Source organism: Oncorhynchus gorbuscha, unplaced genomic scaffold, assembly GCF_021184085.1.
Source record: "Oncorhynchus gorbuscha isolate QuinsamMale2020 ecotype Even-year unplaced genomic scaffold, OgorEven_v1.0 Un_scaffold_910, whole genome shotgun sequence".
Classification (NCBI taxonomy): domain Eukaryota; kingdom Metazoa; phylum Chordata; class Actinopteri; order Salmoniformes; family Salmonidae; genus Oncorhynchus; species Oncorhynchus gorbuscha.
This window is the reverse complement of record NW_025745875.1, coordinates 13,982-158,160: the sequence shown is the minus strand read 5'-3', so window position 1 is coordinate 158,160 and position 144,179 is coordinate 13,982. Positions and strand designations below refer to the sequence as shown.

Here is a 144,179-nt window from a genome sequence, read left to right as displayed (position 1 = left end):
ATCCTGGCAAAACAAAACTGAGAAAGCGGAATTTGGGAGAACAAAACCTGAATTAGGCAAAAAATAATTAAGGGCCCTACCAATGTTTTACTCTGTGTGTGACTGCACTTCAGAGTGTATCATCCTGTAGCACAGAATTCTGGGGAAAGTTGAGATCACATCCAATATTGGCAGTGCACACAAGAACTAAAGAGTTTAGGCCGTCCTAGAAATGTAATATAAATATACAGTTATAATATAATATATGCCATTTAGCAGATGCTTTTATCCAAAGCGACTTACAGTCATGCATGCATTTATAACCAGTGTGAAAGGCTGGCTAGTTAGTTGTTTCCCTTGCTCTGTCGCTGCTCGTGTGGAGCTATAGGTAACAATGCTCTGTGGGTGACTGTTGTCGTGTTCAGAGGGTCCATCGTTCCAGCCCAGGTTGGGTCAAGGAGAGGGATGGAAGCAATACCTTTACACATACATTTGTACGCATGGGTGGTCCCTGCAATAATCTGCCAACATGCATGACAAGGTTATAGCTAGATTTGTGATGCCTCAATTTTATATCATTCATAAAGCTTTTATTAAGCTGTGTTCATGTCACCCTTTATAAAGCACAGGTTTGTGTCATGTATGACATAGTGGGTTATGTCACATTTGACATGGGTGGTTATGTCACACAGTTATGCCACATTTATGAACCCTGTATAGAGCATGACATATAGTTATCGATGATTTGTGACATTTATGTAGTGCTTATGAAGGCTTTATTAAGGCTTTATGAAGCATTTATAAGCTACACTTCATTTAAAGCGGGACCAAACATTTGCAAATGCTGGAGTATAGAGATACATTTTAAATGTTAGCTTCACTGTCCAAATACATATGGGTTGAGTGTATACGTAGCTTATAGACAGGTAAATAAAGGGATTCTGCCATATTCTGGCAATTACACCTTTTGTCTCCTTACCCAGATTCAGATAGACTTGTGCAGTATGAAGCTATGATGACTAAGTAGAAGAATGTTGTTGTTCATGTTAAGAATCTTAACATTCATGGACCTTTATGACATGCAGTGCAGGCGTGGAACAATCCACAATAGATTAGACATGGTACACAATGAGTTATGACTGACAGTTGACCTCATAGGATTGAATAAGAACATTCTTAGTCATCATCGGTAGCGAAAATGCGAACTGGAAAAACACGTTGCCTCACCAGATGTGTGTGACATGAGGAGAACCTCCTCCTTAATAGATGTGTGGGAGGCAGGTGGACATTTATTGGAATAACTGAGTCTAAAAGGCGTCAGTCAGAACGTACCAGCTCGTAACTGGTACATCCTGTTCCATCTCCAGTCCTAGGGCTGTTATGGTGACTGTATTATCACCACACCATCAGTCACAACATACCAGCTTGTAACTGGTACATCCTGTTCCATGTCCAGACCTAGGGCTGTTATGGTGACTGTATTATCACCACACCATCAGTCACAACATACCAGCTCGTAACTGGTATCATCCTAGGGCTGTTATGGTGACTGTTCCATCTCAGTCCTAGGGCTGTTATGCACAACATACCAGCTCGTACAACATACCAGTGACTGTATTATCACCACACCATCAGTCACAACATACCAGCTTGTAACTGGTACATACTGTTCCATCTCCAGACCTAGGGCTGTTATGGTGACTGTATTACCGCCACACTGGCAGTCACAAGATTTTCGTACTTGAACTCAAAATGAACAATTGTTATTATCAATCTGTTAACATTACTCAAAAGATTACAACAATTTGCAGATAGCCTGTTTGCTATTGTAAAGGTGAAATAAATTATAGCTGGCTGTGTTACTTACTGCAGAGTAGGGCTAGCCATGATCTAACTAGTAACATAGGCTGGTAGTTGATTTTAAGGCACAGTTATGATAATGGGGATTTGTAATTAAGATTGAGATTGGACTAAAATGTGGGTAATTGGTTGCTTAGAGGTAAACATAGACTGTCTTGTTTTTGCATAGGGTCAATTAAACATGAAAAGAAAGGGAGAGATATCAGACTGTTACAAAAGGACCCAATGGTAGGCCAGGCCTATACTTTAAACTACACATTTTAGTTAGCAGCTGTTCGTATCTAATCTTGTGGATCCCTTAATTATACATTTCCATAGAGATATGACACATTATTTAATGTATATTTCAGACATGTCAAGATCCAGAGAAGAGGGTCCTGTACAGTATTTCCCAGAACTCAGCTTGGTACTAGGAAAAAGGTTTTAGCAGCTCCTGGTATATGGACAATTCATGGCTTGAATATTCTGTAAATCAAGATTAAATGTATTGTTTCGCCTGTAGTAATTTTTCTCTGCCCAGTACACCTGAATCTGCCTTCACATTACAGTCAGGGTTTTGTAACTGGAAAAAGGCGCTGCTTAAAGATTCTGGGTTTAAGCTCCATTCGAAGGCAGAGCATCATATCAATGCTATCTACGTATGCTTGGAATCAGCATAAAATGGCTATTGACAGCAACTCATCAATGTTAGATGTCATAAATGAGGACTGGAAAAAGAAAGTGGAGGAAAACTGTACTTACATTAAAACAATTTCAGATGTGCTCCTATTAACTGCCACTCAAAATATAACGCAGAGAGGTTATCGAGAGTCTGATGACTCTCACAACAAGGGTCATTGTTTTTACAATCTTAGAAGAAATAGCAAAGCATGACCCTCTCATAGAGAAAAGGATGCATGCATGTGGCAATGCTAAGTACACTGAGCCACCAAAACCAGAACAAAGTTATTGAGGGCAATGCTAAGTACACGGAGCCACCAAATCCAGAACAAAGTTATTGAGGGCAATGCTAAGTACACAGAGCCACCAAATCCAGAACAAAGTTATTGAGGGCAATGCTAAGTACACGGAGCCACCAAATCCAGAACAAAGTTATTGAGGGCAATGCTAAGTACACAGAGCCACCAAATCCAGAACAAAGTTCTTGAGGCCAATGCTAAGTACACAAGCCACCAAATCCAGAACAAAGTTATTGAGGGCAATGCTAAGTACACAAGCCACCAAATCCAGAACAAAGTTATTGAGGGCAATGCTAAGTACACTGAGCCACCAAATCCAGAACAAAGTTCTTGAGGCCAATGCTAAGTACACAAGCCACCAAATCCAGAACAAAGTTATTGAGGGCAATGCTAAGTACACAAGCCACCAAATCCAGAACAAAGTTATTGAGGGCAATGCTAAGTACACAAGCCACCAAATCCAGAACAAAGTTATTGAGGGCAATGCTAAGTACACAAGACATCAAATCCAGAACAAAGTTATTGAGGGCAATGCTAAATACACAAGCCACCAAATCCAGAACAATGTTATTGAGGGAAATGCTAAGTACACAAGCCACCAAATCCAGAACAAGGTTATTGAGGGCAATGCTAAGTACACAAGCCACCAAATCCAGAACAATGTTATTGAGGGCAATGCTAAGTACACAAGCCACCAAATCCAGAACAAAGTTATTGAGGGCAATGCTAAGTAAACAAGCCACCAAATCCAGAACAAAGTTATTGAGGGCAATGCTAAGTAACAAGCCACCAAATCCAGAACAAAGTTATTGAGGGCAATGCTAAGTACACAAGCCACCAAATCCAGAACAATGTTATTGAGGGCAATGCTAAGTACACAAGCCACCAAATCCAGAACAAAGTTATTGAGGGCAATGCTAAGACACAAGCCACCAAATGAACAAATGTTATTGAGGGCAATGCTAAACACAATACCAAATCCAGAACAAAGTTATTGAGGGCAATGCTAAGTACACAAGCCACCAAATCCAGTACAAAGTTATTCAGGGCAATGCTAAGTACACAAGCCACCAAATCCAGAACAAAGTTATTAAGGGCAATGCTAATCCAAATCCAGAACAAAGTTATTGAGGGCAATGCTAAGTTCACAAGCCACCAAATCCAGAACAAAGTTATTGAGGGCAATGCTAAGTACACAAGCCACCAAATCCAGTACAAAGTTATTGAGGGCAATGCTAAGTACAAGCCACCAAATCCAAAACAAAGTTATTGACTGGGCAATGCTAAGTACACAAGCCACCAAATCCAGAACAAAGTTATTGAGGGCAATGCTAAGTACACAAGCCACCAAATCCAGTACAAAGTTATTGAGGGCAATGCTAAGTACACAAGCCACCAAATCCAAAACAAAGTTATTGAGGGCAATGCTAAGTACACAAGCCACCAAATCCAGAACAAAGTTATTGAGGGCAATGCTAAGTACACAAGCCACCAAATCCAGAACAAACTTATTGAGGGCTTTGTTGAGATGGTACAAAGTCAAATAATAAGAGAAGTAAAAGAAAGTTAAGCTTTTATTGTAATTGCAGATGAAACCAAAGATGTAAATAAAATGAACAAATGTCTTTAGTTGTGAGGTACTATTACAACGGGGCCATCCACGAAAGCTTTTTACACCTTCAGTCAGCTGAAAGCTTAGATGTAATCAGTGATAATTGATTGCGTTGAAAAACATGGTCTGGACTACAGGAATAATCTTGAGGGGCAAGGCTATGAAGTTGCATCCGTCATGAGCGGAAAGCATTCTGGTGTGTCTGCACGGATTAATATCAGTGCAAGATGTAATGCACAGTGTTTGAATTTGGTTCTTGTAAATTCTGTCAAATCCGTGCATGAGGCAGTTCACTTTCTTGCTCTCCTGCAGAAGCTTTATAACTTTGTATCTGGCTCATAGGTTCATCTGAAGTGGCTTGCAGTTCAGAAAGAGCTGTATCCACAGCAGCAGCCCAGGAAGCTACAGAGACTTACGGATGGAAGGTTGGCATGCAGATACATGGCAAGCCGTAATCTAAGGGATTCTTGAATGAGCATCCTCTGTTTGCCTTTGCTCAGACCTTTGAGTCAGATTTAGAGGACCTCAAACATGAGGTTCATCAAACAAAGCAGCTTTTTGATAGGAGAGAGAAACTTGGAAGCGACAGACCGTCTACTCTCCTTGACTTGGTTGTGTTTCTAGAACCTTATAAAGAGGTCTTCCATGAGCTATTTCGACTTTGTAAGATTTCTGTTGTTAAACACCAGTCAGCAGTGCTTCTTGCGAGAGAAGCTTCTCAGCTTTAAAACTGAATAAAACCCACCTTAGAACAATAACGGTTGATGACAGGTTGTCACCTCGGAATGCTCGGTGTTGAGTCAAGGAGGGCATGCTCCCTCAACATGGATGAGTTTGTGAAACATTTTGCCAGTTCTCACCAGAACCGCAGAAGTATGCTGTTTTAAACCTACCTAGGATAATTTGGCACTTAGGCTGTCCCTCTGGTCATGATTAAAACCTACACTGTGTACTACCTAATACACTGACATTCTAAAATTATAAATCCCAAGGGAATCATGTCACACAGATTTAATTTAGTCTTGATTAAGCTAATTCCAAAATGTTTCTTGCTATTAGTTAACATAATATACAGTATATGAGCATAAATATGATACTGTAAGTTTGTAAAATTGATGGGCACCAATTTTTTTTTATCCATTTATGCTTGATACCTGGTATGTCAAATTGCAGTCTGTTTTTTTTGTAAATAAACTTTGCAATTTTTGTAACACACATGCTATCTTAACTCCTTGGTGCTTGAGCTTAATTTTCTGAAAATACTTCGGATGTTCAACACTTATAGACCCAGATTATATGTTAATGACATAGGTACACTTCAACTGTGAGAGATGGAATCTAAAACAAAAATCCAGAAAATCATTGTGTGATTTTTAAGTAATTAATTAGCATTTTCTTGCATGACATATGTATTTGATACATCAGAAAAGCCGAACTTAATATTTGGTACAGAAACCTTTGTTTGCAATTACAGAGATCACACGTTTCCTGTAGTTCTTGACCAGGTATGCACACACATCCTGGCTTAGGAAGGCCACCAAAAACTCAGAGATTTCCATACCCAGCTATAACATTTTCCGTCAAGATAGAACTGCCAAAGGGGGAGGAGTTGCAGTCTACTGCAGGGATAGCCTGCAAAGTAATGTCATACTTTCCAGGTCCATACACAAACAGTTCGAACTACTAATTTTAAAAATGACTCCCTCCAGGAATAAGTCTCTCACTGTTGCCGCCTGCTACCGACCCCCCTCAGCTCCCAGCTGTGCCCTGGACACCATTTGTGAATTGATCGCCCCCCATCTAGCTTCAGAGTTTGTTCTGTTAGGTGACCTAAACTGGGATATGCTTAACACCCCGGCAGTCCTACAATCTAAGCTAGATGCCCTCAATCTCACACAAATCATTAAGGAACCCACCAGGTACAACCCTAAATCTGTAAACAAGGGCACCCTCATAGACGTCATCCTGACCAACTGGCCCTCCAAATACACCTCCGCTGTCTTCAACCAGGATCTCAGCGATCACTGCCTCATTGCCTGTATCACCTACGGATCCACAGTCAAATGACCACCCCTCATCACTGTCAAACGCTCCCTAAAACACTTCTGCGAGCAGGCCTGTCTAATCGACCTGGCCCGGGTATCGTGGAAGGATATTGACCTCATCCCGTCAGCTGAGGATGCCTGGTCATTCTTTAAAAGTAACTTCCTCACCATTTTAGATAAGCATGCTCCGTTCAAAAAATGCAGAACTAAGAACAGATATAGCCCTTGGTTCACTCCAGACCTGACTGCCCTCGACCAGCACAAAAACATTCTGTGGCGGACTGCAAAAGCATCAAATAGTCCCCTCGATATGCAACTGTTCATGGAAGTCAGGAACCAATACATGCGGTTAGTCAGGAAAGCCAAGGTCAGCTTCTTCAGGCAGAAATTTGCATCATGTAGCTCTAACTCCAAAACGTTCTGGGACACTGTAAAGTCCATGGAGAACAAGAGCACCTCCTCCCAGCTGCCCACTTGCACTGAGGCTAGGTAACACGGTCACCACCGATAAATCCATGATTATCGAAAACTTCAACAAGCATTTCTCAACGGCTGGCCGTGCCTTCCTCCTGGCTACTCCAACCTTGGCCAACATCTCCCCCCCCCGCAGCTACTCGCCCAAGCCTCTTCAGGTTCTCCTTTACCCAAATCCAGATAGCAGATGTTCTGTAAGAGCTGCAAAACCTGGACCCGTACAAATCAGCTAGGGTAGACTATCTGGACGCTCTCTTTCTAAAACTATCTGCCGCCATTGTTGCAACCTCTATTACCAGCCTGTTCAACCTTTCTTTCGTATCTCCGAGATCCCTAAAGATTGGAAAGCTGCCGCGGTCATCCCCCTCTTCAAAGGGGGTGACATCTTAGACCCAAACTGTTACAGACCTATATCCATCCTGCCCTGCCTATCTAAAATCTTTGAAAGCCAAGTTAATAAACAGATCACTGACCATTTCGAATCCCACCGTACCTTCTCCTCTGTGCAATCCGGTTTCCGAGCCGGTGACGGGTGCACCTCAGCCACACTCAAGGTACTGAACGATATCATAACCGCCATCGATAAAAGACAGTACTGTGCAGCCGTCTTCATAGACCTGGCCAAGGCTTCCGACTCTGTCAATCACCGTATTCTTATCGGCAGACTCAATAGCCTTGGTTTTTCTAATGACTGCCTCGCCTGGTTCACCAACTACTTTGCAGACAGAGTTCAGTGTGTTAAATCAGAGGGCATGTTTTCCGGACCTCTGGCAGTCTCTATGGGGAAGGGGGGCACAGCGTTCAATTCTCAGGCCGACTCTTTTCTCTGTATTTATCAATGATGTCGCTCTTGCTGCGAGCGATTCTCTGATCCACCTCTACGCAGACGACAACATTCTGTATACTTCTGGCCCTTCTTTGGACACTGTGCTAACTAACCTCCAAACGAGTTTCAATGCCCTACAACACTCCTTCCGTGGCCTCCACCTGCTCTTAAACGCTAGTAAAACCAAATGTATGCTTTTCAACCGTTCGCAGCCCGCACCCGTCTGCCCGACGAGCATCACCACCCTGGACGGTTCCGACCTAGAATATGTGGACAACTATAAATACCTAGGTGTCTGGTTAGACTGTAAACTCTCCTCCCAGACTCATATTAAGCATCTCCAATCCAAAATCAAATCTAGAATCGGCTTTCTATTTCGCAACAAAGCCTCCTTCACTCATGCCGCCAAACTTACCCTAGTAAAACTGACTATCCTACCGATCCTCGATATCGGCGATGTCATCTACAAAATAGCTTCCAATACTCTACTCAGCAAACTGGATGCAGTCTATCACAGTGCCATCCGTTTTGTTACCAAATCACCTTATACCACCCATCACTGCGACCTGTATGCTCTAGTCGGCTGGCCCTCGCTACATATTCGTCGCCAGACCCACTGGCTCCAGGTCATCTATAAATCTATGCTAGGTAAAGCGCCGCCTTATCTCAGTTCACTGGTCACGATAACAACACCCACCCGTAGCACACGTTCCAGCAGGTATATCTCACTGATCATTCCCAAAGCCAACACCTCATTTGGCCGCCTTTCCTTCCAGTTCTCTGCTGCCAGTAACTGGAACGAATTGCAAAATTCACTGAAGTTGGCGACTTATTTCCCTCACCAACTTTAAACATCAACTATCTGAGCAGCTAACCGATCACTGCAGCCGTACATAGTCCATCTGTAAATAGCCCAACCAATCTACCTACCTCATCCCCATACTGTTTTTATTTACTTTTCTGCTCTTTTGCACACCAGTATCTCTACTTGCACATCATCATCTGCTCATTTATCACTCCAGTGTTAATCTGCTAAATTGTAACTATTCGCTCCCATGGCCTAATTATTGCCTACCGCCTCATGCCTTTTGCACACAATGTATATAAACTTTATTTTCTCTACTGTGTCATTGGCTTGTTTATTGTTTATTCCATGTGTAACTAACTCTCTGTTGTTGTCTGTGTCACACTGCTATGCTTTATCTTGGCCAGGTCGCAGTTGTAAATGAGAACTTGAGAACTTGTTCTCAACTTGCCTACCTGGTCAAATATATATTGATATATATATACTGTACCTCCTGAACTGGTTTTGACCTTTTGGCCTGTCCATGACCATTCTCTTGCCTACCACAGTGCAATCCCTTTTGGATTTAATAAATATATACCATAAGGACTTTCTCTGAGAGCCTAGTTATACTCAACATAGTTGTGTTAGCAAACTCTTGGTTTACAGGTCATATCAGGCCAGCAAGTCACATTATGCTGTTTTACAGTCATATGTAATTCCTATTGGAATCCAGCCAGAGTTAGGATATCCAACAAATGTATTTTAATTTATTTTAGCACCCACAACCTGCAATCTGAATGACTTGAATGCTGAGACAACCTTAATCATCTAAACTGGAACGACCATCCCAATAACAGGCCAATAGGTCGAATAACTACTAAAAGATTGGATTTAGAATTATTTAAAAAAATCTTTGTGTAGCATAAAATTAATCAACCAATCAATGTGCATCCAAAAACACAGATATTATAAAAACAATTCTGAATATCACCATGTAAAAGAACACACTGGGAAATGTGGTTCTATGTAGAACCCTTATTGCCTTCCAAAGAACCCTTCTTGCCTTCTGAAAAATCATTATTGCTTCCAAAGAATCATCACAGAAACCTTTCTTCCAAAAACAGTTCTTTATAATGTTAAAGGTTCTAGTTAGAAACCTGTGTCTGACATAGAACACTTGTCTTTCAGAAAGGGTTCTTCAGATAAAAACTGTTCTTTATAATGTTAAAGGTTCTAGGTAGAAACCTGTGTCTTACATAGAACACTTTTGTTTCAGAAAGGGTTCTTCAGATAAAAATCGTTCTTTATAATGTTAAAGGTTCTAGTTAGAGACCTGTGTCTTACATAGAACACTTGTCTTTCAGAAAGGGTTCTTCAGATAAAAACTGTTCTTTATAATGTTAAAGGTTCTAGTTAGAAACCTGTGTCTTACATAGAACACTTGTCTTTCAGAAAGGGTTCTTCAGATAAAAACTGTTCTTTATAATGTTAAAGGTTCTAGTTAGAAACCTGTGTCTTACATAGAACACTTGTCTTTCAGAAAGGGTTCTTTATAATGTTAAAGGTTCTAGTTAGAAACCTGTGTCTTACATAGAACGCTTGTCTTTCAGAAAGGGTTCTTCAGATAAAAACAGTTCTTGGTAGAACCCTATCCCTCCACAAAGAACCCCCTTGGAACCATTTTTTCGAAGACTGTAGGCATAACTGATTCATCTTTGCAGATGAATCCTTCGTTGACCCACAGCCAACCTCAAGGTTTTCCTCAACAAGGGTCTTCTGAAGGGAGTTACTCTAACCTGATCCTTGCACCAGAGCTACTCAACTTCTACCTGACTTCTCTATTTAATATCAAACTTGTTTAATGTATCCTTATCAGGGTGAATTGATTCTCATACAACACCTCAACTGAATCATCTCACTGAATCATCTCACATTGAATATTCCCACTGAATCATGCACATCCCCCATATAATAATAATAATACATTCACTTTTCCTACTAGCACTGACTTTGCTGATAACTACTTTATTGAGGGAAAATGTACCTGCTTCGGTTGTGATATGTTGTTGTCTCACCTAGCTATTTTAAGATGAATGCACTATTTGTAAGTCGCTCTGGATAAGAGTCTGTGAAATGAATAAAATGTCAATGTAATTTCCTGTTTCATATAAATCCTCCTTCGACCGATAGCCAACATCGAGGTTTTCCCCACATGGGTCATGTTGAAGAAGCTTACACCAGAGCCAATCAACTTGTACTTGTGTAATATCCCGTAACACTCTTAGCCCATACCTGACTAACGATATCTCTTATCTTTATCAACTTATAAAAAATGCAAAAGGTAGACTGAGATGCTGAAAACAATAGGTCAGGTATGGGTCACTGGAGTTAAAAGCGATTCATTGCCAGAATCTCAATCTAAGGTACTAACTTAGAAAAAAGGTGCTCCCTTGAACCATAAAGGGTTATTTGGTTTTCTCTGTAGGGGACATCTTCTTTTGGTTCCTTTTCACCAAGGAGTTCTTAATTGAAAAGCTAATTTTAGGGGTTCCTTGTTGGGTGAAAGGGTTCTACCTGGAACCAAAAATAGTTTTCCTACGGTGACAGCCGAAGAACCCTATCCGAAACCCTTTTTTCTAAGAGTGAATACAATCAAGCTGTCCTGGGTCTAGTCTCTCGTGACAGGCCAGGGTGTGCAGTTAATCCTTCGTTGGCCCACAGCCAACCTTAAGGTATTCCCCAACATGGGTCATCTGGAAGTAACAAGCCCGAACCTTACACCAGAGCCTTTCCAATTCCACCGGACCTCTCTATTTAAACACCTAACTTCTGTTATATCCAGTAACACTCTAAACCCATTTCCAACCTACTATTGGATATGTTACCTATATTGTACCTGTTCTGATCTCTGTACACATACTATTTTGACTTCAGAAGTGGCTGTTCAGTGAAAATGTATGTATTAATCCTCAGATAGTGATGGGTGATCATTTGCCCATGGCCTGACCAACCTCCATTCCAGGTGGGAAAAGGTTTTATAACATAAATGCAATTGTGAAAATGTTTTATAATATATTAACACAATAAAACGAGTTGAGTCACAAACGTTATAGGACATATACTCTCTATTTGGCACACTGTAGCCTTGTAGGTCTACAAATGACATCGTCCAATTGGATCAGGTCTGCAGATTACTAAATGCCGATATAGGACAAGTCTTGCTAAAAATAAGTTTGCCTCCTGGGGTTGACGTATGTATATCCCACATGATGTAGCCTATGTTGTCAGACCTATTTCCACGCACAACCATCAAAGGCAACGATGCAGGGAGCAGAGAGAAGATACGAGGTCGAATTCTTAAAGGTTTACGAATTGTATGAACCTCGAAGGTAACCTTGTCCCCAGGCTATTGCGAACAGCCATATCAGAGACTAGCCCACAGCTGGATTTAAATGTACGCGTTGTCTTTTTCACACTTTGACCTTTTTCACTCGGATTTACAATGGGTCAAAATCAGCAAGCTCAGTCAACCAGCGAAGAAGAGTTGGAAATATCGACAATTCAAGACCTCTACAGGAGGTTCATCAATGAGTGCCCCAGCGGTTCGTTGCACTTGCACGAGTTCAAAAGGATGTTTGGGGTTCAAAACGATAATTCGCCAGAATCGCAATACATGGAGGGCATATTCAGTGCGTTTGATATGAATGGGGTAAGATTCTGAATACAAACCAGCAGACCTGGGACAATTGCATTTGCATTCACTGTAAATGATGTATGTACATACTGTAAAAAAAAACATGTTGTATTGGTGTAGCCCTAAAGTTATCATAGACCCCTCCCCCTCAACTCAAGTGTTTTAAACTTCCCATTTAATTCATGAATATAGATTCATACAATTTTAGTACAATACTATTATTATTGTTTTCTAGAATATGGGTTTCCCAAAATGTGTGCTCTTTCCACATGCAGGCTAAGCTATTAGTGTACAGACAATCATGCTTCATTTGGCCGTATGCTTAATTAAATAGCCTAAAGTTAGATGACCATAATAACCTTCTTTCCATAAAGTGGGCCAGAGTGTAAAGCCAAATTAGTCGTTCCACCTCAAAAAGGACAAGAAAGAGGATTTCAACACCAACCTTCTCAGGTTGTTCCGGAATAGTTTTTGCATTCTTTAAATATAGTACCTAACATCCACATTTGACCGTTGTTTTTCTAACAATGACTTAGACATCGAAAGACACCAATGGACCCCCCACACCCCATGCCAATCCCACCCCAACAATGAGTATATTATCAGTTCTCTATGTCTGTTTTTTTTCATCCTATGTATTATATTCCCCCTGTTCAGAGAAATGAGTCATTGAAGCTGTTAGGTTTATGTCCCATCCTACATCTTGATATTATCTGGTTTGACCACTAGATGGTGGTGTTCCTGCTATTAGGTGAACAAAGTTTGAACCCCCCCTCAAATGGATCGTTCACCCAAATTACAAAATTACATATTGGTTTCCTCACCCTATAAGCAGTCTATGGACAACCCATGCTTTGGTTATGGTACCTATGTTAGCATTTTCACACTTCATGTTCAAATCATCTTAAAGTATTTAACATGTATTGTGTACCTTAACTTCAATTACATGCCAAGTTTCAAACAGCCATCTGTCCCTTTTAATAGCCAGGTGGCGGCACACATTTCAGCAAATAAAGGCCTGTTTCAAATAATACTTATTCTGTTAAGGAAAAGTAAAGAAAAAAAAATCAATAGAGGCATGCTAAGACAATTTTTTAATTTGTTTTATTTCACCTTTATTTAACCAGGTAGGCTAGTTGAGAACAAGTTCTCATTTGCAACTGCGACCTGGCCAAGATAAAGCATAGCAGTGTGAACAGACAACACAGAGTTACACATGGAATAAACAATTAACAAGTCAATAACACAGTAGAAAAAAAGGGAGTCTATATACAATGTGTACAAAAGGCATGAGGAGGTAGGCGAATAATTACAATTTTGCAGATTAACACTGGAGTGATAAATGATCAGATGGTTATGTACAGGTAGAGATATTGGTGTGCAAAAGAGCAGAAAAGTAAATAAATAAAAACAGTGTGGGGATGAGGTAGATGAAAATGGGTGGGCTATTTACCAATAGATTATGTACAGCTGCAGCGATCGGTTAGCTGCTCAGATAGCTGATGTTTGAAGTTGGTGAGGGAGATAAAAGTCTCCAACTTCAACGATTTTTGCAATTCATTCCAGTCACAGGCAGCAGAGTACTGGAACGAAAGGCGGCCAAATGAGGTGTTGGCTTTAGGGATGATCAGCGAGATACACCTGCTGGAGCGCGTGCTACGGATGGGTGTTGCCATCGTGACCAGTGAACTGAGATAAGGCGGAGCTTTACCTAGCATGGACTTGTAGATGACCTGGAGCCAGTGGGTCTGGCGACGAATATGTAGCGAGGGCCAGCCGACTAGAGCATACAAGTCGCAGTGGTGGGTGGTATAAGGTGCTTTAGTGACAAAACGGATGGCACTGTGATAAACTGCATCCAGTTTGCTGAGTAGAGTGTTGGAAGCCATTTTGTAGATGACATCGCTGAAGTCGAGGATCGGTAGGATAGTCAGTTTTACTAGGGTAAGTTTGGCGGCGTGAGTGAAGGAGGCTTTGTTGCGGAATAGAAAGCCGACTCTTGATTTGATTTTCGATTGGATATGTTTGATATGAGTCTGGAAGGAGAGTTTGCAGTCTAGCCAGACACCTAGGTACTTATAGATGTCCACATATTCAAGGTCGGAACCATCCAGGGTGGTGATGCTAGTCGGGCATGCGGGTGCAGGCAGCGATCGGTTGAAAAGCATGCATTTGGTTTTACTAGCTTTTAAGAGCAGTTGGAGGCCACGGAAGGAGTGTTGTATGGCATTGAAGCTCGTTTGGAGGTTAGATAGCACAGTGTTCAAAAGAAATGTGACACAGTTTGTAAATGATAACATATTAGTGTAGGAAAATTAAGAAATGGATTAAAATGCTGGAATTTAACAATTAACTATGCAAATGAGCAAAAGCTGTGTGCATTAAGGAAATAGACACCTGACTTAAATAGAAGCCTGTCTCTAATAAGCACCTGTTGGGTTGAGGAATTTAATTAAATAAACACCTGGGCTAATAATAAAATTTTATGTTAACTCAATGTTGTTACTTATAAATTATATGGATATGAAGTGCAAAAATGCTAATAGGTACCATTGACTTACATTGGATTTGCTGGTTTGAATACCGAGCCGACAAGGTGAAAAATCTGGTAATATCAGAATGTAGGATGGGATATAAACCTAACAACTTCCATTACTAATTTCTCTGAATGGGGAAAAAACATCATCAAATTCACTGAGAATACATTACATATGATGAAGAAATAATACTCAGAGCAGCAGCTCCATACTACTTATCAGACATAGAGAACTGATACTATAAACTCGGTGTTGGAGTAGGATTGGCGTGTAGGGCTGTGGGTGGCTTTTTGACATTTCTTTGGATTCCTCACGTCTTACTCCTTGTTAGAAAAATGTTCAGGTCCAAATCGTATCTTATTCAATATGTATTGAATATTCTATGAATCCTATAACTTAAAATGTCAAATTTAGGTGCAATTAATGAGCTTAATTTCTCAGAAATCTAATTATATTTCAAAAAATGATGTTGCAGGAATGCTAATAGTATCTGTTTTTAACTACAGAAACGACTTCAGAAGAATCTGAGTGGTTGTTACGGCCTGCTGAATTGACATGGAAAGACCCAAATGGAAATAGGGCCACACTTCCAACACAGGCCCAAGACAATGCTGTAGGCCAGTTAAGCTATCCCACAGTTACCACCAATGTAACAATTGAGGAGAAAGTTGGATATAGGCTCGATGCAGAAGTCTAAAAAGGTCCACAACTCACTGGACCCACGTCTCTTTCCCTATATTATTACAATCCACCATGATCCCATGGTATACCTTTTGTTTTACATGTGCCCCACTGTCAGGGATGTTATGTATTTCTTACTTGGAGAACACAGGATTTTTATTGAGGCTGTATTTGATCATGATCGTTTGTCTGTCTCTATTACAGGACAACACCATGGATTTTATTGAGTATGTTGCTGCGCTAAACCTTGTGCTTCGAGGACGGCTCGAGGATAAACTCAAGTGGTCTTTCAAGGTGTTTGACAACGATGACAATGGACGACTGGACAGGCACGAGTTGAGAATAATTATAAGGGTAAGGGTTCGGGCCGAAGTACGACCTATGGTAACATTCTAAGCCAGTGTTTCTCAACATGGCTCCTGGTAGGAATGTGTTCTACAGCACACTATAGCTCATTATCAATTAGACGCTAAGCTGTGTATATCTGCTTGGGTAACCACTAAACTCAAAGCCTCTGAGAATCAGCTATTTATCAAACAGAAAAACAACAACTAAGTTGAATAAACACATTTATATTGTAGATACTGCACTTTGCCCTTGCATTACCCATATAGTTAAGGTCATACAAAGGCAGAGTGCAGTATCTGCATTTTAGGGGTCATAGATCAAATCAGTGTTCATGGCTGATATGCATAAACATTACTTCATAATAAGATGATACGTCACTGCATTATCATTTATTTACCTACAACCTATTTGGATGGCTAACAAAAATACTTTAAAGCCATTTTTCTCAGATTCACTGTTGGCATAGTTACTGTATTGGCAGTATTGGAAGTACTCTAGTTAGAATAATTCAAATGAATTACATTTGGGCCATTTCATTCAGGCTTCTTAATTGGAGCAATTTATAGGGTAATTGAAAAGCTGTGTGGACAGTGGCTGTTCATGATTGAAGTTGAGAAACCCTGCTCTTGGACTTGAAGGCTGTAGTCCGATGCTCTACTGTTCCCCCGAAGTGTGTAGTCATATACGCCCCCTTATGGATTTAAATGCATTGAATTGGTGGAAAGAATATGGTAGGAACTTTCTCCAGCCTTCCTCGTACTAACCTATTGATTTAAAATGCACACATGTGGAAGGGTAGGAAATCTCTCAAAGTCTGCAAAACGTAACTATAACAGTTGATTGATGTAACAGTCCTCTGTCTGTGATGTCTGTAGATCATCTACAAGATAAAGAAAGGTTCTGTCAGTGACGAGGCAGGTCAAACCCACCTTACACCTGAAGAGGTTTGTGACCGTATCTTCCAGAAAGTTGACGAGAATGGTGACGGTGAGTACTGGACCACTTATTTGTGTATGGTGACGGTGAGTACTGGACCACTTATTTGTGAATGGTGACGGTGAGTACTGGACCACTTATTTGTGTATGGTGACGGTGAGTACTGGACCACTTATTTGTGAATGGTGATGGTGAGTACTGGACCACTTATTTGTGTATGATGACGGTGAGTACTGGACCACTTATTTGTGAATGTTGACGGTGAGTACTGGACCACTTATTTGTGTATTGTGACGGTGAGTACTGGACCACTTATTTGTGAATGTTGACGGTGAGTACTGGACCACTTATTTGTGTATTGTGACCGTGAGTACTGGACCACTTATTTGTGAATGGTGACGGTGAGTACTGGACCACTTATTTGTGTATGGTGACGGTGAGTACTGGACCACTTATTTGTGAATGGTGACGGTGAGTACTGGACCACTTATTTGTGTATTGTGACGGTGAGTACTGGACCACTTATTTGTGAATGGTGACGGTGAGTACTGGACCACTTATTTGTGAATGGTGACGGTGAGTACTGGACCACTTATTTGTGAATGGTGACGGTGAGTACTGGACCACTTATTTGTGAATGGTGACGGTGAGTACTGGACCAATTATTTGTGAATGGTGACGGTGAGTACTGGACCACTTATTTGTGAATGGTGACGGTGAGTACTGGACCACTTATTTGTGTATTGTGACGGTGAGTACTGGACCACTTATTTGTGAATGGTGACGGTGAGTACTGGACCACTTATTTGTGAATGGTGACGGTGAGTACTGGACCACTTATTTGAGAATGGTGACGGTGAGTACTGGAGCACTTATTTGTGTATTGTGACGGTGAGTACTGGAGCACTTATTTGTGTATTGTGACAGCCTTTAGCTGTTACTGAAGCAGGATGGTCAGATATGTCAGAAATAATGACATAGTGAGACACTATTAAAATAATGACCCATGTATGGCTTGATCCACTCAACCAATGGCGTGGGAAGTGGATGAACTTGTGAGATCTGAAAACATTTGGAGTGAGCTATCGCCTTGAACTCATTCTTGATGATACAGTATAATGACAGAGTGGATACACATTAGGTAGAATAATAAGGATCTCTTTGTTGTCTTTGGTTCCAGGTCAGATAACTCTGGAGGAGTTTGTGGAGGGGGCAAAGAGAGACCCCTGGGTACAAAAACTCATACGCCTGGATATCAACCCCAGTTACTGGGTCCACCAGCACTTGAGTGACAGAAAACTCCAGAGTCCAAAACGATGAACTAAAATGTCAGACAGGGATGAAGAGGACATTGGTTCTCTCTATTAAAGAGGATCTGAACCAAAACAATAAGTTCTGTGGTTGAAAACGGCCTGTATTCATTATCATCGACTCTACTCCCATAATAGGGTAACGATAGGATGGTCATATAGTCAGTATCTCTCAAAATGGGGATTTGCTAGATTTAGGAAATGAATGACATTGCCAAATCCTTGGATATTTGAGGATTGTGTATGAATTTCAATTATTCCCAGCATATTCACTCTCCGAGGAGTCAGAAGAAAGCGGATGTTTCCAGTTTTCATGGATACAGTCTTTTCAACTTCCATTTCCCCTGAAAAACGGATGTGGGGACTTCGCTCAGGCATCTTTTTGCACCTGCTGCATTAGGTTAGAGCATCCTGTATGATATCCAATTGTAGCAGCAGAATCAACCTACAGCCCATTTCTTTACAGACAGCAGAAATCCCCAATTGAGTCATTAGCAAACATCGCCTCAGGACTTATTTGATTGAGACCTTCTCCTACAATGGCCTTCTCCTACAATGGGTTTTGAGAAGGAGGCGAGGAGAGAGGACACGAAGAGTATGCATTTGAGATTCTCCCATTCAATTTATCGGGACATGCTCTGCAAGGTGCCAAAAGCGTTCCACAGCAGTGCAGGCCCATGTTGACTCCAATGCTTCCCAAGTTGGCTGGATGTCCTTTTAGATGGTGGACCATTCTTGACACACAAGGGAAACTGTTGAGTGTGAAAAACCCTGCAGCGTTGCAGTTCTTGACACAAACCGGTGTGCCTGACACCTACTACAATATCCTGTTCAAAGGCACTTAAAACTTTTGTCTTGCCCAGTCACCCTCCGAATGGCACACATTCACATTTCTTGTCTCAGTTGTCTCAAGGGTTAACAATCCTTCTTTAACCTGTCTCATCCCCTTCATCTACACTGATTGAAGTGGATTTCTATGTCATGGAAAGAAAAGGTGTCCTTAATGTTGTGTGCACTCTGTGTATATGCCAATATCAAAATAAATTTTTTATAACATTAAGATAAGTATTCATACTGTAGTACATACCCAGCTAGCACTTTTGTTTCCTTGGAAGTTGTGGAAACATGTGTTTTTGGTTTCCCATTAGTTCTGGGAACGAAGCCATATGTTTCCTGACCGGAAATAAACATGTATCCTGTTCAGGGAACGTTCATTTTTAGGTTGAAGGGAGGTTCTGAGAACATCTTACTATGGTTCACTAAAAGTTTTCCTGGGAGGTTTTATTAACGTTCTGAGAACAGAAATGATAGTTTATTTGAAGATAATTAAATAATGCTCTGAGAACATGTTTCAATAAGACTGCTAGATTAAGCAGTGTTGAACTCAAGCACAGGTAGGACACATGGAAATTCATCTTCTTAGACATTAATCATATAAACACATTCATTTTGTATTGTGGCACGGTGTCAGTAAGATTCAAACCTATGATCTTCTGTTCTCTATTCATGGAATTAGTCCACTGCGCCACAAGGATGGCACTATCATGCCTTGTTTTTCTTTACTCATACAAATCAGTTCAATTTAGTCTATTCATACAGACCCCCCATTTCAAAGGAAACAAGCACTCATTAAGTTCAGGTGTGTTGGCTGTGCCCACTAATTGGCCACACCTGAACTTAATGAGTGCTTGTTTCCTTAACAAGATAGAGGCTAGAGGGAGTTTTGTTGACGCTGAGAACATAATGTATATGTTGACGCTGAGAACATAATGTATATGTTGTTAAATAACATTCTTAGAACGTTCTTTGAACGTTACTAATGTTTTCTTAATGTTCTGAGAACATGACTTTAAATAGAACCCTGAGAAACCCTGCAGAAAACGTTACGCTGAAGTACTGAAATTCCCACCCAAGAAACATGGTTCTCAGAACATTATGTGCAACCAGAGTATCCCTTCAGCATTCCCAGAACCCTGAGGGAAGGTTGTATGCAATATAACCATAGGACAACCATGCTCTCACCAAGCTCTCACGCACCACGCTCACCAAGCTCTAAGAAACATATGGTTCTCAGAACGTTATGCGTTAGCTGGGTATCCCTTTAGCATTCCCAGAACCCTGAGGGAAGGTTGTATGCAATATAACCATAGGACAACCATGCTCTCACCAAGCTCTCACCACGCTCTCACCAAGCTCTCACCAAACTCTAAGAAACATATGGTTCTCAGAATGTTATGTGTTAGCTGGGTACCTTACATATTGTAGAAACAAACAACAACATATACCCAATATACAGTATGTCCAGGTATATATGGACATTTTCAATATATGAAATGGTAGAAACAAGTAAGCTTACCAGACAAATACTGTAAATAACAGTAGAGACCACACACAGTGAGAATGTAGCCATTTCACAAATCATTTCCAGAGTTGCAGCCTGGATATTTCGATTGGTCACACTTTGTTTAAATAGTGCCTTTTTTCTCACAAATAGCCATTTAAATCCTTGACAACTGTTTTTGCTGGCGATTGAGTCATAAGAGATGGTCGGTGGAAGATAATTCACAAGAACTTCAGGTAAATTATCTTTGAATACGGAGTACTGATATTTAATATTCTTTAGATATATTTTGAATTTAGTTTTGAATCGTAAATATTTTAGAATCTTGAAATGTGTTCTTGATTTTGAATTCTTAATAAGTGCCAAATGTTAGTATGTGGTCATACTAAAGTCAAACAATGTCTATGGCACTGCAATTGAAGCGAAAGCTTTGGATCGACCTTTAAAACAAACCTTCTGTTAAGGCAAGTCTTCCAGGTCCTGGCTCCCGAGGCAGCAAAGCATCCCCAAACCATCACACTACCACCACCATGCTTGACCGTTGGTATGAGGTTCTTACTGTGGATTGCAGTGTTTTGTTTTCGCCAGGCACAATGGGACCCATGACGTCCAAAAAGTGATCATTTTGAATCAACTGTCCATAGAACATTCTTCCAAGGGTCTTGATGATCATCCAGGTGCTTCTTGGCAAACTTGAGTCAACTGTTTTGGACAACATGGGTTTTGGAATGGCCTCGTCGAGTTCATGCTTGAAAACCCACAAATGTCGCTGAGTTACAGCAGTTCTGCAACCAAGAGTGGGCCAAAATGCCTCCACAGCGATTTGAGAGACTGATCAACAACTACAGGAAGTGTTTGGTTGCAGAGTCACTAAAGGTGGCCCACGCAGGCAGGCAGGCAGTTAAGTGTCAGGGGGAAATGACTTTTTCACAGGGAAATAGGGTTTTGAATAACTTTGAGTTTACACACAACAAAAAGTGTTTATACTTCAAATAAGTATAATTTTTTGGGATATTTGTAAACTCAGGTTCCCTTTATCTAATATTAGGGTTTGGTTGAAGATCTGACAACATTCAGTATCAAAAATATGTAAAAATAGAGAAAATCAAAAAGGTACAAATAGTTTTCACTGCGCTGTGTATCTGTTCTGCAGTTTCAAAATGAAAGCACCTTCAGTATCTAGTCGACACTTTTGAAGATGTCATAAGTATTGTACAAATTCACTTATAGTGTTTTACATTTGGTCAAAATGTAGTATTTGGTCCCATATTCCTAGCACACAATGACTGCATCAAGCTTGTGACTACAAACTTGTCGGATGCAGTTGGTTTTGGTTGTTGTGCCCAATAGAAATGAATGGTAAATATTGTATTGTCATTTTGGAGACACTTTTATTATAAATAAGAATATAATATGTTTCTGAACAGGTATACATTAATGTGGATGCTCCGAATAATCATGAATGAATTGTGAATAATGATGAGTGAGAGAGTTAGAGGTGTAGGGGAGTGTATGTATGTTTATTACACAATCGTTTTTTCCAAACACAGTACAATACAATCATTGTAATGGTATAACTTGTGGTCCTGATTCTTGTGCTGCACTGAATGGAGTGTAAAGTGTTGGGGATTGAGAAGCTATTTCATGTGCTATAACAAAGATCTGTCTGAATGCACTGGACAGGTTCTTTATGAATGCACACTTAACACAACTACTCAACCTGAACACGTGAGAAGGGCCAGGTTTCCCATTAACTAAGGGGATGGATAAGTGGAACTTTGGCATCTCAGACTGGAGGGAGGAGCTTAATGTTCTCATCTTATGTAAATAACTATGTGTGTTTGACCCAGGTTACCCAGAACAATCCTAAAACCTTTTTCAATGTTTTAAATGATCTTCTTTGTAATCCATTGGTGTCCTGTGAAGATATTTGATTGATTGCTGAGAAGAAAATTCTAAAGAGGATAACAAAAATATTTTCACAACATGAAATGAATAAAGGGGCTGGGGAGAAGTTACCCCAGAAAAAAACATGCTTTCACAGCAAATAATTATAGCGCCCCATATGGGGCTCTAACATGTAACATTCCACTTTGCAAGGCGGATGTTAAGCCCACCCTCATCCCCCATAGTGCCCAGATTCTTGAGCAACGGGACAAAACTAAGAGCGTGTGGCTGCCCTCTGGTGGACGAATTGGGAAGTCAGACGTATAACTCAAATAACAGAGTCTGAGGCTTCGGTTACCCAGCAACACAATTTATTTTACAGTAATGTCATTCACACACCTTTTTAAATATGGTGAATAGTATAATATTATTTACCCAACTGCTTTCCCAGGTAAATCCCTGTCACTTACCACTACACAGCCAGCCTGAGATACGATAATCCAATAGTCTGACCCCTTCTTCTGCCACACACTCATTAGGCAAGGATCAAGTTGCAATCTCCTCCCAATCAAAAGCTGTTTCATCACTATTGGCTATCAGACATTCCTCAGAGCAAAAGATCTGGTCAACTAGTAACATCTCTATTTCAACATAATGTATGTGTAATTATGGTGAGCATCAACATAGCACACCATAGCTGTGCTGGGTGAATTTGCTACGTTTCTTCAATGTAATCAGTTCAGGTCTCATTTTAATGTAGGTTGTCAAGGGTTCATTTCAAGTTAAATTCATGTTAGTTGGAAACAGAATCAAATATCAACCAATGTTGGAAAATGTTCTGTCTTTGCCTGGTGGCATGTTGTTTTTACCCATAGAGTTACATTTTACATTACATTTAAGTCATTTAGCAGACGCTCTTATCCAGAGCGACTTACAAATTGGTGCATTCACCTTATGACATCCAGTGGAACAGTCACTTTACAATAGTGCATCTAAATCTTAAAGGGGGGTGAGAGGGATTACTTATCCTGTCCTAGGTATTCCTTAAAGAGGTGGGGTTTCAGGTGTCTCCGGAAGGTGGTGATTGACTCCGCTGTCCTGGCGTCGTGAGGGAGTTTGTACATGCTAGGACCCAACAGATACTTGATACAGAGGTTCCTACCTTTACTACATTTAGCTAACATTAGATCATTGATACAGAGATCCTTACCTTTACTACATGTAGCTAACATTAGATCATTGATACAGAGATCCTTACCTTTACTACATGTAGCTAACATTAGATCATTGATACAGAGGTTCCTACCTTTACTACATGTAGCTAACATTAGATCATTGATACAGAGGTTCCTACCTTTACTACATTTAGCTAACATTAGATCATTGATACAGAGGTTCCTACCTTTACTACATTTAGCTAACATTAGATCATTGATACAGAGGTTCCTACCTTTACTACATTTAGCTAACATTAGATCATTGATACAGAGATTCTTACCTTTGTCTCGATTTGGCAGTCTCATCCAGATCATGGCATTAGTAGAAATTTAGGATAGCCATATTATCAGCTAATTAGCATTTAATTTGGGGGAGTAACTACAGACAGATATATTGATACAGCACCTTGTCCTGGAGATATATTGATAAGGCACCTTGTCCTGGAGATATATTGATACGGCACCTTGTCCTGGAGATATATTGATAAGGCACCTTGTCCTGGAGATATATTGATAAGGCACCTTGTCCTGGAGATATATTGATACAGCACCTTGTCCTGGAGATATATTGATAAGGCACCTTGTCCTGGAGATATATTGATACGGCACCTTGTCCTGGAGATATATTGATACAGCACCTTGTCCTGGAGATATATTGATAAGGCACCTTGTCCTGGAGATATATTGATACAGCACCTTGTCCTGGAGATATATTGATAAGGCACCTTGTCCTGGAGATATATTGATACGGCACCTTGTCCTGGAGATATATTGATAAGGCACCTTGTCCTGGAGATATATTGATAAGGCACCTTGTCCTGGAGATATATTGATAAGGCACTTTGTCCTGGAGATATATTGATAAGGCACCTTGTCCTGGAGATATATTGATAAGGCACTTTGTCCTGGAGATATATTGATACGGCACCTTGTCCTGGAGATATATTGATAAGGCACCTTGTCCTGGAGATATATTGATAAGGCACTTTGTCCTGGAGATATATTGATACGGCACCTTGTCCTGGAGATATATTGATAAGGCACCTTGTCCTGGAGATATATTGATACGGCACCTTGTCCTGGAGATATATTGATACGGCACCTTGTCCTGGAGATATATTGATAAGGCACCTTGTCCTGGAGATATATTGATAAGGCACCTTGTCCTGGAGATATATTGATAAGGCACCTTGTCCTGGAGATATATTGATAAGGCACCTTGTCCTGGAGATATATTGATACCGCACCTTGTCCTGGAGAGATGTACATGGTTATTAAAACGTCACGCCAGGGTGAGCCGACACAAAATGCAGCCCTTATTATAAGTGTTTCTAAAATTTCCTATGGGAAACATTGATGGTGGAAAAACGATTGGATGTCACGCCTTGGTCATTGTATTTTGTGTTTTTGTTATATGTTTGGGTAGGCCAGGGTTTGACATGGGTTTATATGTTGTTTTCGTATTGGGGTTTGTAGTATTTGGGATCGCGGCTAGTTAGGGGTGTTGTATAGGCTTGGCTGCCTGAGGCGATTCTCAATTGGAGTCAGGTGCTTATCGTTGTCTCTGATTGGCAATCGTATTTAGGCAGCCTGAGTTCGCTTTGTATTTTGTGGGTGTTTGTTCCTGTCTCTGTGTTGTAGTCACCAGATAGGCTGTAATTAGTCTCACGTTCCGTTCTGTTGTTTTTGTATTCAGTTTCAGTTATTTCATGTACCGCGTTTCATTCATTAAAGGCATGAGTAACCAACACGCTGCATTTCGGTCCGACTCTCTTCTTACAACAGACGAACGCCGTTACATTGGAACAGTTTCCCTGTTTGACCACTAGGTTTTATGGGTATTATGGCTCATACTGGCATTCTCTATTGCCACACCTGTAGGGAATTGGGAGGAACAGCCCCTACTTGGCAGTGTAGTTTTGACTGATTAAAGTCAAATCAAAGGCTTTCAGCATAACCAGTCTGGTGTCCATTAGGTTAGGACACCATCAGCCTCAAGCCACTGTACACCACGTCATCGAGCCACAGTGACCTTTCACCTACCACGGCCAAAACACTACAAAGCCAATTACAAACTCCAGACAATTACTATTATATACCATCTGTCACCAGAAAGGCAAGAATCTTCCTTTAAGGGGTCATTCTGTGATTCCAAAAATAACGAAGCCAACTGACAATGTAACCAACTGACATTAGGCCTGACATCCTCCTGAGACTTAACAATTCCTTGTTGTCCTCTCTAATGGACATTTGTTTTTGGTCCGTGTCGCTGAAGGTCATGCATGCCACTGTGTTAGGACCTGTTGTGGCTTTGAGAAGACATTCTGGGATTTTCACGTGGGGGTGTCACCATCATTTTGTCTTTCTGGTTCTTCAAAATGGCTACCATCACAATTACCATCACAATCAGTACATTTTATGCCAAGTGTGTGTAATTGTGTAATTAGATTTTTTGTGAGTTTGTTACTCAAATAGTTTCTAATCGATGCATATCTCAGTAATAGGTTGGTGAGTTTTCAGAGCAGTGTAATATGTTTTTAAATATCAAACACATTAAATGGGAGCTTAAGAGCTTGTTAATACATGTCCTCTGTAGTGGACAGCAGGATGAGATAACTATGGTTTTTACATACTCTCCCCGTTTACTGAAATGTAAAGAAAATCGTATTTACTATCAACTGAGTCAATGGAGTCCTGAGTCCTAATGGCCACTACAGTGCACATACATTTCGCTACACTCCAAACTCATCATTAAGCTTGAGTTCCTGGGTCTTGACCACGCTATGTGCAACTGGGTCCTGGACTTCCTGATGGGCCGCCCCCAGGTGGTGAAGGTAGGAAACAATATCTCCACTCCGCTGATCCTCAACACTGGGGCCCCACAATGGTGCGTTCTCAGCCCCCTCCTGTACTCCCTGTTCACCCACGACTGGGTGGCCTTGCTCGCCTCCAACTTAATCATCAAGTTTGCAGACGACACAACAGTGGTAGGCTAGATTATCAACAACGACGAGACAGCCTACAGGGAGGAGGTGAGGGCCCTGGGAGTGTGGTGTCAGGAAAATAACCTCTCAGTCAATGTCAGTAAAACAAAAGAGATGATGGTGGACTTCAGGAAACAACAACGACGAGACGGCCTACAGGGAGGAGGTGAGGGCCCTGGGAGTGTGGTGTCAGGAAAATAACCTCTCAGTCAATGTCAGTAAAACAAAAGAGATGATGGTGGACTTCAGGAAACAACAACGACGAGACAGCCTACAGGGAGGAGGTGAGGGCCCTGGGAGTGTGGTGTCAGGAAAATAACCTCTCAGTCAACGTCAGTAAAACAAAAGAGATGATGGTGGACTTCAGGAAACAACAACGACGAGACAGCCTACAGGGAGGAGGTGAGGGCCCTGGGAGTGTGGTGTCAGGAAAATAACCTCTCAGTCAACGTCAGTAAAACAAAAGAGATGATGGTGGACTTCAGGAAACAACAACGACGAGACAGCCTACAGGGAGGAGGTGAGGGCCCTCGGAGTGTGGTGTCAGGAAAATAACCTCTCAGTCAATGTCAGTAAAACAAAAGAGATGATGGTGGACTTCAGGAAACAACAACGACGAGACAGCCTACAGGGAGGAGGTGAGGGCCCTCGGAGTGTGGTGTCAGGAAAATAACCTCTCAGTCAATGTCAGTAAAACAAAAGAGATGATGGTGGACTTCAGGAAACAGCAGAGGGAGCACCGCCCTATCCACATCGACGGGACAGCCTACAGGGAGGAGGTGAGGGCCCTGGGAGTGTGGTGTCAGGAAAATAACCTCTCAGTCAATGTCAGTAAAACAAAAGAGATGATGGTGGACTTCAGGAAACAGCAGAGGGAACACCCCCCTATCCACATCGACGAGACAGTAGTGGAGAAGGTGGAAAGTTTTAAGTTCCACATCACGGACACACTGAAATGGCCCACCCACACAGACAGTATGGTGAAGAAGGCGCAACAGCGCCTCTTTAACCTCAGGAGGCTGAAAATATTTGGCTTGTCGCCAAAAACCCTCACAAACTTTTACAGGTGCACAATCGAGAGCATCCTGTCCGGCTGTATCACTGCCTGGTACAGAAACTGCACCGCCACAACCGTAGGGCTTTCCAGAGGGTGGTGCGGTCTGCACAACGCATCACCGGGGGCAAACTGTCACAGGAAGGCAAAAAAAGATAATCAAGGACAATAACCACCCGAGCCACTGCCTGTTCACCCTGCTTCCATCCAGAAGGCGAGATCAGTACAGGTGCATCAAAGCTGGGACAGAGAGATTGAAAAACAGATTCTATCTCAAGGCCATCAGATTATTAAACAGCCATCATTAGCACAGAGAGGTGGCTGCCTACCTACAGACTTGATGTCATTGGCCACTTTAATAAATGGAACTCTAGTCACTTTAATAATGACACTTTAAGAATGTTTACATAATTCACATTACTAATCTCATATGTATATACTGTATACTGTTTCCTACACTATCTATTCTATACTGTCTATTGCATCTTAGCCACTCTGTCACTGCTCATCCATGTATTTGATATTCATATGTTCTTATCCCATTCCTTTATATCCTTTACTAGACTGTGTGTATTTGGTTCTGTTTTTTGTTAGATATTGAATTTGTTCGATATTTGGTTTTGCTATAAAATTGTTAGATATGACATGTTAGATACTGCTGCACTGTCGGAACTAGAAGCATAAGCATTTCGCTACACTCGCAATAACATCTGCTAACCATGTGTATGTGACCAATACATTTTGATTTGATTTGATTTTACACACACACAAAAATATTTGTAAATTCCAAACCCTTGTGATGAAAGTACATAGTATTCCAGAACTTGTTTTTGCTAGGTCTCAGGATATAGGTTGGGTCTCAGGATATAGGTTAGGTCTCAGGATATAGGTTGAGTCTCAGGATATAGGTTGGGTCTCAGGATATAGGTTGAGTCTCAGGATATAGGTTGGGTCTCAGGATATAGGTTGAGTCTCAGGATATAGGTTAGGTCTCATGGTATAGGTTGAGTCTCAGGATATAGGTTGAGTCTCAGGATATAGGTTAGGTCTCAGGATATAGGTTAGGTCTCATGGTATAGGTTGAGTCTCAGGATATAGGTTGAGTCTCAGGATATTGGTTAGGTCTCAGGATATAGGTTGGGTCTCAGGATATAGGTTAAGTCTCAGGATATAGGTTGAGTCTCAGGATATAGGTTAGGTCTCAGGATATAGGTTGGGTCTCAGGATATAGGTTAAGTCTCAGGATATAGGTTAGGTCTCAGGATATAGGTTGAGTCTCAGGATATAGGTTAGGTCTCAGGATATAGGTTGAGTCTCAGGATATAGGTTAAGTCTCAGGATATAGGTTGGGTCTCAGGATATAGGTTGGGTCTCAGGATATAGGTTGAGTCTCAGGATATAGGTTGAGTCTCAGGATATAGGTTGGGTCTCAGGATATAGGTTGAGTCTCAGGATATAGGTTGAGTCTCAGGATATAGGTTAAGTCTCAGGATATAGGTTGAGTCTCAGGATATAGGTTGGGTCTCAGGATATAGGTTGAGTCTCAGGATATAGGTTGAGTCTCAGGATATAGGTTGAGTCTCAGGATATAGGTTGAGTCTCAGGATATAGGTTAAGTCTCAGGATATAGGTTGAGTCTCAGGATATAGGTTGGGTCTCAGGATATAGGTTGGGTCTCAGGATATAGGTTGAGTCTCAGGATATAGGTTGAGTCTCAGGATATAGGTTGAGTCTCAGGATATAGGTTGAGTCTCAGGATATAGGTTGGGTCTCAGGATATAGGTTGGGTCTCAGGATATAGGTTGGGTCTCAGGATATAGGTTGGGTCTCAGGATATAGGTTGGGTCTCAGGATATAGGTTGGGTCTCAGGATATAGGTTGGGTCTCAGGATATAGGTTGGGTCTCAGGATATAGGTTGGGTCTCAGGATATAGGTTGAGTCTCAGGATATAGGTTGGGTCTGAGGATATAGGTTGAGTCTCAGGATATAGGTTGAGTCTCAGGATATAGCTTGAGTCTCAGGATATAGGTTGAGTCTCAGGATATAGGTTGGGCTATTTGAGCTTTGAATGCCATAACACAATTTTTCGATGCTAACCAACATGTTTCGACAGAGATTTTGAAGAATACATCAACCTGTCTGACTATAAGTACTCTAATATACTACAGTATGGGTACTCTAATATATAATAATAATAATATTATTATTATATTATTATATATTATCTAATATATTATAGTGATAGGTTTGGATTTATGAACTTTAAATCCTTATTAATCATTAGTTGTAATAGAGAAATGAGGGGTGCCATAGCTGAGGGGCTACACCAGAGGTTAATGATTATCTGTAGGAGAAAAGTATATGGTGGGGGGCAATTAAGCTTGGAATGTACTGAGTGTAGGGAAAGCAATCACATGTTGTTATGCAGGTGAATGAGGACCCAAAAGCGACTTAACGAAAACAGAGTCTTTATTCCAGTCTTAGACAAAAGCGATAATCCTGGATATTATCTAGGTGAAAGCAAAAACAGGAAAACTGAAATCCACTCGTCAGTAGAGAGGAATGACTGGAGACGCGACCACAGACTGCAGGTCGCTTCGGGAAGGCACCGGCCGTAGCTGACATTGACACCTGCTCACACGCAGCATCTGAAGAAGGTAAAACACGACAGGGCGGAACAAGGACACAGAACAGCGAACATCATACAAGGATCCGACAAGGACAGAAGCGGAAAACAGAGGGAGAAATAGGGACTCTAATCAGAGGGCAAAATAGGGGACAGGTGTGAAAAGAGTAAATGAGGTAGTTAGGAGAATGAGGAACAGCTGGGAGCAGGAACGGAACGATAGAGAGAGAGAGCGAGAGAGGGAGAGAGGGAGGGGGAGAGAGAGGGATAGAAAGAGGGAAAGAACCTAATAAGACCAGCAGAGGGAAACGAATAGAAGGGAAGCACAGAGACAAGACATGATAATCAATGACAAAACATGACAGTACCCCCCCACTCACCGAGCGCCTCCTGGCGCACTCGAGGAGGAACACTGGCGGCAACGGAGGAAATCATCAATCAACGAACGGTCCAGCACGTCCCGAGAAGGAACCCAACTCCTCTCCTCAGGACCGTAACCCTCCCAATCCACTAAGTACTGGTGACCACGTCCCCGAGAACGCATGTCCATGATCTTCCGTACCTTGTAAATAGGTGCGCCCTCGACAAGGACGGGGGGGAGGGAAGACGAACGGGGGCACGAAGAAAAGGCTTGACACAGGAGACATGGAAGACAGGGTGGACGCGACGAAGATGTCGCGGAAGAAGCAAGTCGCACAGCGACAGGATTGACGACCTGAGAGACACGGAACGGACCAATGAACCGCGGAGTCAACTTGCGAGAAGCTGTCGTAAGGGGAAGGTTACGAGTGGAAAGCCACACTCTCTGACCGCGACAATACCTAGGACTCTTAATCCTACGTTTATTGGCGGCTCTCACAGTCTGCGCCCTGTAACGGCAAAGTGCAGACCTGACCCTCCTCCAGGTGCGCTCACAACGTTGGACAAAAGCCTGAGCGGAGGGAACGCTGGACTCGGCGAGCTGGGACGAGAACAGAGGAGGCTGGTACCCAAGACTACTCTGAAACGGAGATAGCCCGGTAGCAGACGAAGGAAGCGAGTTGTGAGCGTATTCTGCCCAGGGGAGCTGTTCTGCCCAAGACGCAGGGTTTCGAAAAGAAAGGCTGCGTAATATGCGACCAATCGTCTGATTGGCCCTTTCTGCTTGACCGTTAGACTGGGGATGAAAACCGGAAGAGAGACTGACGGAAGCACCAATCAAACGACAGAACTCCCTCCAAAACTGTGACGTGAATTGCGGGCCTCTGTCTGAAACGGCGTCTAACGGGAGGCCATGAATTCTGAACACATTCTCGATGATGATTTGTGCCGTCTCCTTAGCGGAAGGAAGCTTAGCGAGGGGAATGAAATGTGCCGCCTTAGAGAACCTATCGACAACCGTAAGAATCACAGTCTTCCCCGCAGACGAAGGCAGACCGGTAATAAAGTCTAAGACGATGTGAGACCATGGTCGAGAAGGAATGGGAAGCGGTCTGAGACGACCGGCAGGAGGAGAGTTACCTGACTTAGTCTGCGCGCAGTCCGAACAAGCAGCCACGAAACGGCGCGTGTCACGCTCCTGAGTAGGCCACCAAAACCGCTGGCGAATAGAAGCAAGCGTACCCCGAACGCCGGGGTGGCCAGCTAACTTGGCAGAGTGAGCCCACTGAAGAACAGCCAGACGAGTAGAGACAGGAACGAAAAGAAGGTTACTAGGACAAGCGCGCGGCGACGCAGTGTGAGTGAGTGCTTGCTTTACCTGTCTCTCAATTCCCCAGACAGTCAACCCGACAACACGCCCTTCAGGGAGAATCCCCTCGGGGTCGGTAGAAGCCACAGAAGAACTAAAGAGACGAGATAAGGCATCAGGCTTGGTGTTCTTATTACCCGGGCGATAAGAAATCACGAACTCGAAATGAGCGAAAAACAACGCCCAACGAGCTTGACGTGCATTAAGTCGTTTGGCAGAACGGATGTACTCAAGGTTCTTATGGTCAGTCCAAACGACAAAAGGAACGGTCGCCCCCTCCAACCACTGTCGCCATTCGCCTAGGGCTAAGCGGATGGCGAGCAGTTCGCGGTTACCCACATCATAGTTGCGTTCCGATGGCGACAGGCGATGAGAAAAATAAGCGCAAGGATGGACCTTATCGTCAGAATTGAAGCGCTGGGATAGAATGGCTCCCACGCCCACCTCTGAAGCGTCAACCTCGACAATGAATTGTTTAGTGACGTCAGGAGTAACAAGGATAGGAGCGGATGTAAAACGCTTCTTGAGGAGATCAAAAGCTCCCTGGGCGGAACCGGACCACTTAAAGCACGTCTTGACAGAAGTAAGAGCTGTGAGAGGGGCAGCAACTTGACCGAAATTACGAATGAAACGCCGATAGAAATTAGCGAAACCTAGAAAGCGCTGCAACTCGACACGTGACTTTGGAACGGGCCAATCACTGACAGCCTGGACCTTAGCGGGATCCATCTGAATGCCTTCAGCGGAAATAACAGAACCGAGAAATGTGACAGAGGAGACATGAAAGGCGCACTTCTCAGCCTTCACGTAGAGACAATTCTCTAAAAGGCGCTGGAGTACACGTCGAACGTGCTGAACATGAATCTCGAGTGACGGTGAAAAAATCAGGATATCGTCAAGGTAGACGAAAACAAAGATGTTCAGCATGTCTCTCAGTACATCATTAACTAATGCCTGAAAGACAGCTGGAGCATTAGCGAGACCGAACGGCAGAACCCGGTATTCAAAATGCCCTAACGGAGTGTTAAACGCCGTTTTCCACTCGTCCCCCTCTCTGATGCGCACGAGATGGTAAGCGTTACGAAGGTCCAACTTAGTAAAGAACCTGGCTCCCTGCAGAATTTCGAAGGCTGACGACATAAGGGGAAGCGGATAACGATTCTTAACCGTTATGACATTCAGCCCTCGATAATCCACGCAGGGGCGCAGAGTACCGTCCTTCTTAACAAAAAAAAACCCCGCTCCGGTGGGAGAAGAAGAAGGCACCACGGTACCGGTGTCGAGAGAAACAGACAAATAATCCTCGAGAGCCTTACGTTCGGGAGCCGACAGAGAGTATAGTCTACCCCGAGGGGGAGTGGTCCCCGGAAGGAGATCAATACAACAATCATACGACCGGTGAGGAGGAAGGGAGTTGGCTCTGGACCGACTGAAGACCGTGCGCAGATCATGATATTCCTCCGGCACTCCTGTCAAATCACCAGGTTCCTCCTGAGAAGAGGGGACAGAAGAAACAGGAGGGATAGCAGACATTAAACACTTCACATGACAAGAAACGTTCCAGGATAGGATAGAATTACTAGACCAATTAATAGAAGGATTATGACATACTAGCCAGGGATGACCCAAAACAACAGGTGTAAAAGGTGAACGAAAAATCAAAAAGGAAATGGTCTCACTGTGGTTACCAGATACTGTGAGGGTTAAAGGTAGTGTCTCACATCTGATACTGGGGAGAAGACTACCATCTAAGGCGAACATGGGCGTGTGCTTCCCTAACTGTCTGAGAGGAATGTCATGTTTCCGAGCCCATGCTTCGTCCATAAAACAACCCTCAGCCCCAGAGTCTATCAAGGCACTGCAGGAAGCAGCCGAACCGGTCCAGCGTAGATGGACCGACAAGGTAGTACAGGATCTTGATGGAGAGACCTGAGTAGTAGCGCTCACCAGTAGCCCTCCGCTTACTGATGAGCTCTGGCTTTTACTGGACATGAAATGACAAAATGTCCAGCAGAACTGCAATAGAGGCAAAGGCGGTTGGTGATCCTCCGTTCCCTCTCCTTAGTCGAGATGCGAATACCTCCCAGCTGCATGGGCTCAGTCTCTGAGCCGGAGGGAGGAGATGGTTGAGATGCGGAGAGGGGGAACACCGTTAACGCGAGCTCTCTTCCACGAGCTCGGTGACGAAGATCTACCCGTCGTTCTATGCGGATGGCGAGTGCAATCAAAGAGTCCACGCTGGAAGGAACCTCCCGGGAGAGAATCTCATCTTTAACGTCAGCGTGGAGTCGCTCCAGAAAACGAGCGAGCAAAGCCGGCTCGTTCCAGTCACTGGAGGCAGCAAGAGTGCGAAACTCTATAGAGTAATCCGTTATGGATCGATCACCTTGACATAGGGAAGCCAGGGCCCTGGAAGACTCCTTACCAAAAACTGAACGATCAAAAACCCGTATCATCTCCTCTTTAAAGTTCAGATAATTGTTAGAACACTCAGCTCTTGCCTCCCAGATAGCTGTGCCCCACTCCCGAGCCCGACCAGTAAGGAGTGAAATGACGTAAGCGATCCGAGCTCTCTCTCTAGAGTATGTGTTGGGTTGGAGAGAGAACACAATATCACACTGGGTGAGAAAGGAGCGGCACTCAGTGGGCTGCCCAGAGTAACATGGTGGGTTATTAACCCTAGGTTCCGGAGACTCGGAAGACCAGGAAGTAGCTGGTGGCACGAGACGAAGACTCTGAAACTGTCCTGAGAGGTCGGAAACCTGAGCGGCCAGGGTCTCAACGGCATGACGAGCAGCAGACAATTCCTGCTCGTGTCTGCCGAGCATTGCTCCCTGGATCTCGACGGCAGTGTTGTGAGAATCCGTAGTCGCTGGGTCCATTCTTGGTCGGATCCTTCTGTTATGCAGGTGAATGAGGACCCAAAAGCGACTTAACGAAAACAGAGTCTTTATTCCAGTCTTAGACAAAAGCGATAATCCTGGATATTATCTAGGTGAAAGCAAAAACAGGAAAACTGAAATCCACTCGTCAGTAGAGAGGAATGACTGGAGACGCGACCACAGACTGCAGGTCGCTTCGGGAAGGCACCGGCCGTAGCTGACATTGACACCTGCTCACACGCAGCATCTGAAGAAGGTAAAACACGACAGGGCGGAACAAGGACACAGAACAGCGAACATCATACAAGGATCCGACAAGGACAGAAGCGGAAAACAGAGGGAGAAATAGGGACTCTAATCAGAGGGCAAAATAGGGGACAGGTGTGAAAAGAGTAAATGAGGTAGTTAGGAGAATGAGGAACAGCTGGGAGCAGGAACGGAACGATAGAGAGAGAGAGCGAGAGAGGGAGAGAGGGAGGGGGAGAGAGAGGGATAGAAAGAGGGAAAGAACCTAATAAGACCAGCAGAGGGAAACGAATAGAAGGGAAGCACAGAGACAAGACATGATAATCAATGACAAAACATGACACATGTGGCAGGCATTGATAAGGGGAGAGAGCCAGGGATTAGTGATGAAGGGGGTCGAGGTCAGACCAGGTCATGTTAAGGAAGAAATAAAAGTTTATGGCCCGTATCACTTAGTGTCCTGCCTAGCAGTAAAGATACAATGTTTGTTCAGATGTGTAGGAGGAGACTCAGCCTAGGAGAAAGGGTTTTAATTATCAGTGATTGTGGGAAAATGGCTTTGTTTAATGCAGCTGTATTGACCCTCTGGGAAGAATACAATTGGTTTAAGCTTTCATAGTGTTTCATAGTGTCATAGTGTCAATTAGAGAATTAGAACCTAACAATGGGTACTGTAATGTTTCCAACTGTCACATCCCATCAGAACGCTAAATAGAAGCTTTTACTCTGAGAATTAGAACCTAACAATGGGTACTGTAATGTTTCCAACTGTCACACCCCATCAGAACCCTAAATAGAAGATTTTACTTTGAGAATTAGAACCTAAAAATGGGTACTGTAATGTTTCCAACTGTCACACCCCATCAGAACCCTAAATAGAAGCTTTTACTCTGAGAATTAGAACCTAACAACAGGTACTATAATGTTTCCAACTGTCACACCCCATCAGAACCCTAAATATAAGCTTTTACTCTGAGAATTAGAACCTAACAGGTACTGTAATGTTTCCAACTGTCACACCCCATCAGAACCCTAAATATAAGCTTTTACTCTGAGAATTAGAACCTAACAATAGGTACTGTAATGTTTCCAACTGTCACACCACATCAGAACCATAAATATAAGCTTTTACTCTGAGAATTAGAACCTAACAACAGGTACTGTAATGTTTCCAACTGTCACACCCCATCAGAACCCTAAATATAAGCTTTTACTCTGAGAATTAGAACCTAACAGGTACTGTAATGTTTCCAACTGTCACACCCCATCAGAACCCTAAATAGAAGCTTTTACTCTGAGAATTAGAACCTAACAGGTACTGTAATGTTTCCAACTGTCACACCACATCAGAACCCTAAATAGAAGCTTTTACTCTGAGAATTAGAACCTAACAACAGGTACTATAATGTTTCCAACTGTCACACCCCATCAGAACCCTAAATAGAAGCTTTTAATCTGAGAATTAGAACCTAACAATGGGTACTGTAATGTTTCCAACTGTCACACCCCATCAGAACCCTAAATATAAGCTTTTAATCTGAGAATTAGAACCTAACAACAGGTACTATAATGTTTCCAACTGTCACACCCCATCAGAACCCTAAATAGAAGCTTTTAATCTGAGAATTAGAACCTAACAATGGGTACTGTAATGTTTCCAACTGTCACACCCCATCAGAACCCTAAATAGAAGCTTTTACTCTGAGAATTAGAACCTAACAGGTACTGTAATGTTTCCAACTGTCACACCCCATCAGAACCCTAAATAGAAGCTTTTACTCTGAGAATTAGAACCTAACAACAGGTACTATAATGTTTCCAACTGTCACACCCCATCAGAACCCTAAATAGAAGCTTTTACTCTGAGAATTAGAACCTAACAACAGGTACTGTAATGTTTCCAACTGTCACACCCCATCAGAACCCTAAATAGAAGCTTTTACTCTGAGAATTAGAACCTAACAACAGGTACTGTAATGTTTCCAACTGTCACACCCCATCAGAACCCTAAATATAAGCTTTTACTCTGAGAATTAGAACCTAACAGGTACTGTAATGTTTCCAACTGTCACACCCCATCAGAACCCTAAATATAAGCTTTTACTCTGAGAATTAGAACCTAACAACAGGTACTATAATGTTTCCAACTGTCACACCCCATCAGAACCCTAAATATAAGCTTTTACTCTGAGAATTAGAACCTAACAACAGGTACTATAATGTTTCCAACTGTCACACCCCATCAGAACCCTAAATATAAGCTTTTACTCTGAGAATTAGAACCTAACAGGTACTGTAATGTTTCCAACTGTCACACCCCATCAGAACCCTAAATATAAGCTTTTACTCTGAGAATTAGAACCTAACAGGTACTGTAATGTTTCCAACTGTCACACCACATCAGAACCCTAAATAGAAGCTTTTACTCTGAGAATTAGAACCTAACAGGTACTGTAATGTTTCCAACTGTCACACCCCATCAGAACCCTAAATAGAAGCTTTTACTCTGAGAATTAGAACCTAACAATGGGTACTGTAATGTTTCCAACTGTCACACCCCATCAGAACCCTAAATATAAGCTTTTACTCTGAGAATTAGAACCTAACAGGTACTGTAATGTTTCCAACTGTCACACCCCATCAGAACCCTAAATAGAAGCTTTTCTTTACTCCATTGATTGTTGACAATGTATTTGTAAAGAAACACTGTATAGGCGCAAAACGTTTAAAACTATAATTTGGATCTCATGGATGGTCAGTCCTTGCAATTGCTGATTAAGAGTCCAGTACACACACTTCAACATCAGCCAACAGTACAGTGAGTTAAAGGATTGCCATTTGGTTGAGTGACAGGCACAAGCCTAAGTAGGGAGTATGTCAGGACATGCCAACTATCCGCTGCCTTAGACACTGTGAACCATCAGATCCTCCTCTCCACCCTCTCAGGGTTGGGCGTCTCAGACTCTGCTCACCCTTGGATCGCATCCTATCTGGCCGGTCGCTCCTACCAGGTGGCTGGAGAGGATCTGTGTCTGCATCACGTGCTCTCACTACTTGTGTCACCAAGGGCTCGGTTCTAGGCCCTCTCCTCATTACACCAAGTCACTCTGCTCTGTCATGTCCTCACATGGTCTCTCCAATCATTGCTATGCTGATGACACTCAACTACACATCTCTGCATACCCGTCAGATATCTCCGCTTGGATGTCGGCCCACCACCTCAAGTCCAACCTTGACAAGAAGGAGCAGCCTTTCCTTCTGGGGACGGCCTGCCTGCTCCAAGACCTCTTCATCACGGTAGTTCTCTGCAAACATCAAAGCAGTGATTCACTCCTGCAGGGTGATGCTCTACAACATCCTTAGAGGAACACCTTTTCTCACACATTAAATAGTGCAGGTCCTAATCCAGGCACTTGTCATCTCCCCTCTAGACTACTGCATCTCTCTGTTGGCTGTGCTCCACGCTTGTTTGAGCAAACCCCTGCAACTTATCCAGAATGCTGCAGCCCACCTGGTGTTCAACCTTCATATGTTCTCCCATGTCACCCTGCTCCTCCACACACTCCAGTGTCTTCCAGTCAAAGCTTGCATCATCTTTAAGATCCTGGTGCTTGTCTACGGAACAGCAAGTTGAACTGCCCCTAGTAAGGCGATGCTCAAACCCTACATCCCAACCTGAGCCACCTCTGGTCTCTTGGCCCAGTCAAAGCTCTCTGTCCTGGCCCCCAATGGTGGAACAAGTTTTCCCTTCAAGTCATTACACCGGAGTCCCTGCCTATCTTTTGAAAATATCTGGGACCTTACCCTGTGTAAGTCGCTCTGGATAAGAGCGTCTGCTAAATGACTTAAATGTAAATGTAAATGTAAGAGTATCTTACCTTAAAGAGTATCTTAAAAAACTTACATGGCTCATTCGGGCAGGTAGCGTTCTCCTGGCATCCACCAAACCCAGATTTGTCCGTCGGACTGCCAAATGGTGAAGCGTGATTCATCCCTCCAGAGAACGTGTTTACACTACTCCAGAGTCCAATGGAGACGAGCTTTACACTACTCCAGAGTCCAATGGAGACGAGCTTTACACTACTCCAGAGTCCAATGGAGACGAGCTTTACACTACTCCAGAGTCCAATGGAGACGAGCTTTACACTACTCCAGAGTCCAATAGAGGCAAGCTTTACACTACTCCAGAGTCCAATGGAGACGAGCTTTACACTACTCCAGAGTCCAATGGAGACGAGCTTTACACTACTCCAGAGTCCAATGGAGACGAGCTTTACACTACTCCAGAGTCCAATGGAGACGAGCTTTACACTACTCCAGAGTCCAATGGAGACGAGCTTTACACTACTCCAGAGTCCAATGGAGACGAGCTTTACACTACTCCAGAGTCCAATAGAGACAAGCTTTACACTACTCCAGAGTCCAATGGAGGCGAGCTTTACACTACTCCAAAGTCCAATGGAGACGAGCTTTACACTACTCAAGAGTCCAATGGAGACGAGCTTTACACTACTCCAGAGTCCAATGGAGACGAGCTTTACACTACTCCAGAGTCCAATGGAGACGAGCTTTACACTACTCCAGAGTCTAATGGAGACGAGCTTTACACTACTCCAGAGTCCAATGGAGACAAGCTTTACACTACTCGAGCCGATGCATGACATTGCGCATGGTGATCTTAGGCTTGTGTGCGGCTGTTTGGCCATGGACACCCATTTCATGAAGCTCCCGACAAACAGTTATTGTGCTGACGTTGCTTTCAGAGCCAGTTTGGAACTCAGTAGTGAGTGTTGCAACTGAGGACAGATGGTTTTTACACGCTACACGCTTCAGCACTCGGCGGTCGTGTTCTGTGAGCTTGTGTAGCCTACTACTTCGCGGCTAAGCCGTTGTTGCTCTTAGACGTTTCGTCTTCACAATAACAGCACTTACAGTTGACCGGGGCAGCTCTCGCAGGGCAGAAATTTGACAAACTGACTTGTTGGAAAGGTGGATCCTATGACAGTGCCATGTTGAAAGTCACTGAGCTCTTCAGTAAGGCCAATGTTTGTCTATGTATGCTCAATTTTATACACCTGTCAGCAACGGTTGTGGCTGAAATAGCCAAATCCACTAATTTTTTGTATAGATAGTGTAGCTATCTTAAGATAAGACAAGTGTCTTAAACATAAACATTTGACATTTTATTGTATGTATGGGTACAGAGATAAGCTAATCATCAAAAAATTATGTTAAACACTATTATTACACACAGAGTGCGTTCATGAAACTTATGTGACTTGTTAAGCACATTACTCTTGAACTTATTTAGGCTTGTCATAAGAAAGGCTTTGAATACTTATTGACTGAAGACATTTCAGATTTTCATTTTTAATCCATTTGTAAAAATGTTTTTTTTTTTTTTAATTCCACTTGCACATTATGGGTTATTGTGTGTATACTTAGAAAAAAGGTGCTATCAGGAACCAAAAAGTGTTATTTTATTGTCCCCATAGGAGAACCCTTTGAAGAACCCCTTTTGGTTCCAAGTATAACTATTTTGGTTCCAGCTAGAACCCTTTTGGGATCCATGTAGAACCCTTTCCACAGAGGGTTCTACATGGAACCCAAAAGAGTTCTAACCGGAACCAAAACGTGTTTTCCTAAGGGGACAGCCGCAGAACCCTTTTGGAACCCTTTTTCTAAGAGTGTAAGCTAGTGATACAAAATCTTTATATTTAATCAATTTTAAATGCAAGCTGTACCACAACAAAATGTGGAAAAAGTCAAGGGGTTTTAATACTTTCTGAAGGCACTGTATGTCAGGAAATGCCTAGGGAGTATGTCAGGAAATGCCTTGGGAGTATGTCAGGAAATGCCTAGGGAGTATGGCAGGAAATGCCTAGGGAGTATGTTAGGACATGCCTTGGGAGTATGTCAGGAAATGCCTTGGGAGTATGTCAGGAAATGCCTAGGGAGTATGTCAGGAAATGCCCAGGGAGTATGTTAGGAAATGCCTTGGGAGTATGTCAGGAAATGCCTAGGGAGTAAGTCAGGAAATGCCTAGGGAGTATGGCAGGAAATGCCTAGGGAGTATGGCAGGAAATGCCTAGGGAGTATGTTAGGACATGCCTTGGTAGTATGTCAGGAAATGCCTTGGGAGTATGTCAGGAAATGCCTTGGGAGTATGTTAGGACATGCCTAGGGAGTATGTCAGGAAATGCCTTGGGAGTATGTTAGGACATGCCTAGGGAGTATGTCAGGAAATGCCTTGGGAGTATGTTAGGACATGCCTAGGGAGTATGTCAGGAAATGCCTTGGGAGTATGGCAGGAAATGCCTAGGGAGTATGTCAGGAAATGCCTTGGGAGTATGGCAGGAAATGCCTAGGGAGTATGTCAGGACATGCCTAGGGAGTATGTTAGGACATGCCTAGGGAGTATGTCAGGAAATGCCTTGGGAGTATGTCAGGAAATGCCTTGGGAGTATGTCAGGACATGCCTAGGGAGTATGTCAGGACATGCCTAGGGAGTATGTCAGGACATGCCTAGGGAGTATGGCAGGAAATGCCTAGGGAGTATGTCAGGACATGCCTAGGGAGTATGTCAGGACATGCCTAGGGAGTATGGCAGGAAATGCCTAGGGAGTATGTCAGGAAATGCCTTGGGAGTATGTCAGGAAATGCCTTGGGAGTATGTCAGGACATGTCTAGGGAGTATGTTAGGAAATGCCTTGGGAGTATGTCAGGAAATGCCTAGGGAGTATGTCAGGACATGCCTAGGGAGTATGTCAGGAAATGCCTAGGGAGTATGTTAGGAAATGCCTAGGGAGTATGTCAGGACATGCCTAGGGAGTATGTTAGGACATGCCTAGGGACTATGTTAGGAAATGCCTAGGGAGTATGTCAGGACATGCCTAGGGATTATGGCAGGACATGCACTCTTGAATGGTCAGGTGACAGCTCACCTTTCTTTTGGCAAAAGATTGAGAGATTTCTTAGTTAATGTGATTTGAAAGGTTAAATATACAACTCTGTCCCGTCCCCCATTAGGCCATGGTATTTGGCAAGTGGAGTAAAGGCATTTAGTTTGATGGACCGTGTCAGCAGATGCTTCGGTAGCCACTTGTAGTAGCCAGACTTTAATTTATAACCTTTATGTTGAACTATATTTGCTTGAATTCTTGTTGAAAATATTTTCTGCCATCAAAGTGAACTGCAACAATGGGTCAAGCAGAAAGCCACAATGAGATTGATTTGGAGCAAATTCAGGAGCTGTGTATGGCTTTTATGAAGGAGTGCCCGAGCGGGGCTTTGCACCTACATGAATTAAAACGGATCTTTGGTATACCAGCCAGCTGCGAGGAAGAGACTTTGTACATTGAGACTGTCTTCCATTCATTCGACACAAACAGGGTAAGTGAAGGGGGTAAAACTATTTTCAATCAGGAAATAATGTTTAAAAAAATGTAATCCATTCCATTCATCCATTGTGCTGTTAAAGGGACAGTTCACTCAAATTACGAAATGTAATGTTGGTTTCCTTACACTGTAAGCAGTCTATGGGCAAGGTATGACAGCAATCCATGCTTTGGTTTAGTTTCCCTGGCACTATTTCCAAATGCTAATCTCATGGTGCTGATATTAAAAAATGTTGTGCATCATATTCAAATCATCTACAGTGCCATCAGAAAGAATGTATACCCTTTGACTTATTCCACATTTTGTTATGTTACAGCCTGAATTCCAAATTGATTACATATATATTTCCTCTCACCCATCTACACACAATACCCCATAATTAAATGTTTTGAAATGTTTGCAAATATATAACTATTCAATGTACATAAGCATTCACATCCCTGAGTCAATACATGTTAGAATCACCCTTGGCAGCGATTACAGCTGTGAGTGTTTCTGGGTAAGTTTCTAAGAGCATTCCACATCTGAATTGTACAATATTTGTCCATTATTATTTTCAAAATGTCAAGCTCTGTCAAATATGTTGTTGATAATTGCTGGACAACCATTTTCAAGTCTTGCAATAGATTTTCAAGCAGATTTAAGTCCAAACTGTAACTCGGCAACTCAGGAACATTCACTATCTTGGTAAGCAACTCCAGGGCAGATTTGGCCTTGTCTTTTAGGTTATCGCCTGCAAAAAGGTGAATTCATCTCCCGGTGTCTGGTAGAATGCAAACTGAAACATGTTGTCCTCTAGGATTTTGCTTGTGCTTAGCTCCATTCTGTATGTTTTTTTTATCCTAAAAAACTCCCAGTCCTTAACAAGTACAAGCATACCCATAACATGATTCAGCCACCACTATGCTTGAAAATATGGACAGTGGTACTCAGTAATGTGTTGCATTGGATTTGCCCCAAACTTAACTTTGTATTCAGGAATTCTGTACAGGCTTCCATCTTCTCACTCTGTCAATTAGGTTCATATTTTGGAGTAACTACAACATAATAGATACATGCTCAGTTTTCCCCCAAACTAAACCTATTTAACCCTGTAACTATTTTAAAGTTTCCATTAGCCTGATAATGAAATCCCTGAACAGTTTCCTTAATCTCCGGCAACTGAGTTAGGAAGGACACCTGTATCTTTGTAGTGACAGGGTGTATTGCTTTTTTTATATATTTTTTATTTTACCTTTATTTAACTAGGCAAGTCAGTTAAGAACAAATTTTTCTTTACAATGACGGCCTAGGAACAGTTGGTTAACTGCCTTGTTCAGGGGCTCAACGACTGATATTTACCTTGTCAGCTCAGGGAATTGATCTAGCAACCTTTCTAATCACTTGGCTACACCATCCAAAGTGTAATTAATAACTTCACCATATTCAATGTCTGCTTTTAAAATATTTACCCATCTACTAATAGGTGCCCTTCTTTGCAAGGCATTGGAAAACCTCCCTGGTCTTTGTGGTTGAATCTGTATTTGAAATTCACTGCTCGACTGAGGAACCTTACAGATAATTATATGTGTGGGGTACTGAGATGAGGTAGTCATTAAAAAATCACGTTGAACACTATTATTGCAACTTATTATGTGACTTGTTAGCATTTTTTTCTCCTTAACTTATTTAGACAAACCATAACAAAGGGGTTTAATATTTATTGACTCAAAACATTTCAGCAGATTTTTTAATGAATTAGTAAAAATATGGAAAAATGTGATTCCCCTTTGACATTATGGGGTATTGTGTGTAAGCCAGTGACAAAAATCTAAATTTAATCCATTTTAAATTCAGGCTGTAACACAACAAAATGTGGAAAATGTCAACAGGTGGGAATCCTTTCTGAGGGCACAGAAGAAATTACTTTGTTGAGTTTCACAATCAATTTAAGATACTTTCGATTTGGACATAATGCACGAATAATGCTAATACCGGTATCATGACATAATTTAGTAATTTGGGTGAACAATCCCTTTAATTGCATTAGCTTCAGTTATCAATATACATTCAAAAGGTAAACATGCAATAAATCCATGTATTGTTTTCACAGGATAACGCGTTGGATTTTATGGAGTATACAGCCGCTCTTCATCTGATATTGCGGGGGAATCTTGAGGATAGGTTAAAGTGGTCCTTTAAAATCTACGACAAGGACGGGAATGGCAAGTTAGACCGAGAAGAGGTGAAAAACCTCATTCGGGTAAGAAATTACACATAATCTTCCTCTGCATTATGCTATTGACTGGCTGCTTCGTTTGGGCCTGCAGTTGGCTACTAGTAGTTGTAGATCAGTTAGGCTAGGCTATGCACCTTCTTTTCTAAGGGTAATAACAGCTGGACACATTTTGGTAGTATAATCTGCAATACTCAGTTTGAAGTTTTCTCAGTTGTATAACTTGTATAATACTTGTATAAAACTAATGTTATTAGAGCAGTGCCTTAATATGCTGCAGGTCAGGGATTAGGATCAGGTGTGGGATTAGGATCAGGTCAGGAGAAGCGACTACGTGGGATGACGGGTTTTCACAAATCTAATTCCGTTCGTACATGTTATTGGATTAAAGGATGGGAGGAGCAAGTGGCTTTAATACCAATTATTCTTGGGAACACCTAGCCCTGATCCTATAGCTTATCTGGTTCTGAACTGAACCAGCCCCCATGCCTATAGGTCAGCTGAGTTCACGGCTCTGGTATTTACTGTATATATAGGACCTCAATCTTTTTCCTTTATCAATTAAAAAGGCCTAATGTCACAGTATTGTTTCAATGTAAAAACATGTTTTTCCATTTCTAAAGATGTGTTACCCCACTGATGATATAGGATATATATATTATATTATAATGTTACCTCAGATAAACAACACTGGACAAAATATTATTTCTGTCATATAAAAGTTTATACATCTTTAGATTTTTCGTCAATGGGATTAACCCATATTTTTATGTTGAAACCCTTTTAAATGTATACCATCTGAGATAGGACAACTGTGTAAAAAACACTTCTGTCAAATACCACACTGTATGTAATGAAATGTATCTCATACAATTGCAGATCATTTACAAAATCAAAATTCATACAACTGCCATCAACATGACACCTAATGAAATCTGTGACAGAATCTTTGAGCTGGTCGACCAAAATCATGATGGTAAGTGCCCGGTTAAGATATATTCATATATACGGCAGAACATGCATTCAAATCTGTACCAAATATACAGTACTTTCATCAAACCACCACAATGAACAATCTGTGCTCTAAGGGCTTACATGTAATGCCATCTTCCATCAGAGAGAGACAATATGCCTTTGTCACTGCCTTTACACACTGGTCAGTCTGATGTAATGACCAGGATTAGGTCATGCTAGTGCTAATTGGTGGTCCATTTGACGGGGACTTTGCTCTTGCATCCTCATGGTCAGGTGCTACCTGGCCCATTATACAGAGGAAATATGGAGGTTTTGCCATTTTTTTGTTGTTTTATTTTTAATAAGCATGAATGGCTTCCTACTTTTAATAATCATGAATGGCTTCTTACTTTTAATAAGCATGAATGGCTTCCTACTTTTAATAATCATGAATGGCTTCTTACTTTTAATAAGCATGAATGGCTTCCTACTTTTAATAAGCATGAATGGCTTCCTACTTTTAATAATCATGAATGGCTTCTTACTTTTAATAAGCATGAATGGCTTCCTACTTTTAATAAGCATGAATGGCTTCCTACTTTTAATAAGCATGAATGGCTTCCTACTTTTAATAATCATGAATGGCTTCCTACTTTTAATAATCATGAATGGCTTCCTACTTTTAATAAGCATGAATGGCTTCCTACTTTTAATAATCATGAATGGCTTCTTACTTTTAATAAGCATAAATGGCTTCCTACTTTTAATAAGCATGAATGGCTTCCTACTTTTAATAAGCATGAATGGCTTCCTACTTTTAATAAGCATGAATGGCTTCCTACTTTTAATAAGCATGAATGGCTTCCTACTTTTAATAAGCATGAATGGCTTCCTACTTTTAATAAGCATGAATGGCTTCCTACTTTTAATAAGCATGAATGGCTTCTTACTTTTAATAAGAATGAATGGCTTCCTACTTTCTTACTAAGTTGGCACTACATACGAGTTATGTCAGTAACCTTAACCTGAGAAAGATCTTGAATCATTGCCCACCAAAATGTATATATTTTTCCTTCTATTACAGGCCAGATTTCCGTTACTGAGTTCATGGAGGGGGCCCAGAAGGACGAGTGGGTCATGAATATGCTCAAGCTGGACGTCAACGCTAGTGGCTGGGTCATGCAGAACTGTGTAAAAATGACCTGAGCCCTCCAAACAGGCTCTCTCATCTACACAGAGAGGGGTTGTGTCCCACAAATGGCGTCTGAGTTTTGTCTTTTTCTCACAAGAAACCTGATGCCTTGGGCCTAAAGATCTGGTTCTGCCTCCAGGTTTGCTTGTGGTGGTTCAGGCATAGACATGGAGCACTTTCCTCCGTATCACTTCTTGTAGTTGTTCTTTTAACATGCTGTCCATGCACGTTGATGTGTCGGAAGAACAGGCGTTCTCTTTTTGAGTTGGGACCAGCTGACAGGATGGAGTCTCATTCAGCACATGACTGTCATAGATCACTGGAACTCTGGTAGATTTCAAACAGAGTTCAAAGGTCATATTGTGTGATATGATATTACACAGGTCACTATCCGCAGTTTGAGTATTTACATTGCATTCAAATGTAAAAGATTATGGAATTCTATACTCAGTAATATTGTGACGATGGTTATGAAAGTATTATATTAATAATATTATATAATCAAAATAATTATTTCACAACCTTATACTTTCAAGTATGAAGTAATATTTCAAAACATTATATCAATGCAAATATCATACCGTTAGTAACCTAAATGTGATATATCATGTTATGTTACCCATATTTATTTGACCTATTATGTTTAAGGAATTTCTATCACATCAGAGAACTTAGAATGGGGATATGTTATATTATTCAATGTCAAGTACTTCAAATCCTTTCGTCATACCTGTCAAAACCAATGAGGCATCACAAAAACAGCTTTAATAACCTTTAAATATCAGCAGAGTTTAAACTGTGAACCAAACTGTTGGCTACAGTCGTGACCAAAAGTTTTGAAAATGACACAAATATTAATTTTCACAAAGTTTGCTGCTTCAGTGTCTAGATATTTTTGTCAGATGTTACTATGGAATACTGAAGTATAATTACAAACATTTCATAAGTGTCAAAGGCTTTTATTGACAATTACATGAAGTTAATGCAAAGAGTCAATATGTGCAGTGTTGACCCTTCTTTTTCAAGACCTCTGCAATCTGCCCTGGCATGCTTTCAATTAACCTCTGGGCCACATCCTGACTGATGGCAGCCCATTATTGCATAATCAATGCTTGGAGTTTGTCAGAATTTGTGGGGTTTTGTTTGTCCACCCGCCTCTTGAGGATTGACCATAAATTCTCAATGGGATTAAGGTCTGGGGAGTTTCCTGGCCATGGACTCAAAATATCTATGTTTTGTTCCCCGAGCTACTTAGTTATCACTTTTGCCTTATGCCAAGGTGCTCCATCATGCTGGAAAAGGCATAGTTCATCACCAAACTGTTCCTGGATGGTCGGGAGAAGTTGCTCTCGGAGGATGTGTTGGTACCATTCTTTATTCATGGCTGTGTTCTTAGGCAAAACTGTGAGTGAGCCCACTCCCTTGGCTGAGAAGCAACCCCACACATGAACGGTCTCAGGATGCTTTACTGTTGGCATGACACAGGACTGATGGTAGCGCTCACCTTGTCTTCTCCGGACAAGCTTTTTTCCAGATGCCCCAAACAATCGGAAAGGGGATTTGTCAGTGAAAATGACTTTACCCCAGTCCTCAGCAGTCCAATCCCTGTACCTTTTACAGAATATCAGTCTGTCCTTGATGTTTTTCCTGTAGAGAAGTGGCTTCTTTGCTGCCCTTCTTGACACCAGGCCATCCCCCAAAAGTCTTCACCTCACTGTGCATGCAAATGCACTCACACCTGCCTGCTGTCATTCCTGAGCAAGCTCTGTACTGGTGGTTCCCCGATCCTGCAGCTGAATCAACTTTAAGAGATGGTCCTGGTGCTTGCTGGACTTTCTTGGGCGCCCTGAAGCCTTCTTCACAACAATTGAACCACTCTCCTTGAAGTTCTTGATGATCCGATAAATGGTTGATTTAGGTGCAATCTTACTGGCAGCAATATCCTTGCCTGTGAAGCCCTTTTTGTGCAAAGCAATGATGACGGAAAGTGTTTCCTTGCAGGTAACCATGATTGACAGAGGAAGAACAATGATTCCAAGCACCACCCTTCTTTTGAAGCTTCCAGTCTGTTATTTGAACTCAATCAGCATGACAGAGTGATCTCCAGCCTTGTCCTCTTCAACAATCACACCTGTGTTAATGAGAGAATCACTGACATGATGTCAGCTGGTCCTTTTGTGGCAGGGCTGAAATGCAGTGGAAATGTTTTTTGGGGATTCAGTTCATTTGCATGGCAAAGAGGGACTTTGCAATTAATTGCAATTCATTTGAACATTCTTCATAACATTCTGGAGTATATGCAAATTGCCATCATACAAACTGAGGCAGCAGACTTTGTGAAAATTAATATTTGTGTCATTCTCAAAACTTTTGACCACGACTGTACCATTGTTGCAAGTTCCCAAAGAGGTTATTTTAAGTATTTTATGGTCATTTCTTTCATGTAGTCTACATTTTGGAATATCTTTACCCATTTTTAAGCTTTACTATTGTCCACACATCACGATTCCATAAATTGTATTTGAGATACTTAAATCAACCCTTTGATGAAGAATGAACCATTAATAAGAATTCACCTTTTGATCAACATCTAGTCAGCAAGTGCTGTGATATTTGATCCAAGTAATGACTAAAGATAACACAACACATCATTCTATATAGAACAATCCTCATTCAAAACATGTAGAATTTTGTATAGAATTATGTGCATTCAACACATTTACACCAAATATCTATATTTCCATTTGGTTTAATCGAATGCAAGCATGTCCCATTAAGTGGTCTCACCATAGCAACCATTCTTTGTTCATTTATTTGACAATCGATGCACCCATCACGATAAACCACAGGCTTATTGTTGTCGCATAGCTGAGAGGTAAGTAAGCATTTAATTGTACTGTGTATGTACACCAAGTGTATCCTGTGCACACAACAAATAAACTGGATTTGATTTGTAAAGCCACCCAGCCATGTAGGCATACCTCAGGGAGAAAGAAGCTTTGCACTAGTATTTTCTTGGGTGGGGTGTCCCAATGGAAAAACATCCTTACATCCATGTCAACGGTTCCCAGCATTGGTCTTCATGTAGCCTACCACTCTAGGGTATTATGCAGGTTATATGTCCAAATCAATAGTCAGAGTGCAGTTAGAAGATTGGCTCAGCTGAAAACCCACATTCAAGAGGACCATTGTTTTGAACTCTTGCTCCACTCTGTTACATGATACTGTGATACACAACATTTCTATGCACAAGGCATCGTTGTCTCAGAACAGAGGTTTGTTCAAACAGTAAGGCACAAGAGTCCATGCTATATCATGAATATAGTCACAGGTAAATGCCGTTGTTCGTCTTGATGTGCTTGTCACACCCTGATCTGTTTCACCTGTCCTTGTCATTGTCTCCAACCCCTCCAGGTGTCGCTTGTTTTCCCCAGTGTATTTATCCCTGTGTTGCCTGTCTCTCTGGGCCAGTGTATTTATCCCTGTGTTTCCTGTCTCTCTGGGCCAGTGTATTTATCCCTGTGTTTCATGTCTCTCTGTACCAGTGTATTTATCCCTGTGTTTCCTGTCTCTCTGGGCCAGTGTATTTAATCCCTGTGTTTCCTGTCTCTCTGGGCCAGTGTATTTATCCCTGTGTTTCATGTCTCTCTGGGCCAGTGTATTTATCCCTGTGTTTCATGTCTCTCTGGGCCAGTGTATTTATCCCTGTGTTTCCTGTCCCTCTGTGCCAGTTCGTCTTGTATGTTTCCAAGTCAACCAGCTGTTTTTCCTGTTCTCCTACCTTGGCTATTCTCCTTTTTCTAGTCCTCCTGGTTTTGTCCCTTGGCTGTTTCTGGACTCTGTACCGACCTACATGACTATTCTACCTGCCTTGACCCCGAGCCTGTCTGCCACTCTGTACCTCCTGGACTCTGAACTGGTTTTGACCTTTGACCCGTCCACGACCATTCTCTTGCCTACTCCTTTTGGATTATTAAACATCTTAAACTCCAACCATCTTCCTCCTGTGTCTGCATCTTGTTCTTGCCTTGTGTCATGATAGTGCCAGTAGAAGACCTTTCAACCTCTTTACCTGGGACTATATTCATTGTAGTGTAGTGTCACATGCCTTACTGCTTTTTAAAAAAGGGTCACAACATGCATACAAATACCGAGCAATCAGCATCGAGGATCCAATTAGCATCCAGGATCCAAACTACTCGTTTTATAACAAGAAATCACACCCAGCTGTCTGATTCTCTGTGAGGATGGAAGAGTGAGAAAGAGGGGAAGTGAGAGAGTGTCCAGGGTTCATGAGCGGTCTTCTCTATGCTCTCCAATGTGTGTACAGTACATTCACTGTGAACCTTTTAGACGCTCCAGATGCACTGTATTGTGGACCTGTGATGACTTACTGTATTACAATGTAGTTTTATACGGATTCTCTGTCATATGTTTCTTTATCCATATGTTATAGGGATTCTCTGCTGTATGTCTCTTTATCCATATGTTATACGGATTCTCTGTCATATGTTTCTTTATCCATATGTTATACAGATTCTCTGCTGTATGTCTCTCTTTATCCATATGTTATAGGGATTCTCTGCTGTATGTCTCTTTATCCATATGTTATACGGATTCTCTCCAGTATGTCTCTCTTTATCCATATGTTATAGGGATTCTCTGCTGTATGTCTCTTTATCCATATGTTATACGGATTCTCTGCTGTATGTCTCTTTATCCATATGTTATACGGATTCTCTCCAGTATGTCTCTCTTTATCCATATGTTATAGGGATTCTCTGCTGTATGTCTCTTTATCCATATGTTATAGGGATTCTCTGTCGTATGTCTCTTTATCCATATGTTATAGGGATTCTCTGCTGTATGTCTCTTTTTATCCATATGTTATACGGATTCTCTGCTGTATGTCTCTTTATCCATATGTTATACGGATTCTCTCCAGTATGTCTCTCTTTATCCATATGTTATAGGGATTCTCTGCTGTATGTCTCTCTTTATCCATATGTTATAGGGATTCTCTGCTGTATGTCTCTTTATCCATATGTTATACGGATTCTCTCCAGTATGTCTCTCTTTATCCATATGTTATAGGGATTCTCTGCTGTATGTCTCTTTATCCATATGTTATACGGATTCTCTCCAGTATGTCTCTCTTTATCCATATGTTATAGGGATTCTCTGTCGTATGTCTCTTTATCCATATGTTATACGGATTCTCTGCTGTATGTCTCTTTATCCATATGTTATACGGATTCTCTCCAGTATGTCTCTCTTTATCCATATGTTATAGGGATTCTCTGTCGTATGTCTCTTTATCCATATGTTATACGGATTCTCTGCTGTATGTCTCTTTATCCATATGTTATACGGATTCTCTCCAGTATGTCTCTCTTTATCCATATGTTATACAGATTCTCTCCAGTATGTCTCTCTTTATCCATATGTTATAGGGATTCTCTGCTGTATGTCTCTTTATCCATATGTTATACAGATTCTCTGCTGTATGTCTCTTTATCCATATGTTATACGGATTCTCTGCTGTATGTCTCTTTATCCATATGTTATACGGATTCTCTCCAGTATGTCTCTCTTTATCCATATGTTATACAGATTCTCTCCAGTATGTCTCTCTTTATCCATATGTTATAGGGATTCTCTGCTGTATGTCTCTTTATCCATATGTTATACAGATTCTCTGCTGTATGTCTCTTTATCCATATGTTATACGGATTCTCTCCAGTATGTCTCTCTTTATCCATATGTTATACGGATTCTCTCCAGTATGTCTCTCTTTATCCATATGTTATAGGGATTCTCTGCTGTATGTCTCTTTATCCATATGTTATAGGGATTCTCTGTCGTATGTCTCTTTATCCATATGTTATACGGATTCTCTCCAGTATGTCTCTTTATCCATATGTTATAGGGATTCTCTGCTGTATGTCTCTTTATCCATATGTTATAGGGATTCTCTGTCGTATGTCTCTTTATCCATATGTTATAGGGATTCTCTGCTGTATGTCTCTTTATCCATATGTTATAGGGATTCTCTGTCGTATGTCTCTTTATCCATATGTTATACGGATTCTCTCCAGTATGTCTCTCTTTATCCATATGTTATAGGGATTCTCTGTCGTATGTCTCTTTATCCATATGTTATACGGATTCTCTCCAGTATGTCTCTCTTTATCCATATGTTATACAGATTCTCTCCAGTATGTCTCTCTTTATCCATATGTTATACGGATTCTCTGCTGTATGTCTCTCTTTATCCATATGTTATAGGGATTCTCTGCTGTATGTCTCTCTTTATCCATATGTTATAGGGATTCTCTGCTGTATGTCTCTTTATCCATATGTTATAGGGATTCTCTGCTGTATGTCTCTTTATCCATATGTTTAGGGCTGTATGTCCATATGCAGAATATAAAGTGGATTTAGGTCACCTGTAGGTTTTTGATGACCGCATTCCATTTTATTCATATAATTCATCCCCTGTGCAATTAATGAAGTGATGTATCCTCCTAACACACACACACAGACACGCATGCACACACACTTCCTTATGCAACATGTGTTGTGAGACACCTCTGTATGCCTTTTCCATCCGTCCGTCTGTCCGTCCACCCCCAGTCTGTTTTTTTTAGGTGATTGATTCCCCTGAGGTTCACTGTCCTCTTGGGGTCAGACTACAGTAGGTTGATAACACGGTGAAAGGTGAGTGTTCAGCTAATACTTTAACTGGATTTCACAGCTAAGGCTAATTATTACACAACACACACACACACTTTTGGTTCAGTGTCGCTGCTAAATGCAAATATGGGAACGTAAAGTTGGAGGCTTTGCCTTGTTCATGTATCAGTGAGCACAGGTATGAGATACACTGTGACCTGGGACACACACCTGAAGTTAATTCAATCCACTAAGTCAATTAATATATTAACCACAGGCAAACACTCTGAAACACATATACAAAGTGCTTGTTTAGGCTATTCAGTCATCTCAAATTGTTTAATGAATGAATACACTCAATTCATCCTAGCTATTTACCCACATACCAGGTCATTGGCATGTGGTATTCCGTTTTTAATGAATATATCCATATGCTTAAACATGAATCTACTCAGGTCGCTCTTGCAAAATAGATGTATTCCAATTAGACTGTCCTGTATTTAAACTAAGGTTGAATAAATACCAAGCAAATGAAGCTTCATGTGAGCTTTGGTGACTTGTCTGATAAAGAGCAGAGGCAAATGTGGAGTGGGCAACATGAGGCTAATTAAATGACTTAGACTTTGTGGTCTGAGTAGCTGCACCCTCTTAGAAAAGGGTTATTCGGCTGTCCTGATAAGACAATCCTTTGAAGAACCATTTTTGGTTCCAGATAGAATCATTTTGGTTCCAGGTATAACCCTTTTCAGTGTGGAGGGTCATCGGTTGACTTCACCAGTCATTAATATTGGTGAATTGTTAAATAATCCCCTCAAATATCCAAAGAATGGAATAGGACCTTATCTTGCCAGCAGCATAACACCCTGCATACCACTGCTGGCTTGCTTCTGAAGCTAAGCAGGGTTGGTCCTGGTCAGTTCCTGGACGGGAGACCAGATGCTGTTGGAGGGCCAGTAGGAGGCACTCTTTGCTCTGGTCGAAAAAAAAATCCCAATCCCCCAGGGTAGTGATTGGGGCCACCGCCCTGTGTAGGGTGCTGTCTTTTGGATGGGACGTTAAACGGGTGTCCTGACTCTCTGAGGTCATTAAGGATCCCATGGCACTTATCGTAAGAGTAGGGGTGTTAACCCCGGAGTCCTGGCTAAATTCCCAATCTGGCCCTCAAACCATCACGGTCACCTAATAATCCCCAGTTTACAATTGGCTCATTAATCCCTCTCCCCTGTAACTATTCCCCAGGTCGTTGCTGCAAATGAGAACATGTTCTCAGTCAACTTACCTGGTAAAATAACGGATAAATAAACACGGGTTTTGACGCTTGTTGCATCTTGATTTGTTCCTGCCTATCTTGATTGGATTGCTTTATAACAGATCTAAAATATCGCCCAATGTTGGGTTAATCCTCAAACTCATTGACGTGGGCGCAAACCTGGTGTGTGGTCTCTGAGTGTATTGAATTAATGGCTGTGGTAGATGACTTTACCATCAATTGAAATCAATTGAAGTTATTAATTGAAACTTCATAGACTACCTTTACAGGCCTTGGATCTGCTCAACCATGGGTCAGTCGCACTGACTAGACGACGAGGTGGCCCTCACACATATCGCACTGACTAGACGACGAGGTGGCCCTCACACATATCGCACTGACTAGACGACGAGGTGGCCCTCACACATATCGCACTGACTAGACGACGAGGTGGCCCTCACACATATCCAGGAACTCTACCGAAAGTTCACCAGCGAGTGTCCCTGTGGCAACGTGCATATACACAAATTCAAGAAAAATGTTTCGATCGTATGATGCAAACCGTTTTTAGGTACCTTTGTACTGATTTATTAAGCTAAGTATCTTCAGAGGAAGGGATCATGGACATCAGTAGGCTAGTAGACTTTGTCAGAAGCTGAGACAGTTGTATATTATAAAACGAGTCATTAATTGTGATAATATCTTGGTTATATAGCCTAGAGAAACACCACATTAAAGATATGAATTAAAGGTAAGCAGGTAGCCTAGCTGTTAAGAGCTTTGGACCAGTAACCTAAAGGTCGCTAGCCTGGTTCAATCCCAGAGCCGGTGATATATATATGTTGATGTGCCCTTGAGCAAGGCACTCAACCCTAATAGCAACTGCAAGTTGCTCTGGATATGTGGCTCAAATATAAATGACTAAAATGTAAACGTAAATGTAAACGTCTGCCCTGGCTTCTACGCAGATTCTGTTTTGGATATCCCCGCGCGCTGTCCGTGGTGCTGAAACGCTCAACTACGTAACAACGTCACACAGAGATCCTCACCTACATCACATTCATTGGTGTTTAGTTTATTTAATTCCTTGTTTTTCCCTCTAAAATTATTTATTTATTTTGTCCATAGGACAACACACTAGACTTTATGGGGTATGTGGCAGCAGTGCACCTCGTTCTTAGAGGAAAGCTCGAGGACCGACTGAGGTCTTCTTTCAAATGTTATGACAGAGATGGAAACGGACACCTTGACAAAAAGGAGCTAAAACAAGTAGTCAAAGTAAGTGTATAGGGGTTTCATGTTTAGATGTGGTTTCTTTCTTATTATTTTGACGTACCCTGAAGCTAAACAGCGGTGTATGCTGCCAGAGATCCTCTCTGAACGTGATGACTGTAAACAATATACTGTGTATGATCCTCTTATCAAACTGAGATGCCTCAACACTTTCCCATGCTAATTGTACTCCTTTTTACACATTTTATATGATATGACATGCAGCACATTGAGCCATAAAAAACACCTTTGTGTGTAGTGTACCATCATCTGCTTCAATCTAGACTAAATGTGTGTATGTACCCTGCTTCCACTCACCATAGTAAATACATTTTCTCATGTCTTCCTCTCGCTGCAGATCATCTACAATATCAAGAGGCATGAGAACCCATCTGAAACAGAGAACCTGACCCCTGATCAAATCACTGACCGGATCTTCGACCTGGTGGATAAGAATAAAGATAGTAAGTATATACATGTGAGGTGTCTGTCTATCATTAGAAATGTAGTATCTGGGTAGGCCTGTATTTGTGCAACATACTCATTACATTATGGGTGTAGTAAGGTAATGCTAAACATTTCAGCAAGGCAATTGAAGGTGTATGCGCAGAGCCAGCAATGTTGAGATGACTAGAGTGCAAACATTTGTTCGCACCATTGGTGTGTGTGGCCAAAGAGCTCTATTTTAATGTCATCTGACCATAGCACCACCAGGATTTTGCTAAACGGCATTGGCACTTGGATCGAAACCAGCGATATGGTCATATGACACGAAAATAGAGGTATTTGGCCTCGCTCACCCGCGGTGAGTTTGGCCTTCGAAAGTACAATGCATCTGCAGAAAATACCTCATCCCTACTGGTCTTGGGGAACTTTAAGGTTGATGGCATCATGAACTTTACCAAGTGCCAGAACATTTTAGCCAAAAACCTGGTTGCCTCTGCCAGACTAAAACTTAGCTGCAAGTGGATGTTCCAGCAAGACATTAACCCCAAGCACACATCAACATGCACAAAGAAGTGGTTAATTGACCACAAAAATCAACATTTTGCAATGGCCATTTCAGTCTCCGGACTTGAACCCCATTGACATCCTGTGGTTTGAATTGAAGAGGGCAGTCTATAAGCACAGACAGAAGGAGATCAAGGATCTGGAAGGATTCTGTACGGAGGAATGGTCTAAGATCCTTCCCAATATGTTCTCCAACTCATAGTTTTTGTTATTGAAAAAGACTCAATAGCGTTATCCTCTCAAAGATGAGGTATTGAAAGGTTTTGAAAACAGTGGTGTGAATAAGTAAGACCCCTACCTTGTTGAGAAAAGAATGTTGCTTGTTAAACGAAATTGCTTTCTCTGAGCAATTGTATTAAAATAATACAATTTATAAAATGTTCTCTAGCATTCAATATAGCTCAGTATTTGAATCACTTTTATCGAGGGTGTCAATCATTAAGGTACCGACTGTATATATAAACTGAGTGTACAAAACATTAAGAACACTTGCTCTTTTCATAACATAGCTTTCACCTGGTCAGTCTATGATTCCTTTATGATGTCACTTGTTAAATCAACTTCAATCAAGGTAGATGAAGGGAAGGAGACTGGTTAAAGAAAGATGTTTAAGCCTTGAGATAATTGAGACATGGATTGTGTCAAAATCTGCAACACTGCTGGGTTTTTCAAGCTCAGCGGTTTCCCATGTATGAAGAATGGTCCACCACCCAAAGGACATCCAGCCAACTTGACACAACTGTGGGAAGCATTGGAGTATTAGATACACCCATCTAGTACTGGGTCGGATCCCCCTTTGCCTCCAGAACAGCCTGAATTCTTCAGGGCATGGAAACATTGCTCAATCGGTACTAAGGGACCTAACATGTGCCAGGAAAACATTCCCCACACCATTACACCACTTCCACCAGCCTGTACCATTGACACCAGCGCAGAATGGGGCCACGGACTCATGCTGCTTACGCCAAATCCTGATCCCTGTTCCTGTAGCATCAGCATGATGCTATAGGAACAAGGATTCATCGGACTAGGCAAAGTTTTTCCACTCCTCAATTGTCCAGTGTTGGTGATGGCGTGTCCACTGGAGCTTCTTCTTGTTATTAGCTGATAGGAGTAGAACCCGGTGTGGTCATCTGCTGCAATAGCCCATCCGTGACAAGGACCGTTCTACACACCACTGTTGTACTGTGCCGTTATTTGCCTGTTTGTGGCCTGCCTTTTAGCTTGCACGATTCTTGCCATTCTCCTTCGACCTCTCATCAACGAGCTGTTTTCGCCCACATGATTGCCACTAACGGGTTGTTTTTCGCACAATTCTTGGTAAACCTTAGACACTAACGTGCGTGAAAAGCCCAGGAGGCCATCCGTTTCTGAGATACTGGAACCGGCGTGCCTGGCGCCGACGATCATACCACGCTCAAAGTCGCTTAGGTCACTTGTTTTGCCCATTCTAATGTTCAATCAAACAATAACCTGATGCCTGTCTGCCTGCTTTATATAGCAAGCCATGACCACGTGGCTCAAAGTCTGTAGGAGCGTACCATTTTTGTGACCTGGGTGGTGTACCTAATAAACTGGTACTGATAAACTGATTGTGTATACGGTATATATGTACAGTATATATCTATACACACATATATACAGGTATTCCTTTCATTCTCTATCTCTCCCGTTTTCAGGCCAGATTTCCCTGCATATTTTCCTGGATGGGGCTCAGAAGGACCAGTGGGTGCTGGACCAGCTCCAGCTGGACATGAGGCACTGTGGGTGGTTCCTAGAATAGCAGAGGAAGAATGTGGAGGAAGAACTGCAGAGGAAGAACAACAAGTGACCTTCAAGGGATTTGATTCCTACAACAATAAATGTAAGATATATAGACAATATATTGATATGGACAAAGGACAGAGCTATTAACAAAACGCATGGTGCCATATCGTACAATCCTGTGAGAGAGATGAGAGATTTGTGGCTGGTTTTAAATTCGAGATGACATGAAGATTTCCCCCTTTTTCACGACAATCAACTGCCAAAAGCTCTGCATGATTTAGAATGACGGCCGGGTTGAAACAAACGGAGGTATGCAGAAAGAGCTGTCCCACTACCGACAGGTCATTATTTGAAAGAGCTGTCCCACTACCGACAGGTCATTATTTGAAAGAGCTGTCCCACTACTAACAGGTCATTATTTGAAAGAGCTGTCCCACTACTAACAGGTCATTATTTGAAAGAGCTGTCCCACTACCGACAGGTCATTATTTGAAAGAGCTGTCCCACTACCGACAGGTCATTATTTGAAAGAGCTGTCCCACTACCGACAGGTCATTATTTGAAAGAGCTGTCCCACTACCGACAGGTCATTATTTGAAAGAGCTGTCCCACTACTAACAGGTCATTATTTGAAAGAGCTGTCCCACTACTAACAGGTCATTATTTGAAAGAGCTGTCCCACTACTAACAGGTCATTATTTGAAAGAGCTGTCCCACTACCGACAGGTCATTATTTGAAAGAGCTGTCCCACTACTAACAGGTCATTATTTGAAAGAGCTGTCCCACTACTAACAGGTCATTATTTGAAAGAGCTGTCCCACTACCGACAGGTCATTATTTGAAAGAGCTGTCCCACTACCGACAGGTCATTATTTGAAAGAGCTGTCCCACTACTAACAGGTCATTATTTGAAAGAGCTGTCCCACTACTAACAGGTCATTATTTGAAAGAGCTGTCCCACTACTAACAGGTCATTATTTGAAAGAGCTGTCCCACTACTAACAGGTCATTATTTGAAAGAGCTGTCCCACTACCAACAGGTCATTATTTGAAAGAGCTGTCCCACTACCAACAGGTCATTATTTGAAAGAGCTGTCCCACTACCGACAGGTCATTATTTGAAAGAGCTGTCCCACTACCGACAGGTCATTATTTGAAAGAGCTGTCCCACTACCGACAGGTCATTATTTGAAAGAGCTGTCCCACTACTAACAGGTCATTATTTGAAAGAGCTGTCCCACTACTAACAGGTCATTATTTGAAAGAGCTGTCCCACTACTAACAGGTCATTATTTGAAAGAGCTGTCCCACTACTAACAGGTCATTATTTGAAAGAGCTGTCCCACTACTAACAGGTCATTATTTGAAAGAGCTGTCCCACTACTAACAGGTCATTATTTGAAAGAGCTGTCCCACTACTAACAGGTCATTATTTGAAAGAGCTGTCCCACTACTAACAGGTCATTATTTGTGATGGATGTTATTTGGGGTCTCAATTTTTTCACAAAAGGGATATCAGATCTGCCCTACTTCAAAGATGGACGCACAAAATAGTGGCCAGAGACATAGAGGCCAAATCCAAAATGGACCCATAGACACTACGCCAGGGATCATCAACTAGATTTTTCTGGAGAGGATGGTCGGGGGGCCTGAACATAATTACAAATCATTTGTAGACTGCAAATTAACCGTAAGAAGCCCTAACAGATATAATGTTTGACAAAAACGTAATAATTTCAAAACTTGCTTATGTTTGTATACGATCATGTCTCTCGTTATTCATGGGAATACTTGGGAACAGATTTCTTAAATTACAATCCCTTGGAGCTGATTTCCTGGTGTTTTTACAGTCTTATGTCCAACAATGAAAATTCCACATTTTTTTTTTGCTCAGAAAACTTAGCAGCCACTCAGTCTCAAAGACCAGGAGATGAACAAGGCAAGCAACTGAGGCTTACTATGTAAGAAGAGGTTTAGAGCTTTGACAATGTGTGAGCTACCGATCTCACATAAGGTAACTTTTGAAACACTTTTTCCCAGCTTCGTATGAGTGTCTGTCTTCAGTACAGTCTTTCTGTGTTTGTTTCATTGTGTTTAGGAGCCACCTTGTTTGTGTATCCTGAAAATGTTTCACATGCAATATCCTTAATGTCTATAATACTGTATATCTGTAGTAGTAAATTAATAAAATTCCTTGAAAAAAATAAACATTCTTCGATATTGCAATGAAGTTGAAGGTTTAATGGCAAGTGAGATTCTGGCCACATTCAGTGTACACAAACAGCAGCATATTCCCGTGACATGATTGGCTCTTACTTCTGGGTTAAAAGTATAAACTAAGCAACAAATATATAAGGTAAGAAAAGTAAGAATGTTGTTTTAAGCTCTTTCAAGTTTAAAGAGAGGCATTACACTGATTGTCATTACACAGGTTCAAATGTCCGACCAAAACTGACCAACAAGGAAGAGAAGGGCATATCAGCCAATCAAGAGCTTGAGACATTAAGGTTCTATCTGCATTTTAGTCTAAATGTAGTTATTGACATAGGTTTGTTATGTTCAATGTTCTCTCCCTATATAGTACTCTATATAGGGAGAGATTATCTCAGAATCTCAGAAAACCTCATAGTCACAAGCTCTCGTGCATTTCACTGATTCGAATCCAGGCTGTATCACAACCGGCCGTGATTGGGACCCAAAAGAGAGGTGCACAATTGGCTCAACGTCGTCCGTGTTTGGCCGGTGTAGGCAGTCATTGTAAATTCGAATTTGTTCTTAACTGACTTGTTTTTGAGGGGGGAATTGATCCAAGGCCCTTCAAAAGGCCTAGTCGCCAGTTGCCCTTCCCCGGTGTAATAAAAAAAAAGGTTACATTTAAAAAATAACACCGGGGATAGGCAACTGGCGACCAACTGGCGACCCCCTTTTGAAGGCCCTTGGATCAATTCCCCCCCCAAAACAGAATACAGCTTTGTAGTGAATTACCATTAATAAAATAAAACAGATAACAGAACAGTCTCAACAGCCAATTGCTGCATGATGAGCTTAGATTTTTGTGCCCCCCCCATCATCAAAGTTGTCCATCCCTGGACTACACCAATGACTCACTGTATATATGAAGGGCTACACATACTGTACTTATAAAGATGCTATATCTCGTCCTCCCTGATACGTACCTTATTCGTGGGCACGCGGACCTTGGGTACGCGCACGCAGCATCGCAGTAGGAGCGTCGTTGCGTCCCTTCGCTGTTTTTATTCACCTGACGAACATGGCCGCTGATGATTGAAGGATACCTCGGATCTCTTGTGATTTCTTAACTTGAGCAATAAACATGCGCCATTTGACGATTTCATTGTATAATATGTGAATGAACATCTTTATGAAGCGATACATTGGGTAAGCGTTTGGGTTTTGCTGTCTGACAAGTGCAAGCAGCTGCTAATGCTAGCTAACGTTAGCAAAATTGTCAGCTGCCGACTGGCTTAGATAAGGTTCCTAGCTGACATTAATTATATTATACTACTCATTAAGTAGCCTTTAGTTACATAGTGGAGGTAACGATATAGAACATGTTTTGCATGCTGATGCATTTGGCATGTCAAGTCGAGCTGGCTAACGTAGCTAGTTCAAATGTAAATGGTCATGTTACATTAACGTTACTTAGGGGGAAGGCAACGTTAGCTCCTGTGTCACAGGCTGAGTCGCGCTGGATAAGAGCGTCTGCTAAATGACAAATGTAAATGTAGTTGGCAAGTGTAAGCCAAATGAACAGAACAAGAACCTCTATTTCAGCTAGTTTACAATGGTTTGCGGACATGTACAAACACGTTAACAATCAACCGGGTTTCTTTCAAAGCCATTACTAACTACCATGCTATTAAGGCTTTCCAAACCAGCAGCCAAAAGATGACTATATAACGTTACAATGGCGCAGTCAGCACGGACGTTACTAATAATGTCGTTGCTATCCAGCGGTGCCTGCGGCTGATAATGTAATAAACATCGTAGGGCCAAACCTGCATTTTTCTGCTTGAGATTATTAACGTTGTTCTGTTACGGGCCAGTGGAACCGAGGAATGAGACAGGGAGGTTTGGGCAGCTGGGCACAGAGGGAGTGGCAGGACTCATGCATGAGTGAACTGGTTTGGCCTGATTTTCTCCTGGCTGTATGTCATGTGACATGTGCGTCAAACAGCTAAGTGCTTTTGGCTGCCAGCATCTCAGGGCACTCAGTTAAATGACTGGCTTCCAGCCCTTGTTGTGCAATATAACAACTCGCCTTACCTGTCTAGATTGCAGAATCATAAACAACACACTGCTCATTGTCATTAGTAGCAGCCAGAATTGAGTGATTCCTAACTCCTCTCCACTAACATGATCTCAAATCAAATTGTATTAGTCACATGTGCTGAATACAACAGGTGTAGACCTTAGTGAAATGTTTACTTATGAGCTCCCAACCAACAATGCAGTTAAAAAATATATTAATAATAATAAGAAATAAAAGCAACAAGTAATTCAAGAGCAGCAATAAAATAACAATAGCGAGACTATAAACAGGGGGGTTACAGACCTGGGCCTGTATTGACAACGAGTCTCAGAGTGCTGATCTTGGATCAGTTTAGGGGGGGTCCTTGATCGGCACTCCTACTCTGAAACGCTTTATCCCTGGCATGTAACAAGCTGTTCATGGAATAGGCTAGTCTGTGAGTGGGAACCAATGTAGCCTCACTGTGTTGCACTCGAAGGTGCAGAAGCCTAACATATGGGTGTATTCATTAGTCGGATTACGTTGAAAAACGTCTCGCAACGGGGTGAAATCCATAGGCCTATGTCTTATCTTAGTCTTGCGTTATGTCAGTTAGGCTATGGATCGACATCATTTCACAAACGGGCTATTTGACACCCTAGTGTAGTTGTGAAAATTTAAAAGCAAACAGATTTGCTGTCACAAGAAGAAAACAAATAAAACATTTTTTTAGAGTTTGCTTTAAAACATGTAAAAAATCTACTATATGTAAGCTTGCATGCTTGTTTTCACTCATACATTCCACACTACTCACAATACCTAGGCTAGTATTGGGTCCTAGAGCCTGAGGTACCTCTTGGGAGACATTCCTACATTTCAGTGGACTGGCATATGTTTGGTGTTCACAAATGAATTATGTGGCACAGGCCTTCAAAAAGCCCCAGGATCTGAAACTGACATTGCTATGTTTTTGTTGTTGTTGAAAACAGCCCTCAAGACAGCTCAGTGACGCAACTTCTGATGCAAGACCTTCAGAGTTTCACTGAAGCTTAAATTTGATAGGCCGCTTAAGTTTTAGCCTAGCCGCAGTAGTGCTTCCAGTTCAGATGAGGTTTAGTCATTGTTATCCCGAAATCCATTGAATGTCCTGTGTTAGTTGTCATGGTTATGTGTAGGGTAGCCTATTAGTTTAAATGCTTTGGTTGTGGACTAAATGTCCCTGTTGTTTATTTGACTCCAGGAAGTAGCACTCTAAACCATGCTGAAGTGGTTTTCCAATGAAGATGGCACTCCTGGCCAGGGAGTAAGTATCAAACCAACATGTCTGTTTGTGAAGGAATGCACCTGTGCTATGTACATGTAGTATGCCCATTTGTGTGTGTGTGTGTATACACACGTGTGTGCAATGTCGTGTGTGTTCTTCCAAAGCCATCAGCCCATAACCCCATAGATGGGGGGGGGGGATTAGGGAGAGTGCTGAGCTCACAGCTTTTTACTGTGTGAGGATCAGAAATCGTACTTCCTGTAGTGAAGCCACAGCTACCCCCCCCACCCCCACACATCCGCCCCAATTCACGCCAATCGACCCCTAACAACAAGCCCTTTTCCTTTCAGTCCCTAGCCTAGCCCATTCTCCTTGTTCTTATCCCTTAGCTGTTTGTATAATACGTTTATCTCTTTGTCCTCTGTTCCAGCGAAGGCTAGCTTTCTGTTTTCACTAACAGATTGTCTCTCTCTCCTTGTCTGTCTCTCGTGTCTCCTCGGTGCTTTCCTCGTTTCGGTCTTTCCTTGTCTCGGTCTCTCCTGGTCTCTCTCTCTCCTCGTCTCGCTCTCTCCTCGTCTCTCTCCTCGTCTCTTGTCTCTCCTCGTCGCTCTCTCTCTCCCCGCTTCTCTCTTGCCTTGTCTCGCTCTGTGTCTCTTGTCTCTCCTCGTCTCGCTCTCCTCATCTCGCTCTCCTCATCTCGCTCTCCTCGTCTCGCTCTCCTCGTCTCGCTCTGTGTCTCTTGTCTCTCCTCGTCTCGCTCTCCTCGTCTCGCTCTCCTCGTCTCGCTCTCCTCGTCTCGCTCTCCTCGTCTCTCTTCGTTGCTCTCTCTCTCCTCGTCTCTCTCGCTCTCTCTCTCTCACCTTGTCTCGCTCTCTGTGTCTTTCTCTTGTCTCTCTCTCCCTCTCTGTCTCTCTCTCCTCGTCTCTCTTGTCGTCTGTCTGTCTCCCCCTCCTGGCTCTCTAACCATACCTCTCTCCCCATCCTACTCTCGGTCCCCGGTCTCTCTCAGGCGCTCGGCAAGGGTGGTGGTGGTGCTGGAGGAGGAGGAGCCAGGCAGCCCTGGTGGAGGTGGCGTCGTCTGTCTGTCTCCCCCTCCTGGCTCTCTACCATATCTCCTGGCTCTCTACCATACCTCTCCCCCATCCTACTCTCGGTCCCCGGTCTCTCTCCAGGCGCTCGGCACCCCCCAGGGTGGTGGTGGTGCTGGAGGAGGAGAAGGAGGCCAGGCAGCCCTGGTGGAGGTGGCGGAGCGGCTGGCCCAGACAGAGCAGCTGGTGGCCCAGCTGAAGGAGCTGATCCGTGAGAAGGATGGCTCGCTGCGCACCAAAGACGAGCAGCTCAAGGTACGTCCTGGGTGCTCCAGTTTGATGATGCTCCTAGACCCTCTCCCGAAGGCCTAACCATTAAGAGGTGAACATTTTTAAACCAACCGTAGATCAGTTCTTACCAACTGCATCATTGTGGCAGTTCAAGGCCCTCCTAAAGCCACAGGGATTGCTGACGGACAAAGTAGAGGCATTTATCAGAAAGCGCAATGCAAACACTGCCACGGCAGAGTGAGGCCCATATGCTGTCAGTTTGTTTTTAATTCAAGACAATAGAATCACTCATCCTGTTTCAATGGCAGGGAGTGGTTTAGTTACTTTTGTCTATTCATTTACAAGTCAAAGTCCACTTGTGCTGCACAGAGTGCTGACACCATATCTGCATCCCAAATGTCACCCTATTCCCTATATAGTTCACTACTGGGCCCTGGTCAAAAGATGTGCAATATATAGGGATTATATGGGCCCTGGTCAAAAGTAGTGCACTATATAGGGATTAGATGGGCCCTGGTCAAAAGTAGTGCACTATATAGGGAATAGATGGGCCCTGGTCAAAAGTATTGCACTACATAGGGAATAGAGTGCAATTTGGGATGCACACCATGTCTATATGAGGGCTGCTGAGGAATTTACAACCAATTTCTTTTGTCCAATAGAAACATTGTGGTCTCTGCTGATACTACAGCCATAGCTTAGTCTACCTGAGAGGCTCCATAGATAGACTATATAGTAAAACAGGATTGGAGTCCACAGGGAATAGTATAGGCTACTATCGCTAACTCACAGTCCAACCAAGGTGCATGAATGAAGAAACAGACTGGCTAATATGTGAGAGGTGTTCAGGCAGTCTGAGATCACAGCACAGTGCATCACATAAAAAAACAGATCACAAACTCAGTGTCCATATGGCCTTTTAAAGGCACAGTTAGCCCAAATGAGCTTTTACAGTTATGCTTATTAAGACTTAATGCTAAAGACACGATAACTCCAAAGAGTAGGCTACCCCTCCATATCGGAGCAAGACATACATTGAATGTGTGACACCCCTAGCTTTAACTAAAGGTACCATGTCTACCCCTCCCCCTCCTACTTTTCTACACAGGCAGAGAAGGAGGCGTGCGAGGCCAAGCTGTCCAAGATGCGTCTCCAGAACAAAGCCAAGGTCACCTCCCTCAGCGCCCAGCTGGAGGAGCTGAAGAAAGGAGGTGCTGCCGGGGGTGGAGCTGGGGGCCAGGGGACTCCCACCCACAGTAAGAAGGTAACACGCTCACACACACATACATGCACATATGTTTGCACGTACACACGCAGATGGACAGACAGACACATCCATCCACCCATCCAAGTTCAGTGAGCAATAGCAACAGGAAACCACAGTAACCCTTCTGACCTTTGACCCTGTTTTTCCCTGCATATGACCCCTGTAGGGAGGTGTAGAGGGAAGCGAGCAGGCCAGCCGTGGGAAGATCCTCCTCCTTAGGAAGAAGGTGGAGGAGCTGGAGCATCAGCTGTCACAGAGAGATGAGGAACTGGAAGTCAAGGTACTACCTACACCCTCACCAAAATCTCATCTATTCCCTTTTAGAATGCATTTTGAGGCAGAAAAATGTTAAGGAAGTTCAAAGGGGTTTAAACCTTCAATAGGCACTGTACATGCATTCCTATGAGCATTCATACTGGCTGTATAATGCCTTATGAAACGTGGTTTGGTTTAGGGAATGTACACATTTGCAGTTTAAAGCTTAGTTGCTATATACGGTGCATTTGGAAAGTATTCAGACCCCTAGACTTTTTCCACAATTTCTTACGTTACAGCCTTATTCTAAAATTGATTAAAAATAATTTTTCGCTCATCAATCTACACACAATACCCCATAATGACAAAGCAAAAGCAGGTTTTTAGACATTTCTGCACATTTATACAATATAAAAACTAAAATATTGCAGACCCTTTACTCAGTACTTTGTTGAAGCATCTTTGGCAGCGATTTAGCCTTGAGTCTTCTTGGGTATGACGCTACAAGCTTGGCACACTTGTATTTGGGGAGTTTCTCCCATTCTTCTCTGCAGATCCTCTCAAGCTCTGTCAAGTTAGTTGGGAAGCGTCACTGCACAGCTATTTCCAGATCTCTCCAAAGATGTTCGATTGGGTTCAAGTCCGGGCTCCGGCTGGCCCACTCAAGGACATTGAAATACTTGTCCTGAAGCCACTCCTGCGTTGCCTGTGTGCTTAGGGTCATTGACATGCTGGAGGTGAACCTTCGCCCCAGTCTGAGGTCCTGAGCGCTCTGGAGCAGGTTTTCATAAAGGATCTCTCTACTTTTCTCCGTTCATCTTTCCATCGATCCTGACTAGTCTCCCAGTCCCTGCCGCTGAAAAACATCCCCACAGCATGATGCTGTCACCACCATGCTTCACCGTAGGGAAGAAAAAGTGGAAAATTCTCAAAATTGTGTGTGAATGAGTATATATTTTTAGTGTTTGAGTGTTGTTGTGTCTACTATGTGTGTGTGCGCCGATGTGCATCTGACCCGTGCCCACGTCTTTCCCTCTCCCAGTCACGAGAGCTGGAGGCCCAGAGGCAGCGTGGTGCGGACATGGACGCCATGCTGGTGGAGCGAAACAGGAAGCTGTCAGAGAAGGAGGCCTACATAGTCCACCTGCAGACTGGCCTGGCCACCGGAGAGCAGACGGCCACGCCTCCAGCCCAACCAGACACGGAGCACATGGTAAATACAAATTCCAGAAGCTTTATTGTCCTTTAAATATGCATCCCATGGACAAATTGGCACGAGCCAACAATGATGCATCTGCTATTGGGACACTACGGATTTCAGAGAGATGTTAGGGGTACCAGTAACAGTAGTCACCAGCCCTGGTCCTGGAGATACATGGGGTGTGACCAGCACGGTCATATTATCCATGACCTCATGTACACAATCTAATACGAGGTTTCCCACCACACAATATAATACGAGTTATCCCACCACACAATATAACACGAGGTTTCCCACCACACAATATAACATGAGTTTTCTCACCACACAATCTAATACGAGGTATCTCACCACACAATCTAATACAAGGTTTTTGGGTGGTGTTCCAGGCGTTGCCGGAGGAGAGCGGAGTGGGCTCCCTGGCGGAGCTGCAGCTGTTGGTCCTAAGTCTGACCAGGAAGGTGGGCGAGGGTGATGAACGTCACAGCCTGCTGCAGGAACAGACTGAGAGCCTCAAGGAGCTCCTAGTCACAGAAAAGGCCACCTTCGAGGACAAGGAGAACATGTACAAGCAAAACGTAGGTTATGGTGAAAAATCACAGATTTCGCAGATGTGATTTTTTAACATGATTTATCAGCAAATCTGCTTATGACTTTATAATATAAGAGATGTACTATTTTTTTAATCATCACATTATTTATCGTCACGTTTATTAATGACAGATAAACATTAAAACAAAAACAAAACATCCAGTTACAACACAACTCCTCCTCCCGTCCCTGTAAAATCAGCTTTTTCATGTTTTCTGTGTCTTGGCCAATCACATCACTGTTCACCTCATCAGCTGAAGAAATCGCAAACGCTCTATTTCCCTGTCAGACCAGCCGTGTATTCAAGCTTCCCTGTCAGACTAGCCGTGACCAGCCGTGTATTCAAGCTTCCCTGTCAGACCAGCCGTGTATTCAAGCTTCCCTGTCAGACCAGCCGTGACCAGCCGTGTATTCAAGCTTCCCTGTCAGACCAGCCATGACCAGCCGTGTATTCAAGCTTCCCTGTCAGACCAGCCGTGTATTCAAGCTTCCCTGTCAGACCAGCTGTGACCAGCCGTGTATTCAAGCTTCCGTCAGACCAGCTGTGACCAGCCATGTATTCAAGCTTCACAAATGTCTTCTGAATGAACTATCGTTTCAGATCCAGACGTTTAAAGACATCATTCTGCAGAAAGACAACAAGCTAATGGAGGTAAACCAGATGCATGAGCAGGAGCTCTTCAAATTGGCCGCCAAGTCTGACGCCAGCGCTGATCTGGAACAGGTAAACTAGACTAGAGGATCTACCACTGTTACTTTTGTTTTACCATTAAAATGACCAGTAAAATCTACTATGAACCCACTTTAAATTGTCCTTATTCCGTGAAGTTACTCTATTCATTCTGAACTCTGTAACCTGGCTGCATGCTAGCTGTAGATAGAATAATCTATAGTGTATCTTAAGTCATTGGAAGGAACATTCTGTTTCAATACAGTTATACATCCAGCGAATTGTACCAAAAGTGAAACATTTCCAGTTACAACATGCAATGTCCTAGTGTGACCACAAGATCAAGTTGTGATATACAGTATCACTGCTGTGCACCGTGGGTAGTGTAGTTGCTGACATGGCTGTCTGTCCTCCCCAGCTCCTGAAGGCTCTGAAACAGAAACTACATGAGAAGGAGGAGGTGCTGCAGGGTAAAAACCAGGTGATTGATGTCCTCCAGGGGGAGGTGGACTCCAGAGACCAGCAGATCAAGGTGAGGGGTTATTTAAATAGGTCAAACTTTAGTTAAGGTGAACTATCCCTTTAAGGGGTCCTCTTTGTGTCTCAGGTAGAGCATGGCGCTTGCACCGCCTAGATCAGGGGGTTTGTTTCCCTCTGGGGCCACCCATATGAAGAATGTATGCACACATGACTGTACATCACTTTGGATAAAAACATCTGCTAAATGGCATATATTATGATATATTATAAGGAACCACATGGGTGTTAACAGCTATACCCATTGGAAGGGTGGGCCAAGACAATATGGGCTACGTTCCAATTCTCTTTCTTTCTCCCAAAGTGTGTGTCCACTTCCCAACCTTCCTGCATACATTTAACAATGACGAGAAGTCTCTCCAGACTACTCTTACATCAATCCAATGCTATTAGATCCCTTACAGGGAGTGTGCAAGTGCACACTACTAGGAAGAGGGTGGAGAATCAAGGATACAGTCTTGGTGATGGCTACTACTATAATGAATAATAATTTGGTGGGTGCTTTTATTGGTCCTATTTCATACACATACAAGTGTGTATTAATACGCCTGTGTGAATTCTAAATGTGTTTTTTGCGTATCCCATCTCTCCGGACACCCTCGGAGAGAGGCGTGACGGCCAGGGTCAGCCACTATCAACGGTGACCCTGGAGTAATTAACTTCAGATGAGGGAGACCAATCCCCTTATGTCATCTCTCTCGCGACAACCCTAGCTTAGAACAGTGATCACCAATTGTCCCTCCTTCCCTCATTCATCCCTCTCTATCCCCTCCTGCTCTACCCTCATCCCTCCTTTTCTCTCCCAGGACCTTGTGGAGCGGGCGCGGCGGCTGCAGGTGGAGCGCGAGAGCCTCGGGTCCAAGATGGAGGCTGAGAAGCACGTGATGCGGGCTCAGCTGCGTGACCTCTTGGAGAAGCATCAGGGCGAGCTGCGCCGTGCCGCCGAGTGTCACGAGGCCCAGCTGGCCGAGCGGGAGCAGGCACTTCGCGGGCAGCTACAGGAGGAGCTGGGAAGGAACCCTGTCGCTGAGCTTCAGACCCAAACGCAAGCAGGGAGTGGCAGGGATTCTCCAGCCACGGCCCAGAGGATGAACGAGCTGGAAGGTAGGTAGTCGGTACAGGTGTGGACAGATACACACATTCTACAGACCATATGATGCTTAGATTATGTTGATGTGCTTCCTGGGATGTTAAGCTCTTCTTCAGGTCTTGTGAAGATCTCATGATCTGCTTTTCTCCTGTCACTCTCCTTTCTCTCTCTGTCTCCCCCCCTTCTTTCTCTGTCTCCCCCCCTTCTTTCTCTCTCTGTCTCCCCCTTCTTTCTCTGTCTCCCCCTTCTTTCTCTGTCTCCCCCTTCTTTCTGTCTCCCCCTTCTTTCTGTCTCCCCCCCCTTCTTTCTCTGTCTCCCCCTTCTTTCTGTCTCCCCTTTCTTCTTTCTGTCTCCCCCCCCTTCTTTCTTTCTCTGTCTCCCCCCTCTGTCTCCCCCTTCTTTCTCTCTCTGTCTCCCCCTTCTTTCTCTCTCTGTCTCCCCCTTCTTTCTCTCTCTCCCCCTTCTCTCTCTCTCTCCCCCCTTCTTTCTCTCTCTGTCTCCCCCTCCCCCCTTCTTTCTCTCTCTGTCTCCCCCTTTCTCTCTTCTTTCTCTCTCTGTCTCCCCCTTCTTTCTCTCTTTGTCTCCCCCTTCTTTCTCTCTCTGTCTCCCCCCCCTTCTTTCTCTCTCTGTCTCCCCCTTCTTTCTCTCTCTGTCTCCCCCTTTCTCTCTTCTTTCTCTCTCTGTCTCCCCCTTCTTTCTCTCTCTCTGTCCCCTTCTTTCTCTCTCTGTCTCCCCCTTCTTTCTCTCTCTGTCTCCCCCTTCTTTCTCTCTCTGTCTCCCCCCTTCTTTCTCTCTTTGTCTCCCCCTTCTTTCTCTCTCTCTGTCTCCCCCTTCTTTCTCTCTCTGTCTCCCCCCTTCTTTCTCTGTCCCCCCCTTCTTTCTCTGTCTCTGTCTTTCTTTCTCTCTCTGTCTCTCCCCCTTCTTTCTCGTCTCTTGCAGCACAAGCCAAGCTGAAATCTGAGGAGGCCAGTAAATCGGAAGCCAAGTTCCTAAAGATAAAAGCCTGGTCAAAGTCTCGTATTCGACAGCTGGAGGACGAGCTGAGGAAAAGCCAGGTAAGAGATCCAGTTCTATCTAGCAAACTAATTGTAACATTTTAAATAGGCGGGATGAGTACATTTATAATCAGCAGCGCGATGATCAATGTTATAACTTTTCTGTAACAATGGTCTGTGAGAAGAGGGCAATTATTTTAGCAGAGTTGAATTCAGAGCTCCCATCTATTTAGACTTCTATGATTAGTATGCTCAGAGGGCACGTGTGTTTGGGAGAGGGAAAATGTTGCCCTGAATGTATGTCGTGCACGTTTAGTCTCATTCAAGAACCAGACATGTTGCGCTGAGCTTCCCTTGACCTGTGAACAATGACCCTCCTCCAGTCTGGCAGAGCGGGCCCTGATGTGACGTCCCTGCGTAGCCGCGTCACGGATCTGGAGGAGGAGCGGGAGGAGACGCTGTGGAAGCTGGAGCAGTACGACGAGATCAAGGCCAAGAACGGTGAGGAGAGTCTTCCAACTATCATCAATCACCTGACTACACTTATCTGGACCATGGTGTAATGAACTTAACACTTACAAAACTAGCTAGCACGTTATCTTATTGTGGACTTCTCCTTGGTGTTATCATTTATAACTCTTTAAAAAATGATGTGTTAATATGTTATTTAGTAAACACCCCACCCCCTCTTTTGTCTAGCAACGCTAGGGGGGGAAAACATTTCTTTACATTCAAAGCGAAAAGGCTTTTCTTTTCTCTTTAACAAAAGGCTTTTCTACTGCAGATGTTCTCTAGATGTTCTCTGTACTGAAACTAATCTCTGTGTCGTCTGGTGAGGATTTACAAGAGGTTTGAAGACCATCTAAATGAGCAACGGCTCCCCATGTTTACAAGTGATCTGTTTCAGCCTTGTACATCTGTATGTTATTTTGGTCGCTTGTTCTGTTTGATCTTTGTCAATGTACCTTCAGCGTGTTATTCAGAATCTGTTTACATTGTGTTCTGTCTCTAACATGTCCTCTCCTCATGTAGATGTACTGGAGGTGGTTAACATGTCCTCTGTCCTCATGTAGATGTGCTGGAGGTGGTTAACATGTCCTCTGTCCTCATGTAGATGTGCTGGAGGTGGTTAACATGTCCTCTGTCCTCATGTAGATGTGTTGGAGGTGGTTAACATGTCCTCTGTCCTCATGTAGATGTGCTGGAGGTGGTTAACATGTCCTCTGTCCTCATGTAGATGTGCTGGAGGTGGTTAACATGTCCTCTGTCCTCATGTAGATGTGCTGGAGGTGGTTAACATGTCCTCTGTCCTCATGTAGATGTGCTGGAGGTGGTTAACATGTCCTCTGTCCTCATGTAGATGTGCTGGAGGTGGTTAACATGTCCTCTGTCCTCATGTAGATGTGCTGGAGGTGGTTAACTGTCCTCTGTCCTCATGTAGATGTGCTGGAGGTGGTTAACATGTCCTCTGTCCTCATGTAGATGTGCTGGAGGTGGTTAACATGTCCTCTGTCCTCATGTAGATGTGCTGGAGGTGGTTAACATGTCCTCTGTCCTCATGTAGATGTGTTGGAGGTGGTTAACTGGAGATGTGGTGGTTAACATGTCCTCTGTCCTCATGTAGATGTGCTGGAGGTGGTTAACATGTCCTCTGTCCTCATGTAGATGTGCTGTCCTCAGGTGGTTAACATGTCCTCTGTCCTCATGTAGATGTGCTGGAGGTGGTTAACATGTCCTCTGTCCTCATGTAGATGTGCTGGAGGTGGTTAACATGTCCTCTGTCCTCATGTAGATGTGTTGGAGGTGGTTAACATGTCCTCTGTCCTCATGTAGATGTGCTGGAGGTGGTTAACATGTCCTCTGTCCTCATGTAGATGTGCTGGAGGTGGTTAACATGTCCTCTGTCCTCATGTAGATGTGTTGGAGGTGGTTAACATGTCCTCTGTCCTCATGTAGATGTGCTGGATGTTAACATGTCCTCTGTCCTCATGTAGATGTGCTGGAGGTGGTTAACATGTCCTCTGTCCTCATGTAGATGTGCTGGAGGTGGTTAACATGTCCTCTGTCCTCATGTAGATGTGTTGGAGGTGGTTAACATGTGGAGGTGGTTAACATGTCCTCTGTCCTCATGTAGATGTGCTGGAGGTGGTTAACATGTCCTCTGTCCTCATGTAGATGTGTTGGAGGTGGTTAACATGTCCTCATGTAGATGTGCTGGAGGTGGTTAACATGTCCTCTGTCCTCATGTAGATGTGCTGGAGGTGGTTAACATGTCCTGTGTTGGAGGTGGTTAACATGTCCTCATGTAGATGTGCTGGAGGTGGTTAACATGTCCTCATGTAGATGTGTTGGAGGTGGTTAACATGTCCTCTGTCCTCATGTAGATGTGCTGGAGGTGGTTAACATGTCCTCTGTCCTCATGTAGATGTGCATGTAGATGTAGATGTGCTGGAGGTGGTTAACATGTCCTCTGTCCTCATGTAGATGTTAACATGTCCTCTGTCCTCATGTAGATGTACTGGAGGTGGTTAACATGTCCTCTGTCCTCATGTAGATGTTACATGGTAGATGTGGTGGTAACATGTCCTCTGTCCTCATGTAGATGTTAACATGTCCTCTGTCCTCATGTAGATGTTAACATGTCCTCTGTCCTCATGTAGATGTTAACATGTCCTCTGTCCTCATGTAGATGTTAACATGTCCTCTGTCCTCATGTAGATGTTAACATGTCCTCTGTCCTCATGTAGATGTTAACATGTCCTCTGTCCTCATGTAGATGTGCTGGAGGAGGTAACATGTCCTCTGTCCTCATGTAGATGTACTGGAGGTGGTTAACATGTCATCTCTGTCCTCATGTAGATGTTAACATGTCCTCTGTCCTCATGTAGATGTACTGGAGGTGGTTAACATGTCATCTGTCCTCATGTAGATGTTAACATGTCCTCTGTCCTCATGTAGATGTTATCATGTCCTCTGTCCTCATGTGTTAACTGGTCCTCAGTAGATGTTATCATGTCCTCTGTCCTCATGTAGATGTTAACATGTCCTCTGTCCTCATGTAGATGTTAACATGTGTCCTCATGTAGATGTTAACATGTCCTGTGTCCTCAGTAGATGTTAACATGTTAATGTATGTCCTCTGTCCTCATGTAGATGTGCTGGAGGAGGTTAACATGTCCTCTGTCCTCATGTAGATGTTAACATGTCCTCTGTCCTCATGTAGATGTTAACATGTCCTCTGTCCTCATGTAGATGTTAACATGTCCTCTGTCCTCATGTAGATGTGCTGGAGGTGGTTAACATGTCCTCTGTCCTCATGTAGATGTTAACATGTCCTCTGACCTGTCATGTCCTCTGTCCTCATGTAGATGTGCTGGAGGAGGTTAACATGTCCTCTGTCCTCATGTAGATGTGCTGGAGGTGGTTAACATGTCATCTGTCCTCATGTAGATGTTAACATGTCCTCTGTCCTCATGTAGATGTTAATGTCCTCTGTCCTCATGTCATGTCCTCTGTCCTCATGTAGATGTGCTGGAGGAGGTTAACATGTCCTCTGTCCTCATGTAGATGTACTGGAGGTGGTTAACATGTCCTCTGTCCTCATGTAGATGTTAACATGTCCTTTGTCCTCATGTAGATGTGCTGGAGGTGGTTAACATGTCCTCTGTCCTCATGTAGATGTGCTGGAGGTTAACATGTCCTCTGTCCTCATGTAGATGTGCTGGAGGTGGTTAACATGTCCTCTGTCCTCATGTAAATGTTAACATGCCCTCTGACCTTATGTAGATGTTAACATGTCCTCTGTCCTCATGTAGATGTGCTGGAGGTGGTTAACATGTCCTCTGTCCTCATGTAGATGTGCTGGAGGTGGTTAACATGTCCTCTGACCTTATGTAGATGTTAACATGTCCTCTGTCCTCATGTAGATGTGCTGGAGGTGGTTAACATGTCCTTTGTCCTCATGTAGATGTGCTGGAGGTGGTTAACATGTCCTCTGTCCTCATGTAGATGTGCTGGAGGTGGTTAACGTCATCTGTCCTCATGTAGATGTTAACATGTCCTCTGTCCTCATGTAGATGTTATCATGTCCTCTGTCCTCATGTAGATGTTATCATGTCCTCTGTCCTCATGTAGATGTGCTGGAGGAGGTTAACATGTCCTCTGTCCTCATGTAGATGTACTGGAGGTGGTTAACATGTCCTCTGTCCTCATGTAGATGTTAACATGTCCTCTGTCCTCATGTAGATGTGCTGGAGGTGGTTAACATGTCCTCTGTCCTCATGTAGATGTGCTGGAGGTTAACATGTCCTGGAGGTGGTTAACTGTCCTCATGTAGATGTTAACATGCCCTGACCTTATGTAGATGTTAACATGTCCTCTGTCCTCATGTAGATGTGCTGGAACATGTCCTCTCATGTCCTGTCCTTTGTCCTCATGTAGATGTGCTGGAGGTGGTTAACATGTCCTCTGTCCTCATGTAGATGTTAACATGCCCTCTGACCTTATGTAGATGTTAACATGTCCTCTGTCCTCATGTAGATGTGCTGGAGGTGGTTAACATGTCCTCTGTCCTCATGTAGATGTGCTGGAGGTGGTTAACATGTCCTCTGTCCTCATGTAGATGTGCTGGAGGTGGTTAACATGTCCTGTAGATGTGCTGGTGGTTAACATGTCCTCTGTCCTCATGTAGATGTTAACATGCCCTCTGACCTTATGTAGATGTTAACATGTCCTCTGTCCTCATGTAGATGTGCTGGAGGTGGTTAACATGTCCTCTGTCCTCATGTAGATGTGCTGGAGGTGGTTAACATGTCCTCTGTCCTCATGTAGATGTGCTGGAGGTGGTTAACATGTCCTCTGTCCTCATGTAGATGTTAACATGCCCTCTGACCTTATGTAGATGTTAACATGTCCTCTGTCCTCATGTAGATGTGCTGGAGGTGGTTAACATGTCCTCTGTCCTCATGTAGATGTTCTGGAGGCCAAGATGTTAACTGGTGTCCTCCTGTAGATGTACTGAGGCCAGCAGCAGAGGAGCAGCAGAGGAAAATGGCCTCCGACCTGGAGCAGGTCACCAAGAGAGCCGCCTCTCAGGTCAGAGTTCAAACCCCACCAGATGGTACCCAACATGCACTGCAACAAGGAAGTACCACCTACATCCCGGCATGCAGTGCAGTAGTGGTGTCGAGTCATGATACTTGATACTCAATGTTGGGGAAACCAGTGAGGGGTAGATGGGTTCATCTATGGATGCATACCTTGACTGTCACTCAAGGTTTCCGTTAACCAGTAATAGTCGGCCTTACCCCCCCAACTGGTAATTGAAGCGCGTTTTACATTCGCCAATCAAGTGCATAGGTAGGCAGGCTTCAGCATGTCCCACACCACTTTGCAGTGAGCTGGAAGTAGCATGCATTTTTCAGATGTAGACTTAATTGTTTGAAACCTGAATGTTTTGCTTCATATTGTGAGGCATGTCTTACCTTGCATCAAAGTAGCCTAAAGTATTTTATAAAGACCTCCATAGGCTTATGCCATTGAAACCAGCAGCCGGTTTCTCTCATGTTCTATTGGTTTTCAAATCAACTTTGTTTCATTGACCAGTTGCCAAACTTCAACCCTCGTCATATTAGCAGCCCGTGCTAGTTGTTGCATCATTAATATATGCCATTTAGCAGACGCTTTTATCCAAAGCGACTTACAATCATGTGTGCATACATTCTACGTATGGGTGGTCCCGGGAATCGAACCCACTACCCTGGCGTTACAAGCGCCATGCTCTACCAACTGAGCTACAGAAGGACCACTAGATCTCCCCTGCTAAATGTTTTATCTCTGTCTCGTGAACCTGCTGTCTGGTGCGGTCCGTTAATTGCATTAGGGAACAAACATTTGCCTACTGCCTTGTGCGCATTGCTGCACTTATAATGTGAAGAAATAATAGTTTATCAACATTTCAAGCTAAATGTTCTGATCTGTTGCATCATCCTCATTGCTTTTGAAAGTGTGTTTTTGATGTATCCTAGTCCTACTTGTTGTATGATTTTGGGATCTATCGTCCCACAACTGTCCCAGAGTCTGTTTGGAAAAGGCTATTTCTTTCTCACAAAGAAAGATAAGCTGAACAATAGAACAGGTCAACTTTTCTACTATGGGGGATAGTAGATTGTCATAGACTAGTGATGTTGCTGTTGGTTTCTCCTTGTTGACTGAGTAACAGTAAACGTGGACAGTTATTCTAACATCTACAAATTGCTCATCAGAATTCAGTAAGAGGATTCACGGCGTTGCATCCTAGTTGTATGTTCTGTTCAGATGTATTACCGTAATCTAAATGGGATTTCTCAGCACCTTGGCTGGATGATCAGGTTACGCACCCAATACATATGGGTCCGGTACTCCACAGCGTCTCCTCCCGCTCCTCCTCCAGATCCGGTACACTCAAATGATCTGGTAAATGCAAATGCTGCAGATGAAATGTCCGGCGCCTCATTTTCCTCACAGAAACCCTGCTGGCACCGTACACCAAACACATCTGACACATCTATCCTATTGACCACTTCTCTGATGGAAAGACACTTGTTCTCAGATGAAATCAAACACCACATTCTCCCATGTTGAGTAAATCCCAGGATGAGAATAAATGTCTTATCTCTGGACCCAATACTTCCTCCACCCCCAAACCAATATCCTGCTTCCCATGTCTTTCTGATCCTACACACACTAGGCCAGCGAGTCAGGTAGCGCCGACGACGCCCAGAGCCAGGTGCTGGACTGGCAGGAGATGGTGTCGGAGGCGGTGACGGCCAGGGACCGTGCCCGCGAGGAAAAGGCCACCATGGCCCTGCGCATGAGCCACATGGAGGAGGAGAGAGAGGGTAAGGGCCCTGCCACCGTTGGTGGGTGATCCACACACACACAGGGCGCACTGCCACTACCACACACCACAGACACTAAACCTCACCTCAGACCGAAATGCAACAGTCGTATCACCCAGAAGCCGCTAACCCGCCTCCCTCGACAACACAGAACACAGCTACCACTCTGTCCAAACCTTTTGTTATATACTGTCAAACAGCATACATCTTTTACCCAAGGAAACAGGGAGGAAGGAAGGTGGGAGGGAATTCTAGAGAAGTTATCTGTTAAAGTTCAATGTCTTCTGTTGTTGTTTGAGAGCCCCTCACTGTCCAACTGAGCATGTTTATTTTTTGTTTCATTTTTTCCCCCTCCAACCTCCGTCCCCGGCGAGCTTTTCGTTCTGGCTCTGTGCACCCCCCCAACCCCTACCCCATGCCCCCCCTCCTCCTCCTCCGCTCCTGGGATGGGGGCAGCCAACAAGAACCTGTTTCCCATCAGTTTTGTGCATGCAGGCCCATCCCCCTCAGCAAAAGCCTGTGCCCACTGTACTGTCCTCAGTTTCCCAGGATCCTTTTCACCTCCTCCGGGGTAAACTGGAGGCAGTACAGTGGAGGCCTGTGCTTTTTAACAGTCCCTCTTCCTCCATGTCGTGTTTCTTTCTTTCAGTATCTTCCTCTCTTTTTAAGTTTCCTTCCCTCCCACTTTCCCCTCCCTCTCTCCTTCCTTCCGTCTCTCCCTCCCCCAACTTTCCCTGCCACTTTCGGACTCCGTTGACTTCATAATGACACTGTCCTTGAACTGATCTGCAAAACATATTAACGCAACAAAATGACAAGGCTTCAATGGTGGTGGGAACGCTAACACTGGAATTAGGACTGAGGGCGGAGCTTGTATGGAAAAAAGAAATAAACCAATGATCTTGTTTATAAAGAATTAATAAACCAATCAAAAGAGCCCTAGAAGAATCTCCTCTAATAGAATTGTGAAATATCCTTATTGTTTAATTTATAGAAAAATTAGGCTATATCTAAACCACTAATAACACTAAAGTGAAAATTCTAGGCTAGAGTTGTGATGTCATTGTGAGCATAGTTACTTGACAGATGATGTGGATTGGAATTATATAATATACTGACATCATAGCTTGAGTTTTATGTCTTCTAACACACACACACACACACACACACACACACACACACACACACACACACACACACACACACACACACACACACACACACACACACACACACACACACACACACACACACACACACACACACACACACACACACACACACACACACACACACACACACACACTCACACACTGCAAGTGGTGCTGTTTTTCAACACTTTTGTCCTCTCCAATCATCTATCCATCTTTACTAACGCTTGCTAACCTCATTGTTGTCAGTTGCCTGTGTAACACTGCCACCCTTGCTGCTTTTAGTTGCTGAAGTAGCAAACTATTGCAATATCTGATTGGTCCATTCCTACTCAAACTTGGTTTCTGGACCTCATCTTAACATCTAAACAACAACTGGCTGTCAATTAAATATTGTCATGTCCATTCAATGATTGCTCATCACTTAATAAATGATATGGAGTCAATTCCATAAGTTCATTCTGTTAAAGGAGATTCCTTGGAATTCAAGAATCTAAAGAGTCCTCATTGAAAATAAATGACTTTTTTATTTTATTCGCTTGGCTACATTGACCACTTTGCACTACCACATCTGCAATCCTTACCCAGTGAAACCCTTCTCTCTGTCACCCAATGAAATCCTTCTCTCTGTCACCCAATGAAACCCTTCTCTCTGTCACCCAATGAAACCCTTCTCTCTGTCACCCAATGAAACCCTTCTCTCTGTCACCCAATGAAACCCTTCTCTCTGTCACCCAGTGAAACCCTTCTCTCTGTCACCCAGTGAAACCCTTCTCTCTGTCACCCAGTGAAACCCTTCTCTCTGTCACCCAGTGAAACCCTTCTCTCTGTCACCCAATGAAACCCTTCTCTCTGTCACCCAGTGAAACCCTTCTCTCTGTCACCCAGTGAAACCCTTCTCTCTGTCACCCAATGAAACCCTTCTCTCTGTCACCCAGTGAAACCCTTCTCTCTGTCACCCAGTGAAACCCTTCTCTCTGTCACCCAATGAAACCCTTCTCTCTGTCACCCAGTGAAACCCTTCTCTCTGTCACCCAGTGAAACCCTTCTCTCTGTCACCCAGTGAAACCCTTCTCTCTGTCACCCAGTGAAACCCTTCTCTCTGTCACCCAGTGAAACCCTTCTCTCTGTCACCCAGTGAAACCCTTCTCTCTGACACCCAGTGAAACCCTTCTCTCTGTCACCCAGTGAAACCCTTCTCTCTGTCACCCAGTGAAACCCTTCTCTCTGTCACCCAGTGAAACCCTTCTCTCTGTCACCCAGTGAAACCCTTCTCTCTGTCACCCAGTGAAACCCTTCTCTCTGTCACCCAGTGAAACCCTTCTCTCTGTCACCCAGTGAAACCCTTCTCTCTGTCACCCAGTGAAACCCTTCTCTCTGTCACCCAGTGAAACCCTTCTCTCTGTCACCCAGTGAAACCCTTCTCTCTGTCACCCAGTGAAACCCTTCTCTCTGTCACCCAGTGAAACCCTTCTCTCTGTCACCCAGTGAAACCCTTTTCTCTGTCACTCTTTGCTTTTAGCTATCCCTCCCCCACCCCTCCCACATCTACCTGATATCACAAAACAGATGGGAATGAGTTTTGTGCAAATTGTTGGCCCTGATTGATCAATTTGACATAAATGTGATTGCTACCCCCTCCCCTTGATGGTCCAATCACTGACTAGTGACCACTGATAATTAAAAATGTAGTGACCACGGATCACAGTCCAATCACAGTGTGGGCAGCTTTCAGTCGGAATGGCTGTGACCTCCCTGCTTCCAGTATAGCATATCACCATTGAAAATGTTGTTGCAGTACAGTCTCCTTGAGCCGTAAAGACATTGCAGCCTCCCTCCTTCCATCCCCCTCGTGTTTGGTTGCAGCCTGTCTCCCTCCCTATTAGTTGTGCATGGCTTTGACCAGAAACTCTGCTTTTAGGAAAGTCTACACACACACACACACACACACACACACACACACACACACACACACACACACACACACACACACACACACACACACACACACACACACACACACACACACACACACACACACACACACACACACACACACACACACACACACACACACACACACACACACACACACACACACACACGTATGTAAAGAACACACGCTCATAGGAGTCTGGAGTGCTCTCTTTCTCTCCTCTCTGGAGTGAGTCTGCACGTTTCCTAGTGTGCAATGCTGCTGTTGTGTGTTCATCCATTGGGTGAGCGTACCTTTTTGCAGTCTTTCCCTCTTGTCTTTCACCCTCTCTCACTCGTCTCTCCCTATCCATTATCTCTGTCTCACTCCCTGTATCATCTGTCTTTCTTAAACCATCCTCTATCTCTGTCTCTCCATCTCTGTCTCCATCTCTGTCTCTCCATATCTGTCTCTCCATATCTGTCTCTTCATCTCTGTCTCTCCATCTCTGTCTCCATCTCTGTCTCTCCATCTCTGTCTCTCCATCTCTGTCTCTCCATCTCTGTCTCTCCATCTCTGTCTCTCCATCTCTGTCTCTCCATCTCTGTCTCTCCATATCTGTCTCCATATCTGTCTCTCCATATCTGTCTCTCCATCTCTGTCTCTCCATATCTGTCTCTTCATCTCTGTCTCTCCATCTCTGTCTCTCCATCTCTGTCTCCATATCTGTCTCTTCATCTCTGTCTCTCCATCTCTGTCTCTCCATATCTGTCTCTCCATATCTGTCTCTCCATATCTGTCTCTCCATCTCTGTCTCCATCTCTGTCTCTCCATCTCTGTCTCTCCATCTCTGTCTCTTCATCTCTGTCTCTCCATCTCTGTCTCCATATCTGTCTCTTCATATCTGTCTCTTCATCTCTGTCTCTTCATCTCTGTCTCTCCATCTCTGTCTCCATATCTGTCTCTTCATATCTGTCTCTCCATCTCTGTCTCTTCATCTCTGTCTCTCCATCTCTGTCTCCATATCTGTCTCTTCATCTCTGTCTCTCCATCTCTGTCTCTCCATCTCTGTCTCTCCATCTCTGTCTCTTCATCTCTGTCTCTCCATCTCTGTCTCCATATCTGTCTCTTCATCTCTGTCTCTTCATCTCTGTCTCTCCATCTCTGTCTCTCCATCTCTGTCTCTCCATCTCTGTCTCTCCATCTCTGTCTCTTCATCTCTGTCTCTCCATCTCTGTCTCCATATCTGTCTCTTCATCTCTGTCTCTCCATCTCTGTCTCTCCATCTCTGTCTCTCCATCTCTGTCTCTCCATCTCTGTCTCTCCATCTCTGTCTCTTCATCTCTGTCTCTCCATCTCTGTCTCTCCATCTCTGTCTCTTCATCTCTGTCTCTCCATCTCTGTCTCCATATCTGTCTCTTCATCTCTGTCTCTTCATCTCTGTCTCTCCATCTCTGTCTCTCCATATCTGTCTCTTCATCTCTGTCTCTCCATCTCTGTCTCTCCATCTCTGTCTCCATATCTGTCTCTTCATCTCTGTCTCTCCATCTCTGTCTCCATCTCTGTCTCTCCATCTCTGTCTCCATCTCTGTCTCTCCATATCTGTCTCTCCATATCTGTCTCTCCATCTCTGTCTCTCCATCTCTGTCTCTCCATCTCTGTCTCTCCATCTCTGTCTCTCCATCTCTGTCTCTCCATCTCTGTCTCTCCATCTCTGTCTCTCCATCTCTGTCTCTCCATCTCTGTCTCTCCATCTCTGTCTCTCCATATCTGTCTCTTCATCTCTGTCTCTTCATCTCTGTCTCTCCATCTCTGTCTCTCCATCTCTGTCTCTCCATCTCTGTCTCTCCATCTCTGTCTCTCCATCTCTGTCTCTCCATCTCTGTCTCTCCATCTCTGTCTCTCCATCTCTGTCTCTCCATCTCTGTCTCTCCATCTCTGTCTCTCCATATCTGTCTCTCCATATCTGTCTCTCCATATCTGTCTCTTCATCTCTGTCTCTCCATCTCTGTCTATCCATCTCTGTCTCCATATCTGTCTCTTCATCTCTGTCTCTCCATCTCTGTCTCTCCATCTCTATCTCTCCATCTCTATCTCTTCATCTCTGTCTCTCCATCTCTGTCTCTCCATCTCTGTCTCCATATCTGTCTCTTCATCTCTATCTCTTCATCTCTATCTCTCCATCTCTGTCTCTCCATCTCTGTCTCCATCTCTGTCTCCATCTCTGTCTCCATCTCTGTCTCCATCTCTGTCTCTCCATCTCTGTCTCCATATCTCTGTCTCTCCATATCTCTGTCTCTCCATCTCTGTCTCTCCATCTCTGTCTCTCCATCTCTGTCTCTCCATCTCTGTCTCTCCATCTCTGTCTCCATCTCTGTCTCTCCATCTCTGTCTCTCCATCTATGTCTCTCCATCTCCGTCTCTCCATCTCTGTCTCTCCATCTCTGTCTCTCCATCTCTGTCTCTCCATCTCTGTTTCTACATCTCTGTTTCTACATCTCCGTCTCTCCATCTCTGTCTCTCCATCTCTGTCTCTCCATCTCTGTCTCCATCTCTGTCTCTCCATCTCTGTCTCTCCATCTCTGTCTCTCCATCTCTGTCTCTCCATCTCTGTCTCTCCATCTCTGTCTCCATCTCTGTCTCTCCATCTCTGTTTCTACATCTCTGTTTCTACATCTCTGTTTCTACATCTCCGTCTCTCCATCTCCGTCTCTACATCTCCGTCTCTACATCTCCGTCTCCATCTCTCTACCTCTATCTCTCTACCCCCCCTCCTGTAATGCATCTCTGGGGTTCAACTCTGTAACCCAAAAACATCCCCCTCATCGCTCCCTCCCTTCCCCTGTGGCACAAAACTGATTGAGGATGACTGGTTCTTTCCCGGCTGCTCCGATCCAGTGCTGGCCAGCCGGCAGCAGGAGTTGGAGGAGGAGCTGGTGCAGGCCCGGGGTCTCACAGGGCTACATAGGGGCGGCAAGAAAATGGGAGGCACCGCCCACCAACACAGCCTGCAGGTACGGAGTAAAAGGTAGAGGGAGAATGAATGATGGAGGGGAGGTGGCAAGATGGGTGAGTGATTTGGCAGAAGGAGGGTGTGGTGAGTTCAGAGCTGGGAAGGAATAAGACAGCCATAATAATAACTCTTGAGAGTGTGGTCACATGGTCACGGCCAGCAAGGATACCTGTAGATGATCAGTATAGCAAGGGAGATGAAATGTTACTGTACTTCTGTCTGACGTTAGATTTGTACGCTGTCCTCTGTAACATCCCAGACAAAATGTACTTCAGTCACTGGACTAAAATGAGTATTGTCACCCCACCCCCACACAGGAGGACTTTGAGTTTGATGGCAAGCAGGCGTTCCACCAGGACCCACACAGTGGCGGATCTGAGAGCACCACCCCGATGGAGGAGGGGGAGAACATGGGAGGTTGGTGGCCTGAGTACACTTCCCCCAACACAGGTGTGAGACCCACTAGACAGTTTACGCTGGCATGCACGTTGTCGCTTTTTGTGCATTTGTCACCCAGCCACCACCATTTTGGGAGCTTGAGATGTTGTAGTCGTTTGGGTTGTTTTTTTGTCATTCTGTCAACGTAGGCCTAACACTCCTCTGCCGTTTTGGGGGTTTTACATGTGGGTGTTTGTTCTCCCTCCAGTCTAACACATTCAACCCCAGAGTGGATACATTCCCTAAGGTTGACTCATCTGTGGGCTTTTGTGTTATCTCATCACAAGTTGAGGTGGTTATTATTTGAACATGTGCATGCTGGTTGAACTGGCTAGTATTTGGCTCGCTACGATGTTGGCCCATGTGAAATGCATTGAACTCTTGTCAGTTCATATGAATTTAGGTGGAGAGTTTCCCCTGTCCGTGGTAAGTGTTTGGCCCTGTCTGTTCTTCTTTTTCCTCTTATCTTTCCTTGTGTTTGACACATTCACTGTGTTGAAAGGTTCATGGTTTTTAATGGGACAAAAAATATAAATAAATGTCCAAAAACCAGTGACCTTGCATGGGGCAAGTAGCAGGCCAACTATCATAAACATTGTAATCCATCACAACAATATGTTTGCATGGAAATGTTTCAGTTGTGACTGTATAAAGGGCTGTTTCTATGATTACAATTTGCATCCATTTTCGCTAACTATTGTTGATCATGATAAATAACTACCAGATTTCTCAACCATTGAGTTGATTTTTCTCTTTCTTGTCTATGCGACTGCCCTTGCAGGTGGCCTGCGGTCGGTAGTGGAGGAGTTGGAGCTGGAGAGGAACCAGCTGCAGGAACAGATCCTAGGACTGGAGGACCGCTGTCAGGACCTTGAGGACCGGCTGCAGCTGCAGGCTCGCATCGAGTCCCTACAGGTAAACTCTCACGTCTCACAGACCTGGTTGGACACTGATATCTCACGCCTTGTAGAGCTATCAGAACCACATGCACATTGCAGAATGCCACACTGTACCAAGATAGCCTCCATAAAGACACTTAAAGCAGGGGTTCCTAAACTTTTTTACTCAGGCCCCCATTCCAGCATTGGAGGAACATCCCACGTCTGTTTCTATTAGCACAAGCACTGTTCATGACACAATCTGTTCATACATTTAGCAGGTTTAAAGCTTATTTCCTGAAATTCTACACATTTTGTCATGGGTTGTAGAGAAAATGTTGCAGTTTTAAAGCTAATTTGCTTGCAGTTTCAGTGGGGCAAAAAGTATTTAGTCAGCCACCAATTGTGCAAGTTTTCCCACTTAAAAAGATGAGAGGCCTGTAATTTTCATTATAGGTACACTTCAACTATGACAGACAAAATGAGAAAAAGAATCCAGAAAATCACATTGTAGGATTTTTTATGAATTTATTTGCAAATTGTGGTGGAAAATAAGAATTTGGTCAATAACAAAAGTTTATCTCAATACTTTGTTATATACCCTTTGTTGGCAATGACAGAGGTCAAACGTTTTCTGTAAGTCTTCACAAGGTTTTCACATACTGTTGCTGGTATTTTGGCCCATTCCTCCATGCAGATCTCCTCTAGAGCAGTGATGTTTTGGGGCTGTTGCTGGGCAACACGGACTTTCAACTCCCTCCAAAGATTTTCTATGGGGTTGAGATCTGGAGACTGGCTAGGCCATTCCAGGACCTTGAAATGCTTCTTATGAAACCACTCCTTCGTTGCCCGGGCGGTGTGTTTGGGATCATTGTCATGCTGAAAGACCCAGCCACGTTTCGTCTTCAATGCCCTTGCTGATGAAAGGAGGTTTTCACTCAAAATCTCACGATACATGGCCCCATTCATTCTTTCCTTTACACGGATCAGTCGTCCTGGTCCCTTTGCAGAAAAACAGCCCCAAAGCATGATGTTTCCACCCCCATGCTTCACAGTAGGTATGGTGTTCTTTGGATGCAACTCATCATTCTTTGTCCTCCAAACACGACGAGTTGAGTTTTTACCAAAAAGTTATATTTTGGTTTTATCTGACCATATGACATTCTCCCAATCTTTTTCTGGATAATCCAAATGCTCTCTAGCAAACTTCAGACGGGACAAGTACTGGCTTAAGCAGCGGGACACGTCTGGCACTGCAGGATTTGAGTCCCTCGCGGCGTAGTGTGTTACTGATGGTAGGCTTTGTTACTTTGGTCCCAGCTCTCTGCAGGTCATTGCCTAGGTCCCCCTGTGTGGTTCTGGGATTTTTGCTCACCGTTCTTGTGATCATTTTGACCCCACGTGGTGAGATCTTACGTGGAGCCCCAGATCGAGGGAGATTATCAGTGGTCTTGTATGTCCTCCATTTCCTAATAATTGCTCCCACGGTTGATTTCTTCAAACCATGCTGCTTACCTATTGCAGATTCAGTCTTCCCAGCCTGGTGCAGGTCTACAATTTTGTTTCTGGTGTCCTTTGACAGCTCTTTTGTCTTGGCCATAGTGGAGTTTGGAGTGTGACTGTTTGAGGTTGTGGACAGGTGTCTTTTATACTGATAACAAGTTCAAACAGGTGCCATTAATACAGGTAACGAGTGGAGGACAGAGGAGCCTCTTAAAGAAGAAGTTACAGGTCTGTGAGAGCCAGAAATCTTGCTTGTTTGTAGGTGACCAAATACTTATTTTCCACCATAATTTGCAAATAAATTCATTAAAAATCCTACAATGTGATTTTCTGGATTTGTTTTCTAATTTTGTCTGTCATAGTTGAAGTGTACCTATGATAAAAATTACAGGCCTCTCTCATCCTTTTAAGTGGGAGAACTTGCACAATTGGTGGCTGACTAAATACTTTTTTGCCCCACTGTATATACATTCTGCCATGTCTAATGTGTATTCATGTAATATTTGAGTGACTCGAACATTACTACAAAATCTGTGCTAAAAAACATTAGCTGACATTTGCTAGTTGATCTGGACATTTCTGACAAGTTATAAATAGATCTCTAAGGTATACAATGACCGACATGACAAGAGGAATACTGATAATTTACTACCCAAATCGAAATGTCCCCTTGTCCATTCTATAATTACAACTTTCAAGAATAAGTTGATAGCCGGACTGAGTTCCCTAAAAATAATATATATAAAAAAAAAATGTTGCATCTTATAAGTTCTCCTTTGTGTTTGGGAGTTTGTTTTGCCTTTGCTTTTGGATTGACGTTTTACTGAATTCATTTGTACTATTCAGTTCATTGCATGTTTCCTCCCGAGGACTAGGATTTTGTAACAGACCCCTCTAACACAGGTGACGTTTGATGTAGATGAAGAAAGGCGTCCATTTTGGGTTTCCCAGGTGTGTTAGTGTTTGTGTGCGCTAGAGAGAGCACCTCCGGCGGTGAAGGCTAATCCTTTGGCTTGTTTGTTTTGGCTTGTTTGTTCTGTGTTCACGGCTTGCGATCAGTCTTCTAATAAGTGAGTGCTATGTTGAGCATATTTTGGCCACAAATTCACTCGGTGTGGAGAACAAACTCACTTGGTTGGTTAATTCTTCAACCATCATATAAGGAGCATACAAAAGTATATAACAATTCTAATCAGGCCAAGTTCAAAGCATTGTTTTTACCCTAAGAAAGGCCAAGTAGATAATAGAAAAGATACTAAGCCAAAATGTCCTGAAAGCTGAAATTTTCCTTTTATACCGTGTTGTTTGGACTAACCCTGACACTGCACATAGAAGAAAGAGAGTAGTATTTTGGGTCAATATGTGTGCAGTGAGATGGAGTGAGCTTCCTACCGGCTTTACTCTGAGCTTTTCTCCAAACCATGTTAAACCTTCGCTCTCCTCCCCACAGAACGAGTCGGAGAGACTACAGGGTCAGCTGGCCAGCCTTCGGAGCCAGCAGAGCAGGGATGCAGAGAAACACCATCTCCTGGTCACCAGCCTCAACGAGCAGCTCAAAGGGTAACCCCACACAATTCAAAAAAGGTCACGGGTCACACACACAACTGGTGAACTGGTTCATTTCCCAAATTTTTATCCAGTGCCAGTTAAGGGTAAAAGGAATGTAAGGTTTTGCTCCATGCATCTAACTGCAGTCATATGCAAGTTACTAATAAACAAATACCATCAAGTATGGGTAAAGTTGTGCACTGATGATGATCATGTGTTTGTGCTATTTTGCATTGGAGAATGTAAGATTATCACCATGTCCTCATTTGTAACCTTTAAAACATCTCCTTTCTCTTTGATGCCTTTTAGACTGAGTGACACCCAAGAGTGTCTCGAAACCTCTCTTATAGAGAAGGAGAACACATTGGTCAAGACCTCTGAGAAACTGGAGCTCATCGACAGCCTCCGAGATTCTTTCATGGAAAAGGAGGCGCAGCACAAAGAGGTCGCCGACAAGCTGCTTCAATCTGAGAACCATGTAAGTACAGTAGCCTGTTCTGGCGATCAATTAATAGTCTAATCTGTTTTATAGTGAGTCATGACACCTTCTTTTCTTCTTTCAGCTCACTGAAGTCTCCACAAAATGCAGTACCTTTGAAAAACAGTGTTCAGAACTGAAGACATCGGTTGCAGATCTCACACATAAGCTGAGTGTGCTTAAAGAGAAGGTAAGGTTTTCAGGATATGACTACCATGGCTTAATTACTGTGATGAAATATTAATATTAATTGGAATTCAGGTTAGAGTTTTTGCATATAAGAAACCTTATCTCAGATGTAATAGTTTAGGCGAACTATTAACTTCACACTCATTAAATGGCAGTGATATTGACAGCACTTTAGGAGATTTCTTCCTCCAGTAACATATTTGTATTTTTTCCAAACCCATAGACACTGAAACAAGAGGCCACAATAAACACTCTTCAAAATGACCTGGATCAGACAAATGATGAACTGGACAAGTTGAACACCACCCATCTGGAAGAAAGGTCTCAGCTGATCCACAACCTTCAAAGCTGTGAACGGGAAATTGATAACCTCAGAGATGTCCTCTCAGACAAGGACAAGGAGATCTTAGCCCTCTCGGGCAACATTGCGGAGTACGCAGAGCAGATCATGGTGCTGAAGCAGGAGATCAAGCACAAGGAGGAGGACCTGGTTCGCATTGAGACCGCCCTCACCAAATCGGAGCGGGAGGCACAGATCATCAGAGACTCTCAGAACTCGGACCAGCAGGCTCTGTACACCAAGACGGCAGAGCTGGTGGAACAGCTGAAGGATGCAGAGACTGAGCTGAGCAAGGCCAAAGAGGAGAAGGAGTCGAGGACAGTAGAGGTGGAGGAGCTGAGGAAGCAAGTGGAAGAGGACAAGCGGACCATCCTGGAACTTCGAGAGGAGATCCAGCAGCACAACGTGGGCCATCGTAATCATCTCTTAGAGTGCGAAACTCAGATCTCTTCACTGAAGGAGCATGTGACTGTTGCTTCCCAGAAACTACAGGAGTCCGAGGGTCTCGTCTCTCAGTTGAGGGAAGCAAGTACATCTAGCAAGACACTGAAAGACCAGCTCCAGGACAAGGAGCAGACGTATGAGAAAGAACTCAAATCGGTCAAGGAGGAACGGAACAAGCTTAACGCAGAGGTGTCCAAACACAATGATGACCTTAAGACCCTGTCCAACAAGCTAGAGAAGCAGACAGAGTGTCAGGTACAGTTGAAAAAAGATATGCAAGAAAAACTGGAGACAATATCCTCTCTTGAGGAAAAACTCAGGGCCATCCAGGAAGAGGCCGAAGTAGAGCAACAGAAATTTAACACAGAACTGCAAGTCAGAGATTCTGAAAAGGAGAAGTTGGCGAAAGACCTGCAGGTTAAATTGGAAAATATCTCAAATATGAAGAAGCTCTTGAAAAACATGAAGACTGAAAAACAACAACTGCAAGCTGACCTGAAGGAGAAGGCAGATGAACTTAAGTCTCAAAAGCAGCTTGTAGATGAGCTTAATAACAAATCTACGGCAACTCTTGAACTCAACAGCAGTTTGAACTCTCAAAAAAATGGCCTCACAGAGGAGAATCAGAGGTTGCAACAGGATGTAGCTGGAAAGCAGAAATCAATTTCAGAGATGACAGATGAAAGGGATTCTCTGAGAAACAAAGTCTCTGACTTTGAAACACAGCATTCAGAAAACAGAAAAGTCATTGAAGGGCTTCTGAAAGACAAGGAGGAGCTGAGTGTTAGAGCCAATGAACTGAACAGGGCCCTGGAGCAAAATAAACAGTCCATTTCCGAGAGTCTATTTGAGAAAACAAATGAATGTATTCTTCTAACTAAGACACTCAGGGAAAGGGAGGAGACAGTTGCCCGTTTACAGGTGCAAATTGACAGTTTGAACACTCAAGTGGAGCAGTTCCATCACAACATTGCTGAAAAAGAGAAGTTTGTCACTGATCAAAACTCACAAGTAGAGGCACAGCAGAGCCAGCTGTCGCAACTCCAGGAAACAATGTATTTACTGCAGGAGCAGGAGACTGCCCTGAAAACTGGGCTCACGGAGAAAGACACCGTATTGCAGCAGAAATCAGATGAGTGTAGCTCTTTACAGAATAAACTTGGGCAGCAGAAAAAGCTTCTATCCAAGCTACAGGGTGAGACTAAATCACTTAAAGGACAATGCTCACAACTGACCCGGTGTGTGGAAGAAAAAGAAGAGACCTTCAGACAAATGACACAGGACTGTGAAGACCACAAAGCCGAGCTTAACAAGAGGAATGAGTCATTGAAGTCACTAAGCAGTCAGCTTGGTGTCATGAACGAGAGCAGTGCGAAGTTGGAGTCTGAAAATACAGAGCTGAAAACCACTCTGGAGAACCACGCAGCAGAAAACAACAAGCTAAGGCATGAGATGGAACAGAGGCAAACTGAGGTGGTTGGCCTCCACAGTCACATCCAGGCACTCAGTGAGCAAAACCAACAACTCCGAGCTGCTTATGAGATCAGAGATCAGGAACTTGCCCAGCAAATGCACGTTGCATCTGAGCTTGATAGAAGGGTAAATGTGACTCTTGAGCAGAACACAAACCTGTGCTCACAACTGAACAGTCTGACAGAGGAGAAGCAGATACTGCAACAGGAATTAGCTGTACAGTCGGAGTCCATTTCTGAATTAAGCAAGGACAAGAACTTACTTCAAGATAAACTTTCCAATTTTGAAATGCAACATTCAGAAAACTGCAAAATGATTGAAGGGCTACTGAAAGACAAAAAGGAGCTCAGTGTAGCAGTAGAGGAACTCAACAAGGTCCTAGAGCAAAACAAACAGACCGTTTCAGAGAGTTTGCTGGACAAAACAAATACATGTACTAATCTCACCAAATTGCTTAGAGAGAGTGAAGAGGCACGTGCACATTCACAAGACCAAGTTGACAGCTTGAACACCCAACTTGATCAACTGAACAACAACATAACCGAAAAAGAGAAGACGATCAGAAATCAAAACTCACAATTAGAGGCCCAGCAGAGAGAGTTGTCGCAACTCCAGGAGACATTGGCTTTATTACAGGAGCAGGGGACCGCACTGAAATCTGGGCTCACAGAGAAAGACACCATGTTGCAGCAGAAAGCAGAGGAGTGGAGCTCTTTACAGAATAAACTTAATCAACTGCAGGGCGAGACTAAATCACTTAAAGGACAATGCTCACAACTGACTCAGCATCTGGAAGAAAAAGAAGAGACCTTCAGACAAATGATACATGACTGTGAAAACCACAAAGATGAGCTGAACCAGAGGAACGAGTCAATGAAGTCACTAAGCAGTCAGCTTGGTGTCATAAACGAGAGCAGTGCGAAGTTGGAGTCTGAAAATACAGAGCTGAAGACCACTCTGGAGAACCACGCAGCAGAAAACAACAAGCTAAGGGAAGAGATGGAACAGAGGCAAACTGAGATATTAGATCTTAGGGACAACATCCAAGCATTGAATGAACAGAATGTCCGACTAAAAACCGAACTCAAAAACTCTGTCACGGAGGCATCCAAGAAACTTGAAGAGATTTCAGTTCTCAAGGCAGAGATTTCTAACAGGGACAGTTATGTGTCTAATTTAACAAAGCAACTGGCAGCAGCCTGCTCGGACAGGGATAGCTTAGGTTTGAATTTGCAGCAGAGAGGTGAGTCCCTAAAACAGCAGGAGATGTTTATTAAGCAGTTACAAACTAAGTCAGTAGAGGGTGAAGGTCAGATGAGCCAGGCCATCACTGAGCTGCAGACACAAGCTCAGAGTCTTCAGAAAAGCCTTCAAGACAAAAATGTTTCGCTGCATGAGGCGGAGAAACAGCTGAGTCTGCTCAGAGAAAAGTTCACCTTAGAATCTGAGGATTTCAAAACCCAGCTGAATTCAAGTGCGGAAACAGTGAAACAGCTTCAGGGTGATCTGTGTAATGCGGTGGAACAGAGTAATCAGCTCAGTGGGAGGCTTGAAGAACAAGAGGCACAGCTTAAGCAGAAAGTTGATGATTATGTGAGTTTAAGGACATATGTTTCAGAGCTGGAGGATTCCACCACTCAGCTCAGAGGTCAAGTTGACAGCCTGACCTCTGAGTCATCCCTGTTAAAAGAGACCCTGAAAGAGAAAGTCAAGTTCATCCTTGAGGCACAAAGCACCTCCTCAGCTGTTAGCGAAAGCCTAAATTCAAAACTCAAAACCAAAGATACAGAATGTGAGAGCTTAAAAGAGCAGCTTTCGTACCTCCAAGAGTCCGTTTTAAAGCTCAATACCAAAGATGCAGAATGTGAGAGCTTAAAAGAGCAGCTTTCACATCTCCAAGAGTCTGTTTCAAAGCTCAATAGTAGCCTCAGTGCCCAGTCCTCTGAAGTGGCACGACTTCAACAAGCCTTAGAGGAAAGAGGGACTGCCGTTATGGACCAGTCAAAGGCCCTTCAGGAGCTGCAGAGAAGGGCAGATGAAGCAGCCCTCTTCAAAACCCAGTTCATGGAGAGCACAGAGTTGGTGTCACAACTGCAGGATCAGATTCAGGAACTCTCCACTAAGTCTGCAAGCCTCAGCCAGTCGGCAGAGGAGAACCAAAGTGCCTTTGTAAATCTTCAGGAGAAGTATGCTACTCATTTAGAGGAGCTCCAGGAAGCTCGGACGATGCTTTCTCAAAGGGCCGAGGAGATGTCCAGTCTTAACAAGTCCCTCAGTGAAAGCAACAGCACAGTTCAGGCAGCAGAAAGCACCATAGAGGTGCTGAGGAATGAGTCTTCCTTGCTACGTCAAGACCTTCGGCAAATCCAAACACTGAATGTCGACCTTTCAAAACAAAAGGAAGACGCCCTTGCTACCCATCAAAGGAGCACCTCAACATTCACTGTCGAAATAGAGAGACTAAAATCTCAGTATTTGCATGTGGCTGCTCAGGTAAATGCACTGACAGAAAATCTTGAGCAGAGAGAGATGTCTCTTCATGCCATTAACAGTCAGTACACAGCCCAGGTGAAACAGGCAGAGCACGTAGTGTCCGAAATGCAGAAACTAGAAGAGCAAAATAAGAAGCTAAGAGAGGAGATAGCTCGGTCAAAGCAAGAAAATCAACAGCGGCTGGATGCAGCAATCAGTGAAAAAGAACGTCTGCAGCAAGAAGTTCAGAAACTCATAATTGAGAGAGATGAACACGGCAAGAGCTACAGCAGCCAGATACAAACAATGCAGGAGCAGTTGCATCTCCAAAAGCAGCAGCAATCCAGCAGCATGAACGAAGTCATGGAGAAAATGGTGGCTGAGAAGGAAAGACTACAGGTTGAGGTTAGTGTCAAAGGTAAAGAAATCACCAGATTGAAATCAGACATTCAAAAGATAGGGCAAACTCTTCAGGACTCTGAGAAGGAGTGGCTATCGGTCCTGGATAGGGAGAAGCAGGATAAATATCTCATTGCGGAGCAGTTGAAAAGTGTTGAAAATGAAATTAAGTCAAAAGATTTTAAAGTTCAAGCATTGAAACAAAACCTAGATAGTTTGCATGAAAAGTTGGCAGAAGCAGCAACGGCAATTAGACAGGGTTCAGATCTGCTTAAAGCGAAAGAGGTAGAGGCATCCACATCCAGGGTTCAGACTGAAAACATCTTAGTATCTGTTAAGGAAAAAGAGGAGCATAATATTGAATTGAGGCAGGCTCTTCAAGATATGGAAATTGAGTTAAGACAATTAGAGGTCAGCAAAGAGTGTTCTGACAAAGATTTGTCTGTATTGTCACTAACCATGTCTGATAGATTAGTTGCTTTAGAGGAGGAGAATGTCTCCCTACAGACTATGCTCAAACAGTTGAGAGAAAGACATCAGTGTGAGGTAGATTCTTTGAGGGGTGAATTAAATGAAGTTTCGGAATTATTGAAACGTACAGAGTGTACCCTTAACGATAAAGAAATGGACTATCAAGGTAAGAATCAACAGAATGTTTTATTTCAAGAAAATATACAGCACCTTCATGCACAGCTCCAAACTGAGACTGAAAATCTGAGAGAGGCAGGTATTAAACAGACAGCTCTACTTAGTGACATCCAAACGAAAGATGAGCAGGTCAGCTGCATGACCATCCAAATAAGTCACCAGAAGGAATTGCTAGCAGGTCTCAGTCAACAGTTGAGGGAGAAAGATGCTTCAGTAGCACAGGTAATTGAATCCGCCTCAAACGAAAGAATGAAATACGCAGAGGAAAATAGTAATTTCCTCTCGCAGCTGGAAAGCTTGGAAAATGCGCAAAGTAGCTCTGTGAAACAGCTTGAACATATGTTCTTGCAACTAGAAGAGAGCAAAGCTCATCTGTCACGCTCTCAAAGTGAACTTGAGACCAAGGATTTGGAGAATGGAGATTTGGTTAAAGAAAAGGATCATCTCAACACTCAGCTCACTAAGTTAACCAAAGAAAAAGAGGTCTTGAAAAAGAAGCTCCAAGCTGCTCTGGTTGTAAGGAAAGAACTATTGAAGAAGCTAGAGGAGCATGAACATCAAATAGAGCAGAATGTGAATAAAGGAATTGAGATTTCAGGCTTACAGGATAGGTTGCAAGAACTCACTTTACAAGCTGAAGCTACTACAAAAGAGCATGAAGACATTGTTGCAGATATTAAACGGCAAGTTAATCAGAAAGAGGCTGAACTCCTAGAACTGGCCAAGGTCTTAACAGTGCGAGACAGTCTTGTGGAACATTTTGAAATAAATATGCAAACTTTGCAAGCGAAACTAGATGAACAAGAAGCAAGTTTGACAACAGCTCTGCATAATCTCAATGAAAAGAGCATCATCGTTGATCAACTTAATTCCATCATCTCTGAGAAAGACGAGGCTTTTGAACAGGAGAGAAGTGGTATGATGCTGAGGTTACAGAAGCTTCAAGAGGATATGAGAAAGAGCGAGGAGAGTTTGAAGGAGGACATGTCAAGCTCCAGTGCGACAGCTGTTGACATTGAAAACGAGTTAACGAAGGTGAAGCAAGAAAAGGCAATGATGCAGAAAAAGGCTCAAACTGCTTTACTGGCACGAAAAGAGACTATAAAGAAGTCTCAAGAAAGTGAGAAAAAGTACACCCAAGAGCTTTCAGAATTAAAAGATGATTATAAAGCACTCCTGGAACAACACTGTCAGCAGACCAATGACCTTAATGCTGTCCAGTTAAGTTACGACCAGAAGGCCAAGAAATTTGAAGAAATCAGTCAGGCCTCAGTCTCTCAGCTAGGTGAATTGGAGACCCTAAGACTGCTTGTACAGGAACGGGATAAAACTCTTCAAGACCTCAACATATCCCTATCAGAGAGGGAGAGTCAAGTCCATGCCCCCTCATCATATCAAGCAGAGCTAGAAACCCTTCACTTCAAACTGGAAAGCATGTCCTCTGAGTTGGAAAATAAGGACAAGGTTCTCATAGCACTGGAACAGAAGTCCAAAGCATTATCTGAGAGAATGAGCTGCACAGAAAGTCAACTTGAAAAAGCCCATGCAGAAATAAAGGAGAAGATGGAAGAGCTCGCAAGACAGCAACAAGCAGTGGAGATGGCCGAGCAGCAGCACCAGCAGGAAAAACAAACTATGGTAGATGACCACCTGGTGCTGCAGAACCAGTTGGGCGCATTACAAGCCACAGTGGAGAAGCTAAAACACACCTTAGAAGCACTTGTTGGTGAGAAAGAATCCCAGTCGCACAAATTTATAAGTGAAAGCAAAGAACTAATAGAGGACAGGTATCGAATGAAAGGAGAGCTGGAGAATGCACTCACTACCATCGCCCAGCAATCGTCTGAACTTCAAATCCTCCAAAACACTTGGGCTGAAACTCAACAGCAACTCGGTGAAGAAAAGGAACAGCTAAAAGTGGAGCTTGAAAAAGCACAGTCCCATTCTGCAGAGTCCCAGGCTGAAATGGAAAGTCTTAAGCTGCACATGGAATCACTACAGCAGGAAAAAGAAAGAGCCTTCATGGTCATAGAACAATTAAACTGTGAAGTTGCCATGCTGGATGCTCAGCTAAAGGAAGCTGGAAAAGTACATGAGGAGCTTCTTCAAAAGATACCTGGTTTGCAGGATAAATCCTCTGAACAGATTGGGGTAATTGGGAAGGAGGTCCAGTATCTTAAGATATCCCCTGAAGAACATGAGATGAGTCTCAAGGAAAGAGATGATGCCCTGGTGATTTCTCAGTCTCTGGCCACGGAAAAGGAAGAGCTTATTGCTGCCTTGGAACAGCAACTGCAGCGGCAGATTCACCTTCACGAAGTTGCCATGGAAAAGATGAGGACTGAAGTTGATGAGCTTCAGCAGAGGTCTCAAGAAGATGCCAGCAAAACAAAGGATCAGGGCAACCAAAGCAAAACAGCACTTCTCACCAGGAAGCTTCAAGCAGCCTTAGTTTCCAGGAAAGAAATCTTGAAAGATAATAGCTCTCTGAAGGAACAAATGCGTATACTCTCAGCTAAAAATGAAGAAATTGGGGCATCATCCACTGTACTGGAAATGTCTGTTGCCAAGTTGAAACAACAAAAAGAGGACCTGGAGAGTTCTGTATCATCCCTGAGCAGGGAGAAAGAGAAGCTCATTGCCGAGGTTGATCGTATCCTCAATGATAATCACAATTTATCTGCAGCCTGTGAAAGCCTCAAACTCACCATAGAAAATATCACCCAACAGAAACAGGCATTTTCGTGTCAGCTTGAGTCCCTGAAAGACTCGCAGACGGATGAGTTGTCGGAGTGGAAATCTAAGCACACAGAGCTGAAACAGGAGTATGAGTCACTTTTACAAGCGTACGAGAATGTCAGTAGCGAAATGGACAAGATGAGACAACTATTGGAGGGGGCAAGAAGAGAGAGACAAGAAGCGCTGGTTAAAGCACACAAATCTGAAGCTGAGAGGGAGAATCTGGAGAAACAAGTTGGGGAGATGGAGGATGAAAATGAGAAAATTAAAGAGAAGATGAGAAAGTTTACTAAGGTGAAGCAGCTGAAAATGGAAGAGCTGGAGGAGGAGAATAAACAAATCAGAATAGACTTGCTAGAGTTTGATGATAAGCAGAAAGCCACAGTTGAAGAGTTGACTATTAAAAACAACCACTTGGAAGCAGATATCCACAGCCTTGTAGAGTCCTCAGAAGCACTCAGAAGGAAGCTAACAGAGATTCAGCTCAACAATGGCAGTCTGGCAGAGGCACTCAAAGAAGCAACCTGTTCATTAGAAAAGTGGCCCACCGAATCAAAAGCATGTGAGCAAAACATGCAGCTTAAACTAGATGATGCACTCATTTTGAATAATTCACTGACTGCCCAGATTGAGTCACAGAAGACAGAACTTGCTTCCCAACAGGAAATCAATAAATTAATGCAAAAGGAGAAAGAAACTCTCTCTGAAAGACTTAAACAAATGCAGAATAAGCATGAAAAGGAATTGGGAGAAAAAGACGATGCAATCTCAGAGCTCCAAGAAATGATCAACAGACACAGCCAAGAGACCACCAGCCTAAATGAGAAGGTCAGGATCTTGGAGGACGACAAGTCTATATTACAAGAGGAGCTTGAAAATGTCCAAGTGATCTCGGACAAAGTAAAAAATGAGAATGAATATTTGGAGATAGTGATCCTCAAAAACGCTGAAAGAATTGATGAACTGACAGAGACAGTCAATGTTCTCCAAGCCCAGAACACACAGCTCTCCTCTCAATTGACTGAGAGCAAAGAGAAGGCTACTCAGGTTTGCCAGGAGAAGGAGGAACAGCAGCTGAAGTTGGTTAAGGAGTTTGAGGAGAAACTCAAAATGTTCCAGAGAGGCAATGAGGGCTCCAGAAATATAAAGAAGGAGCTACAGGAACTGCTGAAAGAAAAGCATCATGAAATCAATCATTTGCAACATGACTCCATCAAATACCAGGAGCTGATTTTAGACCTAGAAAGGTCGCTGAAGGATTCAGAGTCAGCGCATGAACAGGTGGAGAAGGAGCTGAGGGAAATGACAGAGAGGATATCTTGTCTAGAAGAAGGGAGGAGGCATCTTGAAGCTGAGCTTACCACACACAAGAACCTTCTCAATGAGGCAAAGAAAGATTTGACAAACATTAACTCTGAAAAAGACCAATTGCTTGAGGTAGTATCAGAAAAGAACAATCAATCAGAATGCCAGGTCATGGAAAGAACTAAAGCACTACAGCATGTAGCTGAGCAGCAAAAGAGTATTTTCATGGAGAGGGAGGTGATTTTACAGCAACATATAGAGGAACTTCTGGGTTCCAAGGAGAAGGAGAGTCAGGTAGTTTTAGAATTGAAGAGGAAAATAGATTCTCAAGATTTACAGATGAATACTCTGAAGAGAGAGGCTGACACTAATTTGGCTAAGTTAGCAGCCCTGTCCTCTAGTCCTCAGGGTACTGATGCTGTGAAACAGTGGAATGATATGTTCCTAAATACCTTGCATGAGAAGGACAGCCAGCTTCTAGAACAGGGCTTTGTCATAACGAGATTCCTTGAAGACATTCGAGTGAAGGAGAAGGAGATGACTGAACTGCAGGTAACCAAGTCGAGGCTCGAAAGGACACTTGGTGATTACACAGTAGCTGCCACAGCTCAGCAGAGGCAGTTGTTTATAATGGGTGCCAGCAATAGAGAGCTTAACGAAACCGTGGAGCTCCTGAATCAACAGTTGCAGGAACTGAGTGACCAGGTTGAGAGATTAGAACAGGATAGGAGTGCACTCAACAGACATCTCACTGGCAGTGTAGATTCCACATCTAAAATGAAGTTTGATCTCCAGCAGCTGGAAAATACACTCTTAGACACAGAGTCCCAGCTACTCCTCTCGCAGTCTCACAGCGACATGCTTCAGGTTGATTTTGAGAAACAGGAGGCCATTTCACTGCACCTGAAGTCACTCCTGCAGAACAAAGATGCAGAAATCTCCTCTCTGCTGTCCTCCAGAGATGGACAGATGTCTGGGTATCTAGAACAGCTGCAAGCCAATCACCGTGCCCAGGTTGAAGGCTATGACGACAGGCTAACTGCCTTGTACTATGAAAGGGAGAAAGCTGACAAGGAGTTCAGAAGGCTGGAGAACAAAGTAAAATCCCTTCAAATGAAAGTTGACAAGTCCATTCAGGAAAAGGAAAAAATGGCTTCTCAGATGGAAACATTCAGGCACTCCATGGTCTCCTTGCAGACAGAGAGAGAGCGTTTGATGTCAGAATATAGGATGTCTGAGGCAAGGAATCAGACTGTAATGCAAGGCAAGGAGGGGTTGGCTGAAGGAGACCTCAGTGCAACCAAGGGCCTTAAACACGAGATTAGGACTCTCCTTCATCAGATGGATGATCTGAACTCTGAGAATGCCATGCTCAGGGCACAGCTGATCAGATATAGAGAAGACTTGAATCAGGTCCTTTCCTTGAAGGACAGCCAGTTGAAAGAGTTGCTCAGGAAGCAGCAAGATGCCATCAAAAACCTGGAAAACCAAAAAGCCACAGCTGAAAAGCAGAACCGGAAGACCCTTCTAGAACTCGAGAGGGAAGGAGAGGCAAGCGATGCCTTAAAAGCTGAGAATTCCAAACTTCAAACACAGGTCACTGATCTGGAAGCTAACATATTGGCCCTGAATAAGGGAATGCAAGAAACGAATAAAGGCAAAGTGATTGCCGACTTGCAGCATGCCGTGGCAGCCAAATCTGCGGAATGTAACGACCTCCAGCAAAAACTGTTTGCTCAGAAAGTGGCAGCGGATGACTGGAAAGGCAGCCTGCAGCTCCTGGAGCGTGAGACTGAGAAGAAACTGGGAGAGGCAGAGGACAAGTACAACAGTGAGCTCGATGCCTTTGAACAAGAAGTCGAACTGATGAGAAAAGAGAAGGAGACCGCTGACCAGAGGGTTGCTGAGCTGGCCAGGGACCTGATGCAAGCTGAGAAGCTGCTGTCCGATGCTAGAGTCCAAAGCACGGACCTGAAGTCCCAGAACGAGTCTCTGGGTAAAGCCATGGCCGCCTTGCAGAACGACCGCGACCAGCTCATCGAGGACTTCAAGATCCTCCGGAACCGATATGACGAGGAGCTCCGAGAGACCCAGGGGGCCATGACCAAGGTGGAGAGACATCTAGGCGACACAACCTCAGAGCTGGCCACCTTGGCGAAAGAGAGACACATACTGGTACAGAAACTCTCTGCTCTAGAGAGCAAAGATGCTCCCTCCCAGCTCACTTCACTGGTAGACGATCTGTCTGTGGCCTTGTCAGAGAAGGAAGGGCAGCTCCAACGGGTTTCCCTGGAAAACGACACGTATAGCAGTAAGGTATCGGCTTTCTCTAGGTCCATGGCCAGCCTCCAAGATGACCGAGACCGGCTGATGGAGGAGCTGGCTGGGGCAAAGAGGGCATTCGAGTCCAGGCAAGGATTAGGTCCAGAGGTAGTAGACATCGCGAACACAGGGGAGTCAAATAGCCATAGAAGCAGTGGTATTCAGGCCCTTCAGACTGGGAGAGATGGGCTGGTAAGTCACCAGTTGTGACTCAATGCTTGTTGTTTGGTTGTCATTTCGTTGTGTTTTGGTTTAGGCTGTGAGTGAACTTCCTGACAGCATGCAGGGGACCAGTCAAAAAGCTAATCTACCTGTCATGGCTTTGGTGTGTGAACTTCCTGACAGCATGCAGGGGACCAGTCAAAAAGCTAATCTACCTGTCATGGCTTTGGTGTGTGAACTTCCTGACAGCATGCAGGGGACCAGTCAAAAAGCTAATCTACCTGTCATGGCTTTGGTGTGTGAACTTCCTGACAGCATGCAGGGGACCAGTCAAAAAGCTAATCTACATGTCATGGCTTTGGTGTGTGAACTTCCTGACAGCATGCAGGGGACCAGTCAAAAAGCTAATCTACCTGTCATGGCTTTGGTGTGTGCAAGCATGACAATTTGGTTGTGTCGCAGGAATGCCGTTTTTTTGTGAAGTGTTCAAATGAGTCTCCTCAATGTGCGTTGTTGTTGTGTCTAGTGGTTTGTTTTGTCTATTGAAGGAGACGAGACAGAGGGTGGATGAGATGCAGAGCGCCTTGCAGCAGGCACAGGCCTTCAAACTGCAGACTGAAACAGAAGTCAGTGGGTACCAGGCAGAGCTGGCTGAACTGAGGTAAGATCCTAACTGCACCTACAAAGATTTGAGTTGGCCATTTAAATTGTATTACTTCTGCCAATTGGGTTACTTTTGCACATTGGTGAGGTCAATACTGTAAATCGAAAGCACTCAATGTGTTCTGAAAGATGAGACGTCGAGGATTATAATAAATATTTCTTTGATGTAATACAAGCAAACCACACACACACACACACTCCAAATGTGCACTTCACATTTCAAAATTCACAGTATGGAAATGTATGATCTCTGTTTGATGTAGAATTACGAGGATGATGTGCCATCATACCCTGGGTTGTTCTAAACAGAATGTTTGCTTTATTGTGAAGAAAATGTGCAGTGGAACACGCACCTGAATGCCCTCACGACTCCATTCTTTGCTCATCAAAATGTGTGTGTTTCTCTGAAGTGCCTTGTGAAATCCTAACTCCGTATAATCGTTTTTTGGCTAGAACTTGGCTAGTCTTGGTGGCAATAGAATGAGCATGTCCACCTGACCTAGACCGAGACAGTACTTGTGTAATGGTGGGGATGCAGGGCTGTGTTCCAAACTAAAAACTTCCACTGCGCTTGCTTCACTTTTATTTTATTTTAAATATATATTTTGTATTTACTTAACCTTTATTTTATTATTATTATGTAACTTTCTCAATTGCACAGCTTGAAGGCTCTTTCTTTGATTGATACATGTATTGAAATTACTTAGGAACTGTGCACAGTTTGGAGAGGTGCATGGCCTCATGGAGACACCAGTCCGACCTCTCACTCAAACCCACAGTTTGGAGAGGTGTGAGGCCTCATGGAGACACCAGTTAGACGTCTCACTCAAACCCACAGTTTGGAGAGGTGCATGGCCTCATGGAGACACCAGTTAGACCTCTCACTCAAACCCACAGTTTGGAGAGGTGCATGGCCTCATGGAGACACCAGTTAGACCTCTCACTCAAACCCACAGTTTGGAGAGGTACATGGCCTCATGGAGACACCAGTTAGACCTCTCACTCAAACCCACAGTTTGGAGAGGTGCATGGCCTCATGGAGACACCAGTTAGACCTCTCACTCAAACCCACAGTTTGGAGAGGTGTGAGGCCTCATGGAGACACCAGTTAGACCTCTCACTCAAACCCACAGTTTGGAGAGGTGTGAGGCCTCATGGAGACACCAGTTAGACCTCTCACTCAAACCCACAGTTTGGAGAGGTGTGAGGCCTCATGGAGACACCAGTTAGACCTCTCACTCAAACCCACAGTTTGGAGAGGTGCATGGCCTCATGGAGACACCAGTTAGACCTCTCACTCAAACCCACAGTTTGGAGAGGTGCATGGCCTCATGGAGACACCAGTTAGACCTCTCACTCAAACCCACAGTTTGGAGAGGTGCATGGCCTCATGGAGACACCAGTTAGACCTCTCACTCAAACCCACAGTTTGGAGAGGTGTGAGGCCAAACTAAAAACTTCCACTGCGCTTGCTTCACTTTTATTTTATTTTAAATATATATTTTGTATTTACTTAACCTTTATTTTATTATTATTATGTAACTTTCTCAATTGCACAGCTTGAAGGCTCTTTCTTTGATTGATACATGTATTGAAATTACTTAGGAACTGTGCACAGTTTGGAGAGGTGCATGGCCTCATGGAGACACCAGTCCGACCTCTCACTCAAACCCACAGTTTGGAGAGGTGTGAGGCCTCATGGAGACACCAGTTAGACGTCTCACTCAAACCCACAGTTTGGAGAGGTGCATGGCCTCATGGAGACACCAGTTAGACCTCTCACTCAAACCCACAGTTTGGAGAGGTGCATGGCCTCATGGAGACACCAGTCCGACCTCTCACTCAAACCCACAGTTTGGAGAGGTGCATGGCCTCATGGAGACACCAGTTAGACCTCTCACTCAAACCCACAGTTTGGAGAGGTGCATGGCCTCATGGCGACACCAGTTAGACCTCTCACTTGTCATTTTATTGTCTTATGTTGCAATTACCCCAAAAGTTGCGTGAATATTGTTATCATGTTACCAAATGTATACAGATGCTGCGAAAAGTAGAGTAAATGTAAAAATCACATTTTATTTTTACATTTATTTTTTTATTTTTTTATTTTTACATTTTACAGTTTATTTTTGGATTCGGTCTTGTCAGATGAAATGTTGTCTCCTCACCTTTGTTCTGATCATTTCCCCATAATCTCCAAGTTGTTCCCTTTCAACTGCTACCCTGATTGTACATAGCCCTATGCTTCACATATTATTTTCTGTTAGAAAAATTACAATTTGGCCCTGTTCATATATGCCAATTCCCCTGAGTGTAAATGGTGAACAAAGGCCCCGTGTCACATTTCACCCAAAAAATAGCAAATTATGTAATTGTTATGCAACAGACGGTATCTAGTTACCACAGTGGAAACTGTGTTGCTGCACCAGACAAAGTATTTAGCTCACCAGCAGGTGACAGCCCATCTCTGTCCTCATGGTGTCCCTTCAGGTTGTCTCCCCACCCACACAGAGTTCTCCCAACCCCCACTCGCTCACATGCCCTGGCAGGTCCCCATGGTCGAGCACTATATGAGTTGTCACGTGGTGACAATTCCCTTCAGCTGCTAGATCTCCTGCCAATCCCATCTCCAATACAAACCAGGTCTCAATTCCATTAGTTAGAGAATTAAAAAAAAATAGGCACATCTATTTTCAATACACCTCTTATATTGAGTGTGTTTGAAGTGGATTTGGAATCTCCCCTGACCCCTGCCTCCATGTGTGTTCCTTGGTTTGCCCAGTAGTGGTTCACTGCTTACTACAGCCATACAAATAGATTGATTGTCCGCTACTAAACAGAGGCTACTGAAGAAACCACACTACTGACTGGGTCCACCAGTGGGTCACTCAAGTGTTGCTGCAATGACCTCTGACCTCTGTTCTTCCCCAGGTCTGAGAGTAGCAGGCTGCATTCTGAGTGCCAGCGTCTGGCTGGGGAGAGGAAGGAGACCATGGCCCTGGTGGGGAAGGATGTGTCTGATGACCCGTCACTGACCCAGCTCCAGGCAGAGAGAACTCAGCTGCAGAGTCACCTGCAGCGCTGCCTCTATGAGATCCAGCAGAGAGATCTGCACTGCCAGCAGCTCAACGCCAAGGTACTGAACACGCACGCACTCACAAAACAACCCAAATCAGCTCTGCAACCAAAGTGCTGAACACAGAAACCAACGCACAGGTATTGAATCAGTTTCCACTAAGTTCACCATACTCAACACAGATCTTCTCTCCTCCCAACCGCTCCTCTGTCCTCTTCTCATCTCCCTATCTCAGCTGCAGCAGGTGGTGGAGGAGAAAGGGGGTGTGTCGGCCCAGCTGAGGGCAGTGTCTCAGACGCTGAGAGACACCCAGAACCGCTGCTATTGGCTGGAGAACCAGGCCCTGCCTAACCAGCACCACCAGGGCCTTGCAAAGGTAGAAAGTCGTGTGTGTGTCTCAGGCTTGTCTGGTGTCTGAATGACTATAGTGTGTTTGTGTGTGTTTGTCTGGTATCTGTGTCTGACTGTGTGTATCCTTGTCCGTGTGTGTTTTAATGAATAGTAACCTGGCTGTGCTCTGTGTCAGTAGGTTACTACAGTATATCACAAAAGTGAGTACACCCCTCACATTTTTGTAAATATTTGAGTATATCTTTTCATGTGACAACACTGAAGAAATGACACTTTGCTACAATGTAAAGTAGTGAGTGTACAGCTTGTATAACAGTGTAAATTTACTGTCCTTTCAAAATAACTCAACACACAGCCATTAATGTCTAAACCGCTGGCAACAAAAGTGAGTACACCCCTAAGTGAAAATGTCCAAATTGAGTCTAAAGTGTCAATATTTTGTGGCCACCATCATTTTCCAGCACTGCCTTAACCCTCTTAGGCATGGAGTTCACCAGAGCTTGCACTCCTCCACCTTCCGTTTGAGGTTGCCCCACAGATACTCAATAGGGTTTAAGTCTGGAGACATGCTTGGCCAGTCCATCACCTTTACCCTCAGCTTCTTTAGCAAGGCAGTGGTCGTCTTGGAGATGTGTTTGGGGTCGTTATCATGTTGGAATACTGCCCTGCGGCCCAGTCTCCGAAGGGAGGGGATCATGCTCTGCTTCAGTATGTCACAGTACATGTTGGCATTCATGGTTCCCTCAATGAACTGTAGCTCCCCAGTGCCGGCAGCACTCATGCAGCCCCAGACCATGACACTCCCACCACCATGCTTGACTGTAGGCAAGACACACTTGTCTTTGTTCTCCTCACCTGGTTGCCGCCACACACGATTGACACCATCTGAACCAAATAAGTTTATCTTGGTCTCATCAGACCACGGGACATGGTTCCAGTAATCCATGTCCTTAGTCTGCTAGTCTTCAGCAAACTGTTTGCAGGCTTTCTTGTGCATCATCTTTAGAAGAGGCTTCCTTCTGGGACGACAGCCATGCAGACCAATTTGATGCAGTGTACGGCGTATGGTCTGAGCACTGACAGGCTGACCCCCCACCCCTTCAACCTCTGCAGCAATGCTGGCAGCACTCATACGTCTATTTCCCAAAGACAACCTCTGGATATGACACTGAGCACGTGCACTCAACTTCTTTGGTCAACCATGACGAGGCCTGTTCTGAGTGGAACCTGTCCAGTTAAACCGCTGTATGGTCTTGGCCACCGTGCTGCAGCTCAGTTTCAGGGTCTTGGCAATCTTCTTGTAGCCCAGGCCATCTTTATGTAGAGAAACAATTCTTTAATTCAGATCCTCAGAGAGTTCTTTGCCATGAGGTACCATGTTGAACTTCCAGTGACCAGTCAGTATGAGGGAGTGTGAGAGCGATGACACCCAATTTAACACACCTGCTCCCCATTCACACCTGAGACCTTGTAACACTAACGAGTCACATGACACCGGGGAGGGAAAAGGGCTAATTGGTCCCAATTTGGACATTTTCACTTAGGGGTGTACTCACTTTTGTTGCCAGCGGTTTAGACATTAATGGCTGTGTGTTGAGTTATTTTGAGGGGACAGTAAATTTACACTGTTATACAAGCTGTACACTCACTACTTTACATTGTAGCAAAGTGTCATTTCTTCAGTGTTGTCACATGAAAAGATATACTCAAATATTTACAAAAATGTGAGGGGTGTACTCACTTTTGTGATATACTGTATATGTATGTTTGCATATAACGTTGGACACATGCTCGTCCTACTGAAGTGAATCAGCTCAAATGTCCTGCTGTTTGCTCTCCCGTCCAGCAGGGGGCGCTGTCTGTAGAAGTGGCTCCGGGAGCTCCCCAGGAGAGGAGCAGTGCTGTGGTAGACATGGAAGCACTGGAGGCCGGCGAGCTCAGGACCAGGTGACTCTCTGTCCCTTCGTCTGTCTCTCTCTCAAACTCTCTCTCGCTCTCTCACTTTCTTGGTATGTTTTGCTCTCTCTCTATTATGTTCTCTCTATTATGTTCTCTCTTTCTTTCTCTCGCTCTCTGTGTCCATGTATGGTTAGCCTGTTTCCAGATCTGTTTGTGCTCTTGCCAACCATTGCTGTCAGTGTCAAGCCAAACAGTCTGCCAGTCTTCATATATATCAACAACCAATCAGTGACCTCTCATAAGGTTTCATAGTGAACATTGAGAATACCGTGATGCCAGACTGTTTGGCTTGAAGGAGTGTCAGAATGACTACATTGTGTGTGTGTGTGTTGCAGGCTGGTGGAGGTGGAGCAGAGCGTGGTTCAGCTAAGTGAGAGTCTGGCTGAAGAGAGGACCAGGAGGGAAGCAGCCGAGGAAGCTCTGGGACTGGCTGAGGACAGAGCCAAGAGGTGACACACACACACACACACACACACACACACACACACACACACACACACACACACACACACACACACACACACACACACACACACACACACACACACACACACACACACACACACACTAATGCAGGGTTGAGACATGCTCTGGGACTGGCTGAGGACAGAGCCAAGAGGTGACACGCACACACACACACACACACACACACACACACACACACACACACACACACACACACACACACACACACACACACACACACACACACACACACACACACACACACACACACACACACACACACACTAATGCAGGGTTGAGACATGCCTAGGGGAGGGGTCTGGTCTGAGGAGGAGGATAATATGTATTCTGTAGTACTGGGATAGGTAAAGATTTTGCCACAACTGGACACACACACACACAGCTATTCTCACACTATGTGTGGGTGCCAGTCTGTTTGAGTTACCATGCCAACTCATTGTCATGACAAACGTGGTCCTTCTGTAGCTCAGTTGGTAGAGCATGGCGCTTGTAACGCCAGGGTAGTGGGTTCGATCCCCGGGACCACCCATACGTAGAATGTATGCACACATGACTGTAAGTCGCTTTGGATAAAAGCGTCTGCTAAATGGCATATATATTATACAAACAGCAGTCTGGCATCACAGCATTCTCAACGTTCACTACAGCCATCACTGACATTAGGGGAGACTGCAGGAAATGTAGCTAATACATTTTAATTTGACCATTAATAACATACCCACTCTGTCTCTGTCTCTCACACTCTATCATGCTACCCAAACCGAACGCGTGCGCGAGCGTTGCAAAATAATGATGTTATTCAATCATTGCACCCACACTGCTCGCAAGCGCTAAAATAGAAGTTGCTTCTATTTGTGACGCTGAACGCAATGCAAGTCCTGCCTCTCCCATCTCCTCATTGGCTTTTAGAAGCATATACCCACATGGGTGATTGAAATATGAACAGAGGTCGGTCGGTTGGTTGTGGTAATACACCTTATTATGAAAGTTAGATACCAATCGCCATATAAAGTCCAAGGAAGAAAAAGCCTGGAATGAAGAGAGACGACTAGAAACGATTCGGTTGACCGTTTTATGTGTGGATTCATTGTCGGAGTAGAGGACCTTCTGCATTTCAGGTAAAATAACAACTATATAGCAACTAATAGCAACAGAAAGCTAGCTAAATAAGACAAATTAGCTAGCTAGCTAGATAAATTGCCATAAATGTTTAATGCTTTTCAACCTGTCCCCAAATTAATATAATTGGTTCAGAGTTTGTTTTGATATTTCAACTTGTGTATCGTGATCATGTGGAGGGACAAAATCTATGGCGCATGTGCCCGGTTTGGGCATGGTGTAATACACACGCACAAATTCACTTAGAGGCTATTCTCATTGACAAATATTTAAGGAGAGGCAGCATGACAAGATTTCAATTTACATAATATGTACATCAACTTTTCAATTTACGTTACAAGCTTGCCTTACCTCTCGTTGAGACTCGCAACGTGACATTCTTGCTCTGCAGCTCCAAATTCTCTGTAAATATCAGTATGGCAGTAGCCACTGACGAGCCAGTAAGCTTTGAAACTATTCAACAATGCGAGCAACTTTTCCTCTAAAATATATGAACTACGCTCTTGAATAATGCAACCAAAACGTATTACGCTCTTGAATAATGCAACCAAACTGTATTACACTCTTGAATAATGCAACCAAACTGTATTACACTCTTGAATAATGCAACCAAACTGTATTACACTCTTGAATAATGCAACCAGACCTTATTACACTCTTGAATAATGCAACCAGACTGTATTACACTCTTGAATAATGCAACCAGACCGTATTACACTCTTGAATAATGCAACCAGACCGTATTACACTCTTGAATAATGCAACCAAACCGTATTACACTCTTGAATAATGCAACCAGACTGTATTACACTCTTGAATAATGCAACCAAACTGTATTACACTCTTGAATAATGCAACCAAAACGTATTACACTCTTGAATAATGCAACCAGACCGTATTACACTCTTGAATAATGCAACCAGACTGTATTACACTCTTGAATAATGCAACCAGACCGTATTACACTCTTGAATAATGCAACCAGACCGTATTACACTCTTGAATAATGCAACAATTCACAAGCATGTGCAGACAATTAAAGCTTTTTTTCTCGTTCTTACGCGTATTAGCTAAACTTAGCTTGCAAGATGTAGCTTGCAATGGGGAGCAGGTAGCCCAGCGTTTAAGGGCCTTGTACAGGTAACCGAGCGTTTGCTGGTTCGAATCCCAGAGCCGACTAGGTGAAAGAAATCTGCTAGTGTGCCCTTAACCCTAACTGCTCATTTAAGTCGCTCTGGATAAAAAAAGTTGTCTAAAATGTAAGACAATAATACAGCTAGTCAGCTATGCTAGCTAGTAACGTTAGCATATCAAACGTTAACGTTTACCCCTCTCATACGAAAAGTATAGTTTCAGCATATTAAAGTCACCTTTCAACAAACCAGGCTTCATTTTATCAATATTGTGGAAGTTATTATATGTGGTAAATGCAAAATTGCGACTGAGTACTTTGATAAATCCCCTAGTGAGTTGATCAGCTCCTTGCCTGGATGTTGGCTCAGAGCAGCCAAGGGAGGAAAAACACTGTTGAGCATCACTTTCTTAAATATACAGCGATCATTTCAGAATGTAGCAGGCTGTTACTGCAGTTTCAGGTGAAAACTCAATAAACTATGCATTGAAAATGCTGTTTACACTGTCCTGCTTAGAGGGGTGCAGCTGTGGGGTGAGTGCTGTGCGTGAACTCCGGAGGTATCGTTTGAGACGTGAGAAATACTTAACTTTACATTACAGTAATGTCTCTCGAGAATCAATACCTCTCGAGAATCTCTAGAAATTCTTCTTAATTCTGGTGAATAAGAATAGACCCTTAGCTCCTACTCTCAAGAATCTTTCAAAATGATTCTTAATTCTCATCACTGAGAATAGACCCTTTCTCTTTGGCACATGTTCCTACTTTCTGACACAGGTGCTTTTTAAATAGACCGGTCAGTAGTTGTTATGCTGGTAACGGTTCATGATGATTTGATGATGATGTGAATGGTTGTTGCTGTGGTACTTTTGGTTGTTGTTGCAGAAGCACATGAATAAAGTCATTTGATGCTGTATGTGGATACTATGAAAGTGAACTGTGTGATCGGGTGTATTCATTCCGCCGATGAATTGAATTCACACACACTTAGTAGTAAAGGCGTCTCTTTCCTCTCCAGCGTTGACTCCAGTCCATCCAGGACGACCCAGAGAGACTTCAGCATCCAGCTGGATACAGAGGAGGAGTGGGAGGCCCTCATCCTCAACCCCAACGAACCCCTGGTCACACGCAAGGTCAGTGTTACTCACAAAACTTAAATTAGTCGATGTCTTGCAATCCTGTGGAAAGTTATTTGGCATCATTTTAAAAATCCCCATTCAAATCGGTCTGGTTAAGCCAGGGATGTCTGTTTCTTTGCATGGGCTGCATCTCAATCCAATTCATTTGTATTTTTTTTGCCACCGTGGCCCGTCGGTGTAACTGCTAAACTGCTTGCTGTACACTGTTTTGTGTGATTATACACATGGATTGGATTGTGGGTTTTCTAACGTGTTAGTTCTAGGTTGACGTTAACCTTAATATGGTGACAATAATGAAGGCTGAGTAGCGGTTTGGCTTGGAGACGGTTTTTGTTGTTGCACCTGGTCACAGACCACTGTTATGCACTGAAGTCCACAAGCGAAGGGAAAAGGTGAGAGGAGGAGAGCCTGTAGATGCCAGAAGGAAAGTGGTTGATGCTGTATGTGGATACTATGAAAGTGAACTGTGTGATCGGGGGTATTCATTCCGCCGATTCTGTTTCAAAACGTTTCTTGATAAATGGAAGCAAATATGGACCTCCTGAGTGGCGCAGTGGTCTAAGGTACTGCATCGCAGTGCTAGCTGTGCCACTAGAGATTCTGGGTTCGAGTCCATGCTGTGTCGCAGCCGACCGCGACCCGGAAACCCATGGGGCGACACAGAATTGGCCCAGCGTCGTCCGGGTTAGGGGAGGTTTTGGCCGGCAGGGATCGACCTTCGCCTCTCCCGAGTCCGTACGGGAGTTGCAGCGATGAGACAGGACTGTAACTACCAATTGGAAACCACGAAATTGGGAGAAAACTGTAAAAAAAAAAGAAAAGGAGAAAGAAAAAAACAGAAGCAAATGAAATGGGGAGAGACTTTGTCCAAAGAAAATGTAGTTTTCCACTTTGAACTGTTTGGACTAATGATTACACCCCAGATCAACTAAACGCAGGCAGGTGTGTTCAAGGCTGCATTGCTTGCTGTACACTGTTTTGTGTGATTATATGCAGCCTGTCTGTCATTTTGATTACCAAAATTTTGTCTCTCGACCTGTGCAACTACGTTATAAACCTTCATTTGTAGGCTAGGAGGGTGTAGCAACATCATGATACATATTCGGCAAAGTTGAGTATCTTGTAGGAGCCTAAACCTATGGATGTTATATTTAGCTGGGTGAATAGAATATGAATGACATCATCCAATATGATGTAATAGAAATAAGGCCATGCACCAAAAAACAACATCCTCCCTAATCTTAAACGGCACCGGCCGCCACCGATGCAGAACTACCTGGTCTCAGATCTGTTTGTGCTCTTGTCAGCACCCCTGGAGAAAGGCAGAAATCATGTTGGGGCTGGTTTAGATATTGAATTCAACAAATGTAAAAAGAATCAAGCTGAAACGTGTGTTTTTTGACATGTGCATCCTCATTCTACTATGTGCTCTGGCCAACTCCATTACTGTCATTGCAAGGCAAACGTGTTTCTCATGACAAGGAGTTGATGGCACAAGCAGACTGGCACTCAGGCTAGGACTGTTCTTCTTGACTCACCAATCATCAATCACATGTATGATGACCAATGGCAACCAATATGATGACCAATGCCTGTTTGACGAACGACTCTCCCTCTCCTCCCCTCCCTCTCCTAACCAGGTGAAAGGCGGGATGCTGGCCTGCAGGCGCTGGCTTCGGGGGCGGAGCCTGTACTGCTCCAAGCTGCTGACATCACGGGCCCGCTCGCGCTACCTCTTCCTTGGCTACCTGCTGATTCTGCACGTGGCTGTCCTCATGTGCCTCACCGGTGCCCTCTAGTGCTGTGGGGTGAAAACAATCACAAATTGCAGATAGAAATATAATTTATAGAGCAGACTAAGGCACGTTTCCTCCATAACAAAGACGGTTTGTTCTGCGCAATGTTTTTCTATGTAGTTCACTTGACGCTGGGGGTGTTAACATTGCAGATACAAATGTCATGTGTAGACAAGACACCATGGCCCGTTTCCTCCACGACAAAGAGGAATGTCTGTTCTACTCCATTTCGAGGTAGTTAACCATGTCTTTTTCCCCTGGAATGTTATTCCACCTTTTAGAATAAGCTGCAGGGTTTTGTCTAGTATCCAGAGTTTTCATAAGAGTGAGGGCTTTTGGGGTGTGTCTCAAGTCTTGTGGCTTCTTCGCCTCACCTCCTTCCCTTGGTTCTCAATGGTCTGAAAAGAAAATGGACAGCTGAAAGTGAATCCTTTGGTTAGATCCTACCTTCTTGTTTTCACCCATTTTTTTTGTCAGATCAGTGCAGACGGAGGCGAGAGGAAGAAGACTGTTATTGACTATTAAGACTCAGCCTTTGGAGTGTCTCAGGAGAAAGTGCCGTTTCAATCCTGTCTGTTATGTGTTAAAGCCTGAGACGGAACAGAAAGCCATATCCATTCTACATGAACGCTAGCCTAAGACGTGTGTGTGTGTGTGTGTGTGTGTGTGTGTGTGTGTGTGTGTGTGTGTGTGTGTGTGTGTGTGTGTGTGTGTGTGTGTGTGTGTGTGTGTGTGTGTGTGTGTGTGTGTGTGTGTGTGTGTGTGTGTGTGTGTGTGTGTGTGTGTTTGAAACACATTTGTGTGCACAGGTGTGTGTGTTCATTTGCACGTGTACAATAAATAAACACTAGTCCACTGTTATCTCATTTAGATTCACATTGGAGAACAAAGACTGGTGTAAGTCTAAGATGATTCATCAACAACATGATGGAACTGCCCCACTCAGACTGATGCTGATGTCTGGCAAGACACAGATACGGTATTTCAGGAGAGAAGGGTGGAAAAAGCCAATAGTACTATTTCTGCAAAGATGCCTATGTTATTGCACTGCTGCTCAACCCTTCTCCCCAATACCAAACCCACTGTGTGCTCAACCTGGCACTACCAGGCTATGGCACAATGTTCCCTTTGGCACCCCCTGGTGTCTCCTGGGTAATAACTGTCTCATGGTGGCCTTGGCACAATTATAAGGTCTATTCTATAGCTGCTGCATTCAAAGCTATGCACTAAAACTCTCATCAGGGGGTGTTTTTTTCCCTTCTCTCCTTCAGAAAAGATATTCAACATAATGTAGGGCCAGGAGTTTTATCTGACCACGTGTCCTGATAAGGAAATACTGATCTGGACCCTAGTAACGTGATCTAACTGGACCCTAGTAATAGGATCTAACTGGGCCCTAGTAATAGGATCTAACTGGGCCCTAGTAATAGGATCTATCTGCACCCTAGTAATAGGATCTAACTGGGCCCTAGTAATAGGATCTAACTGGGCCCTAGTAATAGGATCTAACTGGACCCTAGTAATAGGATCTATCTGGACCCTAGTAATAGGATCTAACTGGACCCTAGTAATAGGATCTAACTGGCCCCTAGTAATATGATCTACTGGACCTTAGTAATTGGATCTAACTGGAACCTAAAGGTTTTACCTTGTCAGATCACATGGTCTGAAGAATATCCTCCTACCCCGTTTGTGAGCATGTACCCTGGTAAGTGTGTAAGTAAGATGTTGTATTTAAGGGTGGAGTGTAAAAGGGTGCAAGTGTGCACCCTTGATAGTCTACTGTGTGTATTTCTGTATCTGTATTTGTTGCTCTGTGCCCCACAATGCTCTGTTGTTCACTGTACATTTCTACTTCATCTGTCGATTGATTACATGCTGATTTAATCACTTGATTGATAGTGCAGGGTGGCAATTCACAAAGCAGGAGGCAATATGTCAGCCATCTTACTTTGAGATATAATTTGTATTTCTCTGGTTCGTATCTCATCTGTTTCAAGTTTAGCATGGGAAGTACTGAGAGAATGTCATACTAATAACAAGTGTGTTTTACCTCTCTGCACTAGGAAATATGAAGCCTGAGTGACAAGCTGTTTGTTTGTGTCATCATGCCAACTCTTTCTCACTCATTGTTATACCAAACACGTTTGGCTTGACAATGAGCAATGGAGTTGGCCAGAACACAAACAGATTTGGGACCAGGATAGGAAATCTAGTGTTTCAGAATATTTACGGTAGTTAGCCAGCTGAGCTAAAAACATTGCTCCTGCTTTGTGGGATACCACCATAGAGAATGATAGAGGCCTCTAGTGGCCAAAAGGCTGTATTAGCATGGGCAGCGCCATTGAGGGCTTCCACAATTTTAATGTAGTCAACTGGGTTGGACTTCCAACTTCATTGGCTGATCCCTCCTGGTGACCCTGCTGGAGTCATGTCCAACCGGGTCATTAGGAGGGATCAGCTAATCGTGAAGAAGAAGATTGACTACTTCAATGACACTGCCCATGCTGTCAGACGCTGTGATGGCACAGATACAAAGATAATGGATACCACCCTGTTCTAACGTTGGGGTTGTGGTCCTGATGGTCTGTATAGATGAGTCCTCTATCTATCTCTATGGATACCACCCTGTTCTAACGTTGGTGTTGTGGTCCTGATGGTCTGTATAGATGAGTCCTCTATCTATCTCTATGGATACCACCCTGTTCTAACGTTGGGGTTGTGGTCCTGATGGTCTGTATAGATGAGTCCTCTATCTATCTCTATGGATACAACCCTGTTCTAACGTTGGTGTTATGGTACCGTGGTCCTGATGGTCTGTATAGATGAGTCCTCTATCTATCTCTATGGATACCACCCTGTTCTAACGTTGGTGTTATGGTACCGTGGCCCTGATGGTCTGTATAGATGAGTCCTCTATCTATCTCTATGGATACCACCCTGTTCTAACGTTGGTGTTGTGGTCCTGATGGTCTGTATAGATGAGTCCTCTATCTCTATGAATTACCACCCTGTTCTAACGTTGGTGTTATGGTACCGTGGTCCTGATGGTCTGTATAGATGGTGTGATTGAGGAAAGGATGACAAAATACATCTATTTATAAGAGGAAATGCTACTGAGTGAAAACAAAATGTCATATTTTCTAAATAGGCTCTATTTTTTAGAAGTCAAATCGTTTGGACAGCAATACTATCCTATCCAGGCATTAATGGGTTCAATACCTTGAGGTTGACTTTCACGAAGAAAGGAATTTTAATAAATCTGTTTGAAAAACACGACTCAAGTTACCTGTTTTTGATGTGTGTGGACGTGAAGTCCCTACAAAAATAGTAAACAAACAACAAAGATTTGACCAACTGGGGACATTTTGTTTGTCCCCACAAGGACAAATGCTATTTCCAGGGGGTTTAGGGTTAAGGTTAGAATTAGTGGTGGGGTTAGGAGCTAGGGTAGGGGTTAGGGAAAATAGGATTTTGAATGGGACTGAATTCTGTGTCTCCACAAGCTTAGTTATACAAGACTGCTGCATTCAAAGCTATGCACTAAAACTCCCAATTGTATGCATCTCATTTCACATCAGGGGGTGGAGGTTTCCCTTCTCTCCTTCAGCAAAGATATTCAACATGATGTAGGGCCAGGAGTTTTATCTGACCACGTGTCCTGATAAAGAAATACTAATCTGGAACCTAGTAATAGGATCTATCTGGACCCTAGTAATAGGATCTAACTGGACCCTAGTAATAGGATCTATCTGCACCCTAGTAATAGGATCTAACTGGACCCTAGTAATAGGATCTAACTGGACCCTAGTAATAGGATATATCTGGACCCTAGTAATAGGATCTAACTGGGCCCTAGTAATAGGATCTAACTGGACCTAGTAATAGGATCTATCTGCACCCTAGTAATAAGATCTATCTGGGCCCTAGTAATAGGATCTAATTGGACCCTAGTAGTAGGATCTAACTGGACCCTAGTAATAGGATCTAACTGGGCCCTAGTAATAGGATCTAACTGGGCCCTAGTAATAGGATCTAACTGGGCCCTAGTAATAGGATCTAACTGGGCCCTAGTAATAGGATCTAACTGGACCCTAGTAATAGGATCTAACTGGACCCTAGTAATAGGATCTAACTGGGCCCTAGTAATAGGATCTAACTGGGCCCTAGTAATAGGATCTAACTGGGCCCTAGTAATAGGATCTAACTGGGCCCTAGTAATAGGATCTAACTGGAACCTAGACTTTATCCTGGCCAGGTCAGATGGTCAGAAAACCCTACTAGTTGTTTCATATTTAGCGAAGTACTGAGAGAATGTCATACTAATAACAAGTGTATTTATTATCTCTCTGCACTAGGAAATATGTAGCCTGAGTGCCAGTCTGTGCCATCATGCCAACTCCTTGTCACTCATTGTCTACCAAACATGTTTGGCTTGAGAATGAACAATGGCGTTGTCCAGAGCACAAACAGATTTGGTACCAGGCTAGGAAATATGGAGTTGTTTCATAATATTTAGGGTAGTTAGCCAGCTGAGCTAAAGTAATTTATCCTGCTTCCAGATTTTGGTGTGTGCTTGGGTTTATTGACTTGCTAGAAGATCTAATTGCAGCAAAGTGTCAGCCTCCTGGCAGAGGCAACCAGGTTTTGAGCTAAAATGTCCTGGTACTGGGTAAAGTTCATGATGCCATTGACCTTAACAAGGGCCCAAGGACCAGTGGAAGCAGAATAGCCCCAAAACATAACTGATCCACCACCATTTCTTTACAGTAGGGGCTTATTTTCTGTTTATGCATCTTTCTTCCAACACCAAACCCAACACTGGTGTGTGTGGCGTAAGAGCTCTATTTCATGTCATCCAAGAAATGGAAACAACAAACCCAACACTGGTGTGTGTGTGGCGTAAGAGCTCTATTTCATGTCATCCAACAAATGGAAACAACAAACCCAACACTGGTGTGTGTGTCTATTTCATGTCATCCAACAAATGGAAACAACAAACCCAACACTGGTAAGAGCTCTATTTCATGTCATCCAACAAATGGAAACAACAAACCCAACACTGGTGTGTGTGTGGCGTAAGAGCTCTATTTCATGTCATCCAACAAATGGAAACAACAAACCCAACACTGGTGTGTGTGTGGCGTAAGAGCTCTATTTCATGTCATCCAACAAATGGAAACAACAAACCCAACACTGGTGTGTGTGTGGCGTAAGAGCTCTATTTCATGTCATCCAACAAATGGAAACAACAAACCCAACACTGGTGTGTGTGTGGCGTAAGAGCTCTATTTCATGTCATCCAACAAATGGAAACAACAAACCCAACACTGGTGTGTGTGTGGCGTAAGAGCTCTATTTCATGTCATCCAACAAATGGAAACACCAAACCCAACACTGGTGTGTGTGTGGCGTAAGAGCTCTATTTCATGTCATCCAACAAATGGAAACACCAAACCCAACACTGGTGTGTGTGTGGCGTAAGAGCTCTATTTCATGTCATCCAACAAATGGAAACACCAAACCCAACACTGGTGTGTGTGTGGCGTAAGAGCTCTATTTCATGTCATCCAAGAAATGGAAACACCAAACCCACCACTGGTGTGTGTGTGGCGTAAGAGCTCTATTTCATGTCATCCAAGAAATGGAAACACCAAACCCACCACTGGTGTGTGTGGCGTAAGAGCTCTATTTCATGTCATCCAACAAATGGAAACACCAAACCCACCACTGGTGTGTGTGTGGCGTAAGAGCTCTATTTCATGTCATCCAACAAATGGAAACACCAAACCCAACACTGGTGTGTGTGTGGCGTAAGAGCTCTATTTCATGTCATCCAACAAATGGAAACACCAAACCCACCACTGGTGTGTGTGTGGCGTAAGAGCTCTATTTCATGTCATCCAACAAATGGAAACACCAAACCCACCACTGGTGTGTGTGTGGCGTAAGAGCTATTTCATGTCAAGAAATGCTCTATTTCATGTCATCCAACAAATGGAAACACCAAACCCAACACTGGTGTGTGTGTGGCGTAAGAGCTCTATTGCAGAAACAGATCACAGCCCTGGTCTCCAGCAACATGAAGATCAAGATAAATCACTGAGAACATGTGGGGAAACTGATAAAGAATATAGCCAGTCTGAAATCAGCTCCCACTCCTACGTAATCCACTACACGTCTGATGTTGTAACCAGTCCATCTCAGTGTCATTTCCACAACTATAGCATTTAGACCAGGGGTGTTAAACTCAATGGAGCACCTAGTGTCTGCTGGTTTTTGTTTTTTCCTTTCCTACCTCATTTTCATTATCTCCAGTGCAATAACACTGTCTACATAGGTGAAAACGTTGCGAAGTGAAAGAGTGGTCTCTACCACTGCCTCTACAGAGAATGGCTTGTGGTTTATGGTATTACTACAACCTCCCCAAACTTCACCCTGCTCTGTTCGGACTCTCCTGCAGGTCTGTTGTTGTAATCAGTCCATCTCAGTGTAATTCCCACAAATGTAGCATTTAGACTCTTGTCATATAAACTACTCTGGCTATACAATTGATAAAAACAAGTAAAAACTTATATGGACAGAATTCAACAGGCTGAATCATGAGAATGACTCAGAGATGGTACTTTCCAATGGTAGGTTCATATGTATTTTTCTATTTGTAAAAAAAAAATACATTAAAAGTCCAAACAAAACATTGAGCTTGTCTAAGCCTACATATCTATAACCTATACAGTCATCTCTTACACTACTGTTTTAAGAGCATTTTAAGCAAGCCATTCAAAAACCAACTACATAATATGCCATGAAAATGACTGGTAATTTATTAGCAACAGACATGCCAGAAAGACCCACTGAAAACAACCAAAAACAGACCAAAATGGTCTGCTATAACATAAACCCAATGCAATAGAGTATATCTACACAGAATCACACACAGTCATCATAAACCTTAAGGTCTTCCTCTGCACCCATCTCAGTGTCAGGTGGTATGTTCTGCTCAGGCTCCACTCTTGGAAGCTCCACTGCATTCCACACTGGAGGACTCCATTTTCCTATAGACCAGGGGGTTGACAAAGCAAGAGGGATAATATGACACAGTGAATGTATTATAATAATGTGTGTAGCAAGGCATCAATATGTATGACCTCTGGTTTCAGTTATAATCCTGACTTTTCTCATAAAAGAAGGAGACATGATGATAAATGATAGGTTGGTGACCTGGAAAACTCATGTAACAAGACTTTAGAATAGACAAGGTACTTGTGCTGTTTTTTCTTTAGTGATGCTGTGGTGTAGACTAGAGCACCATACCTCTGGCTTTCAGAACCCAACACAGGGTCAGTGTCATGACAACCAAGGTGGCAACCACAAACAGGATGATGCGAGTGATGTCCACGATGACACTGAGCATGTCTGGTAAAACAACAACCATAACAATAACAAAAGGACAAAACTAAGCCACAGGGTCAACTTTTTCATGAGGAAAATAGTCATGAATATCTCAAATGACTGGCAACTGGATCTCATACATTTCCTATTAAATAAATAGCTGCAGTTGATCATGTGTTGACCGTGTGACGAGAGTAAGACCTACCACAGACAGGATGTTCATCTTCTCCACAGTGTTCCATCACTTCACCACTTCCTGGGTGGGAGGGGACCAGAACAGGTTGAGTCTATCTAGTCATCTCAAAGCATAACCTTTCAGTGGGACACTTCAGCAATACAAAGTTAACATACTGCACTTACTGGTCACGTGAAGGCCCATCGGTTGGCTGGATCTGGTGTCTACATCACAGTAGTCAGGAAGACAGACGAAACAACGGTAGTATCCTGAGTCAGACAGGGTGATGTTGTGGAGAGTCAGGTAGGACACACCTGTCCCTGGACCTGTATGATTCCAGGTGAGGGTGTGTCTGGACTGACCCTTTAGGGGTAAACAGGTATCCCAATCTTCCCTGCACCATGACTCTATGGGCTCAAACCTGAATCTCACCCCACAAGACACAGTCACAGAGCCAGAGATGGGAGCCCTCCACCAACAGCCATCAGACACAGAAAACTCTGCTTGATAATCTGTGAATTAAAACAAGCACACTCAAGCCTGAAATAAGGCAAACATCTCATTTGAATAGCAGTTTTGGGAAATCAGGAATTTAGCTGCATGGAATTCTAATGTACAGTAGTCAAGAGGCATAGATGGACAGCATTTGAATTACATGAAGAAAGTTGATCTTACCATTTACTATGACAGTGATGGAATGGCTAATGATCATTGATTGATCTGCATTAACTGAACACCTGTACAGTCCAGCATCATCTAAGGAGAGATTAGTAAAATGCAGGAATGAAATTCCAGAGTTACTTGTTAAGTAATTCCACTGGGCTTGGATGTGAGGAGTTTTGGTCACAGGATTGAAGATGTCTTTGTTCAGTTTAAACCAAGAGACTTGTGGTAGATCTGTGCAGAATCCTACAGTACAGTTAATCGTCAGTTTCTCCATGACAAAAGCTTGAACCACAGTGTTCCGAGACACTCTAATATAGTCATCACAGATGGGATGTTGCCCTGTAGGAGAAAAATATTATGAAACACCACAGCAAAATATTGGATTCCGTAACAACAAATGTTTTAGAGTATTCTCAAAACTTGACTTGGCATTAATGGACGTTACACATAGCATGGCCTTCACCAGACAGTCACTGCATTAAATAATGAATCATTACCATCATTAATAAAATCATTGGATGATTTGAGTATAATAATTTGCTCAAAGCAGGACACTGTTCTTAATCAGATAATAGTGTTTTTTTTATAATATTGAATAGTAGAGTGAAAAAAATATTTTAAATATTCTGGTCAGTACCTTGAAGTTGTTTTGCAAACAGCAGGAGGAGGATCCCAACCAAGCCTTTCCCTCCTTCATTAGACTTATGTGCATCCATTGTCTTCATTTGAGCCTTGGTCTTTAGTTCACTGATAATACACACTGAACTATACTCATCTTTGTCTTGTCTAATGCAACGTAAGGCACTGTTTGACTGTTTTTATCTGTGGGCTACTTCCGCTACCACTACTTCCTCTGTGGTGTTTATGAAGAGTATGTCTGCTGCTAACATCTAAACCAATATAATGGCTGTGGTCTTACCTGCATTGCTCTTTGATCATGATCTTGTTGAGATGGATACAGATAAACAGGAGTCCACATAAACTGGGTCTGCCAGTGAATCCAATCATTACTGTTGGCCTATTCTGAAACGACCCTACACCTCTTGAAATAAATACATGTATTTCATGTGTTCTGGAGTTAGAGTCAAGCCTTTCTGTTGTCTACTAAGCCTACAGATAATAATACATTGTACATATTGAAATACAGTATAACACTTTAATTTGAGAAGTACTACACAAAAAGGTTAAATAAATCTCAACCTTTGTTTTGTCCCAAATCAAACATAGAATATTTTAAGGAGAGATGGAGCACAATCCTTGTGACCACGACAGTGTTTTATACAATCTAAGACAAACAGGGACAAGGAAAGAGAGACTATGAAAATACATCTCTGATCGATCCCAGACCTGCTGGCCAACTCTATGAAATACTTCTGCTATAGTATACAATGTATTTGCTTAAACACGGTTTCAATGTTTTCTTTTCCCTCAAGTCACCGATTGAGGTCATTTTGACACCAGATAAATATTATATATTTTTTAATCAAATCCAATTTTATTAGTCACATGCGATGAATACAACAGGTAGACCTTACAGTGAAATGCCTACTTACGAACCCCTAACCAACAATGCAATAAGAATAAAAAATAAAGGTAACAAGTAATTGAAGATCAGCAGTAAAATAATAATAGCGAGACTATACTGTATACAGGTGGGCACCAGTCAATGCCCCCCCCCCCACCTTTATTTAACCAGGTGGCCAGTTGAGAACAAGTTCTCATTTACAACTGCGACCTGGCCAAGATAAAGAAAAGCAGTGCGACAAAAACAACACAGAGTTACACATAAACAAAAGTACAGTCAATGACACAATATAAGGAGGTAAGGCAATAAGTAAGTAATTACAATTTAGCAATTTACACTGGAGTGATATATGTGCAGATGAGGATGTGCAGGTAGAAATACTGGTGTGCAAAAGAGGTAGGTAGTTGGTTGGAGGGCACCGGTTTGTTGAGGTAATATGTACATGTAGGTAGTGTTATTAAAGTGATTATGCATAGATGGTAACAACAGTGAGTAGCAGCGGTGTAAAATGGGGGCAATGCAAATAATCTGGGTAGCCATTTGATTAGACTTTCAGGAGTCTTATGACTTGGGGGTAGAAACTGTTTAGAAGCCTCTTGGACCTAGGATTGTAGCTCCGGCACCGCTTGCCGTGCGGTAGCACAGGCTGGAGTTGTTGACAATTTATGGGGCCTTCATCTGACACCGCCTGGTATAGAGATTCTGGATGGCAGGAAGCTTGGCCCCAGTGATGTACTGGGCCATTCGCACTACCCTCTGTAGTGCCTTCCTGTCGGAGGCCGAGCAGTTGCCATACCAGGCAGTGATGCAACCAGTCAGGCAGCTCTCGATGGTGCAGCTGTAGAACCTTTTGAAGATCTGTGGACCCATGCCAAATCTTTTCAGTCTCCTGAGGGGGAATAGGTTTTGTTGTGCCCTCTTCACGACTGTCTTGGTGTGCTTGGACCATGATAGTTGGTGATGTGGACACCAAGGAACTTGAAGCTCTAAACTTGCTCCACTGAAGCCCTGTCGATGAGCATGGGGAGGTCCTATTTTTCCCGTAGTCCACAATCATCTCCTTTGTCTTGATCACGTTGAAGGAGAGGTTGTTGTCCTGGCACCACACAGCCAGGTCTCTGAACTCCTCCCTATAAGCTGTCTCGTCATTGTCGGTGATCAGGCCTTCCACTGTTGTGTCATCGGCAAACTTAATGATGGTGTTGGAGTCGTGCCTGGCCGTGCAGTCATGAGTGAACAGGAGGGGACTAAACCCCTAAACCAAAATATGAAATTACCTTTAGGATCTCTTACCCCCTGTTAGAGCCGATTTGGACATATTTGTATAAAAGAACGAACATATGGAGCTCCATGTATATTTGTGTAAATATATTAAATATGAATGTAAATGATGAAATATTAGGTTACCTTTATGATTTATATTTACCTGATTGAGATATATTAATTTGTTGTTATTGTAACTCAGCCATTTGGCCCCCCCTCTTGCCTGTTCATTGTATTGTGATAATTGTGTTAGGATAAAGGCAGGAAGTGGGGCCTTCGGGAGGGGGAGTCCTTGCTAGACGCGGGAGCGGTATAGTTTTTTGACCATACAGACATACAGACATACAGGTCATAATATGTATTTTCCATATCAAGTATTTTGTGCTTTAAGTTGATTGGAGACTCATTTATTTGTTAGATATAAGAAGAATAAACATTTTTGTTGCACCATATCCCTGGATGTCATGGAATGTTTGGCCGTTTGGAAACCTTGAGTGTGGACTGTATGCGTACCAAACAACCCCGCTTCAGGCTTGGGCAGTGGCTATGGTAAAGACGAAAGGAAGCCACTACAATCAAGTCAAAAAACTCCGCGAAGGATTACTATCGGAAGGAAATCTCCGGTTCGGACACACGCTGGATATTGTTCTATTTGTAATTGCATCCGGATCGTAAGGACAGCTCACTTGGAAGGATTTGAACTCCTAGAATTCGCCAGCCGTGAGTAACCACTGCGAATGAATGAGCTGCCCTGTTCAATGCGATCATTTGATCATGCATATTATGGAAGCGCAAATGTGCTTTTAATTGGAATGTTTGATAAACTTGGGAATGGAATTCAAAACACAGCGTTGTGAAAACAATTAAGAAGTTTAAGTTTGGGAAACACTGAGATCCTACGAACAATGTAGCCTAATCTTATGTCTAATATTTGGCCTAACGTGGAAATGCAATGCATCAACGCAACAAATTGCAATCTAAGGACCTAAATATACTGCGTGTTTAAACTTCATTGAAGGGACAACTTATAATGGGATGAAATGTTTAAAACGCATCTAAAATGCCGAACTTGCACATGTTCAATTCAAAATGGGTCAATATGCTGAAATGGAGGACTGTGTTTTAAAGCATTAAAGGAGGTCTAAAGGGGCATTACGTTTAACAATCAAAAACCAACAACTGTGTCATTGTAAATTGTGTGAACTAAAAGTGAATGATGGAGGATGAAATCCCAAATAAGACTCCACTGGAGAGGGCAGAGGAGCATCTAAATTCACCCTATGCAGCCCGGAGAGGCAAACTTGGAGTGTGTACACGCAAAATGAATGAAATAAAAGCCCTTCTTGTTGATGGAGGAAACATTGAAACTGTGGATGAGAGTCTTGAAGCATTCCATGCTGTTCTCAATGACTTTAAGAATGCTCATGATTCTGTGCTAGAGCTGGTCACAGAGGAGGAACACGAACAGGAGAGCATTAACTATTATCAACCAAGAATGAGAACTTATGAACATTTCCTGAAAGAGGTGGAAATATGGAAAAAAGCTGAAATCGAGCCACAAACGCTCATTGAACCACACGACAGCATTTCCAATGTGTCAAAAACATCAAGTAAAACAAAGTCTTCTAAAACTGCTTCCTCAGTGTCCTCTGCACGCCTAAAAGCTGAGGGAGAACGAGCAGCTCTACTAGCTCGCCAAGCATCATTACAGGACAAGCATGCATTGGAACTGGAGAAAGCTCAACTGGAACAACAGAAAGCTCAACTGGAACAACAGAAAGCTCAACTGAATGTTAGGATGGAAAAAATGGCACTGGAAATGGACATAGCAGCATATAATGCCAAACTGAAGGTCCTGGAGAGTGTTGAGTCAACTTCTCAATCCCATTCTGTGGCAGCCCATTTTCTAAGCCAAGAAGATGGAATGAACTCTTATTATGAGAACCAGGAACCCGAGGTCTATAAGGAACCTGAACCATCACCTGTTGCATTTTCTGCATTAGGTGCAGTTCCAAAGACCCCACTACAAAGAGTTTTACAACAACCGACCACAAAGCCATCAAAACCTATTCAGAAAACAGTCATAAACCACACCCTTCAGCAGCCAACATCAAGGTCTAGCAATCAACACAGAATCAACACTGCGGGTATCAGCCATAATACCAGCCATGATAACCTCACTACTGTCATGCAAAGGCAGAATGAAATTGCTGACCTCCTTGTACTACAGCACAAACAGGCCACACTCCCTGTTAGGGAGATACCTATGTTTGATGGTGATCCTCTAAACTTTAGGCCATTTATGCGTGCATTTGAGCATGGAATAGAAGATAAGACAAGCAGTCACCAGGATAGGCTCTATTACCTGGAACAGTACACCTCTGGTCAGCCCAAGGACCTGGTCCGTAGTTGTCTGCATATGGAAGCCAGAAGAGGCTATGCAGAGGCTAAGAGGTTGTTAAAGGAACACTTTGGCAATGAAATCAAAGTCACCACTGCTTACATGGAAAAAGCTTGGAACTGGATAAACATCAAACCGGATGATGGAAAGGGACTGGGTGGCTATGCACTCTATCTTAGAGGATGCTGTAACGCTATGCAAGACCTACAGAACATGGAAGAGCTTAATCTTCCCTCCAACATAAAGTTGATCATTTCAAAACTTCCCTACAAACTAAGGGAAAAATGGAGGTCTACGGCATGTGATATTTTAGAGAGAAGCCACCTGAGGGCCCAGTTCAGTGACCTTGTGACGTTCATGGAAAAACAGGCCAAAATACTGCAGGATCCGTTGTACGGAGATATCCAAGATCCCCTGACCAACAAAAGGTTTTTAAAACCAAAACAGAAGCTGACTTTAAACAGCAGTTCAAGTCCAAGAGTAGGGGAAGCAGCTTTGCCACTGCAGTAGATGTAGTGGCAGATTGTAACTCGGAAAAACCTCTAAAAGAACAAACATTCAAAATCAAGAAACCAGGCACCTACCCTTCTGATGCTCCCAGTATCTCATGTGTATTTTGCACTGGTGAGCATTTCCTGGTCGACTGCCAACAGGTGAAGGCACAGCCACACGAAGCCAAGGTTGAGTTTCTGAGATCAAAAGGCCTTTGTTTTGGCTGTTTGATGAGAGGACACTTAAGCAAAGAATGTAAAAGAAGGATGACCTGTCAGAAATGTCAAAGAAGGCACCCCACTATCCTGCACATTGAAGGAAGAGAGAGATTTAGATCTCTGAAGGCAGATACGAGGGGTGTAGCAGTAAAGCGGGAGGAGACTGTCAGCAGTGTTCTTGTTTCACTGGAAGCTGGTGAAGATACCGGGGCCGGTACAGATTGTGCACTTGCGATTGTGCCAGTTCAAGTAAAGATGGCAAATGGAAGCAAGTCTACGTTAACCTATGCATTTCTCGATTCTGGTAGCTCAGCAACATTTTGTACGGAGAGACTCATGAGGCAGATGCAAGCTAAAGGCAGTGAGACTGAAATTCTGCTACGCACAATGGGGCAGGAGAGTCCTACCAAGAGCTTTGAAATATCTGGATTAGAGATTGGCAATGTGGAAGGTGACACATTTCTTGCATTACCAAAGGTCTACACCCAAAATAAGATCCCAGTGACAAGAGAGAACATTCCCACTCAGAAAGATCTCAAAAGGTGGCCATACCTGAAAGAAGTTCAGTTGAAGGAAATTGACGCCGACGTCGAACTCCTGATTGGCGTAAATGCTCCAAAGGCAATGGAACCCTGGAAAATCATAAATAGCCAAGGCAACGGACCGTATGCAGTGAAAACTCTCTTTGGATGGGTGATGAACGGTCCTCTTAACAATTGTACCATGGCAGAAGAATCTGGGCATCCTACGGTGATGGCCAATCGTATCTCAATTGCCGACCTGGGGGTTCTTCTTGTAAATCAGTACAACCATGACTTCCCTGAGAGAGGGTATGAAGAGAAAAGTGAGATGTCAGCTGAGGATCGTAGGTTTATGGAGATCGTATCAAGCTCCATAACCCTCAAAGACCATCACTACTACTTACCGTTGCCCTTTCGCAAAACAGATGTAGTCCTGCCAAACAATCGTGACATGGCAAAGCAGCGGGCTCTAAATATTATCATTAAGTTCAAGAAGGACAAAGGTTACGCTGCAGAGTACAAAGGCTTCATGGAAGAGATGATAACAAAAGGTTACGCCGAGAAGGTACCACAAGAACAGCTCCTCAGAGAGAAAGGCAAGGTATGGTACATACCACACCATGGCGTTCACCATAAGCGCAAAGGAACGATACGAGTAGTGTTTGACTGTTCATCATCATATAAAGGTATATCTCTTAACAGTGAACTCCTTCAAGGCCTTGACCTGGCAAACACGCTTATAGGAGTCTTGCTAAGATTTCGGCAAGAGCACATTGCCATGATGGCAGACATCGAAGGAATGTTCCATCAAGTACGTGTCCATGAAGATTACTTAGACTTCCTGCGATTCCTATGGTGGCCGGATGGTGATACTAACAAAAGATTGGAGGAGTACAGAATGACGGTACATCTTTTTGGTGCTATATCCTCTCCAAGTTGTGCAAACTTTGCACTGCGAAGGACTGCAGAAGACAACTGTGAGAGTTACGATGAAGAGGTAATTCAAACAGTCAAGTCCAACTTCTATGTTGATGACTGCCTCAAGTCAGTGGCCACAGAAGAACAAGCCATAGCTCTCACGAAAAACCTCAGGGATGTGTGCTCTCAGGGTGGGTTCAAATTGACCAAGTGGGTCAGCAACAGCCGCACTGTGCTGGCTTCTATCCCTGATGAACACAAAGCCAAGCAGATAAAAGAACTGGACCTGGACAGAGAAAAGCTGCCTGTTGAAAGAGCACTTGGAATCCGATGGAACATTGAAAGTGATGCATTTACCTTCCGAGTCACTGTCAAGAACAGACCCCTTACAAGAAGAGGTATTCTCTCAACTGTCAGCTCTATTTATGATCCATTAGGTTTCCTCGCCCCATTTGTATTAAAGGCAAAGCAAATTCTTCAAGTGCTCTGCAAGCTGAAGTGTGGATGGGACGAAGTCATCCCTGAAGAACACTCTATTTCATGGCAGAGATGGCTCTCAGAGCTGGACCAGCTCTCCAGATTCCAGATAGACAGGTGTATGATGCCTGAGAACTTTGGTCAAGTCAAGACTGCACAGCTGCATCACTTCGGTGATGCAAGTGAACAAGGTTATGGCACGGCAAGTTACCTTAGGTTCACAAACGGTATGGAAAAGATTCACATTGCATTCATAATGGGGAAATCAAGGGTGACTCCACTCAAGCAGATGACAATCCCCAGACTGGAACTTGCTGCAGCAACATTGGCAGTGCGAGTGGACAGGATGTTAAAGTTGGAGCTCCAGATTGAACTTGAGGAGTCAACTTTTTGGACGGACAGCCAGTCTGTGCTAAAATACATCCGCAATGATACCAAGAGATTCCATACCTTTGTGGCTAATAGGGTTGCTATGATCCGTGACCTATCGAAAGCAAAACAGTGGAGGTATTTGAACTCAAAACACAACCCAGCCGATGATGCCTCAAGAGGATTACATGTTGAAATGTTCCTGAACTCAAAGAGATGGCGTAAAGGACCAGAATTCCTGGAGAAAACAGAAACTCAATGGCCGAAAGTCCCCGAGGAGCTTGGCTCCATCCCTCCGGATGATCCAGAGGTGAGAAAAGACGTAATCATAAACCATACAAGTGTGGAAGAAAAGAGTCCAACCAGCAAACTGATTGAGTACTATTCAACATGGAACAGCTTGAAGAAAGCAGTTGCCTGGATGCTGAAACTGAAGAAACGTCTCCTACAGTTAAGCCAGAAAAGGAAAATTCTCTCTCAAACCGATCCAAGACCAGATCAGAGTCTGACAAACTCACTGAAGGAACAAATTGACAAGTTCAAACTGACGTTTGTAAAAGAAAGTCTGTCTGTGGACGACCTAGATGAAGCAGAAAAGGTCATCATTCGATTTGAACAACGGCATCACTTTAAACAAGAAATTGCACTAGTTGTGAAAGGAAAACAATGTGCCAAGAGAAGTGGCTCAATCTGTAAGCTTGATCCAATTGTTGACAATGGGATTCTGAGAGTAGGAGGAAGGTTAAGCAAAGCTGCTATGCCTACGGAACTAAAGAATCCTATGATCCTGCCCAAAGACTCTTACATCTCTAGACTGATCTTACTCCACATCCATGAGCAGGTTGGCCACTCTGGGAGAGGTCACATGCTTTCTAGACTTCGCCAGCGATATTGGATACCCTGTGCCAACTCTTTAGCAAGGAAGATCCTTAAGAGCTGTGTCTTTTGCAGGCGGATGCAAGCTAGAGCTGGAGAACAGAAGATGGCCGACCTTCCACAAGATCGGGTGTCACCTGATTTTCCGCCTTTCACCCATGTGGGCATAGATTACTTCGGCCCCATAGAGGTGAAGCGAGGCCGCGTTCATGTGAAGCGTTATGGTGTGATCTTTACTTGCCTCGTGAGTCGAGCTGTCCATCTAGAAGTTGCTAGTTATCTGGATACTGATTCCTGCATCAATGCCCTGCGCAGGTTCATCTGTCGAAGGGGCCCAGTAACAAGTATCAGAACAGACAATGGCACCAACTTTGTTGGAACACACAGAGAGCTAGGAGAAGCTATGAAAGAGCTGGATCACAACAAGATTCAAAATGAATTACTAAAGAAAGGAGTGACATGGTCATTCAACCCTCCCTCTGGAGCCCACCATGGGGGGGTATGGGAGAGGTTGATCCGACTGGTGAAAAAGATCCTCTATTCAGTCCTTAAAGAGCAAGTACTGGATGATGAGGCTTTGCAGACAGCCTTGTGTGAAGTTGAGGCGATTATGAACGACAGACCAATCACTACTGTAACAAATGACCCTAATGATCTAGAACCCCTGACTCCGAACCATCTGCTTCATCTGAAAGCTAAGCCAGTCCTGCCACCAGGACTATTCCAGAGAAGTGACCTATACTCACGAAGGAGATGGAAGCAAGTACAATATATCACTGAGCTCTTCTGGAAGAGATGGATCAGGGAGTATCTTCCACTTATGCAGGAGCGGAACAAGTGGAACAAAACTAAGATAAACTTCAGTCCTGGTGACCTCGTGGTCATCGTCGATGACACCGCCCCAAGGAACTCTTGGCTAATGGGGCGTGTGGTGGAGGCTTTGCCAGGGGCGTCCGGAGCGTCATGGTTAAGACTAAGACCAATATCTTACAGAGACCTATCAATAAACTCTGTCTGCTCCTTGAGGCGACGGAGTGACACACACACACACACACAGTGCTCCATCTTAGAATCACGTGCACCTCTGATTCGTTGTTGTACTCTTACATTCTTTGATGTCATACATTTTTGGACGTCAAACTCTTGACATTTTTCGAAGTTGAACACCTTTACACTTCAACTCAGATTGAGATCTATGGACTATTTTCCTATATGGTACCTTGTATATTTGTATATAGCTATGAACTGTAATAGTGCTCTGGTATAGAATGTTTTGTGTATTGGCTCTACGTTTGAATTTAAAGTAATTGTTGTGCATTCAGTGCAGTCAACAATTAGGGGCCGTATGTTAGAGCCGATTTGGACATATTTGTATAAAAGAACGAACATATGGAGCTCCATGTATATTTGTGTAAATATATTAAATATGAATGTAAATGATGAAATATTAGGTTACCTTTATGATTTATATTTACCTGATTGAGATATATTAATTTGTTGTTATTGTAACTCAGCCATTTGGCCCCCCCTCTTGCCTGTTCATTGTATTGTGATAATTGTGTTAGGATAAAGGCAGGAAGTGGGGCCTTCGGGAGGGGGAGTCCTTGCTAGACGCGGGAGCGGTATAGTTTTTTGACCATACAGACATACAGACATACAGGTCATAATATGTATTTTCCATATCAAGTATTTTGTGCTTTAAGTTGATTGGAGACTCATTTATTTGTTAGATATAAGAAGAATAAACATTTTTGTTGCACCATATCCCTGGATGTCATGGAATGTTTGGCCGTTTGGAAACCTTGAGTGTGGACTGTATGCGTACCAAACAACCCCGCTTCAGGCTTGGGCAGTGGCTATGGTAAAGACGAAAGGAAGCCACTACACCCCCTATTACTTTGGGGGTTCTAATCTCCCTCTTTCAAAATCGCCACTGTGACAAAATCTCTAACATTCCTGATCCTTCCCATATATTTTAACCCTAAACCTCCCACAATAACTATTGTCTATTGTTAGTCTCAGTTACCTTACTGACAATATCAACGTTTTATACAGATCGAAATACATTGTTGGATACAGTTTTACATTTACATTTACATTTAAGTCATTTAGCAGACGCTCTTATCCAGAGCGACTTACAAATTGGTTTTCATGTCTTTCCTTATTGAGACATTTGTTTATTAGGCTATATTTCTCATTAAGAATACTGTTGTCAGCCACTTGGAGGCTTGGTGCATGTACAAAAAAGTAAGTGCATGTACAAAATTCAACCATCGGTAGATGGTAACTAAAATAATGGCAATGCGTGTAGTCGTGTTAAGGTTTTCATTGTTTTCTTGTCAGAGTTTTATGGTTTTGCATATGACTGTGCATTATATGCTGTCGTAATAGGGTTGAGGATCAGATCAAGCCTATTGGGCATTCTTGATCAATTATTGATCCAAAAAAGGCACACACGGGTTCTGGGTTAATTCCATAGCTGTTTGCATGGCTTGGTAGTGTATTAGCCGGGTATGAGACATGATAAATAATACAATTGAAGTTAAGTATAAAATTAACAGTATTATCCTAAATTGAGAGATGAATTAAAAATCACATCAACATCATAATCTTTCAAAATGTACCTGTTGTCCGTATAGAATGACGTGTATACAGATTATATTACAACTTTTTTGTGTTTTGTCTTAGTGGTTGTTCTTTAGTAAATAAGAAACTCAACAGTGTGTAAGTCCGAGAAACATTATTGAGATGGTTGGTTTATTGTCGTTGAAAGCTTGAAATGTACACATTGAGAAGTGATATTGCAGCAACAGTTTTAAAGGGGGTAATTGTATCAAATTATATATCCTTGCATGTTTGAATTAGAGCTCCTTTAAAGTGTTTTCATCACATCCTGGTAAACACATTCTTGTAAGTTGTCTACGTTGACATTTCTGGTTATGTCTCGCATGTAACATAATAATACTAAAGATTATAATAATATAATATGTTATATTATTTTTATAATAATACATATCTGCAAACCAAATGCATTTCTGAAAACCCCTTTTTGCATCTTCAATAGTTGTAGATGTTCCAACATTCGTAGATGCCCCTCAGGGTCATACAACAACCAGAGTTGCTGTATAATGGGCATAAGTAACACTCAGGAGTCAATGTCCTATCTTTTGTCTTTTTCATAGCCTGGGAGAGAGAGAATATATTCCACACTTAAATAATAGGTCATCGTTCACGCACATACAGCCCTGTCTTCATAGTTGTTTAAAGTTTATTATCATAGTTTTGTCATAGCTTCTAATTATTGTTTCTAATCACAGATTGAATATAGTTGGCCTTGGTTTCTAATCATATTTGTCAGGACCCGGTTACGAACCCGGGTCTCCGGAGTGAGAAACAGTCACTTAACCAACTGAGCCACGAATAGTCGGCAGAACCCAGAAGATGAGGCAGACACAGCAGTACTTGAGACGGTGTATTTAATTAAGTAAAAAGTGAAGTTCTTCAGGAAAACATGTAACTCCACAACCTCAAAAGGAATTTCACAAGAACAAAGGTAATCCTCCAAGACAAAAAGGTAAATCCACAAGGTGGAAGGTAAAGCACAAAAAGCCTCAAAAGATACTCAAAAACAAACAAACAAGAACAAAAAAACAGAATTCCACAAGAGAGTCCACCGGGATCAACAAGAGTTCACAGAGTACTAGGGCTGGGTGCTAACATACAAACACAGAGCAAAGAACAGAGGAAAACAAAGGGTTTAAATACAATCAGGGGAAACGAGGCACAGGTGCAAATAATAATGGGGATCAAGGGAAAACAAAAGGTCAAAAGGCACAATGGGGGCATCTAGTGACCAAAAACCGGAACAACCCTGGCCAAATCCTGACAATATTTTCTAATCAATAAGCGGGTCATGTTGACCCTAAGTGGGCAGAAGCTATTGTTTACAAATAGTATGAATAAAAAACATTGTTTCATTGTATAAATAGCCTTCATTTAAAAAAAACATACATGTACATGCCTAGAATTAATACCTATCATTCTTAAATGATATATATCTATATACACACATCACCTTGAATATTCAACTCCCCTTCAAAAAGTTCCATGAAGAAGGAAGGATTCCCCGATGATCGTTTTATCTGTCCTGGGACTGCTGCCTGGTGTTAGGAGTTAGGGTAAGGCCATGAGGAAGGAAGGATTCCCCAATTATCGTTTTATCTGTCCTGGGACTGCTGCCTGGTGTTGTGAGTTAGGGTAAGGCCATGAGGAAGGAAGGATTCCCCAATTATCGTTTTATCTGTCCTGGGACTGCTGCCTGGTGTTAGGAGTTAGGGTAAGGCCATGAGGAAGGAAGGATTCCCCAATTATCGTTTTATCTGTCCTGGGACTGCTGCCTGGTGTTAGGAGTTAGGGTAAGGCCATGAGGAAGGAAGGATTCCCCAATTATCGTTTTATCTGTCCTGGGACTGCTGCCTGGTGTTGTGAGTTAGGGTAAGGCCATGAGGAAGGAAGGATTCCCCAATTATCGTTTTATCTGTCCTGGGACTGCTGCCTGGTGTTAGGAGTTAGGGTAAGGCCATGAGGAAGGAAGGATTCCCCAATTATCGTTTTATCTGTCCTGGGACTGCTGCCTGGTGTTGTGAGTTAGGGTAAGGCCATGAGGAAGAAAGGATTCCCCAATTATCGTTTTATCTGTCCTGGAACTGCTGCCTGGTGTTTGGAATTAGAGTAAGGCAGTTAGTACAAAAACATAGAATAGCAGCTGTTTCATCTGCTCTTCCGAAGTCGTTCAGAGTGCACACTTTTTGTTTTTTAATATATAAATATCATTGTGGATTTTTTTTTTTTTTTGGGGGCTTAAGCCGAAAATAGTGTGATGGTGAAGGGCTACGTAAAGGACAGGGTTTGCTTCTGAGAATCCCCGTCTAACTGTCACTTCCCAATCACTTATGTCCGGTAGCCTCTGGATATCCTGCGAAAGTTAGATAATATTAATAGTTATATGATATACATTTTTAAAATTACAAGAATATGGGCATTTTACATTTTTTTTAAATCGCTGTCATCGGTTTAAAACACATAACTCTTGTTTAATATTACAATAATGTAATGACCCGACTAGATCATAAAGGAACAATTGTCCAGACAGAGGCTTGAGTTTACGAATTGACGGTTTATTACACCAACTTTACACAGGCTACTGTTTGGGCCGTAGCACATGCCAAATAGATGACACAAGCCAATCGTGACCTTCTCTTGTGAAGCCCAGACGTAAGAGAGAGAGAACAAAAGCTGAACCTGGTCTTAACTTCCAATGCTCCACCCCCCCTGCCCAACCCCCCTCCACGCCACTCCACCAACCACCAGGATGCCCGGCATCAGAACATTCCAGGCATTCCCGTGATTGGCAGATAGCAGGTTGATTGACAGGTTGGACCCCGCGAACACCGGGTACTGGTCAGTACAACACAACCACCTCCTAGCCTAACACATAACACACAGCTGTCTGTGCGGGTCGCTACACAGCCCCCCCACCACAAAGTCCCTCGTCCCCGAGGGAACAAACAAAGTCTCTGAAGCGACCCGGAGGTCTCCTTTGCCTGCGTGGTCGTGATGGTCGCAGAGTGCCCCTCTGGGACCCAGGGGATGAAGGCAGGGATATGGGTGACAAGGAAGCGGGAACGGGTAATACAGTCCGTGGCTCTGGGGAACCACGCGGTGACACAGGGGGGGAGACAGGGGGAGTGGGCTGTCTCGAGCCTTGTCTGCGGCACCTGAGGGTGGGTGCCTGGAGAATGTCATTGCCAGAGAGGGGAATTGTGGGGGTTCCTGGGGTTTGGGGAGAAGAGGCCCCTCTGTATGGGGCTAACCTGTCCCGGTGCAGTGCCACCTTTCTCCCCTGGGAGGAAGCTGCACCCGGTACACAACCTCCCCTACCCTCTCCAGGACACTGCAGGGTCCCACCCAGTGACTGTCCAACTTGGGGCATCTGCCTTTTTTCCTTAGGGGGCTGTAGACCCAGACCAGCTCCCCAGCCACAAAGTGCCTTCCCCGGGTGTGCACATCATAGTTCCTTTTCTGCCTCACACCTGCATTCACCAGCTGCTCTCTGGCGAAGGTGTGGGCTGTCTCCAGGCGGTCCTGGAGTCTCCGGGCATACTCCGGCCCCGGAGGAACATGAGGGCTATCCAGGGGCCGACCAAACGCCATCTCCGCAGGGGTGCGGATCTCTCCCCCAGCATGAGGAGGGCAGGCGTGCAGGAAGTGGAGTCTTGGACAGCGGAGCGGCATGCCATGAGGACCATAGGCAGGTGCTTGTCCCAGTCACGCTGGTGTTTGGAAGAGACGATGGCCAGCTGCTGTCCAAGCGTTTTGTTGAAGCGCTCCACAAGGCCATCACTTTGAGGATGGAGAGGAGTAGTGCGGGTCTTGTGCATGCCCAGCCTCTCACACATGGTGGCGAACACACGGGACTCAAAGTTTCTGCCTTGGTCGCTGTGGATGGACTCTGCAGCTCCAAACCTGCTGAACATCCCCGCTGTCAGGGCGTCGACGATGGTCTCTGCCTCCTGGTCAGGCAGAGCATAGGCCTCGGGCCATTTTGTGAAATAGTCCATGGCCGTGAGCACCCAGCGGTTTCCACTGTCTGTGGTGGGAACGGCCCAACTACATCCACTCCCACCCTCTCCATGGGAGCCCCCACTGGGAACTGTTGTAGCTGAGCATGAGAGCGGCCTGGGGGGCCCTTTCTCGCTGTGCAGTTGTCACAGCGGCGACAAAAGTCCTCCACATCCCTCTTGTGCTGCCCCCAGTAGAAGCCCTGACGGAGACGGCGCAGTGTTTTTGTGACCCCAAAGTGTCCAGTCCCCACCCCCCCATGAGTACTCTGGAGCACAGCCTCCCGCAATGCTTTTGGGACCACCACCTGCCACCTCTCCTCTCCCGTAGCTGACTCCTTCCATGCCCGCTGTAGCACGCCATCAGCCAGCCGCAGTCTCTCAAACTTCGACCACAACCCTTTGGTCGCGAGTGAGAGCGCTGTCACCTCTTCCCATGGTGGCCTCACCTGCGCCTCTACCCACTGTAGCACTGGCTGTAGGTCTGTGTCCCGTCCCTGCTGCTGCCGCCATTCAGCCACGTCGACAGTCTGCAGCTCACAGCAGACAGGCCCGCTCGCCCGACACACTGTGGCACAGACACCCTCCTCTGCCCGCAGCTCTCTCTCCCGTCCCTCTCTCCGTTCACAGTGGCGGCAGCCGTCTGCAGTACAGGGCCGACGGGACATGGCGTCGGCGTTGGAGTGGCATGCCCCTGCCCTGTGCACCACCGTGAAGTCATACGGCTGAAGCTCCTCCAACCAGCGTGCCACCTGCCCCTCTGGCTCTCTGAAAGACATGAGCCACTGGAGAGCAGAGTGGTCAGTCCTTACAGTAAAGGGCAGACCACCCAGGTAGTACTTGAACTGTTTGACGGAAGCCACAACAGCCAAGAGCTCCCGCCGGGTGACACAGTAGCGGCGCTCATGTTTGTCAAATGTTTTGCTGAAGTACGCCACCACTCTCTCCCCCTCTGGCCCCACCTGGGCCAGCACCCCACCCATGCCCACATTGCTCGCGTCTGTGTCCAGGATAAAGGGCAAGGTGAGGTCAGGGGGGGCGAGCACGGGGGCCTCGATCAGTGCACGTTTGAGGGTGTTGAACGCCTCCTCACACTCCACTGTCCAAGTGAAAGCCTTGTCCTTCGGCAGCAGGCGGTTCAGTGGAGCAGCAACGCTTGAGAAGCCCCGTACAAACCTCCTGTAGTACGAGGCCAGGCCCAGGAAGCTCTTCAGCTGACGCTGGTCGGTGGGGGTGGGCCAGTCTCTGACAGCCCCTACCTTGTCCTCCATGGTGCTGATCCCCTCCTTCCCCACTCGGTGGCCCAAGAAGGACACCTCTCTCCTCATGAAGTGGCACTTCTCGGGGTGGAGCTTCAGACCTGCGGCAGCCACCCTCTCCAGCACACGCCGTAGCGCCCCAGGGCTGACTGGAAGGAGCTGCCATGGGCCAGGATGTCATCGAGGTATACCAGACACTGCTGTCGGGGATGCCATCCAGCACCCTGTCCATCAAACGCTCAAAAGTAGCTGGAGCGTTGCACAGGCCAAAGCACAGGACCTTGAACTGCCAGTGTCCTCTGTTAGTGGAGAACGCAGTTTTGGCTCTGGCCTCTGGGGAGAGGGGCACCTGCCAGTAGCCACTGCGGAGGTCTAGTGAGGAGAACCAGGAGGACCCCCTAACCAGGTCCAGCGACTCATCGATACGTGGTATGGGGTATGAGTCCTTCCTGGTTACCTCATTCAGCCGCCTGTAGTCCGCACAGAACCTCAGCTTGCCCCCCTTCTTCGGAACCATGACGACTGGCGCCGCCCAGGGGCTGTCTGAGGGCTCAATGAAGTCTGCCCGCTGCATCTCCAACACAGCCTTGTCTGCCGCCTCCTGGCGTGCCAGCGGGATACGGCGGGGACGCATCTTGATGGGTCGAGCATCACCTGTGTCGATCTCATGCTGCACCAGATGAGTCTGACCCACCTCTTCCTCACTCAACGCAAAGCTGTCTCTGAATTCAAACAGCAACTGCCACAACCGTTCCTGCTGCTCAGGGTCAAGACCAACACAGTTCCTCCCCCATATCTCCCTCACTGCAGACAGTGTCCTCTCCTCTCCCATCTGGGGTAGCTGGGCTGGGGGGATGCGACCCGGGCTCACAGAGGGCTGTGTCATGGAGGTAGCTGGGGGAATGTAACACACCGCTGTAGGTGACAGGGGGACTGGGGAAAAGTCACCCACAGCTGTGGGGAGGGGGCAGCCATGAGTCTCTGCTGCTTTAACTGTTGGAGTAAAGGGTTTGTTGGGTTGAGTGAATGTGACATTAGGGGGGCCATGGTGACTTCCGTCCCTCCCTGGAAGCTCAGTGTGCCCCTATTTAGGTCTAACTGGCAGCCTGTGCTCCTAAGAAAGTCCAACCCCAGGATACAAGGGTCCTGCACAGCCGCCACCCACACAGGATGACGCACAGTCCTGCCCCCTACTGTCAGAGTCATTATTCCCTTCCCTTTCATGGGTGCCAGCTCACCTGTGACTGTGCGGAGCTGCACAGTTGTAGGCTCACACTGAGTCCAACCTGGCACAATATCTGGCCTCACCAGGGTTACTGTGGAACCAGTGTCCACCAGGGCGGAGCAGGGCACCCCCTCCACAGTGACAGGGACATGACAAAAGTCCCCAACACAGGTCCGGCCCACCACAACAACAGGCTCCATCCGCTTGCCCTCGTCTGCTTCTGGGGGAAGTGGAGCCTTGCTTCCCGTCTGTGCCGGTGGGCTCCTCCAGAAGATGATGGTGGTTGGGATAGAAAGCCAGGGGTCCGCACTACCCGGTCTATGCGGACCCCGAGCCGTTTCCCTGAGCTCTGGGGGACATGGGGCAAACTCGGCGCAGATGGCCTGGCTGGCCACAACCCCAGCAGACCCTGGGACCAGGGCGTGTGTTTCGTTCCGCCTGTAGCGACACAGCACGAATGAGTTTTGTCATTTCGGCCACCCAAGCAGGCTTTTCCGGCTCCGGACTGCTCTGCCCCCAGCTCGCACAGAGGGTGTGTCTCCCTGCACCCCCACCAAAGCCCCAGCTGAAGCCCCAGCCCACACCAGCTCCCTCTCCAAAGCCATCTCCAAGGCTGTCTGCAATGACTCAGGATGAGCCAGCTGGGTCTGTATGCGCAGCTCCGTAGGAGAGAGCGCCTGTATGAACTGGTCCCGTGCTAGCTCGCTCTGCACGGAGGGGGCATGTGAGCATATGCCCGCCGAGAGAGGCTCTCAATGTCATTAGCTAGCACCCGTAGAGGCTCTCCAGGCTGCCTGCGTCTATTACTCAGTTCGGAGCGCAGTAGCCCGGGCTGTACACACTGACCATAGCGCCTCCTCAGTGCTCCCACTAAAGCCCCATAATCATGCCTGTCCTCAGGGCTAATCAATATCAAACAGGCCAGAGCTTCATCCGTGAGGCATAAAGCCAACTGCAGTGCCCTTTCTTCATCCGACCACCCCTAAAATGAGCTAACAGTTCAAACTGAGCATGAAAAGCTTCCCAATCCGCCTTACCGGAATACTTCGGGGTCTTAACAGATACGGACGCAGCCGGGAACTGGGCGCCGCCATGTTTGTTTACATCCTGAGCCCCAGATTCCTCATCACGCCGCGTCGACGTCACCACTTCGGTCCGCCCACCAGAATCCGCGCGAAATACATTCGACGAAGCACTCATGCCCGCTTCAGCCGCCATCGCTCTAACGTCCTCCCTCAAGCGGCCTCTGCGCTCCGACGCCCTGGCGATCTCCTCAGACAGAGCCCCCGACGTCCATTCACATGCAGCTCCTTGGCCATAATAGATGATGACACAAGCCAATCGTGACCTTCTCTTGTGAAGCCCAGACGTAAGAGAGAGAGAACAAAAGCTGAACCTGGTCTTAACTTCCAATGCTCCACCCCCCTGCCCAACCCCCCTCCACGCCACTCCACCAACCACCAGGATGCCCGGCATCAGAACATTCCAGGCATTCCCGTGATTGGCAGATAGCAGGTTGATTGACAGGTTGCACCCCGCGAACACCGGGTACTGGTCAGTACAACACAACCACCTCCTAGCCTAACACATAACACACAGCTGTCTACGTAAAGGACAGGGTTTGCTTCTGAGAATCCCCGTCTAACTGTCACTTCCCAATCACTTATGTCCGGTAGCCTCTGGATATCCTGCGAAAGTTAGATAATATTAATAGTTATATGATATACATTTTTAAAATTACAAGAATATGGGCATTTTACATTTTTTTTAAATCGCTGTCATCGGTTTAAAACACATATAACTCTTGTTTAATATTACAATAATATTCATAATATTCAAACAATCCCCCGCATCCAAATCTAATATATATTTTTCACGAACTCACCTTCAGAAAGCTCCATTAGGAGGGATTCACTGATTATCTTTTTTTATCTGTCCTGACCGATAAATATTCAGGGCTGTTGGCCTGTGGGCTTGTAGCTGCGATAAAGTGGTGCTAACAGAGTGGGAAAGTATATGCTTCACTAGACTCGCTCCGCGTTCGTGTCCCTAACTAGAGGAAGTACAGAATTAGTTTACCGGGCATTGTGGTGACGTATTTTTGTTTTTTTTTTGGGGGGTATATCCTGTATGCAACACTCTGTATATTTGGTTTAGAGAACAAAGGCAGGGAATTCAAACAGCAGGAAGGGATGTCGAGACATTTTGTATGCATGTATTGCCTTTTTGATTTAGACCGGGGTGGGGGCACCAGGCGCTGATTAGAAATAATATTGTTTAACCCCGGGGGTCGGTCTAGACATACTGTATTCTTTCTGGGGTGTTTAACTTTTTACCCCCCCCCCTCAACCACATCCTCTGGGTGTTTGAATTTAAATTTGGATTTGAAAGACCTGTGTGTTAATGAATCGAAAGTGCCCATTTTAAGAGACGCCGTCACACTTTTTGATGGGGGGTAGGCAGATATCTGGACATACTGTATGCATGATAGTGCAAACCTTGGTTTCAGACGAACCCCTACAGAGAGAGAGAAAGTGTTATGCAGGTGAATGAGGACCCAAAAGCGACTTAACAGAAACAGAGTCTTTATTCCAGTCTTTAACAAAAACGATAATCCTGGATATTATCTCAGGTAAAGTCAAAACAGGAAAACTGAAATCCTCTAGTCAGTAGAGGGGAACAACTGGAGATGCGACCACAGACTGCAGGTCGCTTCGGGAAGGCGCAGGCTGTAGCTGATATAGATACCTGCTCACACGCAGCATCTGAAGAAGGCAAAAACACGACAGGGCGGAACAAGGACACAGAACAGCAAACATCAAACAAGGATCCGACAAGGACAGACGCAGAAACAGAGGGAGAAATAGGGACTCTAATCAGAGGGCAAAATAGGGAACAGGTGTGAAAGAGTAAATGAGGTAGTTAGGAGAATGAGGAACAGCTGGGAGCAGGAACGGAACGAGAGAGAGAGAGAGAGAGAGAGGGAGAGAGGGAGGGGGAGAGAGAGGGATAGAAAGAGGGAAAGAACCTAATAAGACCAGCAGGGGGAAACGAATAGAAGAGGAAGCACAAGGACAAGGACAAGACTGTGTAGCTCAGTTGGTAGAGCATGGCGCTTGTAACGCCAGGGTAGTGGGTTCGATCCCCGGGACCACCCATACGTAGAATGTATGCACACATGACTGTAAGTCGCTTTGGATAAAAGCGTCTGCTAAATGGCATATACATGACAATATATGACGAAACATGACAGTACCCCCCCACTCACCGAGCGGCTCCTGGCGCACTCGAGGAGGAACCCTGGCGGCAACGGAGGAAATCATTGATCAACAAACGGTCCAGCACGTCCCGAGAAAGAACCCAACTCCTCTCCTCAGGACCGTAACGGGAGACGATGAAGAGGGAATCTAGGGCAATTACTCTTATAAAAATGAGACACGGGTAGAGAACTGTAAGCGTTAGAGCAATCAGGACCAAACAGGCCAGGAGAGTAACAACTAGGGACAGACTGAGACACAGCAAGGCTAAGACCAGGAACATTACATTACATTACATTTAAGTCATTTAGCAGACGCT

General features: G+C 43.9%; 5 protein-coding genes across 13 annotated transcripts; all 5 read left to right on the top strand.

Annotated features, from left to right (window-relative positions):
- The first annotated feature begins 11,859 nt into the window (after positions 1–11,859).
- Positions 11,860–19,074, top strand: LOC124020787 (guanylyl cyclase-activating protein 2-like). The gene is made up of 4 exons (XM_046336062.1): positions 11,860–12,251; positions 15,659–15,808; positions 16,678–16,789; positions 17,919–19,074. Exons 1-4 carry the CDS (start codon positions 12,045–12,047, stop codon positions 18,056–18,058), a joined length of 609 nt encoding a protein of 202 aa, XP_046192018.1. The 5' UTR covers positions 11,860–12,044; the 3' UTR covers positions 18,059–19,074.
- A 22,976-nt stretch (positions 19,075–42,050) lies between these two features.
- On the top strand, positions 42,051–47,737 carry LOC124020788 (guanylyl cyclase-activating protein 2-like). Its single transcript, XM_046336063.1, has 4 exons — positions 42,051–42,407; positions 44,506–44,655; positions 45,508–45,604; positions 46,667–47,737. Exons 1-4 carry the CDS (start codon positions 42,216–42,218, stop codon positions 46,786–46,788), a joined length of 561 nt encoding a protein of 186 aa, XP_046192019.1. The 5' UTR covers positions 42,051–42,215; the 3' UTR covers positions 46,789–47,737.
- Positions 47,738–54,637: 6,900 nt separating this feature from the next.
- On the top strand, positions 54,638–60,957 carry LOC124020790 (guanylyl cyclase-activating protein 2-like). Of its 2 annotated transcripts, XR_006836142.1 has the most exons (4): positions 54,638–55,037; positions 55,112–55,976; positions 56,329–56,434; positions 58,661–60,957. XR_006836142.1 is itself a non-coding variant. In XM_046336064.1 (3 exons), the coding sequence occupies exons 1-3, from the start codon at positions 55,845–55,847 to the stop codon at positions 58,762–58,764; spliced, it is 342 nt and encodes a 113-aa protein (XP_046192020.1). In that variant the 5' UTR covers positions 54,638–55,844; the 3' UTR covers positions 58,765–60,957. The 2 variants fall into 2 exon arrangements, 1 of the variants encoding a protein (XP_046192020.1); XM_046336064.1 differs by having other exon boundaries at positions 54,638–55,976.
- Positions 60,958–61,989: 1,032 nt separating this feature from the next.
- On the top strand, positions 61,990–76,630 carry LOC124020783 (forkhead-associated domain-containing protein 1-like). The gene is made up of 14 exons (XM_046336056.1): positions 61,990–62,148; positions 64,242–64,304; positions 65,438–65,608; positions 66,693–66,848; positions 67,018–67,131; positions 68,149–68,319; positions 68,697–68,885; positions 69,500–69,622; positions 69,987–70,100; positions 70,912–71,209; positions 72,135–72,250; positions 72,574–72,691; positions 73,223–73,233; positions 76,583–76,630. The coding sequence occupies exons 2-14, from the start codon at positions 64,260–64,262 to the stop codon at positions 76,628–76,630; spliced, it is 1,674 nt and encodes a 557-aa protein (XP_046192012.1). The 5' UTR covers positions 61,990–62,148; positions 64,242–64,259.
- A 596-nt stretch (positions 76,631–77,226) lies between these two features.
- Positions 77,227–117,485, top strand: LOC124020781 (golgin subfamily B member 1-like). 8 transcript variants are annotated; one of them, XM_046336054.1, is made up of 16 exons: positions 77,227–77,284; positions 78,918–79,068; positions 85,033–85,148; positions 85,465–85,597; positions 86,367–86,500; positions 89,417–89,526; positions 89,824–89,992; positions 90,078–90,182; positions 90,405–95,315; positions 103,034–103,146; positions 106,080–106,284; positions 106,460–106,600; positions 108,422–108,522; positions 108,870–108,983; positions 112,290–112,404; positions 114,051–117,485. In XM_046336054.1, the coding sequence occupies exons 1-16, from the start codon at positions 77,240–77,242 to the stop codon at positions 114,207–114,209; spliced, it is 6,822 nt and encodes a 2,273-aa protein (XP_046192010.1). In that variant the 5' UTR covers positions 77,227–77,239; the 3' UTR covers positions 114,210–117,485. The 8 variants fall into 8 exon arrangements, with proteins under 8 accessions (XP_046192010.1, XP_046192009.1, XP_046192008.1 ...); XM_046336053.1 differs by having other exon boundaries at positions 78,918–79,069; positions 84,989–85,148; positions 85,465–85,564; XM_046336052.1 differs by having other exon boundaries at positions 78,918–79,069; positions 84,989–85,148; positions 103,037–103,146.
- Positions 117,486–144,179: the final 26,694 nt, after the last annotated feature.

Coding starts and splice junctions, on each gene's coding strand:
- LOC124020787 (XM_046336062.1), top strand. CDS start 12,045: ATGGGTCAAAATCAGCAAGCTCAGTCAACCAGCGAAGAAGAGTTGGAA. Junction 12,252..15,658: donor GTGCGTTTGATATGAATGGG/GTAAGATTCTGA, acceptor TCTCTATTACAG/GACAACACCATGGATTTTAT. Junction 16,790..17,918: donor AGTTGACGAGAATGGTGACG/GTGAGTACTGGA, acceptor CTTTGGTTCCAG/GTCAGATAACTCTGGAGGAG.
- LOC124020788 (XM_046336063.1), top strand. CDS start 42,216: ATGGGTCAAGCAGAAAGCCACAATGAGATTGATTTGGAGCAAATTCAG. Junction 42,408..44,505: donor ATTCATTCGACACAAACAGG/GTAAGTGAAGGG, acceptor TTGTTTTCACAG/GATAACGCGTTGGATTTTAT. Junction 44,656..45,507: donor AGGTGAAAAACCTCATTCGG/GTAAGAAATTAC, acceptor ATACAATTGCAG/ATCATTTACAAAATCAAAAT.
- LOC124020790 (XM_046336064.1), top strand. CDS start 55,845: ATGGGGTATGTGGCAGCAGTGCACCTCGTTCTTAGAGGAAAGCTCGAG. Junction 55,977..56,328: donor AGCTAAAACAAGTAGTCAAA/GTAAGTGTATAG, acceptor CTCTCGCTGCAG/ATCATCTACAATATCAAGAG. Junction 56,435..58,660: donor GGTGGATAAGAATAAAGATA/GTAAGTATATAC, acceptor TCCCGTTTTCAG/GCCAGATTTCCCTGCATATT.
- LOC124020783 (XM_046336056.1), top strand. CDS start 64,260: ATGCTGAAGTGGTTTTCCAATGAAGATGGCACTCCTGGCCAGGGA. Junction 68,320..68,696: donor AACCAGACACGGAGCACATG/GTAAATACAAAT, acceptor GTGGTGTTCCAG/GCGTTGCCGGAGGAGAGCGG. Junction 68,886..69,499: donor AGAACATGTACAAGCAAAAC/GTAGGTTATGGT, acceptor CTATCGTTTCAG/ATCCAGACGTTTAAAGACAT.
- LOC124020781 (XM_046336048.1), top strand. CDS start 95,694: ATGGAAATTGAGTTAAGACAATTAGAGGTCAGCAAAGAGTGTTCTGAC. Junction 102,516..103,036: donor AGACTGGGAGAGATGGGCTG/GTAAGTCACCAG, acceptor CTATTGAAGGAG/ACGAGACAGAGGGTGGATGA. Junction 106,601..108,421: donor ACCACCAGGGCCTTGCAAAG/GTAGAAAGTCGT, acceptor TCTCCCGTCCAG/CAGGGGGCGCTGTCTGTAGA.